The 144,179-nt window shown below is 35.1% G+C and overlaps 1 protein-coding gene and 1 non-coding gene across 2 annotated transcripts; one reads left to right on the top strand and one right to left on the bottom strand.

Moving 5' to 3' along the window:
• Positions 1–35,923: 35,923 nt before the first annotated feature.
• On the top strand, positions 35,924–143,877 carry LOC129807810 (lachesin). The gene is made up of 8 exons (XM_055857309.1): positions 35,924–36,562; positions 90,903–91,012; positions 110,663–110,848; positions 115,546–115,646; positions 132,657–132,748; positions 132,811–132,939; positions 137,753–137,872; positions 142,545–143,877. The coding sequence occupies exons 1-8, from the start codon at positions 36,517–36,519 to the stop codon at positions 143,105–143,107; spliced, it is 1,347 nt and encodes a 448-aa protein (XP_055713284.1). The 5' UTR covers positions 35,924–36,516; the 3' UTR covers positions 143,108–143,877.
• Positions 125,831–125,937, bottom strand: LOC129808373 (U6 spliceosomal RNA). Its single transcript, XR_008752403.1, has one exon. It is a non-coding gene; the product is annotated as a U6 spliceosomal RNA (small nuclear RNA).
• Positions 143,878–144,179: the final 302 nt, after the last annotated feature.

Raw genomic sequence — 144,179 nt, 5'->3', positions numbered from 1 at the left:
ATGTAGCTATTAATTGAACATACAGTGTGATGTCCATAAAGAAATAAGCCACGCCTTTTGAAAGATTTGTATCAAAACAGAAATTAAATAAATACCGTCAGTCTCTCAGTTCAAGGTGTCCTGCAAATTTAATTGTAGGTTTATTATATGGGCTATTTTGTAAACTTAAAGAACCTCACTCTTGATCAAATAGGCCACGCCCTCTTACACTGTTCACTGACTTCAATTTAAAAATATTGAAGCTCCTACCACAATGAAATACGCCAAGATACCTGAAACACCTTCATTAAAAATTAAATTTGATGACAAGAACTCGGAGCTCATATGACCACGCCATATCTGAGGCATTTATACTCTCTTATTCTACTTACAATTAGGGTTTCTAATTTTACCGTTTATCTTTATCTGTCACGTCCATTTTTATGTTTTTTTTTTTTTTTTGAAAAAAAAACATAAAAATACAACAGTGTTACGCTTTCCTTGAGATCAAATCCACTCATATACATTATACTTTCAATAAATTCATTTACTTTTTGCCTCTTTGCAATACACTTGACTTTTATTGAAGTTATTTAGAGGGCGTGGTCAATGTTTTGTACGACATAACCAACAGCTTCTGCTTAAAATTGAATATTGGCTATTTCTGTGGAATTATCGTGGAATTTCCGCGGAGTTTCTGCGGAATTTATGTGGAATTTGTGCTGAGTATCTGTGAAATTTCTGTGGTGCTTCCGGGAATTCCGCTGAAACTCCGCGGAACTAAGACGGCGATGGCCGCTAAAAACTATACAGCCTCGTATCAAAACGAAATTGTACTTGGAAAGCTTGGGTTATGATTAAATTTATCTATCTACCTATCTGTTTACAAAAGGAGATGATGTGTGTACTTAATTAATAAATATATAAATATATAAATAACTAAATAAATAAATAAATAAATAAGTAAACAAATAAACAAATAAAATTTTCCCTTTAAATCATCTTTTGCATTTTAAACAAAGAAAATTGCAATACGATACAAACTGCCTGCGGTTTTCATTTTTATCTACGAATATCAATACCAAAGCAGATCATCCGGTTTCAATTTAGGATTTGTCAGAAATATTGCATTCCAGTCAGGATTTGCAATATGGAGTGCTAGCACAAGGACCTGACCAGAATGGTATGAGGGAGTGTAATATAAATTAAGAAAAAATTCAGTCCTTTTAAAAACTGAAACCCACAATCTCGTGAAAATTGAATCGAGTTGGAAAAAGCATCACGTCAAAGCGAAAATGAGTGAAAAAAAGTTTAATAGTAGCGAGTCCCACATTAATTCACGTCACTCATTCGACATTGCAGTGATGTCTGAAAATGGGGGAAAAAAATAAAATCTATTGGATACAGAATGTCGAGTTTTTCCCATCGACGCGGGGAGTTCTGTGGAAATTCCATGCTGCATCCATTCGATCAGGTATATTAGGTTGAATAATTTCTATTGCACCAACTCAAAAAGAAAGCACTCATAATATTGAACTATAAACTAAAAAAATCCATAAATTTTTTAATACTTTTAAGGGAAAACAAGGATATTGAAGCGTAAGCTGCTAAATATTGAAATATTTAAAATAAAAGGAACCAAGAAAAGTCTGGTTATAATTTATAATGAATATGATTTGCATTCTTCCTTACATTTATGTATGGTAATTTAATAAATTGAACAGTCTGAAACATCCGTATATATGGAAACAGTTCTTGATGCAATTAGATTTAAATGAAAGGCTTTTAAATCCTAAATAATAAGTTCGAATTGGATGCAATTAATTTTGACATACGACTTCAATAGCCTTGATTTCTTACTATACAAACGAATCCGGCTCAAAATCCTGAAAGTCAAAATTCCAAATAAATGGAAATCCCAAATACTACAAAATTTCGAATTTGTTAAATTTCTGAAAAGACATAATCCTGAATTATCCAAAAACGCAACTGGAACGAAATCCCGGATAGGTTCAAACTTGGAAATTTCAAAATCCCGAATGGATGCAAATTCCAAATTTAATGATAATTGAAACACGGAAATGACCTTTGGTTTCTTCTCCTTTACTTTCTCAAAACCAGTTTGATTTTGAGAAAGTAAAGGAGAAGAAACCAAAAGTCATTTCCGTGTTTCAATTATCATTAAATCAACCTATTGACCGAAATTCATCTACTAATTATAAATATTACAAAAATTTCGAATTCGTCAAAATTCCAAAAAGACAAAATCCTGAATGTGCTAAAAAGTAACTGAAACCCGATCCCGGATGGATCAAAATTCCGAAACTTTAAAGTTCTAAATACGACTAAATGCCAAATTGGTCAAAATTCCAAAAAGATAAAATTCTGAATGGAGAAGAAACCCGATTGAAACGAAATCCCAGATGAGTCAAACTTCATAAATTCCAATATCCCGAATTGATGCAAATCCCAAATAACACAAAATTTAGAAATGGTTAAAATTCTGAAAAGACAAAATCCTGAATGTGCCACGAAACTGACTGGAACAAAATCCCGGATGGAACAAAATTCCAAAGTTCCAAATGAATGCAAATCCCAAATGTTATATTACAAAAATTTCGAATTGGTCAAAATTCCAAAATGACAAAATCCTGAATGTGCTAAAAAGCGACTCCCAGATGGATCAAAATTCTGAAACTCCAAAGTTCCAAATACGACTAAATGCCAAATTGGTCGAAATTCCAAAAAAATAAAATCCTGAATGGACCAAAAACCCGATTGAAACGAAATCACGGATGAGTCAAAATTCACAAACTCCAAAGTCGCGAATGGATGCAAATCCCAAATAACACAAAATTTCGAATTGGTCAAGATTCCAAAAGGACATAATAATTAATGATTTAAAAACCCGATTGGAACGAAATCTCGGATGGGTCAAAATTCCGAATTTCCAAAATTCCAAATATCACAAAATTTCGAATTGGTCAAAATTCCCAAAGGTGATAATCTTTCCGTACGGAAGTAGATCTTGAAAAATTCGAAAATCTATTTGAAGATACAAAAAAGGGACTCTCTCACTTCTTAATACTTTCGCAAGGTGGCGGAAGTTACATCCTGTTCGAATTTCAAAGTGCTCAAGTGTCAAAATGTGACGGTTTTCACATTGTTGTGAGGAAAGTAACTGAACAACGACGTTTACAGTTCTTGCCCCAGTACATATTTATTCACTCCATAATCACTGAGTAACCCTTTTGCCAGATTTTTAGTGTGATATTTGATAAATTTTCCCCACCTTGTTCGAAAATTTAGTATAAAAATTCGAAATTGAATTTGAATTCTCCGAACTTCAGCGACTTTTTGTGCAAATAAAGTTCGATTTACCTTTTATCCAAGATACTATTGGAGAATCATAATCTACTTCTGTTTAGGCTCAATCCTGAATGGGCCAGAAAACCGATTGATACGAAATCCCGGATGAGTTTAGATTCACAAATTCCATAATCCCGAGTGGACGCAAATCCAAAAAAACACAAAGTTTAGAATTGGTTTAAATTCCAAAAAGACGTTATCCAGAATGGGCCAAAAATTTGATTGTGACGAAATCCCGGATGGGTCAAAATTTCGAAATTCCAAAATTCCAAATGGATGCAAATCCCAAATGTCACAAAATATCGAATTGGTCAAAATTCCCAAAGGACATAATTCTGAATGGGCTAGAAACCCGATTGGGGCAATCTTGTCCGAAAGACAAGATTTCGAATTCATAAAAGTGTAATACCTACTCCTACAATTGAACGAGATCTTGTTGGACGAAATGGAAATTTTCTGTGTTTTGGTAAATTATTCCACACATTATCCTGCATATAATTTTGCCTTTTTCAGGATCTTGGCTCTCAGGTATTTGGCTTTTCGGAATTTGGGTAATTCTAGACATTGGCTATTCAGCATTTTTTCCAGTTTTTAATTTTTGATTTTCCGAATTTTGGCCAATTCGGGACACTGGCTATTCAGGATTTTGGCCAATTCGGAATTTAGTCTTTTCGGGATTTTAACGTTGTTGGGGAATTTGGCTAGCACGGTTAGAAACATAATTTGTAATTGCAGGGTAAATGTCAAAATTTTAAACTACTCTTGTTAAGAAAAACCTGTTTAAACAATAAATTTAAATTAAATTTCAATTTCAATTTCAATCTATTCAATAATTGCTTTTGAGCTTGCACTCTTGAAAGCCTAATACACAAAAAAATGAATCACAGAGATACATATAAATAATAAATAAATAAATGTGGTCAGTAAGCATAATTTTGCGCCTACCGGTCGGCGTCTAAGTGTTGAAACGAATGAATAAACGAATAAACAAGTAACTTCAACGACTACTTTTTGTCCCAGACTCCCAGTATTACCAATTATCCACCCTTCTGGGCCCAGAAAGAGGAGAAGTAAGAAAATAATGTTTTACTGATACGTCTAGAATGGGTTTGAGACTCAACATTCAGTTCAGTTTCCAAAACGTATCAAAACTTTAAATAACAACCAATTATAGTGGTTTTTTTTAAACCTGGTTAATAATTTGACGAAATTCTGTGAACTGACAGCTTTATTTGTCCGCATGGGGGCGCTGTTTTCTCCCGCACGTAGCGCTGACGACTGTTCTCAATTTTTAATTATAAAATTTTTGGTTAAATATCTTACAACTGAATGGACCATAAGTCTTTTGTTATTATTCCTGAAAGAGCACTCTTTATTTTCTAAATTAATTACAAATCCATTTTGTTCCATATCGGGCGTTTATTGGGTAGTTTTTAAAATGACTTTGAAGTAATTTCGAATAAATGCCCAATATGCAGTATTCGAGCATTTAGCAAAATTTTCTCCAGTCCGCCACAACATTGGGTGCGAAATGAAATTGTCATTGTTCTCCGAAATGCCATTGGAAAAAGCTCGTCAATTTCCACTCATCTCCAATTTCGCGCGAATTTTTCCCGAAAAAAAGTGTTACTGCCATAATAATATTACCGTAATGGACAATGAATATAATTTGCCTAAATAGAAACCATATGTTGCAATGTAGTACTTTTTCACTCCTCTAATTTTATTATTCCTTTTTTTCAGTCGAGTGAGTAGCTTTTGGTCGTGGGAAAAAAGCTGACAAAAATGTACACTAGTATGTATATAGTCCACCCACTGAAACACCCTTGTACTCCCTTGTAACTCCATTCACGCAGAAGCGCATCCTCCTCATGTTGTACCACTCTCAAATATCCTAACTGCTCCATACATGAAAGTAATTTCGTTAAACAAATTCCATGCAATTTGTAATCATGTCACGGAATCGGTTCCAGGCTGCCACCAGGGATGGGGCGACTGCACTGAAAACAGAGAGTCCTTCGCGTGGTGACACGGGGGAGGGTTGACTAAAAAGGGTTTGGGTGCAAATTGAACTGTGGAGGCGGACACAAAAAGTCTGGCGCCAAGACTAGGGGACATCAAACTCTATCTGACACCGTGATTATGTAATTTATTAATTTTCTCTGTTGAATCACCCAGCAGCCAAAAGGGTTGAATGAATGTCGAAAGGGATTGTCCAGGGGGTGAGGATGAGCATGAACAAGCAATTCAGGAGGATTATTCACAAAGATGAGCCAGAGAGATATTGTTCTGGCTCTTTTGGATTTATTAATTTTCAGAGTGCATTCACATTTGAAGCAATTTGGGAAAAGAGGATTTCACGAGTAACCTTATTATTACACTCAATAATTTTTCAGAATGAGAATGTTCTTGGAACCAAAGCTTAAAATGCTATTGTTTGTGTTATACTTATTTTGATAGGTTAAACCTTGCAATTAATCCAATTACCTAACATATTTTTTTAATATTTATTATTTTTTTTATTATATTAAATTATTATTTTAATTTAAATGTAAGTTAATTAACACAGAAAGTATTTTCTCCTAATTCATAAAAAGTAAGGGACTATTTTTTTTAAATATCCTTTTATCTTCGTTTACTTAGAGCTGTTTATTAGGCGATTAAGGTGACTGATTGGCTCCATCAATTGATCATGGACACTTATTTGTAAACCTTCATGAGGGACACTCTCGGGATGCACCTCTACACAGAGAAAAATAGTTGATAAACAGATCGACCCTGTTGATCAAAATAGTTGATTAATGTGACAATTGATCAATAAGTCGATAGAAATGTTGGTAATTTCCATCAACAGTTGCTAGTTTGATCAACAAGTTGGTAAAAACGTTGATTTTATCTACATAAAAGTTGATTTTCCGATTTTTTCGACTAACTTTTAATCAGTTTTAAATACATTTCTATCAACTGTTGATCATAAAATATCGAAATCAACTTAATGATCAAAATGTGTATAAAATTTATCAATTAATTACTATCAAATATAAAAACCAACTAAATAATTATCTGTCGATAGCAATTGATCAATAGTAAATTCTTAAGAACCAAGAAAGTTTTGAACAATTGATTATTTAATAACTCCGTTTTTATTTGACTAAATCTGATGAGTAATATATTATTATTATTGCTTTCTCCAAAAAATCCCAGAAGTTCTGTGATTTTGTCGTCAATTGCATTGAACATATCCATGATACTCAAGTTGGTCAAAAGATTCCACGTGCTCTCTCCAAAACATCACAGATATTCTGGAATTTTGTTGTCAATGTTATTGAATACTACCATGATACTCAAGTTAATCAGATGATTCCTTTTACTTTCCCCAGCAACAGTTGATCAAAAGGTGATCAACTGTTGATCATTTGTTAATCAATCAACAGTTGATCAAAAGTTTATCAAAAGTTGATCATCTGTTAGTCGACCAACAGTTGATCAAAAGGATCAACTGTTGATCTGAGTAATACTGTAATTGCTTTGCAAAAATCGGTCCATTGAATAGAATAGTGAACCCAGCTTTGGCGTCAAGTGATGTTCCTGATTTAATTGACCAATCGCGATATCTGTAAATGTACTATATTTCATGATAATAAGTCTTCTTGTGTCTTATTCGCACTGTCAGTATATAAATTATTCCTTCAAATTCTATCTCGTCTGAATTATAGATGTTAACTCTAACAAAATTAATCAACTGTTGGTATTTGGGGATATCTGTAATTATACTATATTTCATTTTAACAAGTCTTTTTGTGTCTTATTCGCACTGTCAGTATATAAATTATTCATTCAAATTCTATCTCGCCTGAATTATAGCCCTTAACTGTAACAAAATTGATCAACTGTTGATCAAATGTAGATGCCATTAAAAAATAAACAATTTTATCAAATATCAGATAACAAAGGAATCCATAGACTCATTACATTCAGATTGGCTTCATATTAACAACATAGATTCGGATAGGCATAATAGAGAACGTGTCATTACTCACATAGTGCTACATTAAATTTTTCTTTAAAGTTTAAAGTAAAGCACTTTTAATTAGTTCATAAACAGTATACTGTTTATGAACTAATAAAACTAATTAAATTAGTTCATAAACGGTATACCGTTTATGAACTAATTAAAAGTGCTTTACTTTCAACTTTAAAAAAAAAACTAATTAAATTAGTTCATAAACGGTATACCGTTTATAAACGGTATACCGGTATACCTGGGTTTTGCGGGTTGAGCCAGCCAGTCTTTTGATTAAATTCAATTTTGGAAGGTCATTCCAGTCCAGCATCACTTTGCCAAGTAGCGCTCGCCTGGTATTTTTTTATAAGGGGTGCATATGGAAGATGATTGCTCCGTTCGCCTGGTATTGTAAAACCTGGGATAGTCATATACATAATGTAGGATGTAGGACCGTTTTCTCAACATTTAATCATCAATAATGTCAACAAACGTTCTTTCGAGTCTAATATCTTATTAAAAATTCGCAGTGTTCGGTACTACCTCGTGTTTGGTGGTTCCCCAGCTTCCCCTAAATTAAATATATAACACGTATATCTTTATTAATTTTTTATTATAGATTTTCAGGACGAACAATAGCTATTTAGGAATTGTTTTGTGTGCTTCAGATAGTCAACACCCAAGAAATAGAAACGGCTCATAGCTGGAATATGGTTCATATTCATGTGGTGAAAAGGTCTGCCACTCACGGTTTACTTTGGGTACCGGTCAGTGCGGTCATGAAAACTGATCGCGCAATTAGTACGATCCTGCAAACTGATCGTGCGATCTACGCGATCTTCGAGACTTATCACGCGACCAGCGAGATCTTGGATACTGATTGCGCGATCAGTGCGATTTTGGACACGGATCGGCGCGATCTGCCGATCTTTCACTCACGGTTTATTCGCTGGCTGTACTTATTTACCCCGTGTTCAAAGTCGTTTAGTAAATGAGGCCTGAACAAACGTTCAGCTGCGTGAAACTACCCAAGCCTTCCATACCCTTGAGATTGAAAAAAGGTGGACTGAAAGTGTAAAAGGCGTGACATAAAATTTTTTATGGGCGGAGCTACTTGGTACTTCTGCTTTACCTCAGTGAATCATTGTGATTTGTATTTTTCTTAAATTTGTATTGCAAAAGTTCAATCATATTCCTATCACATTCTAAAATTGGAAAATTTTCTAATAAAATTTACTATAATAAATAAATAAAAAAGGTAATTAATTCATATTTAACTGAATTGGAATTGCATAGGGGGAAGTGGGACAGCTTTGAAACTTGGATTTTTCACCTATTTTAAAATTAAATTGAGCCGGATCGTGATATAATTTAGCTGCACAATTCGATTGATAAGCTAAATTAAATTATAATATGGCTCAGTTCAATTTAAACATAGGAGAAAAATTCCAATTTCAAAGGTGCCCCACTTTCAAAGGTGCTCACTTTCCCCTATCACGCGCAAGAAAAAGCTTCCAATTCTTAGTACAATGTCAAATGAAGATTTCAACGATACCCGATATATGCCATGTAGAATTTAATGACTTTTCCACATGAAAAACTATGAAATATTTAAATAGTTCAGAAATCCTGAAATTAAATTCCTTTGCCTTTTCCGCAAGAATCTTATTTTCACACCAATGATTTTCACCTTGGAAAAGGAAGTGAAAATTAATTAATTGTTTTTCCAATTAGGAAAGTAGTCTTGTTGCAAGTGAAATGCAAGAGCATAAAATTAAAATTATAACCATTTTCCCACATGTAACAACAATTTAATGGCGAAGAAGAAAATCTAACATATTTTTCACTCAACTTGCAGTTGTACTTCTCACTTGCTATTTCAGCAGAATTTGTACCACTTTGTTATCCCCAATGGCATTTTCCCTGTGATTTTCCAACCGCCACAAACCACCCCCTCCCAAACTGTATTAAAGGGTATTGAATGGAGTATGGACCAAGTTCATGTTTTCTACCCTTTCATCATTCTCTCTTGCTTCTTTTCACATCACTTGCTTGACTTTTTTTCTCTCCTATCAAAATGTGCAAAAGTTTTCCAACAAACTAAAGATCATCCTCCTCCTCCAGGAAAATTCCTGGTAGACTTGGTGTCTCCGGGGACGATGTGGCAAAAGAGAGAGATTATCAGTGATTTTGTCAACAATCCTGCACACCACAAACTGCATATTAATTTGCTTTTCGCACCGATTACAGCTCTCAGGACTTTTCCTCCTTTTGACTTCAATGGGATTTTGTGCTGTGGCTATTTTGTCCCTTGGATCCTGCACATGAGTGAATGACTTCCTCTTTTTCAGCTCACCCTCCAAACTTTTTCCCACCACGAGGATTCTGGCTGGGAATTAGCAACACATCATTTGTGGCCAGTGACAAAAGAGTCCCCAAGACGTGAGCCAAATACATAAGCAGTCAAATAGTGGATTTCCTCTGACTCTCGAAAATGTAATTGAGATTGGGGTGATATCCGAATGGTCTTAGGGAGAGAGAAAAAAGGGCAAGATGCTCTTTTGTGGATGATTCAACCACCAAAGAAGTGAGGAAAATATTTAACTGGCCATTGACATGGAAATTTAGCAGAAAATTACTTTCACTCAATTGTTGCGCGCCATTTCGCAACTAGTTAATCAATAAGAACTTACTAAGAATTGATTGACACTCTCTTCAATTACCCTTGATAATTCTCAATAACACCATCATTTTCACCAACAAATGTCTTATGATTACAGGAAAATTCACCGATTAGATGAAATTGTCTGAATGAGGGGAGGATAAGACATTATTCTCATTATTCATGGAATTTGAATACATAGTAGGGGAAAATTCGCTACTTTCGGACAACTCAAGCTTCCACTCAGAAAAAGGCAGTTCCAACTTTGTATGGGATTTGCAAAAATACAGCTCTTGCCTGTAAGAATATTTTAAGAGCCGAATCAACCTAAACATGTCGTGCTTTGAATTAAGAGCTGTGTTCTAAAACAGATCAACTAAGAGCTGGTGTGTGTTGAGCGAAGTACCATCTCACTAGAAAATTTCCAGTTGCTTTCAGTGCTGTCAAATGGCAGACAAAATAATTCATAGTGAAATTAATCGCAAAGTTGTGATTGTTTTCGCGAGTTTTCTCAATTAAATTAGGGGAAAGTGCCCGCCCATGCTTGATACCATTGGAAGCTTCGTAATGACTAAATTTTTCCTATGTTTCTCAATAAACGTGACTCTGCAATATATTTTACTAATCGGCCACTTTCCGATAGTTTTTAAAATATGGTTAGGATGAGTCATATATATATTGTGAAACATAGAAAATTTAGTCATTACGGAAGCTTCCAATGGTATCAAGCATGGGCACTTTCCCCTGCAGTGAAAATTGTGGGGAGAAGCCTATACAATTAGTGAAGTGTCTTGTGGTTAAAAAAAAATGCAGTGCCGACAAGGATTATGTGAAAATTAGGTGAAATATGCTCAAAAGAAAATAGAAACAAATTTTTATAAAAAATAAAACATTCTGGCTCACAAGCTCGCTCGAGTATCTGGAGTGTTGTGCAATAGTGATTTAGGTGTGATTCCTTCATAACACACCTATTTTTATTATGAAAACTTATAATAGTGAAATATTTAAAAGATATTTTTGAGGCGGTTCCTGTATAAAAAAAATTTTTAACATGTCGGACGTCTGACTCAGCGATAGTCAGGCGGCAAAATATCTTCCCAAATGTGACTGTTCAATCACACAAAAATTTATAAATTTCTCTCAGATTTTAGAAGAAAATTATGGAATGTCACAAATTATGGATTCTAAAGTGTATTCGGTGATAGTTCACTAAAAAACGTGAAACTAAATTATGTTTTTTAATTGTGAGTCTACGTCAATTTTGTTGCGATACAGCAGAGAAAATTTGATACTAGTATCAAAGCTCGTTATGCTTTGCTTCAAAACGCGCTCAGTACTTAAAGTTCGCTCACAGTTTACTTTTGGCATCTAGGGTAAGGGCTCATAATTTTGCCCAGTCTGCTTATAACCATCGGTGTTCCAAGTTTGAAGTGCAATATTTTCGATACTAATTGACTTTTTTTTGTTACTCTCTTTTCAGAAGGGTTGTTTAGAAACTTGGCAAGCTATTTATCGTCTTTTTTTTTACTAAAATTAGTTTTAATACGTTTAAAAATGAATTGATATGTAGATGTGAATTTGACTCTTATTTTGGACAAATTAAAAGGAAACAGGGGAAGGCAGGAAATAATATTTAAATTGTTTTAAAACATAAAATATTTAGACAGAGTAACGGGAGATTGGATAACCAATCCTAGTGAAAAATTACAAAAAAAGATCCTGGAACAGACGAACAAGGGATCTTGAGGAGAATTTTGTAGAACTCTGGCAATTCCATATGACAAATTGGGTTCGAATCTTAGAAGAGCTTTTTCGAAAATGCAATTTTTGTATCCGTGACATTGTCATTTCAGCACACGTGACATTGTCAGAATCAACCAAGACAGACTGTATTTACACAATATAACTAAGTAAAGGCATTTCATTAAAAAATCAGTGAATTGCATTTTCGAACTCATACCATATGATAAAAAAGCTCGAATGGCATTGTCAAGTTTCGAACTCACGCGTGACAATGCCACGAAAATTACAGAATTCCCCTACTGGTCCTTCTAAAAAGTGTTAGGTGAGCGGCTGTCAATCTTTCTCCGTAAAAACAAGATTGTCCAGAAAGGTAGTAAGAGCCTTGAATACAAATTAACAAATACATCTATTCATTAATAAAATAAAAGTATACCGAAATCATAAATTTGGTAAGGAATGCAAATTTCAGAATGTTTCGGTATGAGTAAAAACGAAGTCAGCCAAATTCTGAAAGCCATAATCTTGAAAACCAAAATCCCGAACTCCAAAATCCCGAAAAGGCCAAAATTCCGAAAGCCAAAATCCTGACAGGGATGAGGTTATGGAGGAAAATGTTTAGAATGATTTTCCAAGACACAGAAAATGTCCCTTTTCCTCCAGCAAGCGCGGATGCAGTCATGGGTGTAGGCGGTGTAGGTATGACGCTTTTAAGAATTCGGGATTTTGGCCCATTCGGGATTTTGGCTTTCGGGATTTCGACCGGAATCTGAGTAAAAAGCATACGGACAATCAAAAAAGTAAATTAGAGAAAGGTAAACTATTTAGAAGTACTTTATCGATTTATATCCAATGGAAACCGATGCAGTCAGATTGGAAATTTCAAGACCTTTTCAAGAAACCTTCAGTTATTACTAAATCGATTGTGTATTAAGCCTCTTAGACCAGTTAAACTTTCACTTTAAAAAATTCAAAATGGCAAATTTATCAGTCTTTGATGTATCTAGACAAAATATTCTCCTAACACAGCTATATAACACTTTCGAAAATAAATGAATGGCCAGATTTCGAGATAATGTTTTTTTTTTTTTATGGGAGATCACCTAAGACCGATATCTCTCTCCGCATGGCTTCTAGATCCGAGAATCCGTATAGTTAATTAGAAAACAATAGTCATCTAAAATAAATTAATTTCCTATTCATTACCGATTCATTGGGGATCTCAGTGGCGCAATAGGCAAGACCGTTGGATCTTGGGCGGATGAGATCTCTGACTCGACTCGCAAAGTTGTGATTTCGAGTCCCACTCGATGCAAAGATCTGAATATCTAGAAAAGAACATTTTCACTGTGATAAAACGTAATATAAATGCACCGCCTATGTCAAAAAAAAACTGGGAGCATGGAGGAAGCATCCACACGCAGGCGCTCATGGACCGTCTACACATGGCCTTAGCAGATTCTTCCACTACGGAATCAACAGCAATAAAACATTATTATTGTAGCAAGTATTCCGATACGATTAATAAATAACCGATTCATTACCGATTGGCGTCAAATACAACCCAGTCCGAAATTTTAAGACCTCTTAACAAAAATTAAATATAAACAATTATTGAGCCCTCTAGGATCTAGAATAAGTGACCCCTGAACTTCAAGAATTCAAGATGTCAAATTTTCCGGTTCACCTGATCTGGCTCTACAACATATTCGAAAATCAATGAAATTACTTTGGTCAATTTTAAGATATAGGGCACTCAATGGGTCAAGTGGTAGAGTACTCGCTCTATGATGCAAGTGTCTCAGGTTCGAATCCCCTTTAGGTCACTAGGAATTTTTCTGGCGTTAAACGTGTTCGGATTGCATCCAGTGAGCTTTACTGCACTTGATTCCACGGGTATGGGACTGACAACATCATCCCGTACAAAAAATAATAATAATGCATGTCTAGAAATCCCCTAGCGGGAAGGCCTTGTTTCTTCAGGAATTGTTGTGCCAGCATTATTATTATTAATTTTAAGATATACCAGAAAACATGACTTTAAAGGGATGAATGGAGAAGGTAGGCGTGCTTTCGATGCAAGGACTCGCTAGTGGATGGTTTTTTAGGAAAAGCCAAATGTAAAAATCCGTTACCGTTTATGCTCCAGGCGATAACAAGTTGAAAAAAAGCTTATTGATCTTACACATTGCCCTCACTTTGAATTTAAGTTGTAAAAAAGGAATAAGCAACATTTTGTGTAAATGCTACATATCAGAGGAATCATTTAAGTTATGAAGTAGACATCTAATTACCGTTTAGATTCTAGGCTGGCAAATGACACAAATATTGGTATGTTGTTTTTCTTAAGAGTTAAGCTACATATGAACATGAACCGACCACTGTTGCGTCAAATGTAATTTTAAGTCTTAACATTAATGGATTAGATTTAATGATTGAATTGATTCCTTTCCAACTTTGTGGTATTCATTAACTTAAAAGCTTCTTGGGAAGAACTTTTGTATTTCTTTCATTGAATGCCTTGAAATTTGTTTGTCGGAGAGTTAGAAGAATTTGGGATAGCTACACACATAAATGATTAAAGAAAATTAATGATTTTAAGAATATCAAGTTTCTCACTGGTGATCCTATTCCATACTATAGACTAATTCTTATGCTATTCCTGTAATTTTTTTGAAAAAAGAATAGTATATCGTTACTCGTACATCGGATGAGCACCAAATTTTTCTCAACATTAGAGGTTTTTATAAGAAATTACAGAGTGAGTCAATTGAACTGCAACTAAATTTAGATCCCTATAACTTTGAAACCGTTCGGGACAGCATTCTCAAATTTTGCATAAAGTTAGTTCATTTTATTGGTTATAAGCCTAGAAAAGTATTTATGATTTTTTTATTTCTTTTTATCCGTAATGATATTCAAACATGATGGTGCGATTGCTCTAATTTGACAGGACAGGTTTCAATGGTTATCTTTAGGTCCCTTCAAAACCTGAATGAGATTAAATGTTTTGAGTTTTGACATGTAACTCGATAGGGATACTCCCAGCGTTATAAAACTCTATAGTGGATGTTGAAAAAAAAAGGATCATTGTCAACCATCGTCCTTAAGATTTATTATTAATCGTATCAAGACACTTTAATTGGTATTACTATGTAATCATTACAATATGCCTCGTGTTGGAAGAATCTACTAATCATAGATCGTTCAGGAAAGCCTTCCCCGTAGTGAATGCTTCTTCCGTGCTCATGAATGTTTTTGGGCAGACGCGGTGCATTTTATTACGTTTTATCACTGTGAAAAATGTCTTTGTCTTGACATTCAGTTGCTTGCACCTTGCGGGACTCGAACTCATAGCTGCGAGAGTCGAGTCAGAGATCTCACCGTCCAAAAGCCAACGGTCTTGCCTATTGCGCCACTAAGATCCCCCTCCTTAAGATAAAGAAGTGAATTGAACGAAATCCGCATCATAGCGGTAGACAAACGATCCCTGAGACGCACGTATCGTAAATAAGCATGAGATAAATAATCATAAAAGGACCTCTATATGAAACCCTATAAATTCCAAAAAGCATAAGATTTTATCGATATTCAAGAAATAGTTATACTAGATTGGGTGAATGAGTTGCTTCGCTTGGCCGTTAGACGCCAATTTCCGAAGATCAGCTTCTCTGATTTGCAAAATTATCTAATTGAGCAACCCGTAAACAAGTAAAATGGTTGTATTTATTTAAGGAAAAGGTCATACAATAATTTCAACATTTGAAAGCCCACCTGAAGTTAAGGACCATAATTTTTTTTAAGAAAATAATTTTTTTAAGGACCATAATTTTTTTTAAGAAGATCTTAAGCCGTTAATACAGTAGAAATCGTTTAGAAGTAGTGGAGATTCCAATAAGCCTCGGAACCATTATAGAAATCGTTTTGAAGACAACGTTTCGTTATTGATTTTGAGCGCACGTAGCCCGCCATGATCAGTGAATGAAAATTCTCTCGAATTCTTTAAAAGGGGCATTTTGTTGGTCAATTTCATGACTAGTCATGTCACTTTCATGGCTAGAGTGTCAATCCGCTGAAGGCAGACCTTCGTCTTGAATGGGCTCACATGCCGGAGTCTCATTTTCGAGCAGCGTGTGATGCGTTTATTGATTAACACAGGGCTATTATCCATTCCAAAGGTGATTTTATTCAAAATTTTAAATACATTCTTAAATGTTGACTATTTTCTGAATTTCTATCGTTTACGTCAATAAATTTAATTTTCAAATAAAAAAATGCACTCACTAACATTAACTGTAATAAATCTGAAAACGCTGACAATCCTGGTTCATGTCTTGTAGGGTAAAGTGGTACAAGTTGGACAATCGTATAATTTGGACAGGGCTTTTTTTAAATAAAATAAATAAAGTCTTGATAAATTTAATACTTCATTTTTATTTGTATATTTTTAATGCTTTAGTTTTATAATTTGGTTCCTTGTGCTTAAAAACAAATTTTGTACTGTATTTATCAAGAAAAAAGCCATTTCCAACTTGTGCCGGCAAATTGTCCAACTTGTAACACTAATTCCAAATTATATCACTTTACCCTACATGGAAATTGCTCATAGCGTTTATACTATACCACAAAAACTTTTACAGTTAACATTTTTGCTGAAGTTTTTAATATTAATGAAACTTTTAATGGATATGAAATACAGCACTTTCAAAAGTTGCAATTCAATTGACTCATTCTGTAAATCTATTTTGAAGTAAAACATTCGCCTTAAAAAGAAAATAGAAAAATTAAAAGCCTCAAGTTTCCAGAGCTTTCGACACCGTATCATGTGTTCTTAATTTATTCTTGGTCATTTAAAAAAAGGCTATTAAACCCATTGAGAACCAAATCCTAACTGAGTTTAATTCAACTGAAAACATTTGTATTTTCACTTGAATTCTGCTAGCCTTAAAACGACACTCGGCAGTGCAGTACCATTTACGTATATTTGGTTAACACTTTTTCTTCGGTAACTGCTTACCAGTCAGCATATTTTTGCTGATCCATTCAACAAAAATATGTTGAAAATGCTGTTTTTTCTGCTAGCTGTGCACGCTGGAATTTATAAATAGATCTAGGCAAAAACCTTTCCCTACATGAAACTGTGTTACATTTCCCTATTTAAAAAAATAAACTACGACTTTTTGCCATATATTGTACATGCATTTTACAAAGCATGTCTAAGATTTATTAAATTTATCTGACATGAATAAATAGTCAACAGAGCTGCTGGGAATGAGCAACAAGAAAAAGATTTAAGACATCCTGTTGAATGAATAATGCTTAAAGAAATTGGGGTATCAGTCGCTTTTTCTTGTCCCAATTGTACATAATTCTCACTCCCCTAATCCCCAGCCATTGGAGTGTAAAATGTTTATAGGAGGAGGATCAAATCCTATATTGAAGATACATAGCACAATTTTTGTCGATGTCATGCAGAGATTTTTGACCATGGGATTACCAACAGAATAAAATTTCGTCTGATACTTCTAAGTTCTCGTCCAAATCTTTTTTTTTTTTGTGAGAGAGTTTGTACTTGTGAAGATGGGGTGGATGTAGTTGATGAAAGGATGAAAGAATTAAGTGAAATACTCAGGCAGTATCAAATATTTGGTGAGAGAAAGGACGAACAAAATTTGTTCATCATCCTCTTCAGAATTTTCACAATTTTCAACTTTCACAATGTGTCACCCACAGAGTCCAATTAAATTCTACCGTCAGGTGATTTATTTCCAGGCAAATATTGTACGTCTGAGGGCGGTGGATGACCAGGTTGGATAGAAATTAGAACAAATTGCAATACTTTTGATGAAGAACACAGTGAAAATCAGGCTTTTGTACCGGGAAAAAAGATAAACTTTCCTCATGATAAAAAATTTAATTTATCACTCGACGAATTAAACCACAAAAAAAAATGTTTAAGTGATACATTTATATTCTTCTTGATAGTGTTACTTTAATTTGTGATTCCTACAGAAACAGAGCTTCTGTAGTTCTGCTTCAACCGATTTTTTCTAAATTCAATTAGAAATTTAATTTTTAATTGAATATGAGAAAGAGTTTTCCACCATTTTACTCCGAAGGTAGGTTACCAACGCTAAGACGGCGGTGGCCGGTATCATACAAACATTGAATTCCTTGAACACCTGTCAAAATATTCCTTTTAAGAGCTCCAGGTCAAGAAACAATAGGGTAAGTGTGCCAAATTTCAGCATAGTTGCATATAAGCACCGAAGTCCTAAATTTGAAATGCAATATTTTTCATTCATATTGATATTTGTTGTTACTTCCCTTTCGGGAAGGTAGTGTGGAACCTTGAAAACTAGTTTATCATCTTTGTTTTCTCACTGAGTTTTTACAACGCAATTTAAATTCGAATTATACCTAAAATTTAACGGTCTTTGTTTTAATACATCCTAAAATGAATAAATATTTAAAATCAAAATGAATTCATTGACTATTCGAAGGCAACACACATAATTTTAATTAATTTGTTTCGAAGGCTGAAATTACACTCAAAGTGGCCGAAATTAGAAGCTGGCCAAAATGTGGCACACTTCCCCTATTCTAAATAAATAAAAATAACAGAATTATTTTTTGAATTTCCAAATTTAGGATTTTTTTAATTTTATCACTTCAAAATTTGAAAGGTTTCTAACACGGTATTTAAAACTTAGAAACAAATTTAAAATTAAGATGTATACATCTTAATTTTAAATTTGTTTCTAAGTTTTAAATACCGTGTTAGAAATCTTTCAAATTTTGAAATGATAAAATTTCATATAGGGACCTTTTTTTTATTTTTTATTTTAATATTTCAAATTTTGCAAATTTATTAAAATTTATGTATTTGAAAGGGAGAGATATTAGTCGAAAAATCGTGTACGCCACTTCTAGCACTTCCCTAAATTTGTATGGAAAACGTCAGAGACTTCCACTCTTCTGGAAGTGGCACAGGTGATTTCCAGCACTTCCCGCATTTGTACTTTCGGAAGTTTGAATTTAAAAGAAACGACTAAAATCTAATTTGAATTATTTTCAACAGTTGAATTATTGATTTTCGCTCTTTTTATCAAATTCAAAAATCTAAGTTTATTATAAAAGTGCCGCGCTTCTAAAAAAAGATTTCGTATTATGCTAAAAATGTTATTTTTGTATACAAAAAAGTTTAAAATATATAATATATTATCGAATTAAAACTCAAAAACAAAAGAACCATTCCGAGTTATTGCAGATTTGTGATTTACACTACTTTAGTCTTTGTATTAAAAATATAATTTCTGAACTTGTGCCGTAAATATTATAAAAAAAAACAATTATTTATTATTTTTTATTTTATAATGTTCCTGCTTTTTCCATTTTTTAATTCTTTATTTTTTCTCAAAGTTGTAGGATAAATTAATATTCTGAAATTTAGTTTTGGTCATTGTCAATAGTTTTGAATAAAACCATCTCAAAAAATCGACTACTATTACACTTATCTCACTCGAATACTTTCCAATACTCAACTCCATCTAGCGGAACTATAGCGATATCGTAACTTGAAGTTCGCCGTCGTTATAGCACCCCTCAAAGTTACCACCCGAGCTGAACAGCGATTAGTACCAATGGCTATGAAGAGTCTTCGTCAGGACGGACTTTCTCCCTCCAACTCTTCCAGGCTCAACAGTCCTACTACAATAGTGAAGTGTTATGTGCTGGCCACACTAAACACTTACTACTAAAGTTCAGTGATGACTAAGCTCGTTAATAGCCAAGTCAGTTCCTAATAAACTACAAACAAGTCCTAACATTTTTATTGCCACTCAGGAAACATAACTTTCGAGGGTTTTTATGCAGATATTTCTACTGATATTCACTAATATTCCTTTGAAAATAAAACTACTTGTAAAATTACTTCACAATTCACTTGAAGCAACAAGAATTATTCACTAGAATCGCTTAAATTGGCTTAAGTCGAGATAGCTTCCACCTCAGAAATAATTGTAATTAACAATAATTGTTGCACGTGAACTGAAATATAAATTTACAAATAGTTTAATTTTAAATAGAGTATGTTCATTGCAATAAAAATATCTGCATAAAAACCCACAAAAGCTATATTTTCTGGATAGCAGTGAATACTAAGTCTCGTTTGTAATGCATCAGGAACTGACTTGGCTATAAACGAGCTTAGTCGTCTCTGGACTTTAGTCGTAAGTATGTCTAGGACATTATAATTCTAAGATTTAATAAATTTCATATTTTTATTTTTTAAATTAAATTTAATTTTTGAATATGTATATATTGCAAAATAATAAATTTTAACTTTTTTGAACCATTTGAATTTCGACCATTTCAATTTCAAAGCAATACGGGCTACTATTAATACAGAATCGAAGGTACTATAATGCCCTAGATACACTTACGACTTAAGTCGAGAGACGACTTAATGAAAGCGATGGAAATGTATTTTATCCATTATTTAGAAGATAATTACTCTAAGCCGTCTCTCGGCTAATCCTCAGGTCTGTCGGGGGCCTAAGTTTGGAAAGTCCCATTAGTAGATCTTTTACGTAATTAGTAGTAGCTAGTGGCACAAAAATTCTCCTCTTGAATGCACGAAAATTCCATGGAAGAAAATTTAATTGGGAATCGTGTTATTGGTGAATGAAAATGGTACGTTTTTTTTTCTGCATCCAGCTCATGTGACAAAAGAGCTCAAAGAGCAACCACAAAAAAGAGTGGTACGTGATGAGTGCTGGAGTGAATAAATTCCTTACCATCCATTGTGTGGTAACCATTTAAAAAGAGATACAAGCTCTACACTGTTTATCGCATTTCACAGCGAATTTTCCACAGAGAAAATCGAGCGATAATGGAGACAAGAGCTTGAGCTTTTGAGTGGATGAAATAAAATTATTGTCATGTAGTTTGTTGCCAAGAGACATTTCTCAAAATGCGCGAAATCTGATAAAAACACATCAAATTGTGTTTTAAATCGCTGAAAAAGCTGCGAGATTAGACGACATTGCGTTGAAAATGCTATTTTGCAAATCTTTTCAAAATGCCAGTTGAATTTTTGAATAGGATCTCACAGGGTGTTGTTTATTGATTACGTTAATGTTAAGGAGTGCAAGTGAAGACGCCTGGATGAAAGCCATTCAAAGTTTAGCATGTGCTACGAAAGTCTTGTAAAACAAGCAATATAATGAAATAGTTTTCAAATTGTAGTGGCATTTTGCAAATTCCTGAAGTCACTTTAATGAGTTTAATTATGCACCCACATTTAAATTGAGTTCTACAATTTTATTCAAATCGACTAATTAATTAACTTTGTTAAACTGTACCGTAGATGTGGTTGACTTTATCCTATGGGTGGTAACTTTGCACGCTGTTATTTGTAAGTTTTTCTTCAAGTTTAGTACTTTAGGACCACACCGAGATGGTCTGATCCAATTCGATTTACCTTATCCGCTCAAGGACGAGCATCCTTAAGTGCTAGAATGAAAGAAAAGCTTACAAAAAACACACACTGTGACTAACTTTTCAATTGAACTTTAGAATTAGAAATTGAGAACAGTTGCCAGCGCCACTTTCGGGAAAAAAACAGTGCCCTCTTGCGGAGAACAAATTTCCTGTATCACAGTTAGCTCTGAACTCAACATACCACATAATTTTTGATTAGATAAAGCTTAACGATCTTTATCACATAATTTTATACGATTATTTGAAATTCAATTCCACAATAAACTAATTAAATGGTATTTTGGTCACAAATGTGTTGAAAGAATAATTTAAAATTGACATATTAGCTACAACAAATTAATTTTTTTTGTTCACAAAAAATAATTTCACTATATAATGAGAATTTAATTAACTTATAAATGAATGAGTATATTAAACAATTAGAGAAAATCACAATGCCAACATGGTAAGTTAAAATTAGTTTCAATTAAGAAATAAAATAAACAAATATCGATTTAAATCATAATTTATAATCAATGTTTTTCATCGGTGTGACTGCAAGCAATGTCAATTAAAATTTTGTTACAATGCGTAAAAATTGGAAAAGAAGATGTTACCCATTTGGCATAAAATCTAATGATTAAATAATAAAGGATAGTGACTGCAATTACTTGATATTACTTATTAAAGTAGTGTGGTCAGGTTAAATTTAAGTTAATTAATTAACAAGTTTAAATTTAATTAGGGTAACCGTACCAAATTTCGGCCAGCTTGCAATTTCGACCACTTCTTTTGTTTCTAAAATTTCCATGAATTCTCAAATTTTTGTCTACTCTGGAGATCCTTTACTACGTCTAAAGGCCAAACGGTTAGAGATAGAGACTTGGACCTTCAGGGGACCCCTCATGTGGCGACTCTGCGACCATTAACATACCTTTAATTTTTCCTCCTCCTCTCGTCTACCCCTCTAGAACCATGTTTTTTTTATTGCTCGAAAACGCGTCGTGGAATTTCTTTTTTATAATTTTTGGATATGTTTTAGAATTTACCTAGGCAGACATTTCTTCGTTATACGATAATATCGTTTAATTATTCCTAGTAACGATTTTCCAAGGTGAAAGGTTTAAAGGTTCTAGAGAGAGTTTTTTTTTCAACCAAATAATCTGATCCGGTTCCAATGGGTTGTGAACCAAGAATCAACTAGTTAATAACCGATAAGTATCTTTTGTTGGACGATCAATTTTTTTACACTTTAACTACTTTTTGGGGTCTTTTGAGTTATTTATAATAATTTCATAAGGTCATTATTCACATCCCTTTCTTTCTCAAAAGAAAGGGATATCTATCCTACTCTTTCTCACTCTTCTTCTTCTTTTGAACATCATATTAAACTAAATTTAGTCCAGCCCAATATTATGTTTGAAAGAATGGGATGAACTTATGCAAATCATTTGAGAACGAAGTGATGTGAATTTTGAGTTTGTTAAATTATAATTGAAATTAAAATTCAATTTCTATTTGACAGAAAGAGACAGATATCGGATTTTTGTCTAAAGTTAATAAGGAGTGTATATTTAAAAAAAAAAGAGCGCTATAGTATCTCTGGACAATTTTCCACCTTTCAACTTTTTGTAATTTACCATTTTTTAAATAAATTATAAATTTATCAACAGATTATTTCTTGTTATCTATAATCATTTTTATATACATATATTTACCATTGAGAACCTTAAAAATATACAAACCCACCATTTGCCTCTCAAATGTCATAAACTCAAGATCTAACCGGTTTACATTAAGTTAATTACATGTTTTGACCATTTTAAATTAGTTTTTTAAATAAGGCAACAAACTTTTGATTTCTCAAAAATGATCAACTTTTGGAAAACAATTTATTTTTGATATGAAATAAAATTAATTTTTTTTTGAAAAATATAAATAATATCTACGAATTACAGGGAACTCATCTGCAACAAGCAAAATTTGAAAAAGTATTTTTTCTATCATTTGTTTCACTTGCTTTCTCAAACATGCATTAGGCAACAAACTATTGACACCCACTGTATGTGCAAAACGTTTCAGAAATAAAAGAATATGAATTTAGATTTCACGGAATTTTCTTGATTATTGAGGTGTTCAGAAAGTAGAAATATTGGCAAAAAAGATATTATCTACATTGTTAACATCTGAGTGACAATTACACTGGATTTTAAAGCTCTAAATTGACTACTGATAAATTTGATTTTTTGCTAATCAAATTTGATTCTTTTTACTGCTACTTTGTTTAGTAACAAATAAAAATTGCGGAATTTGGGATTTAAAATTCAATGGAATTTCGTTTCGATTACAAATCTATAAAAAATACTATAGGGGAATGTTGGTATGGTTCGCACAGAGTGAACCTTCAAACAACGCAAGTTTTCTCTTTGTTTGCAAAGAGCTGTCATTTCTTAGCCATAAGATAGATAATTATTAAGGTCATGAAACGAGATGAGAAATGGTAAGTCAGCTTTTTGCAAACAAAGAGAAAATTCGCATCGTTTGAAGGTTCACTCTATGCGAAACATGCTTACAGTCCCCTAATAAATTACACAAAATCAGGCATTTCTTCTACCTTGTGAGTATTATGGCTCCGTCACACATTTTAGATCAGAAAAAATTTCGTAAAATCAAAATTAACATTGCTTTCTTTCTTAAAGGCTTTGCATAGTTCTATCCTACTCTTTCGCACTCTTCTTCTTCTTTTAAACATCACACCAAGTTAAATTAGGTTCAGTTCAATTTTGAGGCCGAAAGAGTGGGATAGACATATGCAAAAGTTCTGAGAGAGAGAGGGACGCGAATTTTGATTTCATGAAATCATACCGAGCTAGAAGGTGTGTCGAATGCATTAAAGAAAGAATAAATCATTTTGAAGAGTAATTGAATATATTAGTGTATTGGAATTCATAGTATTGTTCAGTAAAAATTCGAAATGGTCAGTGGAGTATTCGATTTTGGTTTGTAATGGCTCCGGCAAACCTTTTTGGTTAGGAAAATTTCATTAAAATCATGCATATTCCTCCTACTCTTCCTATTCTTCTTCTTTTTGTTTTGAATATCACACCGTATCAAATTCAGTTCATTAAAATTTTGAGTTTGAAAGAGTGCGATTGACTTATTCAAATCTTTTGAGTAAGAAAGGAATACGAATTTTGATTTCATGAAATTGGACCGATCTAAAAGGTGTGACGCAAATAGTTCCTGAATTTTCTCATTGTTAACCAGGGGCATGACATTTCCTATGTTTCCCATTATGTTTCTAGCGTGCCGAAAAGACTTTTGAGTTTATTAGCTATTTTCTGTCATTGTAGAATGATTTAGGAAAAAATACTAATACAAAATAAAGGCCAATATAATATAGAATAGGCAACCGAAAATCCCAAATTGGCAACCTACGTTGTTTTGGAGATTTCTCGTGCAATGTGTACGAAAACAGGGAAACATTTACACAAAAATCGATGGCATTTTTCAGAGCTAATGTCACCCCCCTGTTGTTAACAATATTTTAGTTTTTTAATTTTCAAAAATTCTTAGTAGCATATTATTGATCTAGGGGAAGAGGGGTAATTTGGGATCATGTCTTTGAGATTTCCTAATAATTTTAGGTGGCAAAAGGAAAAAAAGCAACAAATATATACTCTCGAATATAAAGTCTTGTACTTCTTCGTTGTTTTCTTTTTCTCTCTGACCACCTGAAATAGTAAGAAAATTTCAAAATTCCAAAATAGACATGATTCCAAATTACTCCATCTTGCCCTAGTGATCACATTTACCAAACGCTTATCAAAATATTGTAACTTATCATTTTGTAACATTTGTCTTTAATCTCAACACTACTGTGGAGATTTTTTTCCTTGGCTCATGGATGGTATTTATAATTCACCCGGAAAAATTATTACCCTTGATTGTGTTCAGTTCATCACCTTCAAAGAGTTCCCTCGGGTTCTGGTGAAGAATGAGAAATTAATTGAAGTGGCTGCTCGAGATGGTGTTTCGCCATGGAGGAAAAAGGAGTAAAAGTGAGAAAGACAGGAAGAGAAGTCCACCATAATTGGCAAATTGACTGACCAAGAAATTCCACAGTCAAGCTAAAGTGCTTCTTAAATTTCAAACCAGAAGGAAACTTTTTCAGTTGAGATCACGGAAGAGTGCATCACGCAGTTCATGTTACCCCAAGCATTTTTATGGTGCGAGGAAAATTCTCACTGACTTTGGCAGTGAAAAGGTTAAAGGTGAAATTTCCGTCTTCACGTTCTGCAAATATTTACCCTTAAATAAAATTCTCATTGATGCCTCTGAGGGTGAAAAATGTGATTTTTCGCTTGGGATGAACGCCAAGAATTTCCATGACTCTTTTTTTATTTGGTTCAGAGAAGGGAAAAGGATAAGAAATTGTCTGCGGATTTTTTTTTTACTTCTTGAACATTATTTTGACTTGGTATATGACCCCTTTTGCAAATTGTACCAGCATCTAAAGAATCGTCACATTTCTTATGTACTGGACTCATGACATGAAATTTAATTTTAGACCATATCATTCACCCTTCGAATAGAACAAACTCGCTGCCTTTTGCAAAAGGAGAGATTGTCAAACAATGTGGATTGTAAAGTGGAGTTTAGATTGAAGTTTTTGGGGCTTTTGGGATGGAGAGAGTGATGAAAACTTGGTTCATGGTGCTTTGTTTGGGGGTAAAGCTTCTCACTTGAGTATTTTGTCGTCAGTTTTCTCCACCCTATTCATACAAAATCCCATATATAGTTGAACCAGTGAGTTTTCCTTAGAAGAATGAGCAAGAGTTGTAGAATGATTTTATCAATTCGTCTCTTCTTTTGCAATGTGTACCCTAAAGAAAATTTAAACCCTGTGTTACAACCAACTGAAAAGTCTCTAAATTATGTCGAAGAACAAAAGATGAATTAAAACAAGAATTAGTATTTTGTCGGGCAGATGAACAAGCAGAGAGACTGTATGGTGGTAATGGACAAAAAAGATATGGCTCTTGAGGATGGAGGAAACGGTTTTTGGGGAGAATGAACAAATAAGAATCACAGAAGAGAAAATGGGTTCTCAGCAATTGTTCTCCTACCACCCTCTCACAGAAGTAGAAACCACCCTTTTGAGAACAAGACGTGCTATTTGTGAAAAGACATGTACACTACATCTATGAATTGCTTCACACAGATATTTAATTATGATAAAATATTGACGCGAATTTGTTGGAAGGCATTTGAACTAAAGAAAGTAGAGCTAAAGGACTTTGCCGAGTGGTAAAACTCGAAGATTTACTACTAAAACACTCATTTACTAAACGAATCTGAATCTATAATTCAGGGGTTCTGCCGTTTACCTAATGAGATCGGTCGTGGTAAGTCGGCGGCAGCCGCAACTAAGCATTAATTGAGGAGAAATATATTGAATAGAATTGAAGGTTGAATTATGAATCGTGTTTAAACTAAGTCCGGATACTTCGTCTTGAGTATTGGCTACCTGAAAATATACTGCACATCATCATCATCATCATTTTCAGCCGCTTATCCCTATTGGGGTCGCGGGTCTATGACATTCAATTTAGAACCCCACCCTTGTCGATCCTTTACCACTTCAGGAAGCCTTTTAGGTTCGATCCCAAGGCGCTCCAAGGCGAAATTCTGAATTTGATTCAATCACCTTGTCCTAGGTCTGCCTCGATGTCTACGTTTCCTCACAATGGCTTGCATAGCTTATCTGGGGAATATTTTTCTATCCATGCGATGAACATGTCCATACCATCGAAGTTGTGATCTCTCAACCCGAAGAAGTAGCTTCTCGACTCTTAGTTCCTCACGAACGGCTACATTCCTCACTTTATCTCGACGAGTGATTCTCTTAACCTCCCGAAGGTACCTCATCTCAGCAGCTTGTACTCGCGATCTTATCACATTGGCAATTATCTAATAATTTCTAGGTTTACCCAGGGTTACGTAAGGGTAAATAGGTCTACCACTCACGATGTTATACTGTAGGAGTCAGTTAGCTGATTTTGGAGATTCATCGGCGTCCTTAGCCGATCTGCAACTCACGGTTCTCTCCCTGGCCATATTTTATTACGCCCTTGGTTTACAATTACCGATTAAGGGCAGAATCACATTGACAATAAAGTGCTCGCCGTAGCCTTACCGTATTTCGTTAATTTACGCATTTCATTGCAATTCTTACGCAAATTTTCCATCACCGTATTACCTTATCTCATGCTCGGTGGCACTAAAGTGAAAATAATATAAGAAAATTGAAGAAATAAAACGAAAATGCGATAAACGAGGAGCAAAAAAAAACTGTAAGAGGAATTAATCATACATTTTTTTTTGCTCGCCGTTTATTGCTTTTTCGTTTCATTTCGTCAATTTTCTTGTATTATTTTCACCTAGTGCCACCGAATATGAGATAGGGTAATACAGTAATCGAGAATTTGCGTAAGAATTGCAATGAAAATTCGTAAATAATGAAGTAAGCATTTTACTGTCAATGTGATTCTGTCCTAAAGCAGTAACCCGAAAAATATGAACCCTGATGAACTCTCCCTGACCGTATTATAGTTGTCTTCTAAAAAAATATTTTAATAATAAAAGAAATATTGAAATGTTTTTGTGCAATCACATGAGTTAAGTTACTTATGGCCCGCTTGCCTTTTAATAACGACTATAGAGGTAAGTTCCCATGCTTTAAACGGTCCCAAGCTTTATAATGACTATTTTTTCCTATGTTTTTCAATAAATATGATTCATCGCATCCATATCTTAAGAACTACGGGACAGTGTCCTGTTTTTAAAGTATATTGCGGAGTCCCATTTATACAGAAACATAGGAAAAAATTAGTTATTGTGAAGCTTGTCACCATGCAAAGCATGGGCACTTTCCCCTAGGGTTCTTTGTATTGGAATTATTTGCGAATCTGCTATTCTCTACGCTACTCAAACCAGGTGTGCTAGGTGCCCAGACCACCTTGCCTTTGTCCTCCTGGAGTTTACTTGCTTACTTGCTTAGGTGGCACTACACCCCTTTGAGGGACAAGACCTCCGCCACTGCATCTCTCTAGTGTCGGCAATCTGTAGCGATCGTCTGTTAGCATCAAGGCACGCCCAGTTCTTTAAGGACATCATCCACTTCTGGGATGGCCTTTCGACGATCTCTCTATTTGGAGAGATCAATTACAGATTAGGGACTACTTTTGATTTTTGTTTCTTGAAACTAAAAAAATGGCTTTTTTCAGAAAATGTAAGGCTTGTAATTCAATTTTAAATAACAAAATATCATAGGGGAAAAAGCCCATGATTTGCACGGTCCCAAGCTTCATAATGACTAAATTTTACTTATGGTCTTCAATAAATGTGACTCATCGCATCCATATTTCATAAAAACTAGGAACAGGGCAATTTCTCCTAGTTAAAATATATTACGAAGTCAGAAAATTAGAAAAAAATCTAATCAGAATGAAGCTTTGTACCGTGCAAAGCATGGGCACTTTCTCCTAAATCCCATGGGAGAAATCGAGTTATTGCGAATCCTACGACATGGATATTTTCGTAGCGGTATAGTGTGCTAATTTCACCTAAAAATGTGACAATATTGTTCCCCAACACTCTGCAGATCCAGATCATTGAAACAATCATCTCGAGTGCAGGGGGAATGATCTGGAAGTCTGGTTTTGGGGGCTAACCAGGAAGGAGCTCTGGTCCTCTTAAAGTGAAGTTGCTTTAAATGAGTGATTTTCCCTTGAATTTTCCTGGGGAGGTTCTGAGAATGTAAAAGTGTGTATAAAAGTGTGTAAAAGGAACTAACTATAGCCCGAGAGGAAGGAAGCAATCTTTTCTAAGATCCCAGCTTCGGATAGGGATGTGCTGAACGCTGAGATTCGAACCTTAAATCTTCTGTGGACCTTAGAGGATTCAGAAAAATGACAGTCTGCAATATTGCATTGTATCGAAATGTCACAAAACTGGCAGAGACGATAGGATGGTTGAGGTTTTTCCAGCTGGCACAGTCATCTTCACAGAGTTAACCTCCGGGTTTATCCTACAATTGTCTGGAATCACCTAAGGATATTCATTCAGCTTAACAGAAAGTCATCCAGAAGAAAAGCTCTTGAGTTATCTTTTTGTTTTTGTCTTTATGTGTATTAATCAAGATTGAAGTAGATTTATATGGGCCCGTTAATTATCTTTATCAATGACTTCTTCGGATATATTTCTTTTTCCATATTCCACCTGTAATCACTGCTCCCCTTCATTAAATTTAACTCTTGCGGCGACCTGAAGGATCCTTTGATGATTCTGATATTTTTGGTAAATTGTTTAGTGAACTTGATTTTGTGAATATTTTACATAAGATATGTAGCTTAACTTCTTAAACCACTCAAAAAAATCCACGGTTAAATGGGTATGTAAATCAGGGTTTGTCTATCAAACTGATGCCAAACCCTGTTTCAACCTAAACGTGGCAAGGTTTGATGTACTAGTATTTTTTAAACCCTGTTTCAACCAAACCCTGAAAAGGTAGAAAGTCAAATCCTGTTATGGATATTGATTTACCTTGCCGTCAGTAAACCTTGGCAGGAATGAAGACCAATCCTCGTCACGATTATATTTTAAACCCTGTTTTCGTCAAACCCTGGCAAGAGTAAACCATAATCCTTGTCAGGGGTATATTTTAAAACCTTTTTCTCAGTAAACCTTGGCAAGAATGAAGACCAATCCTCGCCATGTTTATACCGTAAACCCTGTTTCGTCAAACCCTGGAAGGAGTATGGCTTAACCCGTAACACGGGTTACACTCAATCCTTGTTTCCATCAACCCCTGGTAAGCGGAAAAACAACCCTTGTCATGAGTTTATTCAAATCTCGCCTCTTTCAACCCCTGGATGACTATTTTTAACCCTTGTTAAGATTAAAATCAAATTTACTTGGAAAATAATTAAATAAAACTAGAAATTCTTATTATAATATTTTGCATCACTAAGGAAATAAAAAGTAACGGCTAGAATAAAAAGTTTATACTTTAGTCGTTATTTTCTTATTTTCTCAGTGAAGAAAAATATTATAAAAGGAATTTCTAAGCCTTATTTAATTGTTTTACATGTAAATTTGACTTAAATTCTAACAAAGATTGAAAAATGATCTCCAAGAAGTTTACTTAAGTGAGATTTGAATTTCTCATATACATACATCAGTGTAGAAGTATAAAAAAATTATAATTAGGTTAAGTAAACATTTAGAATTTATTACAACAAAATGGTACTTGTTTCTCTAACAATATATCATTATAATTCCTTATTTTACTATTAAATAATTACAATTTAACACAAATATAAGAATTTATAACTCCTAGTTATTTCATATATAGTTATTTCAACTATTATAAACAACTTGACATTGAAGTTTCCGGCGCTGTCCATGGAGATAGTCAGATCGTGGCTCTATTCGGCGTGCACTGAGGAGGTCGTGAGGATCCTAAGCTCCACGTATGTTTAGTGAAGTTTATGAGTGTTTTTGAACTTGCCAACCCACATCATTAAGTGAAAACTTTATATACTTAGTTATTTATTTTATTTTAGTCAGATAGAAAACCAAACAGCCTTATTGGCTAGGTTTTTCAAACCTCTCTCTGTGAGCATACCCATCTTCCCATATAAGTGACCTACGTGCATATGTACGGTCCCGAAATATACAACCAATGAAGGGATTTTCCATCGTTTTCATCCCGGAGGTTGGAATCGACACTAAGACGGCGATGGCCGCATGGGGGGTGGGAAAAACAGAGATGATAATAAAATTCAATTCAATTCAATTCAAATTCATTACTTTAAACTTTATTATATTATTATTTTTTTAAGGTATCGTAAAAATATCTGTTATTTAAAGCTTTTTTAAACAATATTAGCAAAAACTAGGGAGTAAATTTTACAACAGCATGAGAAAAGTTATTTTCAAAATAATTAAGCAAAAACTTAGGAAAATCCATTAAGAAAAATTGACAGTATTTGTTTACTTATATATATTCTTTTTCAATATTTAATCTTATCTCAATGAAAAATAAATAAATATATCTAGATTACCTTAACAGCTTTATGGCGTGTACACACTAGTAGAATTTTTTTTAAATGCCTTTTTTAAAAAATTCTGACGTTTCTACCCACAAGGATATGGGAAATTTGCTTAAAAAAGGCATTTTTTAAAAAAATTCTACTAGTGTGTATACGCCAGCATGGCGTATACACCCTAGTAGAAATTTTTTGTAGTATTGCAACTTTTAAAAAAAATATATACAGATTCTTTGATAACAAAGTACAACATGTGAAGAATATTTTCTCATCTCAAAGCTTCAACCCAGTGAGAAACTTTACGATAGAGCCTTTACAAATTTATTTAAAGCCAATTGAGAAGCATCAACTTTAAAAGTTCTTTTTAAAATCTCAATTTGTGAGACTTATATGCAAAATTTTTCGAAAACTAATGCATCAATTTCATCGAAAATTTACATACTTCTAGAGTTGATTGTTTAAAACTTAAACAAGGATTTGTTTTTTTTTTTCCTTGATCATACCTTATTTTGCACAGCGAAATGTAGTGTAAAATACATGGTGTTGTAAAAAATGCTATTGAAAACAAATTTCATGTTTTTAAACTTCCGTTGAAATATAACTTTTACTCAACTGCTAACAGCAAATATTTAGTTTTCTGATTTCAGAGAAAAATTATGTGAGTTATGTCTCCGAAAATCATTTTAAAAGATCAGCCTCTTGAAATTTGTAAATGAAAATTTTAGAAAATATTGTTCTAATGTTGTACTTTTATGTTTCAGAGTTGGATTTGAAGAAATATTCTTTATTATATTTTAAAAAAATTAAAGAGGGTATATTTTTTGGTATCTGAAACCTACGAAATTCCTTAAATTAATCAATCCTGCTTCAGCCTGCACCACTTCAAAGGATGTGTAAGGTTAGGACGGTGACAATTATTTTATTTCGCACTTTCCACTGCTCCCTGGCGTACTTCTGCTCTCTCCTCTTGAAATTTTAGGTAGAATTTCCATGTTTCAGTATGATCCTCTCGTTCGAACTTCTGCAAATCTGGAGTTCCGACATCTAAGAAAAAATGGTAACATAAACTAAAATTACAAAATTTATCTTAACCGTTTAGACATGTAGATAGATAGATAGATAGATAGTTGTTTATGCATTAGCAATAAATGAGACTAAATCCCGTGGAAAATAGAAAACGTATAAAACGGTGAACTCGAGATTAAAAAAAAGAAGTTAAAACGTAATCTTGGCACAGTTTAAAATTCAAAAGTCTTTAGAATATTTTGTGGTGAACAGCATTTCACAGTTTTTTTCACTAAAATCACGAGAAATTTTATCGATTTTTTTTTTTATAAAATAAAGATGAAGATATGAAAATAATAATTTTTAAAATTTCGTGAAAATCCCGTTAAAAATACAGAAAACGCCGCACTTTAACTTTGGATGCGCACACTTTGCACCAATACTAACCGTGGCAAGGATGAAAATCAACCCTTGAGAGATTAAAACACTTAAAGTTAACTCAAGGTTAAAACAGGGGTAAAATCCTAATCTTGACACGGTTTAAAATTTAGGCGTACGGAAAATCCTCAGTGAACAGCATTTTCACGCTTTTTCCACTAACACCTTCAAGAATTTCACCTATATTTTTTATGAAAATAAATTTCTCACTTTATTTAGGCATTGATGGTGGAAAATTGGGATAAATTCTGTGAAAACTTGAGGAAACGCCGCACAATAGCTTTAGACGCGCACACATTGCACCAATACTAACCGTGGCAAGGATGAAAATCAACCCTTGAGAGATTAAAACACGGTTAACTCAAGGTTAAAACAGGGGTAAGATCCTAATCTTGACAGGGTTTAAAATTTAGGCGTGCGGATAATCCTCAGTGAACAGAATTTTCACGCTTTTTCCACTAAAATCTTCAAGAATTTCACCGAGATTTTTTTAGAAAATACATTGCTCACCATTTATTTACACATTTACGGTAAAATTGACCCTAAATTCAGTGAAAATCTCATGAAAAAGAGAGAAAACTCCGCACTTTGATTCTTGACGCGCACGTTTGGTTACAAACTTGAAAAGAAAATTAAGCACCACTTACCACAGAACTTTTCACAATTCACTCTTCTATGTCGCTGATATGTCCCTGGGTGGTCACTGGGGGCTCATATTGAGCCCCAATCCCCGAAATGTCAACGCGAATGCCTCCATTCTTTGAGGCACACTGAACACTAAACACCATTTTTCTCTTACTGATTCCACTTGACAAGTTTACACGAGAAACCCTTAAATGCATTAAGAATCTCGCCATGATAGAAATTTAAAACCAGTCAAACCTTGCGCAAGATTTAAACCGAAGTGTTAAGGTTAATAGTGAAATCCTTCACTAAAAAAAGGATTTAAAATTGCTAAAACAGGGTTAACTCATGTTTACAGTTTAAAACCTTTTTAAAATTAAACCGTGGCTAACCCTGTTTATAGTTGATTTTAAACCTTGCCTCAAATAAGCTCTTTTCTGAGTGCACTAAACGTACCAAGACCCGGTCAAATTGACCGATTTAAAATTAACACATATTTAAACGCTACAATGTCACTATCAAACTCTATGAATTTCTTAAAATATGCATGTAATATATTTTTCAGTGTTTCAATTTTAATTTTTTGCTCTTTTCCAAGACAAATTTTTTGAGTATCCTACTCTACCGCGGTTTGTCCTTTGACCGAAAAACGACCAAAAACGGTCGGTAGGTTTAGTGTTAATTTCTTAATAAGTGACATTTTTAGAAAGTTTTAATTTTGGATTTTATATTAAAGATAATTAATTGGTATCACTGCAAATGCTTATTGTTTACGAATTAGAATAATTCAGAGATGTGGTCGAACCTCTAATCTGATGACTCTGTGACATGAGTAAGCTTGAGTAATAAATAGTTTTCTAGAGACCATTCTAAAACCGAGAATGAAATGCTATATAGAACAACAAAAAGCACTTTAAATTCTGAATTTAAACTTGGGATTTTTTACATATAAACTGTTTTCAGTAGTAAAATGGGAATTAAGAAAGACTTGCAACTTTTCCTAACATTTCCTATGAAATACTTGAACTGGTATTAATCTGAACTTGATGTCATTCAATTCAAATTGTTTTTGCGAGGATTTAAAAATAGCCAAGTAGTGCTACTGGACGTAGACTACACGGCCTAACTCATTAAAGTTATTAAGTTAGCGGTGTCCTATGGAGAAAATATTTTATTCTGATTATCGCAAGTTATTTATTCCTAATGTTTGTTCATAATCGCTAAGTAGGGGAAACTGGGGCACCACCAAACACGAGGTAGCACCAAACGCTAATTTTTATTTCTAAATTACTCAGACTATCTCGACCATTTCTTCAATCTACAAGCATCCCTATATTGCCTATAAATTTCTATAAGTCTTGTCTTCTGAATTCAAATATATGATTAAAAAATCGCAGTGTTTATTGCTACCCCGTGTTTAGTGGTGCCCCAGTTGCCCCTATACGTCTCTTGAAATCTATGATATTTTACGCATTTTAATCTTTTTTTTTATATTTCCATTTTTTTTTTAAAACAAACTTTTCTTCAGGATTATACATTATAGTAATATTTATTTCAGGAGAATTTTCCGAAATTTCATGGAGAATAATATGCCACAATCGTTCATAGCGGTAAAACATATCAAATCCGTTTTTACTGATTTCACCAACGGTTTATTTTTTACTTATCGTTTTTTTGGGTTGAATTTCGATCAGTGAAAAGCTTCCCGTGCTTAAAGGGTTCATCCATAAAAGATTTAACATGTCCTTTTTTAAAACGGATAAAGTTATCAAAATCGGTCAAAGATAGTTTGACCGGCAGTTTTAGATTTGGGATTATATTTTTTCTTTAAAATTCAAATTAATCGTTTCCGCGAAAACCAGTAAACCAAAATCCTATGAGAGTCAAATCAAAAACCGTATCAAAGAGTCGGTGGATAGATGGAAATTGTGATAAATTGCATCCAGATGGTTTACATTTTGCCTCACCTCGTTATCTGATTTAGGTGTCGGAAACATCATCATTCCACATCATACATTTCCTCTGCGGCGTCTCATTGGATGTGAGGTGAGCACATTGAATTCCTTTTCGGACTGAGAAGTTGTAGGACGGTTCCTGCTAGGTCTTCATGCGAAGAGGTTCTTCGCGAGACTGTTTGATTTGGCGGGATGTTTAGTGTTGGATTGAGGAATGTTCCATGTGGATTGAGGATGTCGTGTGCGCAGAAGTGGAGTCTCTCTTGCTGATTCTCTCTGCGAAGGCATTTGCTGATGATGATGATGATGCTTGCATGAATGCCACCCCTTCTTTTTGGGCACTCAGCACCAAGAATGAATGGTCTCTCTCTTGGAACTGGTGGAACAAGCAACAGAACTGCCGATGCTGATGACATTGGTCTCTCTGTGCACATTTTGGCGCTCAGGAGGAACAGAGCCCAGGAGGTGGAAGCCAAGGAGGAGAAATATGTGGAACGTTGGCACAATTGAAACTGAACTGGATGCATTTTGGTCTCTCGACATCATCATCAGTTTACGTTGATCCGTAGGAACAAAAGGATGTTCTAGAGACCATCCCTTAGCGTATGATTTTTCTCAATCTTCGAACTTCGGACAATTGTTGTCTGTCCGGATTCCGGAATTATCAGTGAAGAATTGTCTCAAATAACTAGAATATCCCCTGGTGAAGTGTTAAATAATTAAAAAAAAAATTCTATCGATCAAAAGCTAACGTTTCCATCAGACGCGAAGAGTTTAAATCCCTCGAAAGACACCATCCTTCGCGGAAGAAGAACTTGGTAACTGAGTGAGTGAAAGTAAAGGAACTCGGAAAGATAGAAAGAACGAAGAGAAAGTACTATAAGAAAGTGGAGAAAAAAAGCTTAAAATGACTTCAATGCCTTCCAGTGCCACAATTTATTCATTGATGCAGAAGGGAAACGCTTAGAAATTCAACTTTTGTGCTTCAGGATTGTTGTAACTTTCCCAGGGAGAGAAAACATAAGGTTTTTCACCCCATTTTGGAACACAAGAAGCAAACAGCAAATAAACATCATTTAATTAGGAAATAGCATTTCCAAGACTTGGAACGCGACAAAAGAACCAATTTAAGTGGATTTTGCAATGAGAATGTGGTTGTCAATTGTTCTTCTGGTCATTTGTGTTCAAAGTAAGTGAAACAGAGCCTTTCTGGTCCCTTTTTCTTCCCTCAACAGAAGTTTATTTAAGAAATACATCTTGTTCCTCGGAGTGTTTAGTCAGAAATAATAGACTGTGGAAACAATTGTTTGAAGAAGGAAATTGTATTATAGAATAGATTGCTAGTGAATGGATGGAATAGTGATGGGACTAGGATTTAGCCCATGCTGTACTTAAACTGTTTGAAATTCCTTCAGGGAATTCTGTTAAAAAAGGATTGCATTCAAAATGCATAAACTTTGGGAAACACAATTACTATGTAAAGTAAACAGTTGTATGTACCTAGAAGTGATTCATTAAGAACTAAACTGCTTCTTCTATCAAATCTTTCAATCCTTAAAATAATTTATTGATTTTACGATTTTACCAGATTTTTATCGTTTTAACCAGAATAGTCAATTCTTAATTTTGAATTTTGAATAGTCAATTAAAATTTGACAAAAAGAACAAACTAGATAAATTAAACTTCTAAATTTTTGATTATTGACTTTTCTTTTATAAATTAATAAATGAAATGAGAGAAGTATTAAATATTCATCTTTAAAATTTATCCTTTTTAAATTTTGAAGACCACACTATTTATATTTGAAAATTCCAAACGGATATCAAATATTTATGTACGAAAAACATAAATTTGACATTAAGTTCCGGAAACTTGTGGGAAAATTAATTGACATGAAAAGCCACTCAAGAGAAAAAAATATAGAATTAGCATTAGAATCGAGTTTAATCTCCTGAGTATATCATTTTTTTGTGATTAAAATTTCGATTTAGCAATGCCAATAATACCTATGGGATACTAGGGATACTATCTAAATGGGATACTAGCTAATCTTAAATGATTATATATTTTTTTAATTGGTCTGCTAAAGAACCAATTATCCTTTTAATTCTGCAATAGTGAAAACCTTAAGATTCAAGTGAAATATTTAGTGTTAAAATTTTATAATCCCCAACTTTGACTTAAATACGAATAAAAACTTTTACATGGTTTAAGAACTCCTCTTTAAAATTAAAGAAAGTTTTTAAGAAAATTAGATACTTCTATTTCAATTTAGTTAATTGCAAAGTTTATAGTGATTTTACTTAAAGACGTTTCGAAATTGAAAGTGTTTCATTTAGAAAACGATACAGTGTTCGAAGTTGAGGGTCTCTTTAAATATCACCAGAATTTGGGTTCGACGGAATTTAGCAGAAAATAGACGGAAACACTGAATCTGTCTTGATTTTCACAATTTTATTCTCTACGACATTTCGAGGATGGATGTCCTCTTCATCAGGTATTGAATATGGCAGGGAAAATCACGTGCAGATGGGAGTTGTTACACTGCACTTGGACACAGAATGTCAGACACAGATGGCTGACACAGAATTTTGTGTCAGTCGAATGGTGAATATTGCGGATCAAGTTGTGATCGAAGTCCAAGTGCAGTGTAACAACTCTCACCTTTACGTGATTTTCCCTGCCATATTCGATACCTGATGAAGAGGACATCCATCCTCGAAACGTCGTAGAGAATAAAATTGCGAAAATCAAGAAAGGTTCAGTTTTTCTGTATATTTCCTGGTCTCTTTAAGGTTTTGAAAAATTATATCTGTCAGATTTAAATTAACTTTACCAAATAAATTTAATACACAGATCTCTAAAATCCCTCAACTGAATAATAACCAAACTTCTTACATTTAGTACCCAAAGAACAGAATTATCTTACATTATACTAATTTTAGATAGAATTAAAAAAAAATGTACAGTTCAAGTTCGGAAGAACACTCATTTAAAATCCGTTTTTACTCCGTTTTGTATCAGCCTTGTGCTATTAAGCTGTTTTACTCAAAAACTTTGTGTATTTTGGCAAAATTGGAGACTTTGTGTACATCAATAATATCAGAATAGGTTTATTACGCAATTATTTAGGAATAGTATTATTATAGTATTATCATTCCGAATTAGCTTGGGATTCTTCTTAGGAAATATCAGCATTTTCACTATTCTGATTTATAATGATTTTTCCAATCTCTAACGTTTTGCATATTATCTCAATTACTTTTGGAAAAATAAGCAAATAAATCTGAAGTCAAGGACGTGAATAAAACGACTAAAAAATTTCTAAGTTTTTCTTAATCTTTTTTAATTCTTATTCTTATAATTTTAACATATTTTATCATTTTGAAAAAATAATTTAAAATATTTATAAAAACTTTCTGAATATACTGAACTTATAGGGCTTTCGCAGAATCCACTTTGTTAGCGTTTTTCCTTTTTATAAAGAATTTAAGAACATCAAAATTTAAGTCTGCTAAGGAAACAAATTATTCTTTTTTGTGATGTGCAATTGAATATGAAAAAGAAAAATTCTGTAGTATATCTTTTATTTAAATTTTTAAAATTAATCCCGGGATTCTAATCCAAAAACCACACAGTTTCTTGATTCTTTTCGGAAATTATTGTTCAACATTTAATGTAAGTGATGCATTTCGACCATGAAGCTTTATTTAACATTCCAAAATTAGTAGAGAATTAGTCTAAAGCAATGAATAATTTGCAAAGAATTATTTTATTTTGGGTTGATGAACTAACTGCCCAGCCTTCGTAGTCGATATATATTTTACTTACTTTATATTCAGGAACTATTGCGTTTTACAATTTTAGTTGATTTTAAAAAGTAAATTGTGAAAGACAATTTACTGTCAAGATATAGAGATCTTCATCAGGTTGACTGGATGTGTACGTTCTAAACAAGGGACGAAGTCTATAAATCTATAAATGTAGGCAGGATCAGTTAGGGGCTACATGTATAATTTACGTCATACTGGATTTTAAAAATCTAGAGCAAATAAGAGAAAGCTTAACTATCAGTGTATGGATAAATTTAGATCGTCTTGATTTCACTATTTAATTCGTGTACAACGTTTAGAGGATTGCCGTCCTGTACATCAGATGTACAAAGTTGAACAAAACAGTTGATTTTCTGTCCACTGCCAGTTAGGGTAAAGTGATATAATTTGGAATTAGTGTTACAATTTGGACAATTCGCCGGTACAAGACAAAAAGCCCTGTCCAAATTGTACAACTTTACCCTATGTGCATCCGACTAAATTTCTTTCAATAAAGGCTTAACATACAGCCTATCTATTCTTAGATTTATAACAATCCCTAGATTGCAAAATATAAGGTGTGAGAAGAACAATCGACCGTGCAGCTCGGATCGCTCCTCCGCGTCGATTCGGCTTGTTCAATTATGATGCATCTATTCATATTCAATCTACAGAATCAATTTTATCGTCCATTTTTTACAACAATTATAACTAGGATAACTGTATCAAACTTCGGACTGCTTTCAATTTCGGCCACTTCTTTTGTTCCTCAAATTTCCATGAATTTTTAATTTTTGCATATTATAGAGATTATACAATGCAAAAAAAAACAAAAAAACGTATCTTCTACGAACGAGATGATGTGTAAGAATTCCGGAATGGCCGAGGTGCTATGAGAACCAAAGTGGCCGAAATATATATTTATTCGTTTTGAACTACATTAAGAATAATTTTAGAGCAATGAAGACGATAAATTATCTACAAGATTCCAAGATACACTCCTTAAAAAGAAGTAATAAAAAATTCATTTTGAATTAAGAATATAAATTTCAAACTTGAGACTTTGGTGTTCTCCTGCAACTATGCCGAAATTTGGTACAGTTATCCTATTCTCTTTATTTATTAAATCTATTTATCACTTATTCATTCCTATACGATGCGTTCTTCACCTAATAGTATGGGCGTTGTTGTTTTCACAATACATGGTTGCAGTTATACCTAATTTTTACTATTGTCTCTAAATAATAAGAAATAGAAAAATGCCGATATTTGCTAAATGGAATTCTAAAGTTTCAATTTATCATATACAAAAATGCCAAATATTTGCTTAGTATCATGTTTTACAGCATTATTGCTCTTAACTTTATCATCCCCATACTTCCTTTATATTACAACCTAATAAAAGATTTTTTGATCGTCTTATCTTAGAGGTTTGAAGTAACGCTAAGACGGTGATAGTCGTAAGGGAAGAATGGTGCCCAAAATTTATCAATAATTTATTAATTTAATTATGAGACTTATAAAGATAGAATTGATAGAATAAGAATAAGACGTAAAAGAATTAAGGAATACCTACCAATACACATAGAGCACTCAATGGGTCAAATGGTAGAGCACTCACTCTATGATGCAAGTGTCCCGGGTTCGAATCTCCTTTAGGTCACCAGGAATTTTTCTGGCGTTGAAGGTGTTCGAATTGCATCCAGTGAGCTTCACTGCATTTGATCCCAATAATAGATGTCCCGAACTCCCCTTGTGGGAAGGCCTAGTTCCTCTATGGAACGTTGTGCCACAATTATTATTATTATTATTACCAATACATATAGTTCTTGTTTGAGATAAAGGATATTACGGTGTTTCTTTCTTTTATTATTTGTCTGTTACTGACTACAGACCAACAAGTAATAGTTATCGACTTTAGGTCTCAGGTGCCCCTCCATAAGTCTAACATTTTTCAATGTTAAGTTTACGTACCTTTAAAGCGTTTCTTCCTTAATGATTTTGATCTGATTTAAACGTTTCGGCTGGGATTTAAAGTTTAAATCAGTAGTAATTTATTATAGGGAAAGCAAGCCAGCATCTCAACGAGCCTGCATTTGAATACTGCATCTTTTACCTTTCTTATTCGAAGGAAAACTAACCGATCTTAATAGGTTTTTTTTTTATCCCGAAAAATTGTTTTCTGTAAGAAGAACAAAAAGTGTAATATTCGAAGGCTAACGTATTCGGATTCTGGGGTGACATGATAACTCCTTTTCGACAGTATCGACTGTCGATTCTGAAAAATTGAAACTATATCCGTACTTTTTGCAGCTAATATAAGCATTCATCAACAGTTATAATCTTTTAAAAATGTTATATTAAATGGGCTAAAAATGCGTAAAAATTCGTCGAAATGATATATTCTTCACTATAAAAAATAAAATTCAAAACTAAATTGGCAGCGACTGCCACTAGGGTCCTTCCAAGTGTTAACAAACGTTCTTAGCAAATTGTACTGGGACATGAATCCATAAATAAATAAATAACGTTTTCACAGGGTTGTTGGAATTGTTGACGATTGAAGTATCAAGAATATCGAAATTCGAAATGGCAGAATTTATCAGAGCTAAAGCGGCGAGTACGCGAACTTGCACTTTAAGCTTCCATTAGATTTTCGAATAGGTTTGGCTTGGCTTTGGAGTGGCTTTGTCTCTTCGAAAGGTTATTATTGAACGGATCCAATATTAACTATTAAAATATATTGCCGTTGATAGGTCAGATTCTTTAAAGAACTAGGGGAAAATATGAAGTGTTCGAAGCCAGAATATGTGAGAAGCCTGAAAGGCTTCCCTTATAGCTTATGCCCTAGATACGCTTACAACTTAATCCGACAGAAGATTTAGTAATATAGATACTAAGATAAGATAATATAGTAAGATAGATATAATAGATATAGTAATATAATTACGTTAAGCCGTCCCTCGGATAATCCTCAGATCTTTCAAGACCCTTTTAGGTTTAACCTGTTTAACCTGTTAAAAAAATATCAAGGAAAATTTGAAAATTTAGTAGTGTACCACTCCGCTTTCGACTCAGTTGCCCCACATTAAAATATTCCACATTAAAATATTTAGGGCTCATACTTGATAGGTCTTTGACTTGGAAGGCTCACTGTGAGGACACTGCTCTGAAAGCTTTAAAATTCATCAATATCCTTTACCCTTTCATAAATCGAAAATCCAAATTAAACCTTAAGAACAAATTTCTTATTTTTAACTGCATCTTCCGTGGCATTATGTTGTATGCGTGCTCAGTTTGGGGCGATTGTGCAGTTTCTCATACAAATAAACTCCAGGTTGTTGAAAACAAAGTCCTGCGGCTTATTCTAAATTTGCCCTTCAACTATCCTACCCATTGGATGCACTGTCTGGCCAAGCTTTCCCCAATTCGTAAGGAGATTAATAAACGCAAAAGTAAATTCCTCGAGTCTTTGCGGAATAGCTCTAACGTTACCATTAGTGGTTTAGCTCCTGCTCCGGGACAGCCATGTTGAATTTATAACTCATTTTTGTTTCTTTTGTCACTTTTTTTTTTTTTTTTAATCTACTTAATTTCACTTGTGCCTTCAGCTTTTCCGCAACATCTTTCTTTCTTTGGAATTATTGAAGATTTTTTCTATTAGTTTTTACTTCTACCATGTAAATTTTCTTCCAGACAAGGTCATCATATATTTCATATTAATTTTCTTTTGCTTTTCTATTATTGTATCCAAGGATGGGTACTCCGAATTTGACTCAACAGTTGTAAGAATTCATTTTCATCTCTGACTTGTGAAATATCTTTTACTATGTAACTGAGAGATTTGGTCAATAAATATATATATATGACCAGTTGCCCCTTGGACTAAAGTTCACAAAAAAATGATGAATTTCCCACTGCACTAGTGCACAATAAAACGTATTTCTGAGCTTTCTGACAGCCAACACACCTTTCCACTCTCAGCATGGTACTTCCACCGATCACCTCATCCCCCCACAAATAAAAAAATCCTTTCATGAATGCACGAAAAATGCCATAATTGCTGGAGCAGAGGAGGATGAGGAGCTGCAGTTCCCAGAGCATGAGCTTAAAACATCTGGCGATGGTTCTTCATGATGTGAGGAAAAGTTAATTGATTGTTTTATTAGTGTGGTGTTGTAGGGGATGTTTATCCCTCCATATGGAGTAGATGTTGAATGTGGGAGACATCATTTTTCTTTTTTCTTGCCCCATCTTCAGGATCCATGGTGAGAAGGAATCACTGTTGCCCATCATTTATCATACTCTCTGTATCATTACAGAAAGCTTCAGATGCTTCACTGATTAAATAATGAAATGTGTCTTAGTTTTTCACAATAATCCACAGTCCTTAGCCCCCACTCACACCCCAATCCCCCTCCAAAAGATTTCCGGACACTCTCTTCGAGAAGCTGAATTTTCGCCTTTTTTGGCAAACTATTTCGATCAATTTATTCTGCAGAATGGTGTAATGCTGAAGAATTGGGTTATATTGACGTGTAAAAATTACCTATTTATTCTTCAATATTCAAAACATGATAGATTGTGCAGTTGCAGTGCTTCAGAAGGAAACACTCTCAATCACATTCTCCTCATAAATTTAGATTTTGCCTTTTTTTTTATTAATAAAAACTCAACGCCAAAGGACTGAGATGAGAAATAATTTCATTCAATTTCCCCAAGAGTTTGGCTTTTGGTTTGCATAGAAAAGAGATCTCATCTCAGGAGAGCAGCACTTTCTTTAATGCCATCCTCCCAGCATCAGACATACATTTTAAATACTTTTCTCCACATGGCATAGGAAAAACTTTTCAGTGTTTATTAAATTACGCAAAACTTTTGTGAACATTCATTCTGAAAAGCCGTTTTAACTTGCTGAAAAGTCACCCCAAAGGGAGAAGGAATGAATCGAAAAAGATGTTCTAAGGAGGAAGATCTACCTTTGGGTGAATATAGAGGACAAAAAATAAGAATGTAATTTTGGTTTCGAAGAAACGACTTGGAAAAGAGTTTGTTCGAAAGAGTTGAGAAAGGTGCGAGCTTTTGTGTAAATTCATAATTCTTTATGTTGCACTGTTGAACTTTAACATGTGCCAACAAGGCATAATTCCCTGATAATTGAGAGACTTAATTAACCCTCTCAGGACGAATGTGTATATGTATACATATATGATTTATTTTTGACACAAACTGAGCCATTAGTATCAAACAAATCTGTTAACTTAAGATAGGTAATAAAAAGGGTAATTAATAGTGAGAACATCGTGACCTTTACTTTTTTTTTGCAAAATTCTAAAATCACGGAAAATATTTTCTTAGATTCGGGAAATCTACAAAGACTTGATAAAAATTTAATAAAGAACTCAAAGGATTTTGCAAAAACCCGAAAAACTTCAAAATGTTTCGCAATTCCAGAAACTCAAACAAAGTTTCATAAGGTCCAAGGTTTGGCAAAAACTCTACAAACCTTTAAAACAGTTTACAAAATTATAGAAACACGAAAAGTTTTGTAAATTTTTAGAAATTTTCAATTTCACAAAAACTACGAAACTTTCAGTGTGGGCTTCTCAAAATGAAAGATACATAGAGGGCATTTCGTAAAATATAAAAAAAAGGTTTCGCAAAAATTTTAAAAATTTGAGGAGGTTGAAGAAAGTTTCGTAAAAACTCTCAAAAGCTTTATAATGGTTTATTTATTTATTAATAGATTCAAGTCCCAGTACAAATTATAAATACAATTTGGGACTGTATAAACAAATTATTCAAAATTATGTTTACAAAAAATTTATAGAAACGTAAATCCATTTTTTTAAATAAATATTCCAAATATTCCGAAGATTTCATACAAAAATTATAAATTTTTAGAAGAGGTTTCTCAAAATGAAAAGAACTTAAAGAATGTTTCATGCAGTCTAAGAAAGACCTCATAGAAATTCTGAAAATCTCTAAATCGGTTCGAAAAATTATTCAAACATAAGAAGTTTAGAAGAAATTTCGAAGGTTTAGCAAAATTAAGTAACTTTTTTCAAAAAGTTCGCAAACTTTAAAAGCCCTTAAATCGATTCGTAAAATTATACAAAAATTAAAGTTTTTGTAAATTTTTTGAAATTTTTAATAAGATTTCACAAAAAAATCAGAAACTTTCAGAATAAGTTTCTCAAAATGAAGGAAAAACTTAAAGAACGTTTCGAAAAGTCTAAAAGGGTTTTTCAAGAATACTAAAACGTTTGATCCGATTTAATAAATTATAGTAACATGAAAAGTTTTGTTAAATTTTAGATATTTCAAGGGATATTTCAGAAAAACTGAAGGTTCCACAAAAACTCCAGAAAGCTTTAAAATGGGTCACAAAATTATACAAATGTAAACAAAAGTCTAAGTTTCTTAAAGTCTAAGTAAGATATTCAAATACTCCGCAGTTCATAAACCTTGAAAATGTTTCCCAAAATCACTGAAATGTAAAAACAAGGGTTTCGAAAAGTCCTGGAACCTATAGAGGAACTTGCAAAAATCAAGAAACCTCTACAATGTCTGAGAAAATTTCTCAAATATTATACTACTAAAAAGGGGTTTATAAGATCAAAGAAACCAAAATATAGGAATATAGAAAAGTATCTTTATAACCACGAAAACATGATAAAGGATTCATAAAATCCTCTGATACATGGTTATTCGAAATCTGTCAAACCAGGATTGAGAAAGCTAGAAAAAATTGCGGGAAAATTATTTTATTTTCAAAAAGATTTTTTATGAAAAAAATCTTTATTAGTGGTGAATATCGAATACTTTGTAATGAATAAAAAGTGAATTCACTAAAATCTTCAATTCCTCAATTGCTGTGAATTCAATTTCTGTGTAACGTGAAATTCTAAAAAAAAGAAAGCTTATATAGTAAAGAGAGGTAATCCGGATACTTTTCATAGAGTGCGACTTTAATGCTTGTTTTTGGACTGATGAAATATTTTTTTCGCCATTCCAAATCAATAGAATTATTCTTTGTTTAATTTAGAATCATAATAGAAATAGAATTTTAGCAATAATATTGATGAAAATTAATAAAATTACGATAATATTAATATATGCGCAAGAATGTTACTGCGACGCTTTTATGTAACTCCGTTGAATTCGATCAAACTCGGATGTTCATTTTAAGGAAAAGTTTAATGCATAAAAATGAGAAGATATTATTTCAAAAACATTTTTTTAGAGTTTTATTCCATCAATTTATTTCATTAATTTATTATTTAATTATATATATTTTTATTTATTTTAAGATTGCACTCAATTCTTTGATTTTTCCTCGGTTTTCTTGGCTGACTTCCTTCCACGTTTTTTCTTTTCAGCTTCAATTGGCATTTGAGCCTTTTCCTTTACCATGTGTTTCTCTTTTAGTTTTATCTCCTTTTCTTCTGCCCTTATATTTTTGTTCCTCTCTCTGGTCAACTTCCGTTCAGCAATTTCTTTCTTTTTTTGTAAATCCTGCCTCAATTTTTCCTCCTGTTCCGCGATAATTTCCTCGGAAGATACAATATACTGGTGTTTGACATTGCTGGCTTTGACCCTCTTCTTCTGACGACGTTTTGGAATTTCTCCTGGCCAGAAATAGCATTTTTTTAGTGTGTCGAAGATCGGTTGAGTCTCAGAAGTTGCAGAGAGTTGGTTTCCAGGGATGACTGGATCATTTGAAGGATTATTGTCGGTGGCCTGATCGTGCTGGTTATTGATAATGGACTCCTCTGAATGTTGGAAAACAATTTTCGGGAAATAAAGACCAGCATAGAAAAGTGGCCCATCCATCCAGCCACTCTGTGGTGACGTTCCCATTTTTCATCCTTCTGCGTTGTGAATGGCAATTTTTGGAGTAATGTCAGTTTTATGAACAGCCATTGGAGGAGCAAGTTCGCCAGTAGCTGACACCATGAAGAGTACTGTGATACATTGCTTCGGTCCTGAATTTTTAAGAGATGGAACTACACGTGAACCTCTCCTGGACAGGACATTTCCATCTTCCGGTGTCAAAAAGAAAGCACTTTCGTTGCAATTAAAAACACGGTCTGGTGAAATGCTCAGAAGGTTGTGTTCTGTGAAATATCCAAGACAATTCTGAAACCATTCCGTGAGGTCTTCAGCAGTAACAGTAGCTCTTTCCAATGAGAAGGATTTTGGCTTGCGCATGCTGAGCTCTGGATGACGCTTAAGAAAATTCCTGAACAAAACGTCTCCGGGTCTTCCAGCTGTAAAATGGTTTGGAATTTTGTAGACCTCACAGATGAGTTTAACGCTGTCCAGAACTTGTTCCTTCCCGATGGGATGCCAGCCATCCGCACATCCCAGGATCCATTTGACAAGTTCTTTTTCCTGTTCTTTTGAAAGAATTGTTGGCCTGCCATTGGGGCACTCTTCCGGGTATCTGCCAGACAATTTGTTGTGCAGTGTTGTTCTTGGGACATTGAATGTTTTGGATGCATATGCTATGGTAGAACCATCTCGTACACACTGCAAGGCATTCCTAAGACCTTCCTTAGAGTAGGGCTTGTCCTTATGGGTCTTTTCTTTTGTTCCCTTTGGCATCTGAAACAGAAAAAGAGTCCTGAACAATGCAAATTCTGAACCAAAACATTGACTTTCACCGCATCCGACTTGCATCGAAATGTAAACATTCACAAAAATCACTTATTTCTGTATGAATTATTAATATATTATCAATAAACTCTTACTCACCTTGTAGATCAATAACTACACTAACTTTTACTAATAATTTTGATTGCAAATAATGTTTTATTATATAGAAAAAACACTAAACTTTTTCCAGCGACGAGCTGTCAACAGCAAAATTTTCTCAGAAATTAAATTTTTAGTACACAACCCAGCTGACCCGAGCTTAAAAAATATTTCTCTTACCCACTTATTAAACCGATAAAAATATAATTTTTGGTTTTTCTTAAAGTAGAATAGTTATATTATGATACTGCAGTAATTAATTACAGAAATAAAAATATAAATTATATTTTAAGTGGATGTATCCGAGTTAAATCGGTCGCGGCATCCGAGTTTTGCAATCGTCGGAGTTACATGGCCTTACTATAATGGATTATTAAGCTGCTTAGAATTCTTTTACGATTGGAAAATCTTAGTTCAGTAAAAGAGCTTTATTACCTTTTGCATATCCTTTTGCTATAAGAAAAGGAGTGCTGAAAATTCCAAAATTATGTTTTTCTTTTAATAACTTTTTGCATTTTATCCAATTAAAAAAAAAAAAAACAACATATGAAGGGTATTAAATGATTAAGCATGACATTCATTGAAGTTCGCTTTTTAAATTCATTCACTCCTCGTGCAATTGATGCAAAATAAATAATTAAATTAAATCGTACAATTTTATAGCATATTAATGAATATTTTATTTATTTTTTTTAGAATTGTCATCGTTAAGCAATTCATGTTAATTGTATTTGAAATAAACAGCTTCTAAATTAAAATTCAGTACTCGTTTGAATCAGAATATGGTTTCTGCTTTAATTTATCTAATGTGACTTAGAGTTTATGGAATTATTTTCTAAATTATTTTTATAGAAATGGATTTTATAAAGTTTAGGTGTTTCAGGAACATTTGACGTCTTTTCGGCCACGCTCCTTAAGTTTGTTGATATTTTTCAAGTTTAATTATGATTATCAAATGAAGCAAATGTTCAAATTTGCCATGGTTTGTCTTAGTTCTGATGTATTTTTGAATTATTAAGGAGTTTTCATGAAATTTACCAAAAATACGAGTATGTAAACTTAATATGTGTTTGCAGATGAATAAAAAATCGACATTTTGGTCCCAAATGCTCGAATTTGGGAGAGTCTACTGTATTTATATTTGGGAGAGATTATCACTTGTTCCCTGAGACTAAAAAAACCATTGCCCATATTATCCCCGCCCTCCTCTATTTTGATCAAATCCTCTTTCCTTCCCTCATTAAGAGCAATTTCCAGAACATTTTTATGATAATACGGAAGTAATGAGATTAAATAAATTTCGTCACTTCCCCATACTATGAAAATCCTTTCATCCGAATGGGATTACTCCTAGTGAATTCATCATAATTTACTGTCGAAATGAAGATGTGATTGTTTTAATTGAAATGGCAATTTTCCACTGAATCCTCGACGGTATATTCTCATCAGGAGGTTCTTGAGACTGTGAGGAATGGGGCTCTAGATGAGTATGTTCTCGGTGGGAAATCCACACATGTAAGCCAACAAACACATTTATTCTTGCGGGGTAGATTCACTGTTTCATCCCCAATTGCCACATAAGAGTGAGGAAAATCCGCCTCGTCCGTTATAGAAAAGGATTTAACTCAAGTGTATAACATTATGACAGATGACTTAGAGAGTCTGTGGCAGAACTTCTTTCTCCCTGTGTCTCCTTTTGTGTGGATAAATTTTCCTGGTAGCCAGTTTTTTTTTGCTCCCTCAAAAAGGGGATGGGGACAGGGAGCGGGTGGTCGGTGATGAAAGAATGGGACATAAAGGAGACTTTTCCAGGGAGAAGATTCGCTCTTGCTGGAGCTTCCTTGGCATAGAGTTTATGAGGAACGAGACGAATGCACTCAGCGGGTGATTGGACTATAAATGACATCATGAGCACATGACTCCTCATCCTCTACCACCAGACGACACGATATCATCCGGTTGTTCCTCATCCACCCCTTCAAAAACGTGGGAAAAGCCAAAAAAAAAAAGAAAGGAAAGTTTAGTCAGTCGACAAATAAAAATGAAAAAAAGAGAGAAATTGCATTGGGCCAGACTGTATCCTACCCAAAAACTGTGTCTCATCGGGTGGGAATCTCCCTCCTGGGATCCGAGCCAAATCTTGATGGATGTGATGAAAATGGCCCGGGTAAAATGTGTCACAAACATTTTAAAGCCACCACCCGCTGACACTCACATACGGCACTCGATATAGTCTCCTTTACTCCCTGGAAATAGTTCCAACGTACAGAAAGTCAATCAGAAAAATTTGTCTCTCCCAAAACCCCTTTCCCATTCTTACAAAATGATACTGAAAAAATTTGTGATCCTTCGTCACACGGTTGAACTAATAGAATTCACAGATAACGCTATTGGAATGAAGATAACTAACTTGAAACATGGTTGATTTTACATTACATTTACTCACATCCAATTACCTTTAATGAAGATTGATTAGATTAATAAACCGTTTTAATTTCTAAGCTTTTGGGTTTAAAAAGGCTTAAAATCAGCCTGAAAAATAAATAGAAAATATATTTGTTTTTCAATGTTTTTAGGTGTGATTCCTTCTAATCACATCTACTTTTTTAGTTTTGTTGAAGAACTTCAGCAACAGTACCCATGTAACAAAACCAGGTCGATATGTCGTAATGTAGAAGTCAGTATTCCCATAAAAATTACAACTGCTATAATTTGAAATTCACGAGTAAATTCTATAATTAGAATGAGACCGAAAAGAGACTGTTCGTGTGAGGAAGAGGATAGCCTTGAAAAGCCATGAAAAGGCGAATATAGAGCCTTAAATCTTGGGTTTTGCAGAGTGGAAAATTGGTTTCATGTCGTGGGGACTTGGGCAAATATCTGTTTAATTCAGGTCAGATTACCGTAAGCTCGGGTGACTTTGACACCCTCTTGTTCGTAAGCTTTTCTCTACTTCTAGAACTTAAGAATGGTGTTAACCGATCCAATCTACCATGTCTGATCGGTAAGAGCCGGTCTTAAACATTAAAATCATTAAAATTAAAGAAAATCTTAGAAACAGGACCGTGTCAAAGTCACATGAAGTGGAAAAAGTCACCCGTACTTACGGTACCAAAAACGTCCAAGAGCGTTTTTATCTTATAATTACGGAATAATCGGTGAAACTTACGTAAGCTGATGATTGTAATTAAGTTAGCTTAATTACTATAAGATGGAAGTTTGGAGAAGGGTGGATGCATACAGCAGCTTCGTTTAGTGCTAGCCAAAATCCAGAAAGCCAGAATTCCGAACGCCAAAATTCCGAAAGCCAAAATCCCGAAAGCCAGAATCCCGAATGCCAAAATCCCGAAATCCAAAATCCCGAAAGCCAAAATCCCGAATGTTCAAAGTCCTGAAATGGATGAAATTATATGGCGGATAATGTGTAGAATAATTTCCCAAGACACAGAAAATTTCTTTATAATTTGTGGTAGCAAAAAAAACTATAAAGCAAAGCAAAAACGCTCATAAAAAATTCTTGTTTTATTTGTAATTTTAATTATTTTTAATAGTATTTAGGGTAAGTGTGCCAAATTCCGGCCAGCTTGTAATTTCGGCCACATTTTTTGCTCCTCGAATTTCAATGAATGTTTAGTTTTTGCGTACTATAGAAATAATACAATGCAAAAAATAACAAAAAATTTCGATTAGACGAACAAGATGATTTGAAAAAGACATTCGAAGAATTTCGGCAGGGCAAGAAATTATGAAAATGAAAGTGGCCGAAATAGGCCACCAATGTTATGTCAACTTTTTTAATCATTTTATAATGTATTAAGAATGAATTTAGAGAAAATAAAGACGATAGACTGTCTACAAGGTTCCAAGGAACACTCCTTACAAAAAAGTAACAAATAAATTCAATTTGTACTGAAAACATTACATTTCAAACTTGAGACTTTGGCGCTTGCATGCAACTACTATGCCGAAATTTGGCACACTTACCCTAATAGTATTTTAATAGTATTTTTCATAAATTTTCTCAACCTCATGCGAAAATGTACGACATTTTTTGTAAAATATGTAATCAATCACTAACTTTTTCGCAAAGTCATTTACTGATAATCAAATTGCGACTGTGAGGATACTGAATATTTACCTAAAAATGACGTAATTTTGACTTAATTGTTACCAAAACTCAATGTTTTACTTTTCACGTACATTAGGGTCCCGGTCAAAATCCCGAAAGCCAAAATCTCGAACGCCAAAATCCCGAATGGGCCAAAATATCGAAAGCCAAAATACCGAATTCTTAAAAGTGTCATAGCTACTCTCACAATTGCATTTTTTGACATTCGAAACCCTTCAAACGTTGTAGAACGTGCCCCTAGTTAAGTATGTTACCTAGGTTTGTGTTTTGCATTGAGTGTAAATATTTCAATACTACACTACCTAATTATGACGTGATTTTTACTGCGCTTCTTACCATGCTAATAAATCAGGAAAGTTCAAGGAAGTTTGAAAAACTGGCTAATAAATTCGCTTAATTTCTTATAAAGTTCATTGCGCATTTTTCCAATTTTTGTAGAAACACATGCAGTGTTGATAATAGTGAGGTCACTATTACGTCATGATTAAGTAATATTCCTCATCACAAAATGGTGCACGAAACAGTCTCACGTATTATAATGATCCATTTATTCCTATAGGAGATGTATCTCGATACGTTGCCTCGCAATGTGACAAATTTAGACAAATGATCTCATAACCTCTTGTAATAACTACGACATACTACGGTAATTCCACTGACTGCTGACCCTGAGAGATCAAAAAATGAGTGGTAGTGACGGGCTTTTAAGGTTCTTATGTTTCTCAAAAACCGGTATGTAAGGCATTTTGAATTTTATTTAAGAAAGATAGAGAAAAGAATTTGCATTATAGCATAAAAAAATGTAGGAAATAAAAGGTTTTTTAAAATTGTAACGTTACAGAGAATAGAGGCATCTCAAAGAAGTATTCGAAAGGTTTCAATTTCAATTTAAGTTTACTAATAATTTTACACTTGTGTCAGGCCTCAATTTTTTAATTGTTTAATAAGCGTATTTGTAAAGTTTAAGGTTATGTTAAGTGAAACCGGTGAAACTTTATGTTGTAAAACATAGCGTACTTTAAAGTGACAGTCTTAATCTGTCATCTAGAGAAATTTAGTAACATAATTTTGGATAAGAAAAGAAAAACAATTTGGAGAAATGCTCATAAGCATTAATATTGTAAGTTTGAAGTGCAATATTTTTAATACAAATTGAGGTTTTTTGCAACTCTCTTTTCAGAAGGGTTGTTTAGAAATTTGGCAAGCTATTTATCGTTTTTGTTTTTACTGAAATTAGTCTTAATACGTTTAAAAATGTATTACTATGTAGAGATGAGTTTGATTGTAATTCTAGAAACTTTGCTTGTAATTTTGGACACTTTCTTGTAATTTTGGATAGCTAATCCGCCTCAATAGGATGCCCATTGCTCTCCATTTCAAGAACCTATCTTACCAAGTCTTCTTTCTGTTTATGAGAAGGAATCGTAGAATGTCACAAGGAGCCCGGAAACTTTACATATCATTCATTAAAGTGAGCTGACTTGGGTATTCCAAAAACGCGCGGATTCGCGCATTCACTGGCCTTCCTGGGATCCTTTTAAGTCTTTTCTCACTAAATCTCGTTCGTAGATATGATGCTTTATTATATATATAGGCATTTATATGACCTAATCATCATAAACGCTAAGACTTTATAAAATTTTCAGAAAAAAAACTTGTGCAAAGTAACAAGTATCACCTTACTGGCAAATCTCTGACAAAATTGACAATTTTTCACACGAAAACAGTAATTCACAAAGCAAATGTCACTTAAGGTCTAATGAACAAATCTCTAATCTCAAATATTCCAAAAATATGGCCCAAATTTCATTATTTTTTTATTCTACATAATCCTTCCTCGAATCCCTTGAAACTTTGTAAGTTTAAGAAGGTACATGAAGGCTATCTATAATGAAAATTTTAAGCCTCAGTCTCTTTTATTTTAGAAAATAGTGAATATTGAAATTTTCATTTTGACAAATTTTGCCCCAGTCTCCCCTACACAAGCGAGACTCTTCCTTCAAGCGTGGAACTTACTTTAAAACCCTATACAAATGTCTTTTTTTTTTTTTAATATTTTATGCTTCATCAATTTTATTGCTTTAACTTGCTTGAAGGATTTAAAATAGTCTACAACACTAATCAGAATAATAATTCTTTTAAATGAAATCTATTGCAAAAGTATTTTTATATTTATATTCGAATGATTTCTCTGACAGAAACATCTATGAAAATCATGTTAATAATATTTCTTTCATAATGTTTTTATTGAAATAAATAATCTAAAAATAAACGTGCGAAGATATTACTCGAAAAAACTCATAAACATTTCCAATTTTATTACAAACTGAAGAATCATAAATACACCTTCCTTCGTTGTACATCAATTTTTTCCATCACCTTCCAGCATCCCTCCGCACCAATGTTTGCCGTATTAGCGACCTTTTGTCTCTCAACATTTCTACAATTTCACTCTATTCTCTGGATTCACAAATCCTCTTGGAAACAATTTCCACACTCACGAACTGAAAGCTCCAAATGACATTCTCCACCCTCACGTAAGCTTTATGCTCGAAAAACTAAATCCAACCCCCCTAAAATTCTGCAAAATTCCTACACACAAAATACGCGAACATCAGCCAGTTTGTCAACAAAAAAAGTACCAAGAGTGTCCAAGAGACAGAATAGACTAGAAAAGTCCATCAATACTCATTCAATGAATGTGGCAGTTTTTGAATATTCTCGTGGGCAATCATTGGAAATTTTAGCGAGTCAGAAAAAAATAGAGAATTCTGCCTGGGAGATTTCTATTTGATAAACTTGAGAGGGACACCAATTTGATTGTTCTCAATGGTAAAATTTCAATTCACAACCCCATTTTTCGACAACATTTGCACACAAAGTGAGAGATAAACTGGACCGGAAGTTGGACCGAATGGACAGGCAGATGGAAATTGAAGGGAATTGCGTAAAATTCACTCAGAAAATATCCCCTGGAGACGTATAATGACCATGTCGAAAATAAAGAAAACGGATTTAACCGTTGGTTGGGGGAAAACAATTTGAGAAGAAAGGGTTTAATAAGAAAGGTATCAAAACACTTTAAGAACTAAAAAGACTCAGAAAAAATGTGCTATTGACATAGGGGAGACCAAGGTAGAATTAGTCAATAAATGAAATTTTCATTGCGTAATAATTTGTAAAAAGAAAATGTTTGTATCAGGCTAATAAATATTTCAAGTTTACTTCAAACGAGTAAAGATTTCCACAATATTTTGCTAAGGCAAACTATAACATCCCACTGTATAATACTATACATGGCTAATTTTGCCCCCGTTTTCCATATTTTCAAAATCAACCTGTTATTGCTACTTTGCCGATTCATTCCCGATTCCTTACAGATTCATTACCGGTGCAAAGATCTGAATGCCTGATTTAGACAATTTTCATATGTTAATAACGTAATATAATGCACCGCCTACGTCCAACAATTTCGCGAGCATGGAAGAAGCATCCACAATGCAGGGAAGGCGCTCCTGGGCGAGTCTACTAACCGACTAGCAGATTCTTCTAACACGGGATATGGACATTGTAAAAATGCTTACCTTTGTAAAGAATATATCTCGATACGAATAATAATTACCGATTGTGACCGATGCAGTCGAGTTTGGAATTTCAAGGCCTTTCAAATAAAATAGAATTAGAGTAAATCCGTTGGAAAAGAGGCTCTACAGATTGGTTGATCTTCGACTTTGAGTACTTCAAGATGACGATTTAACCGGTGAAAGGCGTCTATAGACAAACTAACTAAAAATTACACCCAAAAATTACTAAAAAGCTTAGGGCCAATTTTAAAAAAATAAAAAAAATAAAAATATGATCGTTTCAAAAATAAATAAAGTAAATAACCGTAATAAAACTACTGTCTACTGAACACTGTTAAAGGCATTCCGATAAAAGTTTATCAATCCAGAGGTTATAAATCGACATCAAATTTTCAAGAAAAACTTTAAAAAATATATTTTTAAATATTGGAAAATTAAGATTTAAAATGTTTTTCATATGTTTTTATTTAAAAAAAAAAATTGAAAGCTCAGATGGTAGATCCTAGTAGATAGCTATAGATTGAATACTTCCAATTATTAATCTAAATAGAAAAACAAAAAAAAAACTATATCATCAATCAAATTTTCGCATTAAAGCCTATACAAAATAGGAACCATTCTTTGATAGTGTTTAAGTAATTTGCGTACAGAACACAATGGGTTATTCATAAGCAATTGGAGTGGCTCGAGTTCCTGGTTTCCCGAAAAAATATATGGGTTCCCTGAAAGAAATATATGGGTGCCCCATGCGTTCCCTGAATATCGTGTAGTTTCCCCGGGTTCCCTGAAAGCTCTCTGAAAAATGAATAGATTCTCCGAGAACTCGAGAGTTCCCTGAAAAATGTTTAGGCTCCCAAGGTTCCCCGTGAGTTCCCTGAAAAAAAAACGTATGCTTTCCCTGAGTTCCCCGTGAGTTCCTCGAGTTCCCCGTGGGTTCCCTGGTAAGATTGGCTCGAGTTCCCCGCAATAAGTTAACCCTTGACAGATCATGCACTTAAATGCGATCTACAATATTTTTAACAACGAAATTATCTTAATCGATTAGTCGAAATTTTAGATCTTAGAAATTTACACGGAAACTCTAGTCTTAAAATCTTAAGTAGAGAGATGTAGGGCACCTTTGAATTCCGGCGCCTTAAAAATGAGGCTTTTTTCTCCTATTTTCAAATTTTCAAAGCTGTACTTATCCAAGGTACCCCCGGTACCCCAATACAAAGGTGACCCATTTCCACCTACATCTTAGAAAGTGACTAATTTTGATAAAAATTTTCACAGGTTGTGACAAATATTTAAAAATTGTGACATTGATTTAAATTTTTGGCATCTACAATCTCTGAATCAGTGCTTTCTGCCGTTTACCTGGTGAGGTCAGTTGTAGGAAGTCGGCGGCAGCCGCAAACAAGAGATGTTCTTTCAGAAATGAACTACTAGGAAAGACCTCTCAAGATTTTCGGGTGAAAGTTGAGTGAATTACTAAATACACTTAATTACCCTAAAGGTTCGTTCAAATGGGAGTATTTCCCAATGAACGGTGCTGTGCTACGCATTACGAATCGCTGATAAACTTCGCTTTCCATCAATTTTGATCCTCCCGGAACGTGTCTCGGCTAAATAGAAAAACCGATGAACTTTCTATTTTATGTCTTAAAGTTGCGAAATTGAGTCTAAAAGTAGGGGAGACTGGAGTAAAATTTGTCAAAATGAAAACTTCAATATTCACTATTTTCTAAAATAAAATAGGCTGAGGCTTGAAATTTTTATTACAGATAGCCTTCATGAACCTTGGTAAACTTACAAAGTTTCAAGGGATTCGAGGAAGGATTATGTGAAATAAAAAATAATGAAATTTTTAGCCCTATTTTTGGATTATTTGCCTTAAAGAAAATATCAATACTGATTAGCTCAATTTAAGCACATTTCCCGTTGAGATAGAGAACAATTATCTTCGATAAAGTTGTAGAGGAATAAATTTCCTATAAAAATATGTCTATTTGATATTTTTTACGTTTGCGAGAGTAAAACGTCACAAATTATCCGAAGATTGACAAAATTTGCCCCAGCAATTTTGAGAATCACCACAAAATGGACTTTTAGAAAATAATTCGAAAATCACATTTCTTTCGAGATAGAGGAAAATAGTCTTCTGCAATGTTGTAAAGCAGTAAATTTCCTATAAAAATATGCTAATTAAAAACACGTTTAAGTTTTCTCAGAGCTCGTGAAAGAATTATATATGCGTTTTGACAAGTTCTGCCCCAGTCTCCCCTAAAACTAAAACTAAGAACGCAAAGGTTCTTTTGGTCAAATTCAATAAATTCAATGCATCGTCTGAAAATTTGTGGTAAATTATTTGTGTCCTTTAAATGCGATATGGTCTTTGTATTCCAACATACTGAACATATTCCGGTCATTTGTGATGAAGAACGAACAAACATGGTAGAGGTATTGAATTTTAAGCAACTATCGCCTTAAAGAAGCAAAATATATTCAATCGATTGAGGGTTTGGTATGTCAAATGGATTTCATCGAAATGTCTTTAAATTATGCAATAGATCTTCATAAAATTCCAAAAGTGAATTAATTTGTAATTTGCCTGAGATAGGGGTTGACAAAAGCGTGGATCTCTGACTTTATTATATTGTCCCTCAACACATGAGCATCCCATCCCCATAAGTATGAGGGTTTATTTTGGGTCATGAGAATTGCACCGGTAGGATTTATCGGGGATTAACACGTGAAAATTCCTCACTATTTCCTGAAGGAGAACCAAAACACCGGGTGCGGAAAGTGGCGGTAAAATGGGGATTAACTGAGTTATTTTCGACAGTAGTATCTTCGGCCAATGCCTGCCAAATGTTACACATTCAGTGTGTTGCTGTGGAACTGATTAATTATGGTAAAATGCCTAGTCCACGGCTTCTGCTCATTTGTAATGGGTTCATGGGCTCACAAATTGGTTTGGGGGTTTATATGTGTGTACACATAACTTCTTGGGGGTTGGGTACTTTATGATGGAAAGGAGCTTTTTGAAGATGTCGGTGTTGAATCTCAAATAAATCTCTGGCCAATGAGGTCAAATTTCACAAATTCTCTCCCTCACTAGACCAGTAACTTGTTAGCAATGTTTATTCCCATTTTCTGTCTCTATGTTCGCTTTTTGGGGGAAGCTTTTGTGTGATTCCACTCTTGAGCCTTCACTTAACAACACTCCATCTGGTTGAGTCATATAAAATTCAACGTTCGTGTTCAGGACCTTCTTCCATGCCTCCTGCTTTTTCCCGGACAACGTCAAAAGCTTATGGCTGACTTCTCCAGCGTCGCACTTCTTCTGCTGCAGCCTAACTATTAACATCCACTGACCCCATAGAAACCATCCCGATGACTCTACGAATGAGTCTGTTGTAGTGGGAATACTCTCAAACCTTGCTCACACTCTACACTTAAGCACAGATTTAAAGTGACAATTATGGTATTTTAAAAATAAACTGGATTTACGATGATGGATCAGGAGGGGAATTCTGTAACGCTCTGGCAATGCCATATGACAAATTGGGTTCGAATCTAAGATCTTTTTCGAAAATGCGATTCTGTAGCCCCGTGACATTGCCATTTCAGCTCACGTGACATTATCAGAAGTCACATATTTGAGATTTCTGGCAATTCAAATGACAATGAGTTTTGTTAAACAAATCATCCAAGGCATACTGTGTTTTCATAAAATCATCAAGTAAAGGGATTTCACGAGCGCCTGGTAAGTTGGCCTTTTTATATGGAGCTATTTGAAGCCAATTCCTAAATTGATCTCGGACTCAGCTCACAGTGCTCCAAGGAAAAAATTTATTTAAACAAAAATTTAGTATATTTATCCCTCATAACGGAAAGGTATCTTATAATACGGAAAAACTTCTCACCTTTTAAATATTTAGCATAACGATCACGAGTGCAGAAAAATTCCCATACGCATTTCTATGTGAAAGGAAGAAATTGGCTTCAACTTTGAAGACCACTCGCCGGGGACTAGGGATTTCATTAAAAAGAACAATGAATTGCATTTTCGAACTTATATGATATGACAAAAAAAGTTCGATTGGTATTCTCAGGTTTCGAACTCACGCGTGACAATGCCACGAAAATTACAGAATTCCCCTACAGAGGTCCGCTAAATCCGAAAGACAACGTTTCCAATATTCGAAACTGATTTCAGGTGGTGCATTCTTTCGGTGGCAGCCAAAATCACGAAAGCCAAAATCCCGAATGGGCCAAAATACCGAATGTTCTCAATGAATTTTCGGTCTGATGAGATGTAGCAGATCTCCCAAAATACCGAAAGCCAAAATCCCGAATTTTCAAAATCCTGAAAGTGATGAAATTATATGGAGGAAAATATTTATAATAATTTCCTAAGACACAGAAGATTTCCGTTTGCCTCCAGCAAGCGCGGGTACAATCGTGGGAGTAGCTGTGACACTTTTAAGAATTCGGGATTTTGGCCCATTCGGAATTTTGGCTTTCGGGATTTTGGCGTTCGGGATTTTGGCGTTCGGGATTTTGGCTTTCGAGATTTTGGCGTTCAGGATTTTGCCCGGGACCCCATTATTTACGGTTCTGAAAATTGTCACAGCAATGTGAAATAAAAACTGACATTTTTGCAAGTTTCTTTTTTAATGATGTGTTATCCAGCTTAAAGCATACATGAGTGTAAATTCTAAAGAGGAATCCAAATTCAGAAAAGGGTCAGGAAAGGATTCCAGAGTTGTAGATCTATCCAGCGCATGGTTCCAGCGAAAAAGTATCTCCACGAGTTGTTGGATTTACAGGACATACGGGATATGACCATTCGCGATTTTGAAGAAATTATGATTTTTGTTATTTGGAATTTTGGCTCATTGGGGATGTTGACCCTTTCAGGATTTTAACTTTAAGACTTTTGTCCCTTTCTGGATTTTGTCTCTTCTAAATTTTATCTTTTGGAATACTGTTTAAGGTTAAATCTGAAATACTAAATTCTAGTTAAAATAATTTTATTGAAATGTTTTGGGTTTTATTGCATTACTTTACTGCTTAACAAATTAATAGGAAAAGGTATTGATCACAAGAAAGTTTATTGTATTTTTGAATTATACGAAATTAAAGGCAAAATGGGATCAATTTCAATTTTGAAGTTTGAAGTTTAATTTTGAAGTTTATTTCATGCCTAAAGGATACAATGTTTCCTAAGTATAAGGCTATATATAACTTACAAAAGTTTATTTATTTTTTGTTTTTGTGACGTGAGTTGCAACCGATCCTAGCCTAACAGAATGACGACGTTCAAAAAAATTCATTGAGTAATTTCTTAATCTCTTTAACAGTTTGGTTTTTTAAATTTGATTTTAGTGTTTGTGGTAAATTATTATAATTTTTTATGGCATTAAATGTAATAGATTTTGTTCCATATTTTGTTGTTTTAGGACGTATGTTTATTATATCACCTTGCTGTCTTCTTTTCTGTGTATTAATTTCTAATTGACTTTGTGTGTGAATTAATTTATTTTTTATTTTGTGTATGTGTAAGATTTGCTGTACCGTAATAATTTGTCTTATTGGAAGTACCTTTGTCTGAAATGTGTCAAAAATAGAATTTTCAAATGGTCATGTCCGGTTCTAATTATCAGAATATGAAAAATTTTGGTGTTTTGGAAAGTTCTCATGGAGTACTACAAGTTTAACACTCAGACTTCATCAGATTTAATCGGAGGTCCGATTAATCGAAAAATCAATTTTCGAAATTTCGATTTCAAATAATTTCGAAAACTAGACAATGGTTTTCCTTTAAATTTCAGTATGTTGTAGCTGAGGTTAGCACCTTTTCAGCGGTGGGTCGCACTCCTCCCTCGATGTTCCCTGACCCGAGCTATAATCGAAAATGGCTTGACCGGACTATATTTTCAGTGTTTATGAAGCGATTTTGATGAAATTTTAGTCATTGAAATACTTCGATGATGAGAGATATTTCGATGATTTAGGTGACTCATATCCCGCTATCATCCTTGTGCAATTTTCTGTGATTTATTCTTCATTTATTGATTTCGTCTTTTTCAGGGATTCTATTAAGGGGTGTATTCTTAAAGTTTCTGATAATTTCTTCTTGGGTGGTAAAATCGTTCCTAATATTAGGTCGGAAGATTATAGTTCTCACGAACCCAATCACCAAAGGGAAAGGTCATACCGCTAAAATGGCTAAAATGCTTCCCACCAAATATAGCGACGAAATGCACTTGACTCGAGAGATTGATCCGTGACTCAAGAGCTTTAGTCTTGTTGTATTTTTGGGTCTCCGCCACAGGAGAACTATCTTGCCTCATTCATGTAATAGCGTAGAAAGTAGCTAAGTAGCGTAATCTAGCTAGATTACCAAAGATACTTTAGTCCACACACGACCTTCTTTTATATCGTTTTAGATCTAATTGATAACTCTGCATTTATAATTGAGAGATACAAATATTCATAAGCCCATAGTGAGTTTAGAATCTTAGGGAAAGATTTGAATAGTAAGTTTATCTAGGGGTAAATGGGGTATCTTTGAATTGGGATAATTTTGAAATTAGGTTTTTTTTCAACTGTTTATGGATTTTGTCTTTACCATGAGACAAACCCATTACCATTTAGTTCTACAAACCAACTGTCAGGCTAAATTATATTTATGATAAGGCTCCATTCCATTTGAACATAGGATAAAAAAAACCCTACTACTAAAGTATCCCATTTCAAATGTACCCTACTTCTCCATAAGTTTACGACTATACTGTAGAAGTGTTCTTAGTCCAATTTTTGTATTCCGAATAAAACGAAGCCAGGGGGTAAAGAAATCTGCCACTTAGGCGGCATTTATAGGGGGACTTTTGATTCGAGCTGTTCTTTCGAAATAAAAATATCTCACTGAGCCATTTTACCTACTTTCAGGCGCACAAAATATAGCACTGAGCTTTCTCTCAGTGACAATTGCCTACCTTCTGGCGTACAAAGTATCGCACTGAGCTTTCTCAGTGGAAATTGTGGCGCACAAAAATAGCTCTTCGAAGGCTCAATCAGCTGTTTTTTGTTATTGATAATATAAAGTGCTGTCCGTGCAGATTTTGCAAAAGTTTTCACGATTGTGTCTCCATTTTTTAACAGTTCCACAACACACATGAGGAGAAGATCTGTTGAGTAAAATCTCCAAAAAAACGAAATATTGCTTTCAAGAAAACACAAGAAGTACTAAAGTAAGATGAAAGTTTTCATAAAGTCTAGCTATCATGAATTATATAAAGGAAAACTAAACATTATCTATTGTAAAGTTACTTCATTAGCAAAACGTTTTCGGATTGTAAAGCAACTGACGATGATTCCTTAAATTCCTAACAACATGTTATAAAACCCTGTGGTGAGACGAGTTTGATACAATATCTTTTTTAATTTATTTTTCATCAACCATTAATATTTACTTGGTAACACTTTGACTTCTATTAAATTATTGCCAAAACCACGTACCTCAAAGCAAGTTCGAAACTTTTCGGAATAAAATAGAAAGTCTGTTGGACTTTCTATTTTAGTCGAGACACAAATGGGAGTATTATAACAGCTAACTGGGAGATTTTATTCAGACACAAACCTCAAGGGGAGATTTTCCAAGACTCGCCGGTGCATAGTACAGTGGGGTGCATTTTTAAAATACCCTCGTTTAACCCTATAAGGACGAGCAAGTCAAAAATTGAGGGTCAGAAAAAATAATTTTTTCCAACTTTTTAGAGCAAAATACAGCATTAAAAGGCCGTAGAAAAAATTTCATTTTTGGGTTACGGGTGACCCAATCGTCCTTAAAGGGTTAAAAGGAGTCTTACGGTTCACTTGGAGACTTATAAGCACGCTCGCTGTCTGTACTTGTTCACCTCCTGGATGAAGCACAATCCGAATCTTTCGACACCTGAAAGTCTTATCCCTGACCATATTGATTTCTGAACTTATCCATGATACTACCATATGTTTTCTATCTTCTGTAATCCACTGTAGCTGGTCGTAGTGGTAGTGTGTGCCAAAAAAGGCGACTCCAGATGGGGTGGATTGTGCTCACAAGATGTGACCCCGTTGATGGTGTGGGTGTGGAGTGTGTTTAGTCCTGGGGTGTTAAGTTTTCAGCGATAAATCATCAAAATATACACTTAGACATTGTTTATGCTGCCCTCAGTTCACCTACTAACTCTTCCATCTCGCTCAACCCTCTCATACTCCCCATTCGCCCAGAGAGCTCAACATATTCAGCACGTATTTATGACATGTTATGTTTCGTACATTTTTCATTTTCCACCATTCTCGTACATTTTCAATCACAGTACAAAATCACAGCTCTGGGATGTAATTTGCTAGGGAGGATATGGGTTGGGTTTGCTTCGAACTGGCAGGAAGTGGATTACGCAGCTTCAGGAAAATCCCAGCATTGTCAAAATGAGAGTTTTGCTCTCAATTCTTTTTTTTTTGTTTGTTTCGGTCAAAATTATTTTCTTTTCTCCTATTTTAGCAATGAGATTGGGGAAGGGAAGAAAATGAGGAAGTCCCCAAGTTCATTCATTGCACATAATTAGCCTCAATTTAATTCTGCGCTTCATTAGTGAAGAACAATTACACACTTCTTTGCATTTCCTGCCATGGATAGGGCCGTTTGAGTAGTTGGATTATCACTGAATGGAAAAGAAAAGAGCCAGAATGGAGAGTTCTTAATTCAAGTCACCATTGCTATGGGGTGTTCAGGGGGGGGGGGGCTCGAGGAATGAGCCAAACGAGCCAAATTGAATGTATGAATGGAAAAGATCAGGAACATTGCGCCAAATGGTAGTGTGGTCCCTTCCTTGGTGATTCAACCTCAACCCTCGTACGACACTTTTTCCCACTTCTGAAATTTGTAGATGGTTGAAAATTAACGTTGAAGTAGAGGGAAAGACACTGCGAACAATTAAATTTTAATAAGATGATACTAAATTAAAGCGAGGAAATAATTCCCTGAGATAGTTTTAAGCCACACTCTTACTCCTTGGTCCTAGAGACATTCCCCCCACCCTTTCATGCCTTTTTTTGGGGGGTGATGGTGAGCTGAGAGCTAGGGGAGGATGCTGAACAAAAGAGCAGAGCTTTTTCCAAAAGGGTGGCTCAGTGCTAAATTGTGGGTGGGATGCTGAAGCATGAGAATTGCTGGTGCAAAAGAAAACCGGAGGGAAATTCAGCACAGTGAACTCATTAACTGCCACAGTCAAATTCCTTTCCCAACAGAATGACTCCAACATTTTATTCAATTCAATTTGTCATCATTGTTCTTCTGTCGCGCTGTCTTCCCAAAAACTTCTTTTCAGACCCATACTTCTCACCCAAGTCTCTTGCCTGCCAGAACAATTCACCACCAGAGTTTATTAAATCTTTTTTTTTTCTTGGCATTTGATGCAAGATTTTGCCAGATGCACTTCTTTCTTTTCCATATGGACGATAATCTTTCAGCTGGAACTGAGGAAAAAAAAGTCTGAGTTGTACTACTCCATGAATAGGTGAGAGCATTTCGCACGATTACCTTCGAATTTGTGCGGTTGTTGAATTGAAAGGCCATTGTTCACCTTTGTCCTGAATTTTATATATCCTCAGCATGAACTGTTAGTCCATTTAAAGGACTTTTATTTATTTTCGAATTACTTTTTTTCAAATAATTCTTTTCGAACGAAAACAGAGGCTTTTATTAGGGAAGTTTAGATAATGATGATTAGTGCCTCTGCACTACTTATTAGAACTTAAATTACTTTATAAATACAATGTAGAAGAACAACTAAGATCAATTTTTTCTAAAAGTATATTATACTATATTAAGTAAAACATTTCCAAAAATTATTGTTTATTTGAAAAATTATAGCTGTTGAGCCATACGGCTGAGCCTCAGTAAATTCTTCTCGTGATTTATAGGGATATTGAGCATAGGACCCTTGCAACATAGATCTAAATTCCTATCATTCAACCCTTTCCAGTCCTTAATAAATATAGGCTTTATAAAAATTAATCCATAATCCCTGTACATTTCTTTTCCAATAGAATTAGTATCTTCTAAAAGAAATATTAAAACGATTTTTAGTATTTATTGTAAAGCTCTGGAAAGGGTTGATGCTTTCCTAGAGTAACTCCAAAATCCCCCGACAAACTCCGGTTCCCACATATTCTTAAATCAAATTATCAAATCTTAAATCCTAATAATTTCATCTAGGTACTTTTTCCATTGGTTTCAGTCAGAACGATTGAACACATAATCCTCAGTTCTTATCTGATCTGAAATTCCTTCTTCCACTTGGATTTGAACTGAGAACCTTTCGTTATAAAGACGACTACTCTACCACTCAGGTATGGGGACACTTGCTCAGACTGCGTATCCTGCGTGACTATTACCAATTGCGCAATCAGTCAGGGTGGGTGCCCCCATAGCTCAGTGGTAGAGCAGTTACCTAGTTAACGAAAAGTCCTTGGTTCTGACTGAAACCAATAACAAAATACTCGTGGGCTTACGAACCAAGTTGATCACATATTCAAAACACTTCCATTGTATTTTTTTCAGTTTTGTAAGTAAACTAAAAAACATGATGATTTTGGTTTGAGAACCTTTACAGGTTTTAGGCTGGAGGCTTAGCCCAGTTCCCGAATGTCTAGAAAACCTCAATAGATCAATTCTCCTAAATATCTAATCCTAACTAGATATTTTTAAAATATCTTTATGCTCATTACGGTTGGAAAAACTCTTTTATTTCTTTTCTAGGTTAAAGATATTATTCCCACCAAACCACCTTACCATACATATATGTTCCAAACTTTCCAGGGGGCAACCATTCCCACTTTTCAACCCAAACATTCTATAGAGCGCTATTAAAAGATACCTGTCAAATTGTAACGATTAAATTGTAATTTAACAAATCAGCAGTCTCTTAATAGCAGGTGGGTTCAATAATCCAATTAAGATGGATTGATCGAACTCTCTGATGTTTCGTTTTTGGGAGATTTTGAAGTAAAATCCTTGGAATGGAGACACTCCTTTCATAGTTTTAGGATCTAGGCTGGGCCTCGTGATCCTTCATGGGGGACGGACTGCCATGATGGTTGGAATGTAGACCTCGGTGACTTTAAAAGGTACTACTAAAGACCTAGACACATTTATGACTTAAACCGAGAGACGGGTTAGTCAGAATCTGACGGAAATGTAATTTGACTATTATTTTTTTTTTATAATTGCGTTCAGCTGTCTCTCGGCTTAACCCTCTACCAGGTAAGACTGTCTTAAGACGGTATTCATAAAAATCACTTTTACTGCGATTATAAAATTTTTATTTATCTAAAGCTGTTCTAGTGTCTTCGGTAATAGCCTTACTAACATATTTTGAAAGTTTAAACTCATTTTGACTCTTCGTTTAGTTAGTATTCCCAGTTTTACGTAACTGCTAGTGAAAGTTTCGACAAGGCTCCTCAAGTCTTGAATTCTTCATTCATTAAAGTCCCCTAATGAGGGAGATAAAAATAACAGGACCAAGACGAACAAAACAAGACCAGTTGCGTGATAGTTCACTCGGGCATCACCTGAGCCCTGGGGTTGAAGGATAACTTTTCGATACTATCGAATCGGTAGTATCGATAAATCTGTATCTGTTAGATTAAGTGGATGATGACTTTTAACGCATTATTAGGTAATTGACTGTTGATATTAGCTAGAAAAATACAGTTATTGTTTCCATTTTTCAGAATCGACAGTCGATACTGTCAATAAGTTATCATGTCCCCCTGCTTTATGTCACAACACTCTTCCGTTAGTAGAGAGGACATTACAAAAGAATGTGGGCGTTATATCTTTGCTTATAAGAAAATAAAGAAGTTAAGCCATATGCCTAAACGGGTCCCGGTCAAAATCCCGAAAGCCAAAATCCCGAAAGCCAAAATCCTGAACTCCAAAATCCCGAAAGCCAAAATCCCGAATGGGCTAAAATCCCGAAAGCCAAAATCTCGAATTCTTAAAAGTGTCACAGCTATTCTCACGATTGTACCCACGCTTGCTGGAGGCAAAGGGAAATCTTCTGAGTCTTAGGAAATTATTCTAAACATTTTCCTCCATATAATTTCATCAATTTCAGGATTTTTAAAATTCGGGATTTTGGCCTTTTCGGGATTTTGGCGTTCCGGATTTTGGCTTTCGGGATTTTGGCTGCCACCGGCCTAAACTTTATATGCTGTACAAATTTACGGTTTAAGGCAAGAGACGGATTAATGTAATTATAATCGAAATAATTAGACTATATCCCCATCAGTTTACTACAAAGTCGTCTCTCGGCTTTAGTCGTTCATCTGTCTAGGGTATTAGGTCTGAATCCTGCCTCTTTTCGGTTTTCTCTGTGAATTTGATCGGTCAAATTCTAAACTCTGACCATTTACAGATTGATGTAAGACTATCAGGGCTTCATGATCAGCTGCGATTTATTTATAATTTCATAAAAATTTTAAAAGTGGATTTGGATTTTGAGATACAAAGTAGAGTGCCCTTTATGGCCGGTTCTTTAACTCGGCCAGTGGGGTTATTTATTTAATTTACTGTAGATGCGTGTGACTTTATCCTCCATGAGTGATATTGCCCCTTACTGTTTGTAAACTTTTCTTGTATTCTAATATTTAAGAATGGCCCCCACCGATCGTACATGGTAGATCGGATCGATAGAGACCATTGTTAATTGCTAGAATTAATGTAAAGCTTACGTTAAAGGAGAGGGGGCAAAGTCACCCTCATCTACGGTACTTAGATTTGCTATTATATGATCTAACCGGTCTAAAGTCTATTATATTATAGATAATGCAAATTAGTTAAAATTTCATAGAAATTGATTATAAAACGTTCAAAATTGGTTAAATAATTCCACCGGCCGAGTTGAAAAACGGCTGACTTGAGGGCACTTTGACTTAATCATGTACGATTTTTTTTTTAATTTATCGTATTTTGTAAATTATTTCGTATTTTGAAAGTTGGTTATTTCAGAATTGATAACTTTTCCTTTCACAAGTTTCAGACTAATGTTTTACTATCGCCTTTGATTGAAGATGCTTATACTTCTCAAAGCCTCTTTTATGAAATTATCGAAGCTAGTGTGCCTACATCTTAAGTCTGAATAGGTCTTGATCTATTAAAATTTGAACCCCATTCTAGGCAAAATCCTAAGGAACTATTAACATGCAATGCATACGTATAATCTTATATAATAGTTTGAGCATCCCATGTAGTTTCTTCTCAAGCTCAGATTTTAGGAATCAAGCCTATCCACATGTAATTGAATATGTAGATAATTCCGGGATAATTCTCACGTTCTCTGATTGGATAGAATGTTATATGCTTTCAGTCCAAGAAGCTTTAGCCAATCAGAGAATATGATAGGCCTATCTGTTTAATCCTTTACTCTGAAAATTCACTATTTTCTATTCTTTAGAAGAGAATGAGACAGTTTAGTACATTTTCCAAGTAATAATGTACAGTATATAATTATCTGCTAGTTCATGGTAATAAAAGAGAAAACAACTATTAAATTTGAAAATAAAATGCACAACAAGTCTTATCGCAAGACGAATTATACGGCCTCTTAAGGATGTTTCCAAGGGCGATAAAATCTTTGGTGTAGTTTATCAGGAAGTTACACGTTTCTAAAGCTTAACTTTTTCTTAATAAATTAATAAAAAAATATACTTCAATGAAAATTTAAGGCGCGATTTCCTTTTCAATCAGAAATACTGAATTTATTCCTAAAGATACGACTTACAAATGGGAAATCAAGTCATTTTATGAATTATTCACCACATGGTTCAACCCGAATTTTTGTAATTTTTCTTTTTTATTTACAAAAACAAGCCATTAAGATATATTTTGGCTGTCTTCTCCCTCCTTCTCAAGATTGAGAGTAACAGTTACGTGCTGAAATAGTTGGAAGAAATATTGGTAAAAATTGGAAGGAAATATGGAAAAATACGGTTCCATATCAGTTGTATCGTCTGGAGCAAATAAAAATTATGGATGAAGACAGAGGTGCTAAAAAATGGTTATTTAATGACTTGCCCATTTAAGATATACTTTCTCTCACCAACAGTTGGGTAAAAATTCTCAGCTATATCTAAAAAGTAAAAAAAAAAACTTGAGGCAAAAGAAAAGATGAGTGTACTCGAAGGAAAATTGAATATAATGCAATATACTGTGATGCTGCAAGTTTTCCTCCTACCCTAAAAGCCGTCCTCTGGCGTATTCCAGAAGCTTTTTTTTTCTTCCTCCCAAGCTCCTGGACAGAGGCACAGGGCAGGGCAGGAGGTTTACATGGAGTCGTTTATAGTGAGTTTGCATTTTGCTTGGGAGAAAAGGATGATTTATGCAGGAAATTTTGCCATAGACTCACCCAAAATTTCCCAGAACAGCCCTTTTCTCTCTCATATCACAAACACATGACGTCGTTGGAATAAGTTAATTATTACCTAATTAGACTATCATTAAACACATTAAATTGCGATGTTATGTGGCTTGGAAGAAAATCAACCATATTGAGCTACAGTCAATGTTTAAATAAATTTTTGGTAAAGAAGACTCTTGAGTCCGTCCTATGAGAGAAAATCCCGTTTATGCCACTCAAGAGTGCAGCATGTTATGAAAGATTCATCAAGCTCTTTTTTTGACCCTAAAGCTCCTTTGAATGCTTAACATGAGTTCGGGGCAAAGACATAACTCCATCAAACACGTCTTTGCATTTTGGAGGGAAGTGGTTAGTTTTTCATAAAATCCAGGGATGCTTTTGAGCTTCGGCACTGTATGCAGCTTTAGTACTCCAAAGAGCTTTTTTTCCTAAATGGTAGTTTACAAAATTGGCTGCTAAAGCTCTTGAGGAGCTCTTTAGAAGCACTTAGCGAATTTTATTAACTTTTAGAAAATTTAAAACAGGAACTGATGGAGATTTATGAGATTCATGCTTCTATATTAATCTATCATTATATTAAAAATAATTTGATAATAAAATTCACTAGGGGAGGTGGGACTACTTTGAGCTGTGGGGCTAAATTGTTATACGATTTTTTCGCATATTCCTAATGGGAACTGGGTTTTTACATGAAGTAATTTGGATAGACAAAATAATTGTGGATCTAAATAAAAAAATTGTAAGGACCAGCTTCATTTAGAAATAGGCGAAAAAGACGTATAACAATCTAGCCCCACAGCTCAAACTAGCCCCACCTCCCCCTATCTTTTCTGTAAAAAATTTTATATTTGAATCATTCATCAGTAGTTGAGACTCTATTAAAAAGATATTGAACGAATTTATCTATTAATTATGGATATTATTAAATTAATATTAAAAAAAATATTTTATAAAAATAGAAATTAGGGTAAGTGTACCAAATTTCGGACAGTTTGTAATTTCGGCCATTTCTTTTGTTCCTCAAATTTCAATTAATTTTTAATTTTTGCATTATTATAGAGATTATGCAATGCAATCCGAAAAATGTCGCTTCGACGAACGAGATGATGAAAAAAAGACTTCGGAGGAATTCCGAAAGGGCAAGGAACTTTGAAAATCAAGATGGCCGAAATTTTACCCAAACATGCCTATATTTTTATTCATCTTAAAATATATAAAAAAAAAAAACGATTTTAGAAAAAACAGAGACGATAAATTAGCTACGAGGTTTCAAGCATAACTCCTTAAAAGGAAATACCAAAAATTCTATTTCTAAATGGAACTTAGCCTTACCGCGATATAATTTAGTTCCTAACAAAATTGATACTACCATTATCTGTTCAAATTTGAAGGTAAACTATTTTAAGAAAATCAATTAAAAATGTTTGATAATGGTTTTATCTTATATTTTACAATTATTCAACTGACTTAACGCAAATACTGAAATTCAATAAATCAACATAAAAAAACAGTTACTTTGTTTTTTTTTTATTTTTTGCGGCTATTTAAAGATGACCGGACTTTCCGGTTTCTTTAGGCCCAGTTGTGAAATATTAATTTTCGTAGGAAGCGGCTAGGGATTCTGAGAGTGGAATATCCATCACGCTGATTAGCCTTACCCGCCTTATGCCGAAAATAGACACAGGCTGATCCTGGAGAATACTCAGTTCGAAAAATTTGGCGGTAAAGGATCAGCCCAAACTATCATACACTGAGGATTTAGGATCAAGGATTAGCGTTTACAGCGTAAATTTCTATTAAATCTCCACACTTTAATTGCTGAAAGACTTCTTGAGTGCAATATCAATGGATTTTCCGTACAGAAAGGTGCACTCTGACCTTTCCATTGCTCCAATCTTTATGCATTTTAAGATTTTGCGATATTGCGTACCATTACTCTCCATGTTTTTTCACCCAATTGACGTTTCGAAAATGTTTCGCAAAAATTCACACAAAAATTATGATATTATACCGATTTTTTAATAAAATCTGCACAGAATCCGAGTAAAAACGATCCAAATTGCTAAACGTTTTGATCGAAAGCTGTGAGGATTTTATATTCAATTTTAACCATTTTGTGCTGAAACTGTGCGTTCTTTATTTGCAATTTTAACCTTTTCGTGTTACAGCTATGAGTGTATTACATACAAGTGAAATCATTTTAAGCTTAAGTTGTGCGGGATTTGAACATAACGAACATAATATTAACCGTTTTATGCTGAAGCAGTGTTGATTCTAGAATTTTAACCATATTTAACTTATTTGTGTGTTATAACACACCGGTATTAAGAACACAAAGCCCTTAATTTTTCCTGCCCACCTGGAGTTTTGATTGGCTTTTTCAGTACACAAAAACAGCTAAATAATTCTTGATCAACTCTTCTATTTGAAACACTTTCTTTTAGTTTGAATTTCTGGTTAAATGAAAATCAAAAACGATTCTGTGTCGATCAGTCGAATGGTGAACTTAAAATTGCAATCTATGATCCAAGTCCAAAAAAGTGTAACCATTTCCCGCCTGTACGTGATTTTTCCAACAAAAATTCGATACCTGATGAAGAGGACATTCATCCTCGAAACGTCGTAAAGAATAAAATTGCGAAAGTCAAGAAAGGTCTAGTGTTTCCGTCAATTCTTGCGATAATCAATAATGTAGAAAATATATCACTATATTATGTTTACATTGCAATTATTGCAAATGTTGCAAATACACTAAATCACAAGTTCTTTTCCGAGTCATTATATCAAAGCCTATTAAAAATATCCTATGTTTATCACAATAGAAATTATTAAAAAGTATTTTTTAGATTTTAAAAATTGATTGCTTTCTCGCCCTTTCTTGCGTGATCATGTCTCTGATCAGATTGTGGATACAGAGACCCAAAATGTTGCTAAGCGTCTCTGGTAGAGCGCTATTTCTCCTGTAATTTACTGATTGGGGATCCAAATATCTGGTTGTGGCGACCTTGTTGCCAAAGTTATTTATCTGGCTTCAATAGCTCTGGTTGTGAGAGCCACTGATTCATCTCTCGAGAGTCCTTGAAAGCTTGGACAGCGCTTCCCTACGCTTGGCTCGTAACAATGGTGGGACTAAAATACTAAAAAAAAAACAGCACTTTTTCTCTTTTCTCCTATTCTTTTTCAAAATAATAAAACATAATTCAGCTTCTGAGGCATTCTGTACTACGGCATTTAAATTATATTTTTTGAAATTTTAATTTAAAAATATTTTTAAAAAAATGGGACCTGCTTTTCAGAGACCTTTTTGACAAGAAAAATTAGTTTTCGGTAGTCAACATTACTCGGAATAGTTTCATCTGATTTCTGAAAACCAAATATATCGTGTTATCAGATGAGTTAAACTCGTCCTTGAATGAAGGATTCTAGAAAAAAATTTAATTTGGAGGCTTACTAAAATGGTTTTTAAAAATTCTTCAAAACACCTTTATATTTCTATTTTTTTTCCAGTAGGGTGAAAGGAACACCTAATGACACTTTAAGAACTCGTGTCAGGACTTATTGACACCCTACTGTGCACCATTTGAAATACGAAATTCGAACACTTATCCCTATCGAAAAACGCAGATTAATGAAAAAAAGTTATATTATTTAGATTTTATTGGAAGCGTTAAATAAATTTCAATATTTTGACAAAAGAGTTAGTGAGCCTAAACACAAATAGATTTTGATTCTCCAATAGTGTCTTGGATAAAAGGTAAATGGAACTCTATTTGCACAAAAAGTCGTTGATGATCGAAGAATTCAAATTCAATTTCGAATTTTCAGACTAAATTTTCGAACAAGGTGGGGAAAATTTTATCAAATATCACACTAAAAAGCTCGCAAAAGAGTTACTCAGTAATTATGGAGTGATTAAGTAATGGGACAAGAACAGTAAGCGTCGTTGTTCTGTTTCATTCCTCACAACAATATGAAGACCGTCACATTTTGACACTTGAGCACTTCGAAATTCGAACAGGATGTAACTTTCGCCACCTTGCGAAAGTATTAAGAAGTAAGAAAGTATCTTTTTTGGATCTTCAAATAGATTTTCGAATTGTTCAAGATCTACTTCTGTACGGAAAGAATAGGGGTTTCCTATCGAAGAGATGTTCCTTCAACCCTATTTCACCGTTTAAATTATTCTTAATTTTAAGCAATATAAACTTGGTCACTGATGTCAGATGATAATATTACTTTAATAAAAAAAATCAGCCAATCTGTTCGTGCTTTCATCATAAAATTTTTCTTCTTAAAACTTGGAAAGTGCTTTTGGCATGAATTCATCACTGAATTACAATTGAAAAATCACATCACCATTTGGAAACATCTCTACGAGTTGGTCTTTTAATTTTTAATTTTTTTCCACCACTATTAATTAAACTTTTCCCCTTCACTTGAGTGAATTGCAGTCAAATGGTGTTTCTCATTAAACAAAGTTCTAGTGTAAAGATGAAAAGGGTACTTGCAGTGGAGAAATTAATTAAAAGTGCAATTCATTTGTAAAATCAATCTCCTAACGTTTCTCCATTAAGCTTTTAATGTTGAGGACGAGGGGGTGGCCCCTGTCTTCTGCAATATTTCCCATCACCATCAGGACATACCATTAGCATACTCCGGTACCAGAGATTGCGTGGGTTGAGGGTTGGAAGGTTAGTGGAGCAATTCCATTCATCACGCACCCAAAGTGAAACAATTTTCCTGTGACTTTGTGTATTTGACCAAGTTGACGCGTGAAAGTGGAATGAACTTGAGGTTGAAGATTTCCTCTCAAAAGGATACCCCAAATGTGACTCTCAGCTGAGAACTCAAATCCCTTCATAATGATTTGAGCATTTGCTCAATGACCCTTTCACCATCTCCTTGGACGTCTTCGTTTCCCTTCCAGTGCCCCTTTTTGTGGCTAGTCAGTCTTCCTTCTCGATCTGACACAATTTCCACACTCATTTATACACTCAGGAAAATCCGATCTTGACCGGATTTGTGTCAAATCAAGCCTCAATCGTTTGGCCATTTAAGCTTTGGATATTAGTGAGCAAAATAGACAAGATTTGATTTTTTATTTACCAAAACACTGATTAAAAATATTCTTCCCTATAAAAAATTAGGTTTTTTAAACGGTTTTTCATGAATTGTATGACACTGTTTATCTTTTCGTCTGATCGTAATAGAGGTCAAATGATTAGAAATAAATTTAGTTTCTAGATTTCAGGTTGGGCGGTATCTAAAAGAAGTCAGTTGAACAGAATCGGTGAAGATGCTCAGTGTCTTCAACAGTATATTGTAGCTTACTCAAATACGGAATCGTAGAATGGAGAGGAAAGATCTCTATCCGGGCCGTGAAGAAACAATATCACTCTCTGTGCCGTGGAAATGCAGTTGCATCTTTGAGAAGAGGTTTCCTGTGGGCCTTCATCAACTTCCTTCCGCAGGAGAACTCTTTAATTCTGAACTGCGCCGTAGCAAGTACGGCATCAATCTAATATCCGAATTCGTCGGAAATGTAAGCCAAGTGGTTGGCTAATAGTTACGTTCCCTTTTCTCATTCAGGCTTTTCCTCCGCCATTTAACTTCTTACAAAGGAAGAGAACGACTTTCGATAGTTTTCGTCTACGCTTCCGAATGATGATTATCCCAATTAGGATCAGTGAAAGTTTCTCTCTCCATGTGGCAGGTGGGATGGGACACAAGTATGTACACACATAAAAATTGTCAGAAAATTTAAATTCGGAGATTTCGAAGTATTATTTTCGAAAAATAAATTTAAGTTGGAGGAAGAAGGACAAAACGCACGTTATACAGTGTTCTTCAGTGACGTAACCCACGTAGGGTAACATGGGGTAATTTGAAATCATGTCTAATTTAGAACTTTGGGATTTCTGAACAGTTTCCGATGGCAAAAAGAAGAAAACAACGAAAAAGTACTCTCGAATATGAAGTTTACTACTTTTTCGTGGTTTTTTTTTCCTTTGGCCATCTGAAACAGTGAAAAACTCTCAAAATTCCAAAATAGACATTATTTCGAATTACTCCATTTTACCCTACTTCGTTTATTTACTGCTAACGACCATAAAAAGTCTAGCTGACTACTAAAGCGGTCCAGTCCGTTTTACGGAAATTGCACATATACGGTTTTTGAAAACTTCTACTGCTGGTTCAGGAAGAATATAGTCGGTTTTTCGCCTAGCAACAGGGAGCCAATTGGAGCTAATCTTCTATTTCATTATGTGTGCCTACTATATGGTCACGTGCCTAGTATAGATCGACCTTATATTGCTATAAGGTGGTTACTAACAACTTTCAGCATTAGGAAACAAGTGTAAACTGGGACCTCGATCCGTTAGAAACTACGGATCGAGGAAGAAGTACGGATTTACTGTCTTATAAAACACAGGTTATCATCTATCTAGGGGCTCTGATTAATTTAGGTAATGCCCAAGAATAAGCTCCTAAGGAGCCCTCAATAAGCGTAAGATACGTAAGTACAGCAACAGGTCCGGGTTTAATAAGATGTCCTTCACGTTTGCTCTTATCTAGGGAAATCTTCCTTTATTTAGCTACTTCACATTCATCAAATGATCAGGATGTCGTCTGTAATGGCCTTTACACGCTACAGAAATTTTTCTATATTGAAGCAAATTTCCTAGGCTTGTGCAGGACAACCGTCAAATATGGACATGAACTTCTGTAGCGTGTAGAGGCCATAAGAATCGTCGTGCATTCTTTTGTGTGCTACAAATGACATTCATTTTTCAAGTTGCTTTTAAACGTACCGGTCTGTATAGATTGAGGATCAGTCGAAAGACGACTCAATGCAGAAATTTTGGAATTATGGTTTATTTTTAATTAATTAATCTATTTATTTATTCACCGTAACGGCGGGTGTTTTTGCCCCTACGAGTGATTTTAATCCTCTACTATTCGTAAGCTTTTCTTTTATTCTAACGTTTAAGACGGGGATCTCAGTGGCGCATGAGGCAAGAGCGTTGGCTCTTGGGCGGATAGATCCCCGGCTTGACTGACAGTTGTTGTACATTCGAGTCCGGGCCAGTCTAAAGTTCTGAATGTCTTATTTAGACAATTTTCACATGTGGCAATAACGAAATATAAAGCCCTGCCCTCGCCCAACAACTCCCGGAGCATGGAAGTAGCATCCCCACCACGGGAAAGCACTCATGGGCGGTATACAATGGACTTAGCAGATTCTTCCACTACGAGAATTTGCATTGTAAAAATGATTACCTTATGTTTGATAATTATCGATTAGATATGTTAGATCGGACCAGTAAAGACAATCATTAAGTTCTAGAAGTAAAGGAAAGCTTACGAATAGGAGGCGGTAAAATCAACCGCACTTACGATAAAATGACAATGCGTGCTATTGAGATTAAGTCCCTTCATAGAAAAAGTTTAAGTAATTGAAGAAAAAGTAAGTGTCCACTGCTGTCTTATGCCCTAGACACACTTACGACTTAAGCCGAGAGACGACTTAGTGGAAAATAATGGAAATGTAGTTTAACCATTATTTCGAATATAATTACGCTAAGCCGTCTCTCGGCTAATCCTCAGATCTGTCAAGGCATTTGGTTTAACCTGTTGAAAAAAAAATTTTATCAAGGAAAATTTGAGAATTTAGTAGTGTACCATTCCGCTTTCGACTTAGTTGCCCCTTGGGCTAATCCTCAGGTCTATCAAGGCCCTTAGCGTTGGTGACCAAGCTTCAGAGCCAAACGGTAGAAATGCACTTTCTCAGGTTGTATTTATAAGCCATCTGAGCCATCCAAGCTCAGAAAAGTAAAGTTTAATAGCGTTCTTGGTTACGATTGCGCTAAGCCGTTTCACGGGTGAACCTTCAAGTGTGTGGGCCTTGACAGATCTGAGGATTTGCCGAGAGACGGCTTAGTGTAATTATATTGGAAATAACGGTTGAATCATATTTCTATAATTTTACACTAAGCCGTCTCTCGGCTTAAGTCGTAAGTGTGTCAAGCGCTTTAGAGCTACCAATTTGCATGCTTAGCGATAGCTTTTGAAACATTCATCGGATCGCTCAATAAGTCAAGCGTTGCACTTTTACTTTGCCCATACCCGAACTTTTCGAATCATTCTTCGAAAATATTTTGTTTTCGAATTACATTCAAATGTTCGATATCTAGTTTTCCTATATCCAGATTACAGTTATCAATCACTACGGAGAAATTCAAAAGATTTTTCTCCTACACATATGGCTTTTCATTTGTCATTATCACCAATAATCATCAAGATACCGAAAAGACGACTATACTCGAAAACGAGACGTGTAATTTATAAGTTTTCTTCTACATATAGTTAAATAGTTCTAGGCAATGTATTGCTCGAAAGAAAATTTGGAATCACTTAAAAGGTCTTTGAATCTCTAACATGTCCCAATTAGTCCTTCTTGTAGACATGTAGACATATTGTCCCAACTCCCGTGAAATTCCCTGCGTGGAGAAGTAGTTTCGACTTCGGTCCAGAACCAGGCCTAGGTGGGGTATGGCAGAGTATGACAGTGTAGTGACGTCAAGTAGGTAGAAGTGAGTAGTGTAGCGTGCATCAAAAGGGTCGCCCCACATTGGTCGGAACCGGTTCTTCTGATTTAGGTTTTATAGAGTAACAATAAACCTGCCGGGGTTTATTGTGCAACATTCTTCTGGATAATTTTTTTATCACTTATAATTCGATCTAAATCGATCGTGAACCGATTCGTAACAACTTTTGGAATATACCGCTTAAGTTATGAGTTCTAGTATTTCGTATTTGATGCTTTTTTCTGAGTGCAATTTGTTCTTCAAGCAGGATGTTCGTTTGGCAATGGGATTGGTATGCAAAAGAGAACGGAAGTGGATAAAATAGTTCAGTGACAGGATGGAGAAAGGGGACTAACCACAAGTGACACCAGGCACAAACAGGCAAAATATCTCGGATGTTTATCGTGAGAGGCGACAAACATTAATTTCTAGCAATGAATGACGGAATAAGACATGAAATTGGCCTCATTCCTCTAATGGCACTCGTCCCAATGAACCATCCTCAGTCGTTCTCTGCATTTTCTCTAATATGATTTCGGTAGCATATCTTGTGCGGTTGCGGTTGGAAAAAAAGATCGTCTAACCCGCCACGTCGTCATCATTTATCCCGTATTCATCGCTTCGTATAAATATTTAATAAGAATTTTGAACTTGCGTCTCGTGCGGTCGTCGTACATTATTACATTTATGGCAGTAGATGCTCACTTCTTGTCGTCACTCTGGCGTTTTTTGGGGGTGGTTTCTTGGATGAAGGAGAGTTTCCTCTGGATAGAGACAGGGGTGGATACCACAAAAAAAAATCCAGTGATAAATGTCACATGCTGGATAACACAAGAGCGCTCTTCGTCTCTGCCGTCGATGGGGATGGTGAAATAGTGTGATAGCCTTTGGGGTAAGATAGAGTGAAAGTTTCACCCATGAGGAATACCAAACTGAATTTGTGGGGGTTGAATCTTCCTCCCCCCCCCCTCCATAGATGAAAAATCTCTCTCATTGTGCATTTTTTTCTCCTCAGCTCTTTTTCAATATTCAATTTTCTACCAACAAGGGAGAGTATATATTTTTTTTTGAATAAAAATACTAGTTCAACTACGACCACACCGTATCGAAGGTGACATTTTTGTTTGGTCCAAAAAAGACATAATTCAAATTTTATGAATCCACCAAGCCATAAAGTATAATTCAATTGGTATCCTTTGTCTCTCAACTCTGTATTTGTCGCCAAAGGAGCTATTCAAGCATCCCCCAGTTCCTTCATTGGCTTCATCTGCACACCCCCAGCTTTATGTTCTTTTTCCACCCCCGTTGTTCTTTTTCCTCAAGCTCATTCTGGTTTATTTTATTCGATATGGTTGCGGTGTCTTTCCCGTAGACGTATTGTTTCATACATATCTTCACACCGTAATGAAAAGGGTGTGTCGTCAGTTTCTCCGGAATTGTGTGGCAACTTCTTGTTCCACTGGGAACTCTTGTCATCCAGGCGTCATCCAACTATTCTACCACCCACAGAGTTGACACAGTCTCAGATTGGGGATGAAGGATTGCAATTGATGACGCGTGAATGACCGACAGTTTCCCAGGAAGGGACAAATGATGGGTTAATTGCCTTGGGAATGGCCTGGAATGGACCATTACAGGGATGAAAGGTAGCATGAGTGATTAAGATAAACCAGGATAAGAGCTACTATATTCCTTGATGGTAGCACTATTTAAAATAGAATTGCTTATTTAAAATTTAGGGGTTGACTGAATTAAGACCAAGCAGTGTCTCACACATACCTGAAGATAAGATATTATATGGTTTATTGTCCAATAATTTAGTTTATGAATATATTATTTTAAGATCTTTGCAAGGTAAACACCTCTACACTAAACCTACCGACCGTTTTTGACCGTTTTTTGGTCAAATGACAGACCGCGGTAGGGTATATAGGATGCTCATTAAATTTGTCTTGGAAAAGAGCAAAAAATTAAAATTTAAACAATGAAAAATATATTACATGCATATTTTAAGAAATTCAAAAAGTTTAATAGTGGCATTGTTCCGTTTAAATATGTGTTAATTTTAAACCGGTCAAGTTGACTGGTTCTTGGTAGGTTTAGTGTTAATGTTATGATTTATTTAATTTTAAAGCCTAATATTTAAAAGATCTACGCTTGATTAAATTAAAATATTAAGGGATACCAGAGTAGTGCAAGGGTTCAGACCGAATGCGTAATTTGGATCAGATTATATGGATGAAATAAAGTGGTTGGACAATGGTACAAGTTGGACAGGGTTTTTATCCTGATAAATTTATTACTTCATTTTTATTTCTATATTTTTAATGTTTTAGTTTTACAATTTGGTCAATTGTGCTTAAAAACAAATTTTGTACCCTATTTATCAAGAAAAAAGCCATGTACAACTTGTACCGGCGAATTATCCAACTTGTAACACTATGTCCAACTTGTATCACTTTACCCTAGTACTCGTTTCATTGGTAATTAAAATTGATTATTTGATATGAAACAAGTAGAATTTTTGTCACTTGTAGGTTAGATCGGTTAATCCGAAAGACAGCATATAGAATAAGCTTTATTTTTGCTTCGGATGATAAATCCGAAGGAAAACAAATAGAAGTAGTTCCTCATTTGTAATTCGGATCAGTTGATCCGGATGAGACAAATAGAATTACTTGCATTTTGCATTTATAATTTGAATAAATAGATTAATACAGATTAAATAAAAAGAATTAGATTAATTCGTAATTCCGATCGGGTAAACTTACAGCAAACAGACTTAGTTTCATTCATAAATAGGATCGTTTAAATCATATGATGTAAAGATTTTTTTTTAATTCGTAATTTGGATCAGTTGATACGGAATAAAAGAAGCAGGATTCCGGAATCGAATAAAATTTTCTTAACTTCGGGTAAATTTATCTTGAAGTATCTAAAATTGTTTCAATCACAATTTGTATTACTTAATCCCGATGAAACGAATAGAATTGGTTTTATTGTTTGTTCGAATTTGTGAATCCAGATGAGACAAAATAGAAAGACTTTGTATCATTCGTAATTTGGATTAATCAATTCAGATGAAATAAACAGGTTTTGTTTAATTTTCAATTCGAATAGATTAAGGTGAAGTAAAGGAAATTATTTCTTTCATTTTAAAATCCGGATCGGGGTTAAACTAGATGAATTGAATTGAATCAATTTTGTTCACTATCTGGATCGACTAATCCAGAAAGATATAAACAAGATTAATTTCAGTCATAAATCTGATCGGTCAATCCGTTTTAAAGCAATAAAATTAGATTTCATTCCTAATTTTATCCGTTAATCCCGGGCAAATAAATAAAATTGGTTTATTCGTTAGTCTTGTTAATTAATCCAATTGATACAAATCAAACAGAATTCGTATAACTTGTAATACGGAACAATTAATTCAGATACGAGCCATGTTGATGTTGGGTAATTTGGATCGATCATTTGAGATGAATTAGAGATCACTTATTATTAAAATTCGTCATTCAGATGGGTTAATCTGGAATAAAACAAGTAAAATCAGTTTTATTCATTATTCGGATAGCTCGTAATAAATTGGATTGGAATCGAATAATCTATTTGAATCTGTTGGAATCTATTTGAATCGAATAAAATTTGTCTTACTTATAATTCAGATCAATTTATCTCATTCAAAATTTTTAGTAAATTGTTTTATAAGTGGAGTTGGTTTTATTCGTTATTGGAATTGATTAATCCAGATTAAACTAAACAAACAGAATTCATATAAAGTAATCCAAATGAAGTAAAAGTATTATTATTTTTTAAATTCGTCATTCGGTTAATCCGGAATAAAGCAAGTGAAATTAGTTTCGTTGACAATTCACATCGGTCTAATCAGATGCAATAAATAAAATCAGTTTCATTCATAAACTTCATAAATAAGATCGGTGACTCTGTCCTAATCGAATAAAACTTGTTTTATTTTTAATTCGGTTCAATTTATTTTGATAAAAATTAGAAAACTGTCTTATTACGTTATTCGGGGTGGTTGGCCCGATTAATACAAGTTATTTCATTACAGTTTTTAGAAATCTCTCTGAAAAGATCTAAAAAAGTGTCTTTATATTTCATCGTCTTGATATTTCGTATCGGATAATTTGAACAGGAGATATGAAATTCAGAAAATATCAAAAAACTCTGAGATCATTTAGATAAAAAACTAAAGGCAACTGCTACGGATTTCACAATTCGGATTCTTAATCCTTTAAGAACGAGTAGAATACCGAAATCCCAAAAACGAAAATATTTTTTCCGACTATTTAGACGACAAAATAACTTTCTATAATCAAAATTTTTTTTTATTTTTGGGACACCAGTGTTCCACTCGTCCTTAAAGTGTTTTTAAAAGTCCTTTGACCCTTAAGGACGATTGGGCCACCGGTCACCCAAAAATGATTTTTTTTCCTACGGCCTTCTAAAGCTATGTTTTGCTCTAAAAAGTCAGAAAAGGTGATTTTTTTCTGAACCCCGGTTTTAGACCTTCTCGTCCTTAAAGGGTTAACCTTTTAATAATTAATCATTACGTTTTTCATAATTTTGGTTATATTTCAGATTTAAGTTCCTTCACTTCGACAATTTTAGTTTTAGAAATCAATAAGATATTTAGGAACTTATACAAATGGTTCATAACAAAATTATTTTAATGATAAAGATCAGGAATCATAAATACTATAAGTTAAACCAACAATGAAAAGATATTTCATTCAGTTCTGTCCTGATTTCAATGAAAAGGAGATTTTTCACTGAAACAAGTCAAGATTAAGATTAAGATTAAGATTTGTCTATGGGTCGGTTATATTCCTTGCGGAACCGCTGCACCCAGGCCACTTATTTGGGCCCATTATGCACTCCCCATTCTCCTGTTCTATCTTAACCCCCAAGGCGAGTAAACCTGCTCCATATCACAGTGCTCTGTGTGCGTTCTGATACACACAGTACCGCTTTACATCACGGTAAACCAACCTTGGTTTGTGGATCTGGGCAGTGAATGAGTATTTGTATTCGACTGAACTCTGCATGTCGAAACTTATTTTCTATACCAACCTCTCTTTTTAGGCGGTTCATTGTCAATGTATTGACATTACTTTTCCATTCATTCACTGGACGAATTCGAGACTATTACAGCAGCTGAAAAATCTGCAGCTGCCTAGTCTCGAACCCTCGACCTCACAGTCACAGAGCCACTGCTCTATCTACTGATCCACTGAGGCCCCGAAAAAACAAGTCAAAATTGTATGTCCTTTCTGTCATCTCAGTTACAATATTCTATGTAAATTGCACTGCATCGGGGTATCTTTGTTGGAATTTGTCATGTAAAATAAATGATAAAATCCTGAAAGAAGTGGTATTTTAATGGGGAGCCCAGGAAAAGATGGAAAATAAGTAGAAACTTATGTCAACTTTATAAATGACTTTGTCAGGATTTGAAGTCGCATTCTCTTCTGCAAATAAATAAAGTAAATGTTAAATATCAGTAGCAAGAAATTGATTGTCTTGAAGGTACTCTGTGTACATTTTTTTTCTCTAATTTATGTAGACATGTGCATAATTTTTGAGAGCTTTCTTTTTAGTTGTTTCTTCCAACAAACCCCAAGGAGTTATTTTTGGGTTTAAACAACTGACGCTCTTTTAGGATTGCCAAGCCAATGGTTAAACGGTAGATGGGGTAGTTCTCTATTACTTCTTTGTTTTTTGGTTCTGGGAGCGATCTCCTAAAATTATGAATTACCCAATAAAACTACCCTCTAAGTTTACACAGAGAATGAGAGTGAACACATTTTCCTTTTGCCCATTTTAGCCCCATCCCTGTGAACCCCTCATCATGCCGGGTTGAGACAGCACCCCCAAAAACTACATTGGGATTTGGGGTGTTGGTGGTTTACAGAACAATATTCGCAAGAAGCTAGAAAAGGGGAACACAAGAAAACAGGAACTCTCTCGCATTTTACGTCCTTGCGCTTTTTTGTGCGACCAAAGGGGTGGCTGGGGGATTGCTGGGTAGGGGCAAAATTGGGGATGGTATGAGAATTTGCCATCATCATCATAATATACGTGAGCTTTTGGATTGTGGTGTGTCTGTTGTACACTTTTTCAGCTCTCAACCTTCTTGCCTTCTTCTTCAAGTTACTATCAGTGATACAAGAGCTTTTCCATGGATCTCCAAACTTCTCAATACGGGAGATGAGAGTCGAAGTGGCTAATCCAATGTAATTTATCCATTGTCATAAAACTTTCTTTCGCAATATTTTTTTCTTGACCTTGACGTATATGATTATCCTTAATCGAAATGAAATCGTTTTTCAGTTTATTTAATATTTTCTAAAGAATTTACTAACTCAGATAATACATTTGTAAAAAAATGGATTAAAAAAGATCAGAAAAATATCAGATACGACAACTGTTCATACAAACGATGATAAAATGATGCACGTGATCCTTTTGTTTTCTAAACTTTTAATTAATAAAATCAGTTAAATGTTTGAAATAAAATATACAAAGAAAGAAGTATGTAATTATGCCTTGTTCATATTTGTTTACTTTAAAATTATATTTTAAATCGATCACTCAGAATAAGTAACGAACAACTCGCCAATGGCTAACTTTACAGGAGAGCGATTTAAAGCTGAGATTTGCATTTGCTTAAATATCAATTAGTTTAACTTCACTTTCCTAATATTGTACATCAAACGAAAGGATTCGATAATAGCTATCTTAATTCCATAAAATTTTCACAAAATAATGTGTATTTTAATAACTATTACAATATTTTCCGAGTTGTTCTTTTCTTATTCTGAGGTATCGAAATATAGTTTCAGAGGCTGCCCGAGCGGTAATTTCGTTCTCATACGAAAATACAGTTGAACCCTGCTATAGGCCATCGCTCTATAGTCCATAATTTATCTACCGTTGATTTCAAAATAATGGTTTTAAGTTAGGTTATGTTTTTAGTACGAGACATGCAATGTTGTCATAATTATTTTAATATTTTTGGCAAACTTAATTGAGTAGTTGTGATAATTGTGATCCATAATGAAGAGAGCGAGGACAAGTACCACAATCTCAAGGAAAGTGGAAGCCGTCGAGCAATTTCAATACTAAAAGTCGCTGATAATTTAAAAATGACATGGACTATAGAGCGACCTAAGTGTCAAATCTGGAACCAACTATGGCCTATAGCGAGGCTCTACTGTACCAGTAAAATAGATCTTAATAAAAAGTTATATCAGAGCGTAGTATAACAGAATCATATAACACTGTAGAACAAGACAGCAAAGTGATTGAATATCGAAGCCTATCATTCATTCAAGAATAAGAAAAAACCAAAGTAATAATGCAGTATAACAGTGCGATATAACAGAATTCTCCTTAGATAAATTTGACATATTTAATGAGTGTGACAGCCACCTTGGCTGACAGCTCAGCATCTATGTCCCGTGGTTCGAATTCAGCACCACGGCAGCCACAATGTGTACAGAAGTGGTGGTGGGTGCACATGAAGATGTGGAAGTACACGTAGATTTGTGTTTAGTTTACAGAGAGTTGAGTAAGAAGAAAAGAAAGACAAGTTGCACACAGCTCCACCACACTGCTTTTTACAGCGTCGTATTTCTGGATGGTTTACGGTGGCACAACTCCTAATATTGCACACCCCATCCGAACCCCACCCATCCAAAAGCCCCAGCATTACAATGTGAGAATCCCGCAGACCCCATTTCTACGAACCCCGGAGAATGGGAATTTTTATATAGCGAGCGCATGAATGAGGGGCGGGAGCGAAATTAGAGATAGAAAGGGATGATCTCCATAGAAGTTGGCAAAGAATATTTTCCGCTTTTCACGCCACACTGGAAGTCACTTGATGTCTGTCAAACAGGAAGAATCTTGAGTACAATTCATGAGATGTTTTCATGATATGACAATGCAAATGGGATTTACATTTATACTACCTTCCTAAAAACATTTCTTTTTTTTGATACGTTGTTGAAGACGAGATTGAGCAATTCAAAGTGATACTCACAGTGTAATTCCGAAATTGGAATTAGCAGTTAGACAAAGGATAATTAAAAAAAAGTTCAATTTTTAGCTCTGTACAAGTTTTTATTCTTCATTATTTTATACACATTAAATCAAACAATCGTATTGAATTTACTAGTGAAATATTCTTTGTACAGGCAAAATAGAGAAATTATTAACTCTTTAGGAACGAGAGGATCGAACATTCTATGTTAGAAAAAATGAAATATTATTTTTAGGCCACCCGTAACCCACTTATCTTTAAAGGGTAAACCCTCTTGGCATTGTCAGTTTGATTTGAGAAGATATATCATCACATTATGAGGCTTTTACTGATCATTCTGCTAAATCACTAATAGCTTTTTCCCTTTGAAAAACGCTTAAGAACTAAAATAGTTGCCTTCTTATAATGAAGATTTCGACAAGCCTTTTAATGAACCTCTCAAAAACCTTGTAAGGGAAACCATTCCAGCTTCGTACTGAAAATAAATTCCAAGTGTCAAGATTTTTTATCGAATGTCACATAAGCGGAATCAATCATACAACTATGCCTAAAAATATCTCGCTTATTGGGTTTGTAATTCCACCTCACAAAATCCCTAAAGATCCTTACGGTGCTATCACACTAGGATTTCGAGAATTCACTTGAAAATTCTCACAGTCAAGACACATTTTGCAAGAAATTTGCTCAATTTTAAATAGTGCCGCGAGATTTTTGATTGTGAATGACTCCGGAAAATGTGTGATAGTACTTAAAATGTCTTATAAGTCACTTATCTGTTATTCAGAAGGATTCTAAAAGCCAGAAAAAAAATATTTGTCGGCAAAGAGCTCATACAGTCTTCTTGAAAATCTGTATGAAGTCATCCCAGCTCCCAACTGAAATTTCTTAACATAACAATTTCCTTCGAATGGTTTTGGAGGAACTTTATGAATTACTCCCGATACTGAAGCTTCACTTCATGCAAGCTTATCACTAAAACACTGTACCTATCTTATTTTTGGTCACAAATAATATTAATTAGGAGTAAATAAATTTAATAAGAATAATTTTCTTCAAAAGACTACTTATGTAACTCCAATAAAATTGAAATTGTAGAGCAATTTTAACATTCTAATTTGCTGAATTCATATTTATTTGAGCAACCACATTTATGCTATTTTAACATATTTAAACAGGCTTTTCTGGACCAAGTATTAGTTTTTATTAATAAGTAAGTGAAGATCTATCAATTCAATTGGTTTTTAGTATAAAATAACGCATAGGATCAAATCATCTGAAAATTGAATTGAATTTACAAATTGAAAAAATCCTAGTGCGATAGCACAGGATTTTCCTCTACAGGAAAATTAAAATGTAGTGGCAATTTTTAGAAAGCCGGCCCGGTTTGCTCAGCTACGTTCAAAATTTGTTCACCTATGTAACTTTATTTTTACTGTAAATACTACACCCGGATACAAAATTTTTATATCGGGATTTATATGAAACATTCTAATACTTATTTTTATTATAATTAATAATTATAATAATTATTTATGGGAGTTATCATGAGTTTTAAAATCATTTTAACGCAAATGTTCTAAGACGATATATTTTTGTGGCACTTGGAAATCCTTTTTTTACTGATAATGCAGACAATCACTGTGAGACAAATATTCCTAAGCTACTTACACAGTGTGTTATCCCCAAAGCCGATAGTCAATAGTTTTAACTTATATTGCTCCAAAGTTGCAAAAGTTTGATTTTCCCGAGCTAGATAGTAATATTTGTGAATTTTCCACAAAAGCGGCCCCCTTCGAGCAAAAGATTTTTTTACATAAATATAAACCCTGATAAATTCTCTTTAACTTGTAATTGCGTTTTTTTCTGAAAGGTACTCAAGATATAAAAAAAATACATAAAATATTACACATTAAAATTATAGTTCTAGACTCCTAATTTTTCGAGAAAATATGAGGTGTTGGGTATGTTATTAGAATATATGAGACGCTTAGAGCAAAAGTGAACCGTTTTAATAGTGGAATGCATACAAAAGGGACCACTTAGCGTCTCATATGATCATGGATTAGATTCATTTACCAAAATAGAAAAAATGTAAAGTATCTCAGCTAAAAACTTTTATGAAGCTGCAACATTACGAAGGTTCAAAGGTTTCCCATTTGAATTGGGCATTCAAAGGGTTGGGCTCTCAATGGGTGAAGTGGTAGAGCACTCGCTCTATGATGCAAGTGTCCCGGGTTCGAATTTTCTCTGGGTCACCAGGATTTTTTGTGACGTTAAAGGTGTTCGAATTGCATCCAGTGACGGGGCATTTGATTGACAACCCCATCTATGCATAAGAAAAAAAGGGTCCTGGTCAAAATTCCGAAAGCCAAAATCCCGAAAGCCAAATTCCCGAACGCCAAAATCCCGAAAGCTAAAATCCCGAATGGGCCAAAATCCCGGAAGACAAAATCCCGAATTGTCCGAATTGTAAGTTATTATGTAGAAGTCAGTTCCTCTATCAAGAGTACAACGGTCATAATTTGAAAGTTGTAGGTCGCTTACTCTCTATAGAACGGTAACCGCAACAGGGTGTTCATGATGAGAGGGAGGCAGTCTTGGAAAAGCCACCAAGAGAGGAGCATCGAGCTCCATGCTCTGGGACTTTGGGAATAAGTAATTAGATTTCTCAGGGCCCAAACGATTCTTTGAAGAGGGTATCCAATTAATCTGGTTTGAATCATCTAAGTTTGATTAGACAGCAGGAGATAGGGCATTTATTTAGTATATATTCCCAGAAAATTAAAAAGTTGTGAACCATATTGGAAGTGATGTCCTTGGGTCGACTTTAGGAGGGTTCCTCGAAAATCCCAAGTACCTATCTCTAACCGTTTGGCTTCTAGGTATGGTAACGTACGGACGGACAAACAGATTTACACTGGACTATATGTCCTACTCTATCTGTAGAGTTCAAACAGAAATACGAATTGTCAGTTATTAAAAGTCTTTATCAAAAGCGTATCCTATTGTAAATCGAGAAGGAAATCCTATTGAATTGTAATAAAAAGTACACGGGAAATTCGACAAGTTCTCTTCCTCATTGTATTTCCTGCAACTTTTGTCGTTCTTATATTGCAGTTTTTTTTTTAATCTGTCGCTTCATTTGATAATGAAGTCATGCAGTTTAAAAGAGATGTTTCCGTGCTTTTGCGTTCAACATCCTGGGTGAATCATAAAAGGAGAGTCCACGACTTAAATACCCAACATTACTCACTGGAGTTAATGTATTTGGCACTGAAATGAAAGAGCATATTGCAAATTAAATGCTATTTCGTTCTGAGGAAGAGCAGGATGTCTTGAAAGGAATCTCAGGAGGATGATGCCAATAAAGGGCTGAAGTTAGTGGAAGGGCAGTCGTAAGGTGTTCAGTGGAAATAAAAGAATATTTCGCTGCATTTTATGGTCCTAAAATAATAAATGGATGAGAGTGAAGATGTGTTGGGTGGACGGAAAAGAAATTCACTCTCTCTGAGAATGTGACTTCCGGTGCTCATCCTTCCTTCTGCTGAACTTCTTTAGCTCATTGTCCATCCCGTCCCTGTTTATTGCACAATTCGCCTTAAGAGTTGCTCACTGGAGGATACACATACAATAAGGAGAGTCTTTGGGGAAAGTTCTTGGCATGTCTGCGGAGTTGATGGAATGAGGGGTAGTGGGTGGTAAAATAAAAGAAGAGCATAACACTGTAAGTGCATTATTATAGGGTAAGAAGAAAATGATACAGAGCGAATGTTAGAGGGATATTATAGAAGTGTTGGAATCTCTTTAATAGGGACGTGACCAGAAAATCACCTGCTTTTACGGTTGATATGCGTTGGGTCTTATTGCACAAACCGTATACTACCTTTAATCAAACGATGGGAAAATAACTCACAACCAAAGAGGACTTTTATTAATTTTCTCAAGAATCTCCCAGGTAAAATTCACTCTCAAAAGCTCTTCCACAAAATCTACTCTTCTATCTTCAATTTCAGCCACTCACATGCAAGAAATCTACTTTTTTTTGCTATTCGTCAACAGGAAACAAATTCCTGTAACACGATATGTGACTTATTAAATTAACTTTCGTCTCTTATGTTTCTTTTGTAGGAATTTCGAGCTTTCAACCTGAATTCGTGGAGCCCATCGTCAATATTTCAGTAGCTGTTGGACGGGATGCCACTTTTACATGTCACGTTCGTCATTTGGGTGGATATCGCGTAAGAAAACATGAAATTTCAATTAATTTTCCCATCACAATAAAACCTACCCATACCCTTATCCTTTGTCTCAATCTCTTAGCCAGTCAAGATTGAACCATTCCACTGATGAGACTTTCTTACTGTAAATTAATGCATCCAGCATAACTGCTGAGTGACTTCTTGCATTAACCTCCCCCCAAACTCTCTAATGTTCATAAGAGAAATTGAGTGAGATTTATGGGGAAAATTGGAGGTTGTTCACCCACAATTCAGTTGAACTTGAATATCCCTTAAAACATGAGAGCAAGGATGCTAAATATATTGGCAAAATAAGATAATACCGGAGACCTTTCAGACTGTTAAAGATGATGGATTCAAGTATAGAGAAAATCAAGTATAAAGTTCTTTGAAAAAAAAAGGATATCACAAACATAATGAAATCTTGGGATTTAGGGATTCCTTAGTGCAATTGGTAAGAGCTTTCGGCTCTTGGGCGGCATGACCCTCGGCTCGACAAAGTTATTCGCTTAAAATCATACATAAGGGTTAGATTGAGGTAATTCGGAATCTAAACCAAATCGAAGTTTTTGACCACGTGAAAGTGATTGAACAGACTACTGTTCCCTTGGTACGTAATCCCAAGAAATTTTGTGGAGATCACAGGGAGTGACAATCAGAACAAGTGATTCCCAACCTACAAATTCAACCCAAATAGAGGCAGGAAAAAAATCCTGCTTCCATCCAGGCTTGAACTGGGGGCCTTTCGCTATCTAGGCGAATGCTCTACCAACTGAGATATGGAGCAGTGGCTCTGATTGTCTTTGCCCCTGACCTTAACCAATTGCCAAGTGCACTTCAACTCGTATTCGACTCACTACGAGCCTGGAGAAACGGTATCATGCGTACAATTGAACCAGCAGCCCATGTTTTCCATGGAGAATTAATTTATTATGAAAATGATTGAACAGACTACTGTTCCCTTGGTACGTAATCCCAAGGAATTTTCCGTTTGTGCACAGAGAACGACAATCAGAACAAGTGATTACCAACCGACAAATTTTAACTCAAACAGAGAATGGAAAAAAATCCTGCCTCCACACTGCTGGTTCAATTGTACGCATGATACCGTTTCTCCAGGTCGAAAACGAGTTGAAGTGCACTTGGCAATTGGTTAAGGTCAGTGGCAAAGATAATCAGAGGCAGTGCCCCCATTTACTTGGTAGAGCATTCGCCTAGACAGCGAAAGGCCCCCAGTTTAAGCCTGGGGTGGAGGCAGGAATTTTTCCTGTCTCTATTTGGGTTAAAATTTGTGGGTTGAGAATCACTTTTATTGACTACGCTAAATAGGGACGAAAAAATTTTGGCTTAATTGTTCTAAATTTCAGTTTATGTTGTTGTGGAACTGAGAAGGAGGAAAAGACAAGGAACTAGGCCAGCAACAATGACGAGGCGAATGTTTAACGTTATAGGGTAAAATGGGTTTATGTGGAACTATAAACTACCAGTAGGAATTTCTGAGGTTGGAAGGATTGGGAGAGAACGGGTTCACTTAAGGCATCTAACTTCCATACCTTTTAGCTCCCAGCCAGATGTTTCTGAGAGTCCGAAAACTATACATCCTTCTTCTCTGACGTTATATACCGGACTCACTCTCTCGTCTCTTTAAATTGTAGATGCAATGATCGAATTCTTGAAGGCAATGACACAAAAGCGACTTTGAAGAGACCTGGGAAGGATTTTGTGGAAGGATTTTTGGAAACGTATACATTTCATTGGGAATAGGTTTATAGAATTATTTCTAATTTTAATTTCGTCTCCTTTTCACTTTGGTCCACTTGAAAAAGCGAAGAGATCTCAAATGTTTCAAATTGGTAGTGGTTCGAAATTACCCGATCTTGTATTCGGCACTTATTCACTGAACTGTCGAATTTGGGCTCTGGAATGGGTCCTAGGAAAATCAAATATCCTAGAAAAGAAAGGGTAAATTTCTCAGGCGGCTTTCATTCTCTTAATGGACGCACGGTAACCTTTGGTAGGTAACACCAGGGCTTTTGATTCATCAGATTTGGGTTCCTTATCTGAAGACAAAAGGTGCAACAGCCTGTGTCTACCACAATAGCAGACCTAGCTCTCAATCCTAATGACGCTCCTGCATTGGAATGGACCGTCTTATAGCAGGTGTGGCAGTGCAGAGAGATAGCAGTCTCCCTTGAGTAAAATTAATGGATTAATGTTTATCTATAGGTCGATTCTTTTCCTTCCGGAATCGCTTCACCAAGATTCAGTCTACATATTTTAGGTTCTAGCAGATTGTGAACGGAATAAGTTCAAGTGCATTGCAGCAGCAGAATTTCCCACCTGTACGTGATTTTTCCTCCATATTCGAAACCTGATGAAGAGGACATCCATCCTCGAAACGTCGTAAAGAATTAAAGAGAAAAAGTCAAGGAAGGTCTATTTTTTCCGTTCACAATCTGCTACAACCTATTAGACCGAAAATTCCTCCAAAATATTTTAGGTTCATTTTTTCAGACTCTCCATTTAGTTTCTAGTATGAATTATTGCTTTAATTGTAAATGTTATATTTCAGTGCCATTTTTTTAAAGTATTTTCTTTAGTGAATTTTACGTATCGTTTTCAGAGAAGCTCAGGGAGAATTTTCCATCACACCAATATATTTTCCTTGATGCATTTATTCGGTTATTTGTGCTCTAGGTCAGTGCCCATTTGCCGATATATCATCCATGCTTCACTCTATAAAGCTGGCTATACATTAGACATAATTTATTTAAATATTTCTTTTCAATGTCAAATATTGACAAGGATTGCCTCCACATTGCAAAGATTTGTTGACATAAATGTTTCAATATTGAAGAAAATTGTCCAGTGTGTAGTCAAATATTGAAATATTTGTTTCAATATGGAACATTTTATTCAGTATTTTATTTCATTATTTTGAATGGCTACAAACTAGGCCAAATTATGTCAATAAAAAATTTCAAACTCACATTGAAATAAAATTTCAAAGAAATTCTAAATATCAAATTGATTTAATATTTCCTTCAATATTTTTCAATGGTCAGAAATCTTCGTCCTTCAGAACATCACAGAACTGCTGGATTTCCCTTGTTCATGAATGAAAACACATCCAAGATCAAAATCCAAGTCAAGACACATCTCTCCTGCTTCCTCCAGAAAATCCCAGATTCTTGGAATTTGGTTATATATTTTGTTCAACCTCCTCAAGAACCCAACTTGGTCAACACTAATCACCTGCTTCCTCCAGAAAATATCAGAACTTCTGGGATTTTCTTGAATATTATGCCCAAAACACTTCAGATACCTTCTGTGGTCAGAGGATTCCTGGAGCTTCCTCCGAGAAATCCCAGACCTTCTGGGATTTTCTTGTTCATTATGCCCAAAGCACTTCAGAAATCCCAGAAGATCTGGGATTTCTTGGAGGAAGCTCCAGGAATCCTCTGACCACAGAATGTATCTGAAGTGCTTTGGGCATAATGAACAAGAAAATCCCAGAAGATCTGTGAATCCCAGACTAGACTGGTGTTTTTAATATTGAAGTTTTAATACTGAAGTCAATTTGTTCAGTGTGTAGGCAATTATTGAAATATTGGTTTCAATATTCGCTTCAATATTGAAGTTTCTTTTCAATGTCACTTTGAAATGCTATTATTTCAATAATTTGTCTAATGTGTAGACAGCTTAAATCTACTTATTCACTCAAGTCTTAAAGAATTAAAAAGAAATAATCTTATCAATATAATTATTATAATAAGCTTCTTACTTGAAACAGATCTGATGCTTTTCAAATAAACTAACGTGCTTTGTGAGATATCACTTCCTAGCGAAATTATCAACATTACTGGATATCAGTGAAAGACAACGCATGAGGAAATTCCAGGAACAAGGACAACTTTTAACTTTTTCATTGGGACAGCTCCATAATGCATCAATATTAAATGCATAAAAAAGTTTGAACAAATAAAATGTTCCAACAATATGATAATTCAAAGTCATAAACTCGTTGTAACATCGCTCTAGAAGATGTTTCATCATAATTTTCATATACACCTTCGGTGTTAGGAAAATTTTCTGTCCGTCGCGTGTTAAAAACTTTTCTCCTGTACACCCGTGTTGTGTGATAAAAAGTTGAAGACGGAGACTTTTCTTTCTTCCCCATAGTTATTGCCACGAAGACAATTTCAACATGCCCCTCGAGTCCTCCCACCCACCACCCCTTTTCCACCTCATTCATTTGGCATTGGCTCCATGGGTGTAATACAACAAAATACCTGTGCCAAGATGAAAAGTAATTTACAATGTTAAAAATTCATGATGCCTTTAATACTTTCCCAAGATGTCACAAGGAAAAGAAGACGAAAAGAAGAAGAAAAAAAAAGTCAAAGTAAGGAAAAAAAGCTCCACAATTCAACTCCTTCCATACAATTCTCCTCTTTTTTTTACTTAAAATCTTCTTTAGAAGAAGTTTTCCTCTTCGTATTTGAATATTGTTTCGCGGGTAAAATTCCTTTTAATATTCTCTTAAGACATATCAAAGTTTGCATTTTCCTTTGGTATCTCTTACGTTGCCATCAGACTTGGTTGATGTGATTGCGCGAGTTAAGTTTCAAAAGTGAATAAAGCATCTTGGACTACAAAAAAATGACAACAAAGCAGATAAAAAAGGGGAAAGCAATTACTAATTGAAAAAAGAAATTGATCAGTGACTGACAGGTAACTTGACAATTGAAGTGACAGTTGTAATCAAGTTTTCACAATCAGTTGTTTCTCATTAATAAACACCTTAATTTTGTTTATTTAAAAAATTTCTGTAATGTTCACTGAATTAAACGCAAGTTTAACAATATTGGGCTACTTAATGGTATGAATACATGGCAGCTGTCAAACAAGTGTCAAAGTCCTGTCACTTTAATCATAATATTTACATTTTGTCTTTCCGAACTTACAATTTGCTTCCAGTGTCACACAGATAGCAGTAAAAAAAAATATTAAAATTTTGTCGTAGGTAATCTTTACTGTCAACACTTATTTCTTATATTAAATTAATGTAAAATAATTTTAATTTACTGAATTTTAATGAGTTATACCTTATATCTCTTCATTATATATAGTTTGACAGTTGCAATTATTTCTTAATTCACTTTTTTTATGTACAAACACTAATAGCTGTCAATATTTTCTTATTAAGGAACATCCTGATTAGTAGTGAAACAACGCATTTAGTGACTTTGATTTGAATTTTTCAACTTTTTATTTGGAAAATTGAAAAATCATATTTGAAATGCGTCTTGCGTTAATGCATACCATTTTTAAGGTGGTTTGGAAACACTGTGGGGGAAAGTGTCCATGCTTTGCAGGGTCCCAAGCTTCATAATGACTAAATTTTACCTGTGTTTTTCAATAAATGTGACTCATCGCACTCCATATTTCAAAAACTAGGGGAAAGTGTTCTGTTTTTTAATATATATTGCGGAATCACATTTATTCGGAAACATAGGAAAAATTTAGTCATTATGAAGCTTGGAACCGTGTAAGGCATGGGAACTTTCCCCTATATACTATTATTAACCGTTGTAAAATTTAAAATCAAGGTCGTTTATTTTGATATCCTACGAATTTGTGTAGAAACTCATGGCAGAAAGAGTACTTAAATATTTTAACGTTTTATCTTCTTTCTGTATCTGAATTCTCTCGGTCCTTTCGGTCCATGTGAATTTCTTAATCCCAGAACCCCCGATAATTTGTTAAATACTCGTTTTGTGCTACCTCTGTCGTATCTGCATTTCTTTTGTGTCAGCATTTCACGCAAGAAGGGACATCTGTATTGTAGCTTGCTCCGAATGCAGATACAAAACAAATGCAGATACGACAGAGGTAGGCGCAACCGACGATATTTCAAAAACGCTTCTTTGTTGGGTAATGTAACAAAATGATAGAAGCTTAAAAGCGTCTACACATTGGAAGAAATTTTCATCAAAAATTTCACCCTTGACAAAATTTTGACGTTTTCACCTACAGCAACACAAACAATTTCCTTAAAAAAAGCAATTTTTGACAAATAAAATTTTGATCATTAACTTACTCAAAATATTTTGACAAAAAATTGTCAAAAAGGTATTGTTAACCGATTGGACAAACCTTTTTCTCTATCCTTTTATCTTAAGGCGTCTACACATTGGGAGCAATTTTCGTCAAAAATTGCGTTTTTGACAGAAATTTGACGTTTCCCCCTACAACGCTGCAGGGAATTTCCTTCAAAAAAGCAATTTTTGACAAAAATTGCTCCCAATGTGTAGAGGCCATTAGACAAACCCTTTTTAAATTCTTCATGGAGGAAGATTTCTTGACAAACTTTTCTTGTTAAGTTGACAAATCCTTTTGTTCAGCATAATGTCCTAGACACGCTACCAACTTAAGCCGAGAGACGCCCGTACATAATTATAATCAATTGCCACAATTACATAATCCTTTATTTGTTTTTATTATTTATCTCTAATTGCATCTACACACTAGAGAAATTTATGTCCGTATTTGATAGTTTTTCGTACATAATCGTAGGCAGTTTGTCACCATCTGCACATAATATTTTTTCATTAGAGGCCGTAAGTGAAATGATTATTATTATTGTATATTTTGTGGAGACAATTCAATGTTATTGTTCTCATCAGATCAGGAATGGCATAAATGTGACAGCTATCAGATTGAGAATTTCCAATGCAGTCGCTAAAGAGCTCAAAAGTTCGCAAGGGCTTAATATAGTAGTTTCATAATAGTCGTGTAGTTTTACGACTTGAATACGATTATTCATTCTGACAGCTGTCATATAAATCGTGATTTATTCAAATTTTGCGGTATTTTAGCTATATTGAAATTTAATTATAATACTGAGTGGATGTACTTTGACCAACCTTAAAGATATTCAAAGGATACGAATTAAATAGAATTCCTTCTCTAGCTTCCCGATGGATTTGTCCTTGGCCTCACCTTAAAGATATTCAAAGGTGTAACAGATTAGATTCAATTTCCCCTATACTTTCCCTCAGCCTTGTCCTTGACCTCACCTTTAACGAGAAATGTGTATTTATTAATCCGTGGTCGCAAGGACCAGAAAAAATATCCTTCCCGGTGAGAGAAGCCTTCCGGACGATTAAAATCGTTGCCTTGTTCCCGCACAATCTGGCTTCTTCCTCTCTTCCTTCCAGTCTTCCTGATCGCGCAATAAAAATTACCTTTTATCCTTTTCCCACCACCGATATATTTCTACCACAAATCACAAAATAAACTGACAAATTTTCTGATTAACTTTTTTCCGCTCACAGCCACTTGAAGAGTAATCAAGGTTAGAAGAAGGGCAGAGCAGCATGAACTTTTTTATGAAAAATTTTTACAAAAAAAAGTAACGTGAAGTTGGCTGTGAAATAGATTTGAAATTTAAAAAATTGAGCAATTTAAAGTTAGGCATTGAATTTAAGTTGAAATTTTGAATTGAAATTTTTAAATGAAATAAATTATTGAATTTTTTAATTAATTTCCAACATCCTCCCCGGGTTGGACTGATGCATCTGATGATGATGTAGCACGTCCAAGGAATCCTTCGTCTGTTTGCGGAAGCCTTGCAATTTTGGTGATAGGGCGTTTGTATATGCCCCGATTGGTTTTAATACGGGCTACCCGAACTAATCCATCAGTCCCAGGGTTCAGGGACTCCACTTTCCCCAACACCCACTTGGATCCTTCCTTGCTAGATTCATCTAGTAGGAGGACCAGTTCTCCAGCTTTGAGGTTTTCTCTGGTGATTTTCCAGCGAGGTCTCTGCTGCAGTGTGTTGAGGTATTGAAGACGCCACCTTCTTCCAAATTCCTGAGCCCGCAGCTGACATAGTTGCCAGTAAGTTTGGCGGTTTTCAGGAATCTCTGACAGATCTGGATTGGGGGGTGCATTCCCAGGGACACCAACTAAAAAATGTCCGGGTGTCAGAAAACTCTCTTCGTTGGGATCAGGAGACATCATGCATAGAGGGCGACTATTGAGGATTGCCTCAATTTGACATAAAACTGTTTGGAGCTCTTCATACGACAGTGGGGACGAGCCTGTGGTACGCACAAGATGGTATTTGGTGCTTTTGACACACGCTTCCCATAATCCGCCATGGTGTGGGGAAGCTGGCGGGTTGAAGTGCCAGACTATGCCTTCACCTTGCGTGCCATCGGTTAGTTCTTGTTGAGAGCACTCCTGTGCTAAGAGTCGTCTCAGCTCATTTGCGGCTCCCGCAAAGTTCTTTCCACCATCTGAGTAGATATGTCTGGGGGTAGTACGTCTTGCCGAGAACCGCCTCAAGGCAGCCAAGAAGGCCTCTGTTGATAAAGAGGTGACCAATTCCAAATGAGCAGCCTTGGTCGCCATACAGACAAAAACTGCTATATAAACCTTCTGAGTGCCCGTCTTTCGTGAGTGAGCTCCCCGGGTTGCAGACGAAAGCATTTGAAGTGGCCCCGCGTAATCAACACCGGTGGCCTGAAATGGTCGAAAAAGATTAACCCTATGTTCCGGTAAATCTCCCATCAACTGATCTAGCGGTTTAGGTTTCATGCGGTAACATTTGAAGCACTCATGCACTACTTTTCTCACTAAATTTCGTCCTGCCACTGGCCAGAATATTTGTCGCAGGGAGGCAAGTAGTAGGGTAGGGGCTGCATGCATCTGTTTAATGTGTTCATTGCGTGCTATTATGAGGGTAAGTTTGGATTTTGGGAGTAGGACTGGATGCCGGGTTACGAACGGCTCATTAGCTTTTCTCAACCTTCCACCCACTCTGATCAATCCATTCCTATCCATGAACAATGCAAGACCAGTCAATGATTTGAAGTCTGGATAGAGTGGCCTACCATCAGCTAACCGTGAATAAACTTCGGAGAGATGCTTTTGTTGGTCCAACTTGACAAGACAGAATAAAGCTCTTTCCATCTCTTCCGCGTTCACAGATAGTCCTGACTTCGGAGTTGGATTATCACGAATATAGGCGAATCGCAATGAGTAGGCAACAATGCGTTGGATCTTAGCAAGGGACGAGAATTTCTCTAACAAGGAATCAAGTAGTTGATTTTCGAGAACTGACGTTATTAGATAACATCTTGCCTCTTCCGGAACAACTTCCGCTGTATGAAATGGTGCAGGCCAACATGATTCTCCTTCCTGCAGCCAGTCAGGACCTCTCCACCACAAATCACTCTTTTCGAGTTGGGATGGACTGAGACCCCGAGAGACAATATCAGCCGGATTCTCTCCGGTCACCACATGACGCCATTGTTCCGGAGAGGATAATGCACGAATTCGTTTTATTCGATTGGCAATAAATTGTTTGTAGGAATCTGGTGGGCTGTTGATCCAATGGAGTACGATTGTTGAGTCACTCCAAAATTGAATAGCATCAGGTTTTATAGCGTCCCTGAACTTAGCGATCGTTTCAGTGGCTAACAAAGCTCCACAGAGCTCCAATCTTGGGACTGTCAGTTCCTTTAAGGGAGCTACTCGGGATTTTGACAAAAGGAGACATGAGTGGAACTCGTTTTCACATTGAGTGACAGCGTAAACTGCAACTCCATATGCACGGATGCTCGCATCGCAGAAGGCATGAAGTTCGAGGCGGAGTGGTTTAGGAAAAATGGAAATCCAACGGGGAATAGCAATATTCCTAATTCCTTGGAGACCAATAATAAACGCCTTCCATTTTTCCCGGACCTCTAAAGGTACTGGTTTGTCCCAACCCGACTTCATTCTGTGTAAATCCTGTAGCATGATTTTAGCTTCCACGATCACAGGTCCCAGCAACCCAATTGGATCAAACAATTTTGCAATGGCAGACGCCATGTTTCTCTTGGTTTTAATATCTTCAGACACTTCCACTGGAGATTGAAATTTGAACTCGTCTGCTAGGGAGTCCCAAGTTATTCCGAGTGCACTCGTTGTGGGACAGTCAATGGTCACAGTCTCAGGAGAAGATTGTGAAGTAGATTGTGGACACAGTTCTGGATAGTTGCCTACCCATTTTGTGAGGAGGAAGCCTCCACGGAGAAGAACTTCCACTAATTGCTTCTGTGTCTCCCTAGCTTCCTCAATAGAAGAAGCAGAAAAAATGCAATCGTCCACATAAAAACTTGAGCGGAGAACTGAACTGGCCAAAGGAAACTCTCCCTCATGGTCATCAGCTAATTGCATGAGTGCTCGGGTAGCGAGAAATGGGGAACTGGCGACTCCAAAACAGACTCTGGGAATTCGATAATCACGAATGGGTTGGTCACGTGATTCTCTCCACACTAACCTCTGGAAATTCGCATCTTCAGGATCCAGGATCAGTTGAAGATACATTTTTGAAATATCCGCAGTCATTGCAAAAGGACGGAGACGGAATTGAAGCAAGATAACCGAGAGTTCGGGTTGTATTGTGGGGCCTATCAACAACAGGTCGTTTAAACTATAACCTGATGAAGTCTTTGCGCTAGCATTATAAACTACCCTCAACTTGGTGGTCAAACTTGACTCCTTCATAACCCCGTGGTGTGGCATATAAAATGAAGGTGCTTCAAGATCCTGAGGGGGAACCAGTTCCAACCATTTCCGATTCATGTAATCCCTCATAACATCTACATAGAGCGTCTTGAATTGGGGTTTGCGATCAAATTGTCTTTCGAGTGCCAAAAATTGTCTGATGGCTTGTGGCCGGGAATCTCCCAATAATTCAGGACTCTCTCGAAATGGGAGTCTCACCACAAATCGACCATCTGGACCTCGTGTGTGGGTTTTTACGAAGTGTGCCTCTGCTTCCAGTTGGAGATCTGTGACCGAAGGCTCATCTGGCAAATCTTCGACTTCCCAGAATTTTCGTAAGATCTCATCCAGGTTAGAATTCATGGAAATGACGTCATTATGGCAAACATAGCGTGCTGGAGGAGGCGGATTTAATTCACCCACAACTACATATCCGAATGTGGTTTCCCGGAGGTGTGGTAGACCACTTCCGAGACTGATGGTATCAGCCAACAGACTACTCCAGTACGCATCCCCACAAACTAGAAGATCTACAGGACGTTGAACATTCCACAATGGGTCAGCCAATGGAACATTTGAGGGAATCTGAATAGCACGTTCATCAATTGGCCAGTTAGGAATGTTGCCTGAGATTTTTGGGAGAATGTAACACTCGAAACTATAGGACTGATCATTCCTTTTAGAGAAAATGGTTGCCGTAACCTTGTGTTTTACTGGGTTCACTTGACTACCTACACCCAGGATTGTAATGTCCGATGGGGTTCTCGGAAGTCTGAGCCTCTGATACAAATTTGTCGTCATAATGCACACTTGTGCACCACTATCCAACATCAATCGACATGGGATTCTATGGTGATCCGACGTAAGAATGTCAACTGTGGCGGTAGCGAGGAGCACTTTCGGAGCTGTTGAGGTGCATTTAGAGGGATCCGTAGAAGCCGGAAGAGTGACGGCAAACTTTGATTTTGGAGGGTCGGATGACTCAGAATGGAGCTTGGGTGTGGTATCAGGAATAGGATTTGTGGGCGGTTTTTCGGACGCCGGCGAATCGGCTGGAGGCTGGCCCACAAATTTATCATGAAGCAGGATATTGTGCCGCCCCTGGCATTTCTTGCACTTATAGAAAGAACAAGTGTTTGTAGGATGTGGGGACAGGCAATTGCGACACAAATTAAGTTTCTTTACTACTTCGAATCTCTCATCAGGTGTTTTGGAAATAAACTGTGCACATTTGTACAGTGGATGAGGTGACTCGTTGCAACATCGGCAATTTGATGCTGCTGCAGAAGCATGAAAGGCTGATACCTGCTTCTTTGGTTTGGTAGGTTGTGAGCGGGAATTATTGGTAGTGGTTTTATTGGAAATATTGGTGGCGTTTGTGGCATCTCTACATCGCTGATTAAGGAACTTTCGGAACCTTTCCATTGTTGGAATTTCGCTGCCGCACTCCCGACCCCATAAAACCCTCGATTCTGAATCCAACTTGTCTAATGTATACTGAATTAGCCACGGATCGCGATTTGTGACCTCAATGGCATCTAGAGCTGATATGGATTCAGATAAAATACTGGATATACGACGGATGGATTGTGGGTCATTGGAGGTGATACTTGGCATATTATAGAAAGTCCTAATATGATCAGCGACAATTTCATGCTTTAACTCGAACTGTTCTATCAACAGTTCCCATGCCACGTCCAGGTTTGCATTAGTAATGGGAAGGTTTTTTATGACGGACAGTGCCTCACCAGATAAGGCAGATTTGAGGTAGTCAAGTTGTTGGACTTTTGACAGGTGAGGGTGTTTCATGACGCTGGATTGGAACCTCTCCTTAAAGGGAATCCACTCACTATACTTTCCACTGAAGGTGGGCATTGCAATTTGGGGGAGTTTTGTGGGTTGGGCAGAGTCATGCAAAACTACATCTCCATTTCTACTCAAATTGTTACTATTATTGAGGGTACTTGCGTGAGTTGTGAGTGTAGTGATGAGCTGATTCACTTGCTGTTGACTCTGCTCCAATGTCTGCTGGCTTCGTGTCATGAATTCCTTCATGAATGAAAGGAATTCATCCTGATTGGGTCTTGGAGATCCTCTGGAACCCGATGGAACATGGGTGAGCATCTGCGTGAGTCTCTTATAGATCGCATCGCATTTGCTCAAGAAAACCTCCCTTGCAGTTTCCTCCAGATCTCTCTGTTCTAAGTCTCTTTCTTCTTCGATGATTTGCCCCTGCGCTGCCACATATCGTGTCCTCAATGTGGCAACTTGTTCCATTTGAGCCTCAATGACGCTTCGTTGCATGTATTGGAGATCAGCCTCGCTGATACCCTTCAAAAAAGACTCGACCCGAATAAGTGCCTGCACAACTCCCTCCCGAACCTGCTTGGCCATTGTGAGTGGATTGATGACCGTTGGAGAAACCGTTGGAGTGATAGCTGATTGAGTGCGATGGCTCGATGACGGACCAGAAAAATGGATGTACTTTGACCAACCTTAAAGATATTCAAAGGATACGAATTAAATAGAATTCCTTCTCTAGCTTCCCGATGGATTTGTCCTTGGCCTCACCTTAAAGATATTCAAAGGTGTAACAGATTAGATTCAATTTCCCCTATACTTTCCCTCAGCCTTGTCCTTGACCTCACCTTTAACGAGAAATGTGTATTTATTAATCCGTGGTCGCAAGGACCAGAAAAAATATCCTTCCCGGTGAGAGAAGCCTTCCGGACGATTAAAATCGTTGCCTTGTTCCCGCACAATCTGGCTTCTTCCTCTCTTCCTTCCAGTCTTCCTGATCGCGCAATAAAAATCACCTTTTATCCTTTTCCCACCACCGATATATTTCTACCACAAATCACAAAATAAACTGACAAATTTTCTGATTAACTTTTTTCCGCTCACAGCCACTTGAAGAGTAATCAAGGTTAGAAGAAGGGCAGAGCAGCATGAACTTTTTTATGAAAAATTTTTACAAAAAAAAGTAACGTGAAGTTGGCTGTGAAATAGATTTGAAATTTAAAAAATTGAGCAATTTAAAGTTAGGCATTGAATTTAAGTTGAAATTTTGAATTGAAATTTTTAAATGAAATAAATTATTGAATTTTTTAATTAATTTCCAACACTGAGATTTAACGATAATTTAGAAATAAGTATTTGGAAGTATTTTGACAGTTGTCAAATATCTGTTATTCTTAGGTAATTCGACTGTTTCATTACTTACTTAAGGCGTCTGCACATTGGGGACAGTTTTTGTCAAGAATGTCATTTTTGACAGAATTTTGACGTTTCTGCCTATAGCAATGCAGATGATTTCCTTCAAGAAAGCAATTTTTTCGAAAAATATGAGATCAACTTAATGATTTTCGATCATTCTCGTTTAGTATAAACTACTTAACCCAATGCATGTGACATCCATGTGACAGCTGTCAGATTGAGAAATTTCAATTCATTTTCTAAAAATTCAAGGGTTGGAAATGATATAAATATGCAATTATCAGAATTTCCAAGTAGTTTTACAACTGAAATTTTAGCAAGAATTGCTACAGATTCACACTAAAATATAGGGTATTCTGGGAGACCGGGGCAGAATTTGCCATCAAATAAATTTTTCATTGCGTATAATTTGTGAAAAAATATTTGTATCAGGCTGATAAATATTTGAATGATCAAGAAGGGAGGTATTTTCTTCGATAAAAGAATGGTATCCTCAATATTCCTTCTAGGAAAAATTATAATATGGAACTGTATAATTCTATGCGTATATTTTGCCCTGGTCTCCCCTAATGGAGAATCGTTCATCACTAGCTTTCCAGGAGTGAGCCCCATTGCCCCATTCAGAAAGTGCCACGAATCCTAAATCCTTGTATCTTGATCCACCATATACTATCTACAAATTCGAACCAAAATCTTAATTGGTACTTACTTAATCTAATGTAATGACCTAATTTTATCTATTTTTATAATAACGAACATCTTACCAAATGTTTGAAAATTGGACAAATTTAGTCATACTTTATTTGGTATCATTCGTGCTTTTCTCAATTTGACAGCTGTCAAAACCATATAATTTTGCTTACAAACGATTGATGTTATCAAATTGATATCATACTGTTTTATATTCTTTCTGCCTATTGATGAATTGTTCGTTTAACATCATAATATTCAACTAGTGACGTCTGTCAGATTGATATATGACATATGGCATGTGTTTCTCTCAACATCCCATTTGCCAACCCTTTGTTATTGATCCACAGAGCATTAAATGCAATTTTTATCAAACTTTTCTTTATAAGTTGTTGTTCCCTTGCGAATATTTTGTCGGAGGAAACGTCAAAGGTAATGTAATTCATTATTCTTATTATGCCATTTTATCATTAAAGTGTCGCATGATAATCGGATTGTCTGATATCCATTTTGCGAAATACAACCCTTAGATAAATCGCGCAATGTATGAATTTCGCGAGATTTTATTCCCTGAACTCCCTGTCAATTTACTGTGGAAGATGAGCATACCATGGGAAAGATAGCATGAAGCTAATTCTGTTCTGATTGTTCTATTTTAATCATTGAATTACGAGAATATGAAATTTGCTTTTGCTTCATCAATTGTTTCCTATCATGATGAATGCCATTGAAAGGGCGAATATGAAATTTGGCGCGAAATTGAGCCTCCTCCGCACGTGATATCGGACAAATCCTCATATACAATCCATCAAATGATATGATATGGCATAGAACTTTTCTTTGAGAACAAATACTGTGGTATTTGATACTTAGGAGAGTGAGATTGTTCAATCAATACAATTCTCCCTTATTATGTGACACTCCAATATGAAAGAGCATTGGCAAATAGTGATACCTTTGTGAACGTCTTCTAAGAATTAATAATATTTGTTCACGATCAATCAAAATGTGAGAAGTAAGCTTTACTTAATAAATACATCAACTGTGGATAAGACAAGAGATATCCTCGCACCAAAGAAAGTGCCTCAATTGAATAAAGTTGCGAAAAGGAGAAGTTTTGAAGGGGGCGGATGGGAATGTGTTGCAATTGAATTATCAGGATTGAAACTCAGGCAAAAGGTGGTTAAATTGGTAATTTGCTGAACTTTGCATTGTTGCCGGAAAAGTGGTTTGGTGAGAGTCACATAAGATGAGATTGTTATCTAATTACACTTTGTTGTAGGTGTCTTTCACAAAATTCCACCCAACCCCCCCCCCCCCCCCCCCCCCCCACAAAATTATGCATGTTCTGCTCAAATTTTCGTGAAAAGTCACACTTCACGTCTTAACACCAATACGCTCCATATGATACATAATGAGACCATAAGGGGAGCTAACTAATAGTTTTCGATTTTAGTTTAGTGGAAAAGCTGCTTAAGGTGTTTGCAAAACATGTTTGAAATTGATGAGAAACTTAACCTATCTTTATTGCAAAACTTGAAATCAGTTACTTAATACATTATTAGCTGTCACTTAAGATACTTAAAGTTGGACAATTGCTTAATACATTGCGCATAATTTCCATATTTATCTAAGAAGTTGGTTAAAAATGTGAGGTTATCGTCAACATAACCTCAAAACATATTCGAATTTTGAAAGGAATAAACTTGAGAATTCCCCAAATTGACACGCATGCTGAGCAATTTTAAAATTCGTACAGGGGAAATCTTTCAGGCTTCGCACACACTCTAGCTTCGACGGGTTTATATTTTTTTCAATATTTCTTTAATAAATCTGACTTTTGACAATAAATTTAAAAAATAAAAAGAAAATTTCAGATTCATTGCAGAAACATAAAAAATATAAAGTGTTCGAAGCCAGAACATGTGCGGCGCCTGAAAGCCTTCCCCTAATACAACTTATTTTAATACTTTAGTTCTTTAATCAACTTTAAAATTAGAAAAAAAAACTACCTAAATGGTCTCATGTAGAGTCTTCTAAATTCAAACACTAGGGGGGTATTTTGGACATTTCTAACCTCCCAAATTCGAACGATTTTTTCAAAACTAACGAAATTTATGCGAAATTAAATTGTACTTTGAATTAACTTTCCGTATTTTCTCACAAGTCTTAGTGGTAGCATACTTCCTTTTCTTTTTGTACGATCATAATGTATGTAAACATTCAGGAAGAAGCACATAAATATGATTTTCATTCATCCAAAATACGATTGTTTTAACATAACCCCACAATTGACATTTTGAATCCCAACGTCGGTCGTTCGAATTCGAGAGATTCAGATTTGACAGATTCTTCTGGAACCATTACTTTACCTTTTTGAAAAATTTCGAACATCGTACAATCTCTTTACAGCCTGTTTTTTTTTTTTAAATTCTCTTTCGGTATAGAAAGCTTCCAATAGTGTTTAGATATTTATTTTTCTAAATTTATCGGAACCTCTATTTTATGACAGTTTAACCTAACTTTTTTACGAAGCGATAGTTGTGAAGCTTTTTGTAACTTATTTGCTAAACTTTCTATATTAGTAATCAAAGCTATTTCCACTAAGTCTTTTTAGGGAAATTAATTTTTATTATTGGTTTATTTGATACAGAGAAATAGAGTCCTGTCTAGTAATTGAGAATATTCTAAAAGGAAGAAGAAGACATGCAAGAATCAGTACAGATTAATGCATAATGTCTTCAATCCCGAACAAATTAGCTTTTTTCTGGACATTATGTCTTTTTTTAAAAAATATTTTTGCTTAATTTCGAATAGGTTTTAAGATAGCTCCAGCATTGATACAAAATGTGTGTAAACCGGTAAAAGAAAGGGTTATTTTATTTCCTTTACGATCCTTTCGAAAAATCAAAGAAATAATCCACCTTCCCAAAAGTTTTTTTTTTCAATTATTTGCTATATTTCTGAAAGTTCGAGTTATAAAACTCCGCTTTTTCTAAATTGCTGTTGATAAAGAATTTTGGATCTCATCAATATTCTGGGCAGAAATTTGTTACTTGCAGAAGACTTTCGGAAAAAAATTTCTACTGCAAGTGCTGGAACTTCTTACTTGGGAAACGTTTTAGACTAACTCCGCAGGAAACATACCACACTAAAGGGGTTCTCTAGAAAGCTACCTCCATGGTCTTAGTTTTGTAAACTACTGGTCGGAATTTCTTAGGATAGAAAGACTAGGCTATCTTATACGGGTTTCAGACCTAAGACTTAGCTATCTGGCTTAACTCCTTTAATTCCTCTTCAAGCATGATTTTTTAGGAAATTCTTGTTTAGGATTGAACATTAAGGGCAAATAATTCATTAGAATTTGAAAAATCAATAAACTTGCTTATTATTAAGATTTTTGAGATCTTCTGGAACTGGGCTAAACCTCCGGTCTGAAGGACGACCGAAGTGCTGTTTGCGATGCCTTCCAATATCCCTAATGATGTCTACACACTAGAAGCAATTTTCGTAAAAAATTGCGTTTTTGAAAATACTTAATCCTTAATGGATCGAAATCTCGAATGGTTCAAAATCCTGAATCCCAAAATCCCAAAAGGGCTGACATCCCGAATGGGCAAAATCTTGAAAGGGACGAAATTATTTGGAGGATGATGTGCAGAATAATATCTAAAAACACGGAAAATTTTCCTTTGTTTCCAGCAAGCGTAGGTGCGATCGTGAGAGTACCTACAACACTTTAAAGAATTCGGGTTTTTGGCTCTTCGGGATTTTGGCTTTCGAGATTTTGACTTTCGAGGTTTTGTCCCTTTCGGTATATTAGCTTTCGGGTTTTTGTATTTGGGATTTTGGTTTTCGGGATTCCCACTCTTGAAGTTTTGTCCCTTTCGGTATTTTGGCTTTCAGGTTTTTGGCTTTGGAATTTTGGTTTTCGGGATTTTGACTTTTGAGGTTCTGTCCCTTTTGGTATTTTTGCTTTTGGGTTTTTGGACTTGGGATTTTGGTTTTCGGGATTCCGACTCTTGAAGTTTTGTCCCTTTCGGTATTTTGGCTTTCAGGTTTTTGGCTTTGGGATTTTGGTTTCCGGGATTCTGACTTTTGAGGTTTTGTCCCTTTCGGTATTTTGGGTTTGGGATTTTGGTTTTCAGGATTTTGTCTTTGGAGGTTTTGTCTTTTTCAGTATTTTGACTTTGAGGGTCTTGGCTCTCGGGATTTTAGCGTTCGGAATTTTGACTTTCGGGTTTTTGGATTTGGGATTTTGGTTTCCGGGATTTTGACTTTTGAGGTTTTGTCCCTTTCGGTGTTTTAGCTTTCGGGATTCTTGCGTTCGGAATTTTGATTTTCCTTTCATTTGGGGAAGGGATTTTGGCTTTGCGATTTTGGTTTCAGGATTTTGACTTTCGAGAATTTGGCTGGAATCCGCTGATTCGTGCCTTCGGCTTAATTCATTGTGCACTCATGTCTCCATCTAAAAGCGGTGACTAGCGATATAGTGCTCCCTAAAGATAGTCCTTATAGCACAAGCACCTCTCAGTCTGGCTCTCCCAGCTGAACAGTGATTTGGTAGGCTTTCTCTCCCTAACTTTTCTAGGCTCAATAGTCTTAGTATAGGCCATAAATTGGTTTTGCTTTGAATAACCGATTGGTGGTCCTTAAAGGATTAACATTTCGAATTTCTAATTAATATAAAGTTTCAAAATTTGTTCAAATAATTACCCTTATGGCCTCTACACGCTAGAGACACTTATGTCCATATTGAAGAGTTTTTACTACACGAGCGTAGGATGTTTGCTTCAATATGGGCAGAAAAATCTCTAGTTTGCAGAAGCTATTTGAGGGTTTGTTAGAGTATTGTGAATGGACTCCAATTTTGAATTTTAAGATTTAAAATTAGATTCTGATTAAAATTATCTCATTATTGTACCCTATACAATTTAGCATAAAAAATGTCACTTAGAAAGTTAGAGAAATTAAGCTAAATGCATAAACCTAAATCTAAAGATGATTTAAGTTTCATTTTGGAACATTTAAAGACCTCTTGGGAGGAACTTGGCTAATGACTTGAGCTCCTTATTCTCCATTTGAATTGAATCCCATCCATCCTGTGTGGGAGAAACTTTGTAGAGTTTCGAAATAACTCAATGGCATCTACTAATGTTGCAAGTTGTCTAAATGCAGGTTGGCTGGGTGAAGTCAGACACAAAAGCCATTCAAGCCATTCATGAGCAAGTCATCACTCACAATCCACGCGTGAGTGTCTCCCATTCTGACCTCAACACATGGAATCTACACATTAAATCCGTCACGGAGGAGGATCGGGGTGAATACATGTGCCAATTGAACACGGATCCCATGAAGAATCAGGTAAGACAATTCCACTGTATTTACCCAAGAAGAAACTCAACTAATTAATTCAAAGAATCCATTGGCTTTTTGTTCTTAAATTGAAATACCTCTCTCAGTCAATTTTTCATGCTTTGCAATGAAGATGCTGGAAATTCATGTAAAGGGGTACATATGGGGGGTTGAAAGTTAATGTTGGAAGATAGCTTGACAAAAAGGACATCATACGCCGAAGACACTAATGGTCCTAATGAATGGGGGATGAATGAAAGATTTTCCAGTGTCACTTTTCACAATCTCTTTCCCTGGAGGAGGAAACACATTCTTATGTGCTATTGCAAATTAAATCTGCATAATTATTAATGCAGCGTCACACATCACCAATTTGTATGCACAAAAACCATTTTGTCTCTTCCACTTTTCAAGAATACTTCCACGAAGATTAGTGCATAATGCCAGACAACTCTTCCCCATCAGACCCTTTTCACTCTTCAGAGCCATTGTGCAATAAGTCAGTGTCTGTTTCCATTTTTCCGCCATTTCAACTCACAAATGTATTCACAGAATCATCTCTCCAAGCGCATTTCCTCCCATCTGATGCCATGCACTACCACCAAACACCAGTATTATTCAATCATCCTCAGAACAGAAACTAGAGACATGAGTTCTAGGCATTAAATATTAAGTTCATTTAATTGGACATCCCCAAGTTGATGACATAATTAGTGAGGCTTGAAAGTTGGAGAACTTGGTGCAACTGTTGCACACTGCATCCTACTTTCCCAAGAGGTGCAATAATTATGACTTCAATTATCTCTTTAAATACCCTCGCCAATTTTATCAGCTCTCCAAAATTTCTGCAGCAGTCACAATCCGGTGAAATGGAAGGTCCATGGGGTCCATTAAGAGACTTGAATTAATTACGTGCACCAGAAACTTCATAATGCTAATAACATTTGTTTTAAATGAGGTGAAATAGATAAAGTTATGGTGTTTCTGTGAATTTTTAGTTTAGTACTTCCTTTATGTACTAAACGATGAGAGAAAAAAAACTAGCATCTTTGACGACCCCTCATTATTTCTAAGGGATAACCGACCAATAACCCGAACTAATACTTTACTTTTTTTACTATGGTTTTCTACTAAATTTTATCGAGTTAGGGAAGGTGGGGTACCCTTGAATAGGGGCGGCTTTGAAATTGGGCTTTTTTCTCTATTTGTAAATGGAATTGAGTGCTATCTTGAAGTAGTTTAGCTTCACAATTGGTTTGTTGAACTAAATTATGACACAGTCAAGTTTAATTCAATTCAATTCAATTTAATTTCCCTCTATAATATCTTCGGTGAACCCTTATTAATCTAATTCTAGGGCATTACTCAGACAGCATTAAATATTCTTTAGATTTCTAATAAACTTTCAAGATGTTGGACTGGGGAAATATTAAGCAGCTGAAATTTGTCTTTAAGATCTATTTGCAAAAAGATTTAATAAAGTAAAATAATAAAATTTTATTAAAGCTAAAGTAATAGCCTGAGATCCGAAGAAATGAGAAGTTTCTGGCAATATTTGACATACTGAAGAAATTTTGACAGTTTTTCCTACTGATGCGTGAGTAATGTTCTTCTGTTTGCAAAAAAAAAAAATACGAAAACTTATTACAGTAGTAGACGTCAAAAGTCAATTTAATTTGTCATTGTTAGAAAAGTCTTGGAATTTATGATATGATTGAACCGGTTTCAAACGGTACAAACCGGCAATGAATCGGTTTATAACCAATAAATATTTTCTAAAATAAATTAAAGCTATATTCAATTAAAAGTTAAATTTGTCGAAAATTCAATTTCGACTTACGAAATGTTCGTAAATTGTATAATCCACAAACAGCTACGTAAAAATTTGTACTTTTTTCAGAAACATTGTTCATAACATCATCACTTGACGAGCATTTTTAGTACTTTTACAAAAATTTGTTCGTTAAAGTTTTTAAACACTCAAAAAATGGTCGTAAAATTTTGTAATATGTTCGTAAATGTTTGCCAGACAAACAAAAATTTATGAACAAATGACAATAGGAATTCACAAACATTTATGAACAATTTTACAAAATATTTTTTCTGTGTAATCTATTTTCGGCGATTTTTTGAGCAATTTATTAATCAGTTCAAATTGGTAAATGACGGTAAACTACTTTTAAGGTATACCGGCCATATCAAGAGTTCGAGTATTTCGCAAAGCATGGGAAACTTTGCCACCATTTTTATTAGTTCTAATGGCTAAACCGTTTAATTTATCGACATAATGTCTTCAGGTAGTCCTTACTACTTTCTCGGAATAATTCATTTAAGTATTCATATAGCTTAAACGGTTAAATAAATCGTTTTGGCTAACCATAATTACTTCATACGAAACGAGTTTAATTAAACTAAAGAAACGAGTTTTTTATTCTTAGATACTTATCGATTTTAATGAAATTCTTAATTTTATTAGTTCTCATGCTTAAACAATTTAGGATATAGGAATGGTGTTGTCAGGAAATCCTAGCATTACTTGTAGCCTGTCTTTACTTAAGACCTCTTTGCAATTTTTGGTAAAAAATAATTCCGAAAACCAAAAAAAAAGTGTTATTTTTTTTAACGTTTGAAATTTTTTTTATTTTCAGGTTTTTCTAAATAATTTTTGTGACATTTCAAAGTATTTTGCAAGGAGGCTATAAGTAAAGACAGATGCCACAAGTAATGCAGTCACCCTATTTGATCATTACGAATAATTCAAAACCAACTTTTGAAAGCCTTATTGTTTTTGTTTTATTTTAGTTATCATGATCTTCTTATACCTTCTTAATCCGGAACTAGTTTTTGTGGTTAAAAGAATACTGAGATGTAATTCACGAGCGTACCCAGATAAGATTTTGACTGGTTTACATATTAATATTATTTTATAAAGACAGCTCGGTGCTTAAAAGAAGGGAAAGTGTTTCGGATTAATAAAAATGAAGTGGTGTAGGGGAAAGGCTCATAATTTTGTCCAGTTTCTTATTTTGGACACTTTGAGGATAACATTGGACATTAAAAATAAATTGATTAAAATGATGGACTTTTTTTCCAATATTTGATGAATAATGAATTCTATCTTAATATTTGTTCTTTTTGGAAGATTTTAACACTAAATACGTTAAATTTTGAATATGATTTGAGTTGAAATTGCTTTGTTGAAAATTCAGTGTGAGCAACTGCTTACGAGAAATATGACAGAACTTCGTGTTTACTTCAGTTCTTATTTAGCTGTGGTGAAGTACTAACAATGTTTCTTCGGTTTTTTTGAGTGATATTATTGAATACTCATTGAATATTGTGTTGATTCACGTTAGTGGTGATTTGTACATTTGATCTGAAGTGAGATTTGCCTTGTGAATTAGATTTTTCGTGTGAAAAATGGGAAATGTTTTAAGACATTTATCAGTGAGGTGATATCCCTTATTTTGGGCAGGTGTTTTTCTCTGGAAATTTCGTGAAGTTTTTGCTTTTGTGATGATTAGTTTGGACAAATGCCTGGAGAAACAAAGGAGCACCATCTCTACGAAAGAGATGTAGCGAGAAATGCCTTGAAAGGCTCCTGGAAAGGCCAGGGAATGAGCGAATCCGCACGTACTTGGAGTATCGAAGTCAACTCACTTTAATGAATGATATGGAAAGTTTCCGGGCTTCTGTGACATTCTACGTTTCCCTTACATGACCAGGAAGAGGACTTGGTAAGATTGGTTCATCAAATGAAGAACAATGGGCATCCTATTGAGGCGGATTAGCTGTCCAAATTTACAGCCAAGTTGGACAAATTAATAAACAAGTTGTCCAAAATAAGAGCCAAAGTCACCTCTACATATCAATTCATTTTTAAACGTATTAAAACTAATTTTAATAAAAATAAGTCGATAAATAGCTTGCTAAGTTTCTAAACAACCCTTCTGAAAAGAGAGTAACAAGAAATGTCAATTAGTATTGAAAATATCGCACTTAAAACTTGGAACATCGATGCTTATAAGCAGACTGTCCAAAATTATGAGCCCTTACCCTATGAGATAATTAGTTTTTGCTATGCCTATATTTCCGACTAACCAAACAAACGACAAACAAAATATACAGTAACCAGTTGTGATTGGTTACGTTCAAGCATTTTTTATTAGTGGTCCATCTAGAATATGATTGCCCCGTTCAAGAATTTCACCTTTTATTTTGATTTTTAAATCAACCGGAAAATATCTCCAAGATTTTTTTTTTTAAATGTCTGAACGATTTTATGAATTATACTTGTAAATATTTAATGTTCTACTGGTTATAGGGACAAATGGATAGCGTTATTGATGTTACGTCCTAATTAAGTAATCAATTTTGTACATTCTACATAGTACAGCCATATAGGACAGTTAGTTGAATTTAATAGTAAACCTCTTATGGACAAAATTAAAAGAAACTCTTATTAAATATTAATTTTACTAAAAATAAATTTATAATTATCATCTGATAGAAGTACAAAATATAGTTCAAAATAAGAGCCTTTATATGTCTGAGAACCAAATGATCTCAAAATTCAAAGGACAGGTTTTGTGCATTTGGCGATTTTTAATGTATGCTTGAAGGTGATTTTCTATTTTTATTGATTTCAGAACTTCATGTAAATAATTCATTCACTGCAATATTAACTATTCTATTTATATCAACAGATTGGATTCCTGGATGTTGTAATACCACCGGATTTCATCAGTGAAGATACTTCATCGGATGTTATTGTGCCCGAGGGAAGTTCCGTCAAATTAACCTGCAGGTGAGCTTGAGACTATTAATATTGCAAATAAACATGCAATCCTCGTCTAAAATGTGCGAAAGAAAGTTTTAGTCGACGAAAAGTTCATGAAAATTGATTCTTCTTGATGTATTGTTGCCCATCTTTAGCTGCGCTTTTCTGCTTTGTACTGAAAAATTTCTGCAAAGTAATGAAGTTTAAAAGTGTGCTCAGGTCATAACTGCCTAAGACAGACTTTTCTTACTTCTCACTTACAAAGATAAAATAGAGAAAAGTTGTTATGGATTTTTTCTTTGAGTCCTTGGCTTTTCACATAAATACAGAAATCAGAGGTGTAAATTTCTTGTTTAAAAAGAAGTCTAATAAGGGAAAATGCTTATGCTTCATATGATTTCAAGCTTTGTATTGACTAAATTTTTCCAATGTCTCTGAATGTGACTCGGAAATATATTTCAAACATTTAACATGCTTGGTATAGTGTAGAAAACCCAATTAAACCGGATGATTATTAATTAAATCGCGACCGAGTCACCAACGTGTATTCTAGAACTCGCGGGAGAATTATAGTTACTCATTGGAGGGCTAACCCCAGCGCAACCCCAAACGCACTCTTTGACGATCGGCGAGAGACTGAAAGGAATAGACATGCGCATAGCCCTCCTCAAGACGTTATACCTAAAGTAACGACTTCTATCCCAGCGAGCATAGATACGAAGGTGACTATAATACTACTCTATAGGGGACTATTTTTAAATTCAAATAGAGCCGTTGAGCGCTGTTCTACAATAGGATTTTTAGGATTTGAAACACCTATAACTTTGGGAATTTATTAACTTTCCGGTAGGGGATACTGGGGCAAAAAGTAACAAATCTAAAAATTCAAAATTGAATATCTCCTAAGATGATAAAAATAGAGCCTTAAATTTTTTTCCATAAACAGCCCCCATAGACCTTCTTCAATGTCATAAGTTTCTTAGAATTCGAACAAGAAATTTAGAAAATAAAAAATATTCATTTTTTTAGCCCTGTTTTTTTTAATTCCTTACAGCAGATATCAATATTTACCTATTTATTTTCCAAATTTTATGCTGTAGTGGTGAATATTTCCTAAAAGATTTGGATTCTTTCAATAGGTACGAAACCGCTTTCCGTTTTAGCAATTTCTAAAGATTATTTTCTCAATAAAACATTTTATTAAAAATGACCACTTGGGGTAAAAAGTTATAAAAGGTATGGGGAAAAGAGTAGCAAAACCCGTGCCAATTTCTGATGTTTTACGGCGAAAAGAAATGTCATTGCCATGTATCGCCGCTTGTAGTTGTAGACAATAATGGTGATAAAGATCCGGCAAAATTAAATAATACCCACAGCTCAATTCTGGAGGATAAAACTTCTGTCGAGATTTACTAAATCTAAGATATTTAGTATAAAAAGAACACAAAACACTTTTTCGATAGATTTCGTCAAATTAATCTCGCCCAATTCGCCATTTTCGCTTTTTCAGAATGGTTAATTAGAATTTTCTTGCAATACTAGCCTTTCGAAAATAACTTGAAAAGTGCCTTTCTTTTTCAGATAGAGACCACTCTGTTCTACAAAGGTATAGAGGAATAAATTTCCTAAAAAATATGTCTTCTAGGTATTTTTAAATTTACGGGAGCCCACAATAAAGCGAATCAAAATGGAATAATTTTACCCCATACCTGATACTATTTGCCCCATAATTTTTCAGAATGGCCACAAAATTCCCTGTATTTCCTTAGAAAATAGAAGAAAATGGCTTCCACAAATTTGTAGAGCGGTATATTTCCTATAAAACTGTGCTAACTAGAAATTTCTGGTGCGCTTCTTCTAAAAAAATATTATATTCGTTTTGTGACTTTTTGCCCCAATCTGCTTTATAATATTCACAGGGAAGGTAGAGAGTGTCAAGGAGTACCCAAAAGGCGAAAAAAGGAATTTGGCAAAAAAAAATATCGGCTTATTCAACTTATATTCTGACAAGTAAAGTCGAAATGCAGCTTCGTACAGAAAATGATGTCCAAGGTTTAAGATTTTTTATGGGATGCCACACAAGCCGAATCAATTATTCCGCTACGTCAAAAAATATCTTGTTTATTGGGTTCGTAATTCTACTTCACAAAATCCTTAAAAACCCTTAGATTTTCCTCTAGAGGAAAATTAAAATTTAATGACGACTTTTACGAAGTTGTTCCGGTTTTCTTAGCTACGTAGGGGAGGGTGGGGCAGTTTAACGACGGGGCAGTTTAAATTTTTGCATATTCTTCTTATCCTTTTGAAAGGAATGGGATAAAACCTTTATGTTATTAAAGAGATAAATGAGACCCATGTTCATAAAAATAATTAATTTCGTGACGCTTCTCGTTTGAATTCTATAATTGATTTTATAAAACTGAATCAAAATGAAACATTTTGTAATATTTTATTTTCAACAATTTCTGAACTATTGCACTTATCTATCGAAGTAACATAATTGTATTAAATTACTAGTGGTTTTATGTTTATTATAAGGCATTTAGCGTTGAATGAAATCTAAGACGTTTCTGACAATTTTGATTTGAGTTCCGAAACTTCGTGAGGGGCAGTTTCATGCAAGCACACGAAGAAGTTTCCAGTGTCTAACAATTTACTTTTTTAATCAAAATTAACTTAAAATGATAATTGAAAACATTTTGTAGTTGTTTTTGTCGATAGAGTTCGAAATTATGGAAAATAGTGTTTCCTAAAAGTTCATAAAAAAAATTTTAAAAAATAATCTTTCAGTGTTTTTTAAGTGCTTGAAAATGATAAATTTAATTGTTATAATATCTTTTCAAAATATTTTCAGCAAGATATTGTAATTTTTTTTAGTAATATAAAAATTCGAGACTTTAAAATAATATTATAAAACTGTTATACTAAAAACTACATATTCTAACGCGATATAATGATCCAATAATGTACAGAATTGGCCTAGCACTACAAAAGACATTTCATTCGTATAAAAATTCAAAGAAAATTGATCATTCAATGAGAAATAGGCTTGGAAATCTTTGGCGATATTTTATTTTCTCTGTATTATTAATTAGTGTTAAAATTCTGTTATAAAGTTTTTGTTCGATTATATTTTTAGGTTTTAGAGTCTAAGCAGACTTCAAAATAGTAATTTTAATCAATTCTGGTATCGCAAGGTTCCTATAAACACGTTTTATCTTTCTCAAAAATTGGCTCATATTTATCTTGAAATTGCCCCGCAACGGGGGACTTTCACACATTCTGCCATTCAAGTAAAATCATCTACTCCACAATAGACCAATGAAATTAAAGGATTATTATTATTTTTTTTATTAACCCTAAACCCAACTGTAATTCACAGAATATACAAAGTTTTACTTCTGTTTGTCATCTTTTTGCAAAATAGTCCTAAAATCCATTTTGCAATTTAGGGGTGAAACTGCCCCACCCTCCCCTACAACTTTTTTTTTCAGCTTTGAACGCCTCATTTTCACCGTAAACATTACACTAGGCACAAAAATTTGCACATTACTTTTTAGATGAAAGTTTCATCTACTTGCTTAAACACTTTGTAGAAGGTGTCATGTGTTTTAGAATCATTTTTATGCTATTTTTCTAAGAGATGCTTTTGTTACACGTGGTAAACCATTTTTTCAGTGCATTTTGACAGTCAATTAGATGTAATTTTCTCATAATCACACCTATTGTAAACCTCGGATTTTCTCTAACACAATCCGGGTTTACAGAACTTGTTTTAAACAGTACTGTTTCAAAAAATGGTCAATGATCAATTTCATCTTTTTATTATTAATCGTATCGACGCCTAAAATAATTAAGTTTGTCTTTGCCAAAAACGGGCCACGTCAATGGCAAGCGGACTTGCCGACATCAAGTCCCCTACTTCGCATGAAGCAGGGGACAACGGACAGACACAAAAGTGGGGGGTAATTTGGATCACCCGACAGTCACTGGCTACAGTTCAATCAAGTGAATTGTGGAAAGTTTCTCTTGGAAACAAGCAAATTGGATGAGAAATGCTGCATGGGCAACGAAAGAATCGCACCTACTATAAGCAGATTTAGGCTTAATAATTTGACAAAAGCATGAGAAAAATATCTGATAAAATCTCATTTTGCTCGGTAGTCAATAATTTTAACTGAAGTTTTTACGAAGCTGCAAGAGCTCAATTTTCCTGAGCTGCCAAAGTGGCATTACATTTTTTTTTACGGATTTACGGTTAGTTAGGAATTGTGTTTACCCGTTTTTTCAATTATTATAATAGATGTCTGGTGCTTGTCTAGGCATATTTTTTTTATTACTATTAGTGTGTAACTTATGCCCTAGACGCACTTACGACTTAAGCCTTGAGGTAACTTGCTTAACGTAACTATAGTCAAAATAATGATTAGACTATATTCCCATCGCTTTCCCACTAAGACGTCGCTCAACTTAAGTCATAATGCCATTGACATATGCCCTAGACACACCTACGACTTAAGCCGAAAGACGGCTTAGCGAAATTATTATCAAAATAATGATTTTACTAACTAAACCATTTCTCGGTTTAAGCCGGGAGACGGATTAGTCAGAGACTGATGGAAATGTAATCTTATCATTATCTTGATTACAATTACGTTGAGCGTTCTCTCGGCTATGTAGAAAAAATCTGTGTAGAAAAAATGTGTATTGCGTAAACAATTGTACAACTTTTAACTGTAATACACAATTGCTACACAGTTTTTACACAAGTTTTTCATGAAAGTTTTCTCGTAAGGAAACGCATTTGTTTTACTTGCAGAACTGCTATTTATCGTTCTTTCAGTTTCAATTTCTGAGCTTATTGAGCAGTGAGTCGATGGAAGGTGCAAACAGTAAACACGAGCATAGAATAGATATCGCAGGGAAGTGAGTTAAAAAGAAGAAACGATAAAGTCTTTGAATAAAAAGCTCACGAGGGGTTTTGTGGTGAAAGCTTGTGGGCAAGAAACAAGTTTTCCATAGGAAATAATCATATAGTTTCTTATGTGGTCTTTGTCTTTTAAAATGTTTCACCTTTAAGGAAGAACTCCATCTAACTACAATTCCAACCTTTTACACAAAGTATAAACTCGATTTTACAAAAATATTTGCTACTATGCAAAAAGATACAAATCAGATGATGCAAGAAAAAAAGTTAATTGAATAATTTTCTCACTTTTTACTTTGTATACACTTGCATATCCTTCCTGGAGAAAATACACATATGCAGAAGGAGAAATATTTCCTGCAATTTTCTTCCTCGGAAAACGATAAAGTTTTCCTTCCTTCCAAACATACATCGTGTTAGATTTCGTCCCAATTTACTTTTCTTTCTCCGTAAAAGAAGCAAGAGTTTCTTGGGTGAGGAAAGTTATAAATTTTGGGAGGTTTTCAGGGGAAGACGATTAACAGAGATTTCGAAGAGAAATTGTTTGGCAAATTATTCATTTGTCGCCCCCTAAAACTTGGAGTAAAATACACAAGAAAAAAAAGCTTTAAACTTTCGAACCGCGCACACCATGCAAAAGTTACTCAACTTAATTTACAGAGATCTTTTGGGAAAACTTGAGCAAGTTTCCTGCAATCTCCAGTTAAAGTTACTGCAATTAATGGTGAATGTTGGCTTTTTGCCGATAAATACAAAATAATTAGCCAAAACAGGAAAATCATAAGAGCAATATCATAATACTAATCAGCATAATGCACTTTAATAGAATTTTCGTAAGCTGAAATATTTGAAAGCTTATTTGAAAGGATTCAAAGAGATTGAAGTGTCTTAATAAGGATAGGGTAAAGCGGAGCTAATTCAGCAAGGCAATTTTATCGCCAGCTCTATTAATGTCCATATAGGGGAATGTACGCATGGTTCGAACACAGTGAATCTTCAATCAATGTGAATTTTCTCTATGTTTCCAAAATGCTGGCTTAAGAAATGACGAAGTAGAGTAAATTAAGCTAATTCGAAACCTGATCCAAATGGAAATTTTTCGCTACTCTAAATGGAAACGTCATTGTTTTCATGATAAATACAGTACTAAGTTATTATATTTATATATTTTCTATATCACAGTTTCATTATTTAGTTAATTTTGCTCCAAATAAAGCGCAAATCCATTCATATTCACAAATTTTAATTTGTTAATTTCTCAGAAAAATTAAAAGTGTACCTTTTCACGATCGAATTTTTCAGCGATCGAGCATGTCTTCAAATGAAAAACACAATGAGGTGACTGTTGTTTATTCGTTTTGTATAACGTTTATGTCATATTTCTGGATAATTTTAGTTAAATTAAGTGCTAATCTTTATTGTTAACGGTACGTGAAGTTTTCAAATGAAATAATTACCCATTTCGTGAACAAAATAGGTTTTCTGAAGTGTCAGCAAATGCTTCAATAGGAAACCCCGGAAATATGATTTTTTTTGGAGAGATTTTCTTATTGTTTTAGATGGGAAAGGACAAGAGACCAGGAATAAGAACAAATCCTGCACTCAAGAGCAACTCAACAAGGTTTTGGAGGCCCTTCGTCGCGGTTTCACTTACACTGTTTGTCTCCAATTAGGAACTTTCTCTTGTCTCCATTTGGATTAATATGTTTCCAATAGAAGCATTTTGCACTTGTGTATTTTTCTTGTATTTAAGAAGGTTTCAAATTATATCTAAAGAATTTTCACTAAACAGTAACATTATAGAAGAATCAATGAGCAAATTTAAGTAATTCTCTTCAGAAAAAATATGAATTTAGTTGAATCTTCTGTCAAAGTTAAAGAGCCTGGAAATGGTTTTGAATTAGGACATTTACCCTAGCTCTTTGGTTACTGCCCTAGCTGTATTATGCAGATCTATTTCCTTCTGATTGCCTCTCGTTCCAGTCGATGACGACGGTAGCGCATTTTTAATCGATTTACGATTGAGCTGTGCGTGATTTTAAGTGCATTCTTATGCGTTTTATGATTGATCTATGCGTGATTTTATGCGATTTTTTATCTATTTATTTATTTAAGCGCAATATTAACTGTTTTATGACTAAGCTCTGCGTGTTTTTAGGCGCAATAACCGTTTTATGCTTAAGATGTGCGTGTTTTTAAGGGGACCGTTTTGTACTTTGAGCTCTGCGTGTTTTTAAGCGGAATATTAAACGTTTTATGCTTAAGCTTTGCGTGTGTTTAATCGCACTATTAACCGTTTAATTTCTGAGCTGTGCATGCTTTTAAGTACAAAAATCGTTTTATGCTCAAGCTGTGCGTGTTGTCAAGCGGAATATTAATCCTTTTGTACTTGGGCTGTGCGTGTTTTTATGCGAAGTAACTGCCCGCTCATGCTTGATGTAAGCATGTTCTCAGCACAATCTTGCCCGTTTTATGCTTGAACTGTGCGTGTTTTCAGCACCATTTTATTTAACAAATAGAGATAAAACCTTAAAAATAGATAAATTTCATGACTAAAAATAGCAACGGACCTTCTAAAAAGTGAAAATTTTTATGCATATTATATCGTATTCCGTACAATATATCTAGACCTTAATTTTTAAAAGTGTCTGAAGCTACCTCAATCTTCCCTATACAACTCTTGCTTTCACGTTAAACACGTGTATTGAATTGTGAAAACTTCTTAAAGATTTTTTTGTTATCAAGCAGAAAACTTTCCCATATTCTCTATCAATGAAACATTTTGTTGCACGTTCTTCAATACTCCTTCTAATGGAACTTGCAGCACTAAAGCTTGGGAGGTGCGTCATGGTGACTTCATTAAATATTTATTGACTTTTCTTTCGCGATGTTGTGTGACTTTTTGCAACATATTGGTGGCAATATCTGCAGAGGTGCATTTCTTTTCTTCAGCAACTTCTAATTTTTTTTCGTACTTTGGACTTTTTCATCGACCACGCAACAGCAGAAGTGCATATAACAATTGAAGTTTGTGAAATTTTTATTCACCATATGTTCGAAAAAAGCTTTCATCGTCATTAATAAAGTCCATGGAGTTGTGGCAGTGTGCAAAACTTCTGGATATGTGGCTAGGTTCAAATTACTCTGTGGCATGAGCAATGGGCAAAAAATTGTCCTCCAAAAAGGAAGTGTCGGGCAGTTTTTGTGGAGGGATATAAGGGACGGAAACTGCTTTTTGATTAATAGATATTTCGTGTGTCTGGTAGAGGATAGTAAAAAAAAATATTTTCATGGACTTCATTGTTTGAAATTACAAGCAAGTCCACCAGAAAAATTACGTCATTGTCCATATGTGTACTTCAAACAGAGCTTTCCATCCTCAACTGTACACTTAGAAAAACTACTGGAAAATTTGATTAAATTGGATGAAGGAAAGCGGACATTAGAAATTTATAATTTAAATAATTTTGTTGATAATGGTATATATTGGTATAGGGGAAAGTGACCTGCCTTTGAATGCGGCAGCCTTTGAATGTTTCATTTTTTCTCTTATTTCTCAAAGCAAAAACTCTATTTTGTGAACTATAGTCAATACTATTAACTATTTTCTATTAACTTCGATTAACAAAATGGAAATTTAACTTTGGGAAATAAGTGAAAAATTGGAGCATTCAAAGGCAGGCCACTTTCCCCTATACCAGCTAATTGAAGACGATAAACAATAAGAAAAATATTATACTATATTATATTAAAGCCGATTATAGGATTAGGTTTCGGTCAAATAACGAACATTTCATTACAACCAATTACCTAAACTATAACTACCTTTGTTGCCTGTGAACTAATTGCGTTGAAAAAACTTGGTAAATAAAACAATTGACCGTTTATTTATTCATATTAATGGCGAGTGGCCAAAATCCGGAATGTATCAAAATCCCAAAAATCCAAAATCTCGAAAGGAGAAAAAATTTGGCTCTTGAGATTTCGAGCTTATAAGAGTTTTTGGCCTCTTGGTATTTTGGATTGCCTCGGTTGCCACAAGTAGCAATTGGTAGAAATAAACTGTTAGTAATTGAACTAAAATCCAGAGAAACCAAAATACTTAATGGGTTAAAAATCTCGAATAAGCAAAATCCCGAAAAGCCAAAATTCAAAATACCAGGCAGCCAAAATCCAGAATGGGGTTAAAAATTCCGAATAACCAAAGTACCGTACAACCAAGATCCCGAATGTTTTAAAATCCGGAGAAGCTAAATCCTCAAAAGTTCATAATACCGAGTAGTCAAAATCCCGAATGGGTCAAAATCATTGTCTTTGGATCTATAGATTTAGATTTATTTGGATCTAATTTAGATCCAAAGAGAATGGTCAAAATCCAGGAAAGCCAAAATCTCGAAAAGCAGTTATCCGAAAGGTATCAAAATCTCGAAAGACCAAAATCCCGATTGAATCAAAATCCAGAAAAGATAAAATCCTGAGATTTTAGCATTCGGGATTTAGACTCTATTAAGGATCTTCGATACTCGGTATTTTAGACTAGCCCCTGGCAAGTTGCCTGAAATTTGAAGTCACTTTCATATACTTCGATTTAAATTTATATGGGAATATTTTTGCACTCACTACCGTTATGCTAAATATTTAAAAAGTGAGAAGTTTTTTCGTATTACAAGATGCTTTACCGCGTCGAGGGATAAATATACTAAATTTTTGTTTAAATACATTTTTTCCACGGAGCATTGTGAGCTGAGTCCGAGATCAATTTAGGAATTGGCTTCAAATAGCTCCATATAAAAAAGTCAACTTGCCACGCGCTTGATTTTAGATTTTAGGGATTTTGGCTGCCACCGGTATATGTGATGGTATTAATTAACTGTTTGTAATTAAGATAAAATTTTAAAAAGCCAAAATCAAGAAGGGACCGAAAACTCGACCAGGCTAAATCCGGAAAAGCCCAAAATTCCTAAAATCAAAAATCCTTAATAGGATAAAAATCCATATTAGCCAAAATCAAGATGAGGAATAAATACAATACAATACAATACAATACAATCCAAAATCCTGAAAAATTTAAATCCTCCAATGAGTCAAAAAGCCGACGATGGCCGAACTGATCTAAGTTTTTTAGGACAATCTGTCCTTCCGGTTATAGGTTTTGATCCACAGATTCCGACCCTCACCGGAAGGACAGACTGTTCTAAAAAACCTAGCTCATTGTGGAATGTTGGCTTTCCTGATTTCAACCGGAGGCCATATATAAGTAACCCACTTTTGAAATGTATTTTCGGTCTTTTTTTTGGTTATTTTCAAGTCAGGAAACATCCCTGCGCAGGGGCCATGCTAATCTACTCTGTATGGTTCCAAATTTTGTATATGTTCTTCCGAAGCAAGAACAAGTCAGGAAACAAGGTATAGACCTTTTGGAAACTTCTCTATTTTCTCCCCTTACGACATTTTATAAATTGGTTGTGTCCTTCTTTAGGTATGAAAAAGTTCTTGTTAGGTTTCTGAGAACAAGAACTTCCCCATATCTACCCATACCTGAAGGAGATATTCAATCTCCAAAACACTGTAAGAGGAGGAAATAGAGAAGTTTCAAAGAACATCTAAACCGTCATTCCTGACTCCAAAGTTAAAAAAACAACCTACTTTTCATCAACAGATCACTGTTCCATTTGTGGTAGATGCTACAAATTTGTAATACATTGTTTCTCATTTAACTGATTGTTTTAGGGTAGAAGAAGTCCTGGAAAACCGATAGAAAAAATAATGATCGTTTTGTGAACTTCCAGATGAAAATCAACGATTAAGATTAGCAGAATTAAACCATCAACCGTCTGTCTCAATATATCTCCAGATAGCTGATACTCTGGCTAGAAAAATAAGACTTTGTATTTGTGTAAATTAGTTAAAAAACAGTATTGTATTGTCTGAACATACCTCCTTACCACTAGGGGAAACTGGGGCACCACCAAACACTGCGATTTTTTAATCAGAAATTCGACTTCTAAGGACAAGACCTATAGGAATTTAGAGGCACAATAGGGATGCTTGTCTACTGAAGAAATAGTTGAGATAGTCCAAGTAGTTAAGAAATAAAAATTAGTGTTTAGTGCTAGCCCGTGTTTGGTGGTGCCCCAGTTTCCCCTATATTTACTCATAAAGAAATTAATCAAAGTTTAAAAAATCGTTTTTAGCAACAAGAATTAGCGACAATCAACTTGTTGACTAATATTTTTGTTCGTCCTCAAACAGTTGCAGTACTACAACTACAAATTGTACTATTGTTTACTTTTAACTCTACACTTCAGGCGAGATACAATTTAGGAGACAAATATAACGGGAATATGTCACTGAGTTAAATTTTCCTATAAAATGAAAGGAGTGAATTTCATTTTGAATCGCAAATTCATTCTTATACCAAATTCTACGACTGTACTGGGTTATTTATGATGCAACCATGAGTAGGAGAATTTTTTCCCTTAATCATATACTATGATGCTATGACAGACTGACAGTTAAGTAGCACGGTTGTGTTTTTTTTCTGAATGTGAATTTCTCTCACATTTCCCTCTATTTGTTCTGATTTTAGAGCTTCTGGCACTCCAAATCTTTGAGTGAGGGCCACTTATCACCCATCTGACTGGAGAATCTTGGCTCTTGTGGGTCTGAATCTCAGAAACTGACTCACTTTTTTTTTTGCGCGGGACCTGTTACACCTGCACTGTGCCTACCTGCCTATTGGTTTTATTGGTTGGGTCTTGCACCTTTACTGAGCAGCAACCTTTCTTCTAAGTGTACTGCTCTAACTCTACAATCTCCCGGTGGTTGCTGACAGCTTCCTGTTAGCGTCTCATGAGATTTGTGGAGACTGTGTCAGATTGTGTCTTGCCTGCCCGGAAGGTGCTTGCCGTCTTCTGCCCTTGAGGTGGCCTGCGTTCTCGTCATCACCACTTAGGTCTACCATTTGTGCTGTGGATAAGCCTTTAAGCCCACTGCAGTGCTTGGTGGATCGGGAGTGTACGGATTGTGACTTCCTCTGGGTGGTGCTGTTTCCTGGCTCCGCGGGGTGTTTACTGCTCACTTTTGACAGTCATAGGCGCTGTGGACAAGCCCTTCAGCCTACTGCGGTGCTTTGACTGTCCGGAAGTGTCTCATCTGTCTCATCACATTGTAAGATCTACCTTTGCTCGCATTCTGTGATTGGAATACTGTGGCATCTGATAAATTCCTGGAGAATTTAGGTGCAATTACAATTATTATTAATATTATTATTATTGGCGCCATCTAGTGTGCTCTGGAAGCACTGTCTGGATTTTTGCGCCACAACCTGGTATTCTACATTATCGACATTGCTTGGTGGATCGGTGTTGTGGTGAAGGGGCTGACAATTGGCTGAAATTGGTGTCTCCTAACCCTTTTATACTGACAATTACAACGAGGGGTTTTTAATTTTTATTTGGGAGACTGAGAATGCATCCTGAGCGCTGTGGATTGTGCGCATCTGCGATAGATCGCAGACATGGCTCGGGAATTTCGTGCGCAGGGTCGTGCAAAAGACGTTATCACGTGCGGTGTGCGGACCCGCCACTTGACCCTGGTTCTCTCAATGAAGTGACGTATGGGTCATCGCCCTGGTACTGCAGGATGTGCATGGACTCCGGCAGCAATAACGGCTCTGTTGCGGCTCAAAATCTGTCAAATATTTCCAAGGTCTCCTCACATGCTGAATTGACGATCAATGCTGTGGTTGCCCGATTGCACAAGGTGGAGGGTCTATGTGAGGCTCTTTTTGAGGAAAACAAGCATCTCCGTAGTGAATGTATTGGACTCAAGACCAGTATCAGGGCTTTGGAGTATCGTCTCGAGTCGGTGGGTTCTTGGCCCATGACCCCGGGGCCCATGCTCAATCCTCGACGATTGATGGATGACAGATTGGAGTCCACCATGGTAAATGAACGTGGATTTCTTGGTACGGATCGCCGTTCTTCTAACGGTCTGGGTGTGGTTCCTGCTCCCAGCAATCAGGACTTAGTGTTGGATGTTCCTGACGCGGGTGCTGTTTTTGGGGGGTTGAACAGGCAGCGCGTGGGTGTCTCGTTGAACCATCAGCGGCCTGGGTTCTCTGGTGTTCCCCCTGTCATTCCAATTCCTGCTCCCCTTCCCAGTGCTTCGCATGATGACGACGCTACGGATCAGCAGGTGAAGCGTGACCGCAAGCCTGTCATTGTTGGCAGAGCAAAACCTGATAATGCGCTTCCAACAGCCCCGAGATTTCGTTGGCTGTTTGTGACTCGATTGTCTCGTGAGGTGACAGAGGACCAGCTGAGCTTGATAATGTCGCAGCGACTTTCTACGAAACGTAATCCGAAATGTATCTGTCTCACCGCCAATGCACCGGATTCCAGGAGGTCTTCCTCTTTCCGAGTTGGGCTGACTGAGCCTGAGTTTGAGCAGGCTATTAATCCGGATTTCTGGGAGGTTGGAATTCTGGTGAAGCCTTTCTTTTTTCGGGCAAAACAGAGGGCGCCGGGGGTTGCAGGGGGAGTCATCCCCTCGACTCGGAGTGCGGACGTCGAATCAGTTGCCGCTGCTGGATCCTCGCAGTAGTATTCTTCAGTCTTCGGAGGTCCGACATGATGATGAATTCAGCTTGTATTGTGGGTCATCTCTCTCTGATTCATTGAATTTCAGTCTTATTTCTAATTCCTTACTTAACGTCAATTACAATGATCTTTCCTCGGTTTCTGGGAGTCAGCTTGATGATATTGCCGATGTGGATTCAGACACCCTTCCTATATCTAAAACTAAACTTATAACTGATCTTCGTTTCACTTGTGTGTTGGCACATATGAACGCCCGCAGTGTTAGGCGTCACGTTGATGAAATCCGTGCCCTTTTACTCGGTTGCTCGATTTCGGTACTGTGTGTCTCCGAGACCTGGTTGGATTCCTCCGACTCCTTGGAGTCGGTTGGTGCCCGGGATTTCCGTTTCTTCAGATGCGACAGAGCTGGACAGAAGAGGGGAGGTGGTGTTGGTACTTATGTCCGCGATTGCCTCAATCCAACTTTGCTCTGTTCCGGCGCCTTTGGCAAGCTGGAGTATATTGGTGTGCGCGCGCTATCCTGTGGCGTAGCCATTAATATCTTCTCTTGTTATAATCCTCCTCCTGTTACTAATATTGAGGACATTGAATGTCTTCTCGATCTGGTAATTTCTTATGATAATTTTGTTATCATGGGTGACTTCAATGTCAACCTCATTTCAAAATCTTCTCTAGCCAAGAAATTCTTGACTTCTCTTTCTGCTCGATCCCTCTATCATGTGCCATTCAACCCAACGCGTATGGGCTCATTATTAGACCTTATTATCCTATCTTCTTGTGATGCACAGAAGATTATTGAGTATCGTCAGGTTCCTTTACCCGGAATATCTGACCATGACTTGGTGTATGCCTCATATAGCCTTCGTCTGCCCAAACCCACCAATAAATATAAAATTATTTCTGATATAAAAAACTGTAATGGGTCAGTTGCTCGAGCTGCCGCAATGAGTGTCTGCTGGGATAATATCTTTCATGAGGCGTCAGCTTCCAAAAGAATAGAAATTTTCTCTTCGTTGGTGAATGGCCTGTTTGATAGAGTTGTGCCAAAGAAGCGCTCAATTATTCCCCCTCTGTCCACCCCCTGGATTAATGACAATATAGTCTCTCTAATTAAGCGTAGAGATTCTGCCTACAGAAAATGGAAGCGCACGGGCACTCTTATTGATGAGGCTTCCTTCAAAAAATTACGCAATAAAGTTCGTAACCGAATTAAATCTAGGAAAAAGCGCCACTTTAACAACGTTTTGAATCCAAAGCTTCCACCTAAGACGCTCTGGAATAATGTCAAGAGACTTGGTCTGCGGCCATCGGTGACTGCTAGTGAAAATGTTTCTGTTTCTGCTAGTGAACTTTGTTTATATTTTGCTTCTTCTTCTGTTGATCATTTGAATTTTCCCTCTTTGCCCCCTGCGCCCTGGGAGGGTTTTAGCTTCTGCTGCATTTCGCAAGATAATGTAATCTATGCTATCTCCCGTGTCAGATCAAGTGCCATGGGGTGTGATGGAGTCTCCCTTGATTTCATTAAAATTCTACTCCCGGTTATTATTCCAGTGCTCACTGATCTCTTCAATCACATTATTGTCACCTCAACCTATCCTGATTCTTGGAAACGGGCTTTAGTAGTGCCGATTCCCAAAATATCTAATCCTAAAGTACCTTCTGATTTTAGGCCTATTAGCCTTCTTCCTGTTCTCTCGAAAGCATTTGAATTCCTTCTTCATGAACAAGTTTCCCAACATTTGAATGATAATGGATTACTCTGTGACTTTCAGTCGGGTTTCCGTAAGGGTCACAGTACTACTTCTGCCCTTCTCAGAGTAAATTATGACATCTCGTCAGCCATTGATCAAGGCCGCTTTGTTATTCTGGTGCTTCTGGATTTCACTAAGGCCTTCGACAGTCTCCCTCATGATCTCCTTTGCTATAAATTATGTACTCTGTTTCAGTTCTCTTCTTCAGCAGTTGCCCTCATTCGATCTTACTTTTCTGGCAGATCACAAATTGTTAAGTTTGGTGATGATGTCTCGCCACCTTCTATCTTGAGCAAGGGCATTGGTCAAGGTTCTATTCTTGGTCCTCTGCTGTTCTCCCTTTTCATTAATGACCTCCCCTCTGTCTTGCAAAATTGTTCGTTTCATCTTTATGCAGATGACCTACAAATTTATATTGAGGGTGATCCCTCCAATCCTCTACTTGCTTATGATCTCATGAATTCCAATCTCTCTCATATCGAGCACTGGTCTTCTTCAAATGGGCTGGTTCTGAATCCTAAAAAGTCCCAGGCCATAATCATCTCCAAAAAAACAGTCTCTCCTGCTTTCTATCCTTTATACCTTCATGGTGAGATTATTCCCTTTGTTGATCAGGTTAAAAACCTTGGTATCTTTTTCAATTCTACTCTCTCATGGTCTGATCATGTTACATCCATTTGCCGTAAGGTTAATTATTCTCTCTATACCCTGCGACGCTTCCGGGAAATCACACCCTATGATACTCGTCTGATTCTCGCGCGAGCGCTTCTTCTTCCTTTCTTTAATTATGGTGCAGAGCTTTTTTTTGCCGCGGATAGTGACACAATCCGTCGCTTAACAGTTTCTTTTAATGATTGTGTTAGGTACATTTGCGGATTGAGTCGCCGAGATCATATCTCTCCCTACAGAAATCAATTTATTGGCTGTGATTTGCCTTCACTGCTAAGAATGAGAGCTGTGTTATTCCTGTTTCATCTGTTGATTTCTGGGTGCCCTGTGTACCTATCGAGTCTTCTGGTTAGGGGGGGTTCGACCAGGGTTCGAGGACTCTTAGTGCCGAAGGTTCATGGGGACTGTCTCTATCGGTCTCTTTTTGTGACGGGTGTTATTTTATTTAATTCGCTTCCGTGTGACAGCCGTGTTTCTGCGGCTGCCATTCGTGGTTATTTTCAGGCTGATTCCTAGAAACTCTTTATTTTTTTTTTCTATTTTGCTTTTTTTTCTATTTTCTTAACTTTTGTTGCTTTTGTTTTTTTTTTTCTTTTGAATTTTTTTTAATTTATCTTATCACAATTGTAAGAGGGATGACCCTATTTTTTGTGATTAATAAATATTATTATTATTATTATTATTATTATTATTATTATTATTATACTTCTGGCGAAGAAAGAAGTGAATTTCAGTTCATCAATTCTGCTTGCAACATCGAATATAAGTATGATCAATTAAATTTTCAGAAATATATGAAAACGATCTAATTGTTTCAATTGGTTGAAGAATTTAAAATGTCTGAATGGTTTGAAACCGTTTCTTCTCAGTGCAGAACAAAGAATTTCTCTCGGATGGCTGTGGGGACTCGGTTTTTCTCACTAAACACACACAATTATTTTAAATGCACCATAGAGATGGACTAAGACCAGCTAAAGCTCTCTCTTCAAACAGACGAAGCAGAGAAAGTTGGAAGAATTGTCCATTAGATAATATTTTCTCTAAATTTAAATGAATACCTCACACATCTTCCATTTACTTTTTGCAGAGCTCGAGGATATCCCGAACCAATTGTCACATGGCGTCGGGAGGACAATGAAGAAATAATTCTCAAGGATAGTCTCGGTTCCAAGCAACACGGTAATATTGTTCAATTACCTGATCCTAGCAATTTGCATTCAATTTCTTTTTTAATTTCTCAGTGACGTCATATCGCGGAGAAATCCTGAGGTTGACGAAGCTTTCGCGTGGCGAGATGGGAGCATATCTCTGCATTGCGTCCAATGGAGTTCCGCCGTCAGTGTCGAAAAGAATTTCCCTCAGCATCCACTGTGAGTATTACTCTTGTCACATTTTCCCAACTCTGCAAACGAAGAGGAAAAACTCTTGCAGTACTTTGCATTCAGTTTTTTGTCCCTTCGGAGATCCACACATAACAGTGCAATCGTATTAGGAGAAGTTTATTTGAAGGGGATAAAAGACTGAAAGAGTCTTAAATTTTTTGGGAACTTTAGGGCAACACAAAAAAATATATTTCTTTTTTTTGGTGAATATTTGAAGATGGATTAAAGTAAATGACATGAAAAATAAGCTGTGAGATTCAGAGCTGCTTTTTTGTAAATTTTTAGAAGTAGATTTAGGTTTTTTTTTTCTCGTTGAGTGATGTCGCAAAGTCTGAAGCTTAAGAGCTATGCACTAAAATGACTTTTTATATAAAATAGATGGTAACGGTTGAAGAGGACTTAATGAAACTAAGTATAATGTGAGGTGTCCCTCAATTCTGAGGTAAATCTTTATGTTATTTAAATCGGTATTTAAAAGCTCACACGTATTCTCCGATAAAGATTTTTAATTTTAAATTAGCATATTTCTTTAGAACTTTAAGCAACAATACCAATGATATTTCTTTTATTGATTTTCACGTAAAACGCTACAAACTTCACTATATTTCTAATAAAAAATGAAAATATTTTTTTTTTCGATTATTTTACCATTATTCGGTTTAAAATTGTATTATTCAATTTACATTGTTCCTTGAATAATGTTCATTCAAACGCTTTAATCTTATACACTGGGAAGGACTTGAACTCGGAAGATCGATTGTCAAGTAAGGTCAGGGATCAAGGGTCTCACCACGCAAAAGCCGAACGCTCTTAACAATTGCACCTCGGATTCACTGAAATGAAAATGTTAAAATAATACTTCTTAAGGGTAAGATGAGGTAATTCGGAATCATGTTTATTTTTGAATTTTGAGATTTTCTCACTGTTTCAGATGGTCAAAGAAAAAGAGAAAACCATAAAAAAGTACAAGACTTCCCATTTGAGAGTACTTCTTCGTTGTTTTTTTTCCTATTTCCTCTAAAACTGTTACGAAATCTGAAAATTCTAAATTAGACAAGATCCTAAATTACTCCATCTTACCCTACATGAATTTCAATTTTAAAGCTAGTCGCTAGGACCCTATAACTATTAAAAAAAATAAGGAAAATGCACTCAAATGGCACTTAAATATTAAAAATAAATTTTTGAGCTTTCTGTTTTCTTTGTCTTAGAATTGAATGGATAAAATTTCTTGATCGTAAATATAAAGCTTCAATTTTGATCACTAACCGTTCGATGATCAAAATACAAGATTCTTACTAAACAATATATGTACTTCAACGGTAGATTTAAAAAGAAAAAAATATTTGGATTTTTGCTAATTTCAGAGATTTTCATACAAAAAAATAGCAAATTTGGAGTATTTAAAATAAGTTGTGAAGTAGGAAAAAAAAACAACGGATAGCGGAAGGGCTCATAATTTTGGACAGAGTGTTTATAAGCAACAATGTTCTAAGTTTGAATTGCAATATTTTCAATACTAATTGAATTTTTTTGTTACTCACTTTTCAGAAGAATTAAGAATTAGTCTTTATACGTTTGAAAATGAACTGATATGTAGATATGAGTTTGACTGTAATTTTGTATACCTTGCATGTAATTTTGGACAGTCAATCCGCCTCGTTGTTCTCCATTCCAAAAATCTATCTTACCAAGTCTTCGTCCTGTTTATGAGAAGGAATCGTAGAATATCACAAGAAGTCCGGAAACTTTTCATATCATTCATTAAAGTAAATTGGCTTAAGGCTTTATTTTATTTTCTATTTCATTTATTTATTTATTATATTATTTATTATTCTATTTATACAACCTAGTCATCACAAAAGCTAAAACTGTACGAAGTTTCGAAAAAAACACCTGCCCAAAATAATAAGAATCACCTCACCGGTGAATCTCTGAAAAAAAGCACATTTTTCACACGAAAAACGTATTTAATTCAAAAGGTTAATCAATTCAAATAAACAAAACACTATTAACAATATTTAGCAATATCACTTGAAAATATCGTAGAAAAATTAGTAGTACTTTACAACAGCTAAATAAGACTGAAGTAAACATGAAGTTCTGTCATATTAGGCGTGATTCCTTCTAATCATACTTATTTCTCGTAAGCAATTGGTAACACTGAATATTCAACAAAGCAATTTTAACTCAAATTATATCCAAAATTTAACGAATTTAGTGTTAAATCATTCCAAAAGGAACAAATATTAGAGAATACATTATTCATCAAATATTGGAATAAAACTCTATGATTTCCAAATTCACCCTCAAAGTGTCCAAAATTAGAAGCTGTTCAAAAAATGAGCACTTCTCCTAAATGTTAAAGATTTTGAATTAAAATCTCAGAAAATGTAGTTCAAATATTCGAAAAAATATGCTATTTTTTGTCCTTTTGACCCCATGTAACTCCGTTCAAAATCAATCTGTAATGCAAAATCTCAATCTTTTTTTCAAATGTCAATAAAAAAATTTGACAATTATAAATTTTTAATATTAATTTTTTGTCGAATTTCCTACCTTTTTTTTAAATTTATTTTTAGTTTTAGTTTGGTTTTTGTTAAATTCTTTTACTGATTCCTAGTTTTAAATTGTTTTTATTTATGTTTTTTATGTAAAATAGGAAGTAAATGAGCGGTAAAATGATTAAAATTTTATTAAGAAACATTAAAATTGACCAGGGAAATATCAAATTTTTATCAACAGAAAATTTAAATCTTTTTAAAGTATTCAATTGACATCTGAGGTGAAATACTCTTTATTTTCCCTCAACCAAAACTTGCAACCTAGTTTTACTGGTTCTAATGGTTCCAGTGCACCTTTAAGATTAGAAAAATTTTACGAAATCGAAATTCGCATCCCTTTTTCGTACTATTCTTCTTGTTTTGAACATCACAATAGATTCAAATCAGCTAAATCGAATTTGAGTGCGAAAGATTAAAAGACATTTTTAATAGGTTTAAGAAGGAATGCGATTCAAATTATGACCTTATAAAATTTTCCTGATCTAAAAGGTATGCCGGAGCCATAATGGTCTAAATCGAATTTGAACAAATTAGATTCTTTTCGAACTGAATTTTAATTTTTTATTTTTTATTTGCACTGTACTTTATTACTGTTTTTTTTAAATTTATTTAATTCCCTCTGGCATACCTTTTGGATCAGGAAAAATTCATGAAATCAAAATTTCCATCCTTTTCTTCTCAAATGTATTGCATATGTGCATCTCACTCATTCACGTTTTTCTTCTTCTTGTGAACATAACAATAAATTTAATTTAGATCTAAGTGCTAGGGAATTCACAGGCATATTTACGTAATGCCTCAGAAGAGATAAGGGATTAGGGGAAACTGGGGCACCACCAAACACGGGGTACCACCAAACAGTAATTTTTATGTCTAAACTACTTGGACTATCTCGACCATTCTTTTAGCGGACAAGCATCCCTATAGTGCCTATAAATTCCTATCGGTCTTATCCTCTGATATCTAATATCCGATTAAAAAATCGCAGTGTTTGGTGGTACCCCGTGTTTGGTGGTGCCCCAGTTTCCCCTACATATTTTTATTAACCAAAATTTTTTTGATCTAAAATCCCATTCTGAGGGGATTCTTTACTAATTTACGTAGTTCGCAGCGGAAAAAATCATCTGTAAAATAAATTATTTTTAAGTTGTAAAAAAAAACTTGAAAAATAAATCGGTCGGAAAGTATTATTGATAAATAAACTTTATTAAATTTCCTTAAATGCAAATTTTATTTTCATTGCGATAATTTCCAATAATTTCCATTACGACTTTACATGTTATCGTTTTTTTTATTTTATTGATTAAATTTAATTTTGGTGGACAAGTATTATAAGGAAAATAATTTAATTTGGTTTAATTTAACTGAACTTGACCACAAATTAAGACTAGTTAGGGTGTTATTTGAATGGAATTTGTATTAATTACGTCTAATTTGGAACGGACTCTTAAGATTCCGGATTTCCTTGTTAAAGGCTTCTTAAAGTGAGACAGCAGGGCAGTTTACTCTCCTGTAAACTTTGGTAATCTGAAATCAAAGGACCAACAAGATTAGTGTAACTATTTGGAAGTTCTCGCATCACTTGTCGAAGATAATAAACCAATTGGATATGGGTTTTCATTAAACCCAACGATAGTGCATCCATTTTAAATGAGCGGATTAGAATGCCATCAATCCTGGGGGGAAAAGGAGACAAAGAAGGATGGAAGCAAATAAAAATAGGAGGGAAATTAACTCGTACTTGGACGTGTGTACGACTTTCTATCATCAAGTTGGTTTGGTGTGCCTGAGGGAAAATTGGGGTTGGGTACTTGGGGAGAATCTTTGGGTCTGTAATTTGGCGTGCAAGAGTCTATTAGAGGTGGGATGACAAAATGAGACACCCTTTAATCACTTTTCAGTGTGCAGTTGGGTGCACTCTGAGGGCATGAGTGGGATGCAATTGCCCACAGAACTCCTTCGTCCTTTGTACATGACCACTTATCTGCTCCTCCCATCTCTCTGTCCCCATGGGTCAACCACCCTCTAATCTCACCATCATCCCTGTACTCACGAGGATGTGTATTCAAATTCAGAAGTAGGATGGAGATGGTGATGCTTCGGGAAATAATTGCAGAGGTGCTATTTGAGGGTAGCAATCGTCATCTCAAATGGCACTGCATTCATGAGGATACCAATGCCCAACCAGTGGACAAACAGCCCCCAAGCTCAACACTCTCTCTCTGTTCCTTTTCCAGTTCATCCGGTGATTCAAGTACCCAACCAACTTGTGGGAGCACCACTCGGCACAGACGTCACGATCGAGTGTCACGTAGAGGCATCACCAAAGTCTATTAATTACTGGATTAGGGATACAGGCAAGTAAATATTGTGATGTACAAAGTAACACACGTAAAAGAAAGGGGGATCACAAGCATTAAATTGTTTTTTCTGTATCGCACAATTTCCTCCAACCGAATTCAACCTTTTGTAATTTGTGGCTATTTCTGAGATTTTCAAGATGCTCAGGTGGATTCACCTTGCTACCTTTTTTAAATACTCTCTCATGGTTTATACGAAAATGTGAAAAATTCACAGAATTTCATAAAAGACACATCTTTTCCCTTTCGTCAACTTTCCAAGATATTATGCTCCGCGATTAAGTTTAAACTTTTCTTAAATATTTATCTATAGGATCTTGAGGTAAGGCCTCATAACAGGTGCCATTCATGACGAAATTTTGATTTAGGACAGCAAAATAGGGGCAATTAATTTTTAAAATTTCTAAATTGTTTTTTCCGATTTCAGCATTTTCCGAAATTTCAACTCAAACTTTAGCTCTAGCTCATTATTAAGTATGCATGAATAGGTTTTGCTTCTTGTGTAAAATGAAAAGCAAATTGAATTATGAGAAAAAAGCCTGAACCTTTGATACAACTTTACAAAGCACAGACAAGCTTAACTATTTGCCTAGATACATAATAGGCCATTATATCGAGGTTAAACCTATACTAACAGAATTCTTATGTTATTGGTCGTTATTTGGTTCCATAACCCTAACTAGAAATACCTAAAGATTTTTCTTGATATTTGTATAACTCCTAATCATATTTAGTTAAGATTTTGTAGATTTGAAATTCAACAAAAAAAAATATATAGTAAGGTGGGGTAACTGGATCGTTTTCCGAAGAGTTCTACTTAAACGCCTGTTTTTGGACTGATGAAATTCTTTTTTCCTTCTTCTAAATCCATAGAAGTATTCACTGATTCTGTCGGAAACATAATATAAAAAAAATATCAAAAATATTAAAGAAAATAGGCAATTCCAAATTTTTAATATCAAATCCGAATACCAATTACCATAGAATTTTGTTTTCTTAATAAATGAGATTTTATTATAAAAAATAATTATTTAATTGAATTATAAATTCGACTTTGGCTAGTTCTAAATTTTAATTTTTCAATCCTGTAATACTTTAGAAGTAATATTAAGTGATTTCTTGGATATATCCTTTTTTTCAACAAATTCTTATATAACAAAATACGAAAAAACAGAAACGGATATGAAAAGAAATCCGGTATTTTTGAAAAATGTTAGCAATAAAATTTTTCAATTTTCAATTTCAATTTAGTAATAAATATTTGAACAGTTACTTTTGAGAGCATACAAAATATTAACACAAAACTTTGTCAGACTACGATTTTTATGTCAGATGGATTTTCGGAGAGAGGAACTCCGTCCGGATGCGACGACATTATTTGTCGAGTTTTCAACGAGTTCAAGTGACATTATTTGTCGAGTTTTTACACGGCAATTTTCCATGATGTTTATGTCCACCGCCGTCTTAGCGTTGATGACTGACCTTCAGAGCCAAACGATGCAAATGCTCTTTTACAGATTGTATAATGGTCTCTACAACCTAGAGAAATTTATGTCCATATTGAAACAAATTCTCTACGCTTGTGTAGAAAACTCTTCAATATGGACATAAATTTCTCTAGTGTGTAGAGGCCATAAGCCATCTGCATCGTTTGACTATAAAAAAAACTTTCTGAAATTTTAGAGAAAAGGAAGAAAAACAAACTAATACGCCGAAAACCCTTTTGGTAATCATATTTGAAAACAGTTAATCTTCCATCATCTCCCTAAGATCATTAAATACTAATTGAAAGTTTAAAAGAAGTCTATTGAAAAGAAATCTAATGACATAATATCAATAATATTAGACGAAAAGCCCTGATAGGCGTAAAATCCTTCTGCTATGACTTACCCGTAAACTTATACCAGGTCGTTATGTCCTACACGAGCATAGCGTGTATCCTGAGGCAAGTCAATTCGCTCATTGATCAACCAATCACTTAGTATGGGAAAGTACTCTTCCTTCGAACATTCATGCGTTCCAATACGTGAATTTCTTTTATTTTTCCTAAGGGACTTAATTATCACGTAATTATCAATGATTGATAATAAGCTAATATTAATAGAAATGTTTAAGTCTCTTTGGAAAAATAAAAGAAAATTCACGTTATTCGAAGACATGAATGTTCGAAGGAAGAGTACTTTCCCCTACATAACGCGCCGAAGCCGTGGACAGAATATGTGCAAATTTTACGATTAATTGAGACACGTATAATAACCATGAGTGAGGGGTACTTCTCGTAAGCTCTTCTTTAATTTTATCACTTAAGGACCGTCCAGAGACTTTAAGGATTATTGACAGATATATTTGAGATCTTAATAGGATTCTCAAGAAGACTATTTCACTTATTTTATTATCGCTAATCGCATTATAAAATGCATTAAATGCATTTAAATGTTTTTCTGCAAATTTTGCAGAAAAACAAGCTGGATATTCTTTACTTTGAGAAGATCTAGATCCAGGCGCTACGTAAAAATTTTCAATATACCGTAATATGTGCTTCGGACTTAAGGCTTAGCCATATGGCTTAAATTCTCTAATTTCTTATCAATCCAGATTTTTTTGAAAATTATTAGTTAAGATTGGGAAATATAGGCAAATGAAACATTAAGTTTTGAAAAACCAATTGGTTGCTATTTCGAACTTTGAGATCACTGGAAACTGGGCTGAGCCTTAGGTCTGAAGCCGGCATAGGTGCAGGTGACTTTGTACCCTTTGGGTGACTTTGACACCCCCTGCTCGTAAGCTTTTCTATATTTCTGGAACTCAAGGATGGTCTTTACAGATCCAATCTACCATGTTTGACCGGTAAAGCTATCCTGAAGTTCTATAAACAAAAGGAAAGCTTACGAACAGGGGCATGTGAATGTCACTCGCAGGGGACAAAGTCACTCGAACTTATACGGGCTTCAGACCTGAGACTTAACCATATGGCTTAACTGCTCTAATTTTTCAACAATCAAGATTTTTTGGAAAATTTTACCTAACGAATGGATTATTAGGAACAAATGACCTATTCAATTCTGAAAAAAAGCAATAGAGCTGGTTGCTATTTAGGATTTAGAGATCTTCGAGAACTGGGCTAAACCTCTAGCCTGAAGACTGCTTTACGGTACCTTGAAATTTGGAACGATTTTAAATTACTATTGAAAGGTTTGGGTTTTTCAATGAAGGTTTTTATGGCTATTAAATCCAGATCTTGGGGAAGTGAGGTATCCTTGAATTGGGGTACCTTTAAATTTGAGCCTTTCAATAAAAGAAAATGAGTTCTTTCATAATGTAGTTTAGTTTTACCAATATTTGTCAAGCTAAATGAAATTATGGTATACCGGGTATACCATTTATAATAATAGAAAAATGCCGTATTTCCCGTATTTCAATGATAAGCCAATTCAAAGGTGCCTAACTTCTCCCTAGCGCTTCCGTTGACTTAACTACTGAAGCCTCTGTACAACATCGCTCAGTCGATTACAGGAGCACAATTCCAAACAGAAATAAATTTGAATAGAGTAGCATTAATTTTGTTGAATTGTTTTAATAGTTTTTTGTCAAACTTGTACCTGACCCTTGATACTTGTGCCACTCTACAATAAAAACATGATAAACCGTTAAACATTTTAATTTAGGATAAGTGTGCCAAATTTCGGCATAGTTGCATGCAAGCGTCAAAGTCTCAAGTTTGAAGTGTAATATTTTAAATACAAATTGAGTTTTTTTATTCTTTCGTCTTAAAGAGTGTTGCTTGGAACCCCGTAAAGAGTTTACCGTCTTTATTTACTCTAAAATTATTCTGAATACATTTTGAAATGAATAAAAATATAGACATAGCTTTGGTGCCCTATTTCGGCCACCTTCATTCTCATAGTTCCTTTCCCTTCGGGAATTCTTCCAATATCTTTTTTACGTCATCTCGTTTGTCGAAGCTACATTTTTTGTTATTCTTTTGCATTGTATAATCTCTAGAGTATGTAAAATCTAAAGTTCATGGAAATTCGAGGAACAAAAAAGGTGGCCGAAATTGCAAACTGGCCGGAATTTGGCACACTTACCCTAATTGTAGTTTAGTAAGTTTTCTTGAATATTTTGAGTTTTTAAAACGCAAGCCTTGGACTAAATATACAAGCATTACCGAGTTATTTAACCACAAACTGACCTAGGCTTTCCACATTCATACCTGAAACCTTGGTCGGTACTCTGCAAGATATTGAATACAGTGATTTCGAATAACCCTGAGCTAGCATAATCGCCAGAGAAATGCTTTCAAGAACTCCTTTCTTGTTCACTTCTGAATTAAATTTCTCTACAACTTTCTTTTCTGTTGAATTTTCCCAAGAAATTTCCCAGCCTCAAATCTTCCCCCATGAAGAGCTCTAAATGATGATACAAGAGAGAATGTAGGTGAGATAATTTATGAAATTTAATTTCATATTCACTCCTCCATTTGTCTGCCACCCTTCGGCTAAAATACCGCCCCCTTTTTAAATCTCATGCTGGAAAATCCCAGCAAGAAATGGAGGGAAAAGTGGAAGTGTTTGCACCTTTCTTGTGTGTTTTCTGTTTGTGGTTTTTTTCCTTCCATTCCCTTTAACGCCATCTCATGCTCTTTTTCTCTTCCCACCTGGTTCAACAGGTGAAATGATAGTCTCTTCAGCCAAGTACCATGTACAGGAGACCGCTAAATCCATCTACGAGACGCGAATGTCGGTGACGGTGAGGAATTTTAAGAAGGAAGACGTTGGATCCTACCGATGCATCGCTAAGAATAGCCTGGGGGAGGTGGACAGCAGCATCAGGTTGTACGAGATTCCTGGACCAACGAGAAAAGCACCCAAATACGGAACAGAAACCAACGATATTCTCAAGATGAGGCATCCCTCGCCCAAGGTAACCTACCAACCGGATGAGGATGACTTGTATGGGTCAGCTGAGGATTTTGATGATACGGAATTGAGTCAAAATGGAGCTGGTCTTCCTGGAAGCTTCATCAAGCCAACCAGGGCTGCAGGCCAAGACTCCTACACTCGTCACATTGTCCCAATGGTGGGACTCGTAACGAGATCTCCGTATCTCATCCCAGCCATTGGCGGTGAGGACTTTGGGTCCTCATCTGCAGGACTAATTTACAAAGACCTGCCTAGCATATGCCTCCCAACATTCCTCGTGATCTTAGTCACCAGCTACCTGGCCTCGTAATAGACAGTCCTTTAGGGATATTGTTGCAAAAATTAACTTGTTTTTGATCCTACACCAGAGATCCTGGAGAAGTGATGCGGTAAGATGGAAGGTTTTCGAATTAACTAGGCTAATGACAAAGACTTAGATAATGCGAAATATATAAGCAGGTAATTGATTAACCATCGAATTGTGCTTCAAGTTGTATTTTTTGGCCTCATTGAGACATCAACCCAAAGCCCCCTCGTGGAACTGCTATGATCCTTTTTATTGAAATATTTAGAAAAAAATAAAATCAAAATTTGGAAAAGTTCCAACATAAAAAAAAACGGAACAACCCAGAGACAGGATTAATGTAAATAAATGACAAGTGAGAGTATTGAGATGCATTTAATTGAAAAATTTAGTCAGAAAGAAGAAGAAATGTATAATATTCTTACTCTGTTTCAAGAGCTACACATATTGTCAAAAAAAGTGAAAATAGGCGAATTATTTTGTAAAAAAAAGAAATAAAATAGTTTAATGAGAAATATGTATATTAGATATTAAATGATATGCAATAAGATTGTGTGCCATTACTAGTGAAGAGATATAGTTATAAAATAACTCAAATTACCAAAATGAAAGAAAAAACTCTATACAAATTTGAAAAGACATATTATTTCAGTTAAATATTTATTCAGTAGGTTGAAAGGGCTTTTTGTAAATAAGTCAAAAGATACATGACATCTGAAATGTATTTAATCTTATGTATATCTGAAGAGGAAGATCTATTAAATGTATACACAGAACAACTGGTTTTTTAATTTCTTATTTCTCTAATGGATGTCTTCAAAATTCGAATTAAGAGTTGACTGGTCAGCTGCAATAAGCTCCACCTGAAAATAACATTAGGCCACGCCCATCTTATGAGCAAATAGGCTGCGGACTTAAAGCTAAGCTACATGGCTTAATTTATTTAATATCTTTTCCATTAAAGTTTTTGTAAAAATTTTGAGACTTTGGTTTGGATGTAGGGTAAAGTGATATAATTAGGAATTAGTGTTACAAGTTGGACAATTCGCTGGTACAAGTTGGACATGGCTTTCTTCTT

Source organism: Phlebotomus papatasi, chromosome 3 (genome assembly GCF_024763615.1).
Source record: "Phlebotomus papatasi isolate M1 chromosome 3, Ppap_2.1, whole genome shotgun sequence".
Taxonomy (NCBI): domain Eukaryota; kingdom Metazoa; phylum Arthropoda; class Insecta; order Diptera; family Psychodidae; genus Phlebotomus; species Phlebotomus papatasi.
This window is presented reverse-complemented; position numbering and strand designations above follow the sequence as displayed.

Coding starts and splice junctions, on each gene's coding strand:
- LOC129807810 (XM_055857309.1), top strand. CDS start 36,517: ATGAGAATGTGGTTGTCAATTGTTCTTCTGGTCATTTGTGTTCAAA. Junction 110,849..115,545: donor CGGATCCCATGAAGAATCAG/GTAAGACAATTC, acceptor TTATATCAACAG/ATTGGATTCCTGGATGTTGT. Junction 137,873..142,544: donor TTACTGGATTAGGGATACAG/GCAAGTAAATAT, acceptor CTGGTTCAACAG/GTGAAATGATAGTCTCTTCA.